This window comes from Oryzias latipes, chromosome 10, assembly GCF_002234675.1.
Source record: "Oryzias latipes chromosome 10, ASM223467v1".
NCBI classification, from domain to species: domain Eukaryota; kingdom Metazoa; phylum Chordata; class Actinopteri; order Beloniformes; family Adrianichthyidae; genus Oryzias; species Oryzias latipes.
In genome coordinates this window covers 16,336,351-16,479,915 of record NC_019868.2, presented here as the reverse complement: position 1 = coordinate 16,479,915, position 143,565 = coordinate 16,336,351, and the positions used below count along the sequence as shown (strand labels likewise).

The 143,565-nt window shown below is 40.4% G+C and overlaps 6 protein-coding genes across 10 annotated transcripts; 3 read left to right on the top strand and 3 right to left on the bottom strand.

Annotated features, from left to right (window-relative positions):
- Positions 1–15,636: 15,636 nt before the first annotated feature.
- slc34a1 (solute carrier family 34 member 1) lies at positions 15,637–27,993 on the bottom strand. Of its 2 annotated transcripts, none has more exons than XM_011480247.1 (12): positions 27,928–27,993; positions 26,594–26,767; positions 26,043–26,189; positions 25,625–25,768; positions 22,657–22,768; positions 21,965–22,160; positions 20,151–20,231; positions 19,961–20,027; positions 19,706–19,873; positions 19,448–19,564; positions 17,054–17,178; positions 15,637–16,807 (listed from the first exon to the last, which is right to left on the bottom strand). In XM_011480247.1, the coding sequence occupies exons 2-12, from the start codon at positions 26,757–26,759 to the stop codon at positions 16,214–16,216; spliced, it is 1,917 nt and encodes a 638-aa protein (XP_011478549.1). In that variant the 5' UTR covers positions 26,760–26,767; positions 27,928–27,993; the 3' UTR covers positions 15,637–16,213. The 2 variants fall into 2 exon arrangements, with proteins under 2 accessions (XP_011478549.1, XP_011478550.1); XM_011480248.3 differs by having other exon boundaries at positions 16,442–16,635.
- A 2,188-nt stretch (positions 27,994–30,181) lies between these two features.
- Positions 30,182–47,825, bottom strand: rgs14 (regulator of G protein signaling 14). 3 transcript variants are annotated; one of them, XM_020706619.2, is made up of 19 exons: positions 47,668–47,825; positions 44,484–44,505; positions 44,170–44,321; positions 43,980–44,072; positions 43,336–43,479; positions 43,085–43,258; positions 42,934–43,000; positions 42,760–42,827; positions 42,163–42,375; positions 41,863–41,936; positions 41,492–41,618; positions 39,923–40,004; positions 39,229–39,278; positions 37,767–37,863; positions 35,831–37,394; positions 30,920–31,019; positions 30,769–30,846; positions 30,645–30,698; positions 30,182–30,494 (listed from the first exon to the last, which is right to left on the bottom strand). In XM_020706619.2, the coding sequence occupies exons 1-15, from the start codon at positions 47,803–47,805 to the stop codon at positions 37,156–37,158; spliced, it is 1,740 nt and encodes a 579-aa protein (XP_020562278.1). In that variant the 5' UTR covers positions 47,806–47,825; the 3' UTR covers positions 30,182–30,494; positions 30,645–30,698; positions 30,769–30,846; positions 30,920–31,019; positions 35,831–37,155. The 3 variants fall into 3 exon arrangements, with proteins under 3 accessions (XP_020562278.1, XP_023814996.1, XP_023814997.1); XM_023959228.1 differs by lacking the exon at positions 47,668–47,825 and adding an exon at positions 47,172–47,341; XM_023959229.1 differs by lacking the exon at positions 47,668–47,825 and adding an exon at positions 44,648–45,958.
- A 7,432-nt stretch (positions 47,826–55,257) lies between these two features.
- Positions 55,258–60,916, top strand: LOC101159275 (ADP-ribosylation factor-like protein 3). Its single transcript, XM_004073312.4, has 6 exons — positions 55,258–55,545; positions 56,444–56,587; positions 58,108–58,224; positions 58,393–58,443; positions 59,595–59,780; positions 60,500–60,916. The coding sequence occupies exons 1-6, from the start codon at positions 55,528–55,530 to the stop codon at positions 60,545–60,547; spliced, it is 564 nt and encodes a 187-aa protein (XP_004073360.2). The 5' UTR covers positions 55,258–55,527; the 3' UTR covers positions 60,548–60,916.
- Positions 60,917–77,596: 16,680 nt separating this feature from the next.
- LOC101156260 (myozenin-2) lies at positions 77,597–83,922 on the top strand. Of its 2 annotated transcripts, none has more exons than XM_004073472.3 (6): positions 77,597–77,731; positions 77,905–77,995; positions 79,241–79,398; positions 81,732–81,813; positions 82,430–82,613; positions 83,326–83,922. In XM_004073472.3, exons 1-6 carry the CDS (start codon positions 77,612–77,614, stop codon positions 83,507–83,509), a joined length of 819 nt encoding a protein of 272 aa, XP_004073520.2. In that variant the 5' UTR covers positions 77,597–77,611; the 3' UTR covers positions 83,510–83,922. The 2 variants fall into 2 exon arrangements, with proteins under 2 accessions (XP_004073520.2, XP_011478545.1); XM_011480243.2 differs by having other exon boundaries at positions 81,732–81,885.
- A 3,156-nt stretch (positions 83,923–87,078) lies between these two features.
- On the bottom strand, positions 87,079–91,767 carry rbm22 (RNA binding motif protein 22). The gene is made up of 11 exons (XM_004073311.4): positions 91,638–91,767; positions 90,448–90,501; positions 90,333–90,362; positions 90,095–90,227; positions 89,892–89,992; positions 89,467–89,639; positions 89,109–89,309; positions 88,844–89,008; positions 88,480–88,562; positions 87,722–87,850; positions 87,079–87,636 (listed from the first exon to the last, which is right to left on the bottom strand). Exons 1-11 carry the CDS (start codon positions 91,689–91,691, stop codon positions 87,479–87,481), a joined length of 1,281 nt encoding a protein of 426 aa, XP_004073359.1. The 5' UTR covers positions 91,692–91,767; the 3' UTR covers positions 87,079–87,478.
- Positions 91,768–93,925: 2,158 nt separating this feature from the next.
- Positions 93,926–142,317, top strand: ndst1 (N-deacetylase and N-sulfotransferase 1). The gene is made up of 15 exons (XM_004073471.4): positions 93,926–94,128; positions 128,395–129,431; positions 132,615–133,097; positions 133,776–133,863; positions 134,080–134,234; positions 135,129–135,314; positions 136,343–136,471; positions 137,020–137,202; positions 137,360–137,456; positions 137,637–137,760; positions 137,994–138,168; positions 138,267–138,437; positions 140,087–140,196; positions 140,397–140,499; positions 140,585–142,317. The coding sequence occupies exons 2-15, from the start codon at positions 128,886–128,888 to the stop codon at positions 140,702–140,704; spliced, it is 2,670 nt and encodes an 889-aa protein (XP_004073519.1). The 5' UTR covers positions 93,926–94,128; positions 128,395–128,885; the 3' UTR covers positions 140,705–142,317.
- Positions 142,318–143,565: the final 1,248 nt, after the last annotated feature.

Below are 143,565 nucleotides of genomic sequence, written 5' to 3'. Positions count from 1 at the left end.
CTGATGGGAGAAGCCGAAAGTGGAAGAAGTATGTCAACTTTCCATTGTTGTGTATGGTTGCAGTGGATAAATTCTAAAGGAGCGTTGATCTTCTTTAAATCTTCATCAGTGAAACTCTGTTCATCCTGAATTCTGTCTTTTGACATTTTCAACTCAACATGTTATTCTGTCTCCTATTTCTAAGATATTTCCTTCAGGCAGATAACAGTCTGGAAATAGTGAGTTCACAGAGTTAAAATTCTGCTAAAAAGCCTTTTATTTATGAACATAATAGCATGTAATCAAATTGACCACAAGCCAGGACTGGGTGCTTTTGGGGGAAACTCTTTGCCCCCATGTGGGTTACGGTAACTTGTTTTGATAAAATTTGAGAAGAGCTTGAACAGACATAAAGAGGCAGAGCACTAATTTTGGGTGGAGGAAATAAACATATTTTTAATCTAATTATCTTGGATTATAAATTAAAATATTACACATTTAAATCACCGTGAACACAATAAAGCAGTTATACAGAAAGCATATAAATACATTAAAAAAAAGGAAGATTTCACTAAATTTTACCAACAAGAAGGAAAAGCATGGATTTTACTGTAGGAAAAATTAGATTGCAGTCTCTGTTGTTCTTTAATAACAATTCTGCCTGTGCAGATATAAGAGTGCTAACTTTGACTTTATGAGGAAATTTCAAAATTAAATGGTTTGCAGAAAAAAGCTTTGTTTGGGGGGATTTTTATTTCAGCGAGTTAATTCTCATTTGTCAAAAATTGGCTCCAACATGACAGCGTTGATTCTCAAGTATTCATAAAGATTGAACCACAGAGCCGAATGCTTGAGGCACAAATGTACCAAAAATTAATTGGAATCTGCTATATAAGATATTTATGTAGAAAGTTAATTTTTATCAACACAAAATAATTTCTCTTTTAGCTTGAATAAAATCATCCGTGGCATCTGGGCTGCTCTGTTTTGGCTAAATATATTTTATTCCACGTCAAGAAATGGCTGCCAAAAAGCTGTCAACAACAGGAAGAGAAGGACCCAAAAACAGCATCATGCTTGGACTGAAAAGCTCACATATCTCCCTCCATCTGTCTTTTTGCATCTATGCAGGAAAATCACAGACACACAGGCAGCTGTGACCTGTCTCCAGCCTGTCTTCATTTACAATAAAGTGGGGGCAGCAACACAACTATATGACATTAACATTATTATCTTGATGGGAAATATTATTTTAAGTCCAACCATGCAAAGTAAATTATCCCCCTGTCTCGGCTCCTCTTCTGCACTCTTTTCTGTGTGGGGCTTGCTCTAACTGTAATGGCATAAAAAGGCTGGCAAATTACCCTCCATCTTTTATTGTTATTTTGTTAATCCATAGTAGAGCAACTGTTGCTTTCACACAGCAATTCCACTTTCTGTCAACAAATCAAGAGCGCTTGAATATCTTTCTGTCCCTGTTATGTGAGGCATTGACGGCAAACATGCAATCACAACGAAAACTGTTGAAGTGACTTGCAGCGTGCTCACGCTGGCCGCACCTTTCCCTTGACTCTGCAAAAGCGGCGTCAATCATCTGGAGCAGTTTGCAGCTTGCCCTCCTGTTGTGATCGGCCACATTTTTCAATTAGAAATACATGTGGACTCATTTAGTTTAGCTTGCTATGGTATGAAGCACGTCACTTATCTGAGGCTAAAAACAACAACCCAGTCATGCAGCGACTCTAGAATGTGAGGATCAGTCAGTCAGTTCAGATTATTTTATTCTTTTTTCTGCAGCATATGCTATCGCATCTGGGAATATACGTGATGGTCAGTTTTAGTATGATTAAATAGAACCACAAGCACCTGAAGAGCTGTAGTGTTAAAAGTAGACTGCTCACATAAAAGTTTGAGCAAAATCCTGAATATCAGGAGAAGATTGATTTAAGAAAAAATACATTTTGTATTGATTTAATGAGACCTGTCACTGCTAAGGCATTTTCTAACTTTGTGAAAAATAATTTGTAGAAACTCCTAAAGCTACGAACACTGGGCATGTAATTATGTTAAATGGGGGTTCTTTGACGTATAGCCAATGGTGTTCACACTGAACAACCATAGAGGGGCTTATTCTTCTTTTTTGACTGTTTACTAGTGCATGGCCGCCACCTACACTTAGAAGAGGCTTGGTGTAAAATGTCAAAGCAGTGCAAATCTTGTAAATTTTGCCCCAGGGTTTTTCTTCCACAGCTCTTTTCCAATATATTAAAGACAAAACTGCTTCCTTACCCCTATGGCTTCTCCTTATCCCTACATTTATCCCTCCAAATGGAGGAATACGGAAAAAATAGTGTCTTCAAATTCGGATGTTACTACCGCTTAATGGCGTCATCAGTAGTCACCGGTCATCCACATTAGTGCAGCTCTTGCACATCACCCTCCAGGGGAGTTATAGTCAGCCCTAAGTCACTACTGCCCCTCCTCAAAAACAACCTTTAGGACACAGCTAAAGCTTTAAATGCCCCTACAACTGGAGCAATAGTGAGGAGCCAAAGGGGTAGGGAAACAACCGCAATTATTAGTTTCTTCTGTCATGATCAATTTTCAGACCATTGGTCCTTCCATTAATTAAAAAGGACGCCATTAATACATCACTACCAAATCGGAGTCTCTGACTGGTCAAAGTTTGACTTGGTTTAACTTACAACAAGCATTCAATGGATGCTTTTGTACGTAGAGTCCGAAAAAGATTGTAAAAACTTGAGTAGCTATACGTGAACAAGAGAGTTTTGAACGCAGATGCCCAAAATGTACATTAACGCGGGTTTATGTAGATTTTTCATTGCAAGTTACCGCTTGAACATGTGAGTGAATGTAGCTTAAGAGCCAGACATTCTCCGTTTTTTTAACCAAGTTGTGGTATCAAACTAAATAATCTTTGATGAAAAATAATAAAATAGCATTTTTGAAACAGCTGAGCAACTTTCCATCCATCTGATTTGAAACATGCTCCAGCCTGTTCAGGGTCACATAGGGGCTGGAGTGGATCCCAGTCACCATTAGATTTAAAAAAAAAAAAGACAGGGTTCACCTTCCTCATCTTAGCAATCCGTCACTGCAACTCACACGAAAGGATTCATAAAACAGCTACATGCCGAGTTGGCTTTAGGAAGCTATTTTGTTCATGAAATGAAAATGAATATAAAATGTTTATTTATTGTGGTAAATTTCCCGGCAAAAATGGACTTTCAGCTGAATCAAACACTTTATCTGCAGACCTGACCAACACCAGAAACCAAAGGAAATCCATAAAAGAGCAGCTTTATTATTATTATTAGTCATGATATATTTGATTTTCCAAATCGCAGAACTGGAACACCTGAGGCCAAAGAGGGCAGCAGAAAGTAAAAAGCAAACCATTCAGCATGTATCCAGGCCATGTCCTGCTCCAGAAAAAAAAAAAGCAAAACATATTTTTGAGCAAGATTTAAGCCATAGAAAGAAATTTCCCACATTATAAAACCTAATGAGGCAATTTCTCTTGCTGAATGATACATGGTTTGCAGGTGTGAGATTTGTTTATATGAGGCAGGAAAGCTAAGTTGTTGATATTCCTATATAAAACTTTGGCTTTGACCTTGTCTGACGTGATTTTATGGCTTGTCTGCTCAACATGGAAGTTTAATGGCTGTAAAATTGCCAAACAGTTATATATTGTATATTTTTATGACCTGCAGTGGAAAGTGATTTTCGTTTTTTATGGAGTCTTCTGCTGAGTTTGCAGCATCAAACCCTGAACAAGTGAACAACTGACAAAGAAAGCAGCGCTGCAGAAGTTTCGGGAGTTTGCTGAGCAAAGATAAATGTTGCATCAGGTTTGGAACATCACTGCACATCCTCTGGGTAATGTAGTGTTGAAACAACTGTGTCTTCAGTTCAAGAGATCATGTTTGTAAGAAGGAAGATCAATGTACAAGGACTGAATTTTAAACGGTAGCGATTCATTTTCTTTTTGTGGAATCAAGAAAGCTTTATGGAATCGAAGTGACTTGAACTGAAATGAATAGTATTAACTGCCTCTAAACCCCATTAAAATGTTTTTGAATTGATTCTTTGAAGATGATTCTATGGATGGCCTCAGCTTTAAACAGAAAGTGGGACAGCAGCTCACAGTGCAGAGTCAGCGTCGGCAGAGAAGCAGTGGGAGGTGTCACGGTTGACTTCATTGTGATGTGGGGCTAAGCTTCCTTCAAATCAACAAGTTTTCCTTCAAAGGTATATTTGTGTGATAATAATGATATTGGTGAATTTGTCCTGAAATCTGTTTTAGTCTAAGCAGGGAAAAAGTGTTTTTTTTTTTCTTTTCTTTTATTAAAGTCCCACTCTGCTCATTTTTTTTAGCTATTTTAAAAGCGTCCCAGAGGACTTTTAATAATGATTATCCTGATGATCAAAAAATCTGTGAAAGTTTCTGCAGAGCAGCAGTAGACGTTGTGGGGGGTTGTGAGGTGCATAGCGTCACCGATAACTGAGAGCTGTCTGTTAACACGCTCTCCCACTAGCTTACACCCCTTCACACCCCCAACCTAATGCTACGTTCTCGTCGACCTTGGCAACATGCGTTCAAGCAACCACTTCTAGAGAAAAGTCTTTGTAAAAGCACATGTATGCGCATTTCAGCTCCCACGTTCAAAACTCTTAGGTTCACGCATCGCTACAAGCTTTTTAGTCAGTTTTCAGGCACTATGTACGAAACGTGCAGCCATTTACAGGTGGATGCATCAGAATGGGGCAGAGCAGGGATCTTGTGGCCCGCCGTACAATTTTTTTCAAACTGCATTTATTCATCACAACTATAAAGAGATACACAGAAATACCATTTCAACCCTTTAACTACCCAATCAAGACAAAATCAATGTAAAAAAAAGTTTTTTCTGTTACCCGTCGCTTTGGGGGAGTAATATACACAATCAATGTTTTTAAAAATACAGTAGGTTCTCAAAATCTGCTCTAGCTTTATATGTGTTCTCCATCCTGAGGAACATGGAACAAGAACATGTTAAGAACACCAAAACACAATTCTTATTGAAGTGACTTTTTAAATTTGAGGTTTTTGCTTCACTGGTAGATCATTTTTGATTTCCACGTAACCCCAAAACTGAAATAAATGTGGTTTGGGGAGCAACAATAAAATATAATTAAGGATTTGATTGCATCTGTGTGAGAGAATTTTTTGTGTTTCTTTGTTGATAGTCAAAACAAATGCACGTTTGTGTGTTTTAGGGTGGAACTTTGGATGTCAAGTGATGATTCAGCTCTGCTTCACATCCCTGGAGGAGAAACAAACTCCTGCTTCCTTCCCAACATCGTGATGGCTCATTTGGTGTTCGTTTTTGTGTGTCTATCCATGTGTGTGTTTGCTTACTTGTGCGCATGTGCATGTGATTACAAAAGACTGTCCACAAAAAAATAAAAAATAAAATCAGTCAAAGAGAATTCAGCCATAACCTCTGGTCACGAAATAAACTAAAGGTTGTGGAAAAAGTCTAGTTCACCGCAGAGGACACACGGAAACAGCTGGGAACAGACCACATCAGGGGTTTCAAAGGGAACTTTTTTTTTTTGAAAGCTTGACTTGGTGCTTCCTGATGCTTTTATGATTACTCACTGACAAGTTCTACTGTCCAAATTATAGCTTTGTCAAAATTTCTATGTACAAATATGGATACTCTAATTACAACTCAAGAATCTCTTGTTTTACTAAACTGAATAAGGGCACTTTGACAAAATAGGATACTCACAGTATAAAGGCTGCCTTTAAAGCAGAACCGACATAGGAATATCGCTACGGAAGTCTAAATTGCTCGTGTTACTCTGACTGTGATGGACTAAAACCCCAGGAAGCAGTTCTATAAATCATATTTTGACATTTCAATGTAGACCTAATTGAAGTTTTTGAACAAGGTGTGTTACAATCATCAACACTTCATTTGTTATGTGCAGAGAAGTTATATTTCTAAAATAAACTATAATCTCAGGAGTTCACTTTTAGACTGCTAATATAAATTGAATGCTGTTAATGGCAATAAAATGTTGCCCCGTTTTGAGGCTGTACATGTTTTTACTAACCAAATATCAGTTTTCTCTGCCAGCCCCAAACTTGTATGCCTGTTGTTTTCCTTTGGTCGACAATGATAAACAGCTAAAAAGATTAAGCAGATGTTGACTCTTTCTGTTTCTGGTAAAGATGCAGCCTCTCTGGTAAATAAAAAAAGTCCTCCAAAGCCAACAGAACTCAGTGAAAGTCGCTGCAGTAGTGTGGTGCTGAGGCTTTGCTGTGTTTGCGTCACATCTGCTCGATACTTTCATCTCAGATCTGTATCACACTGAGTTACTGCTGATGCAGAACATCAAGGAGGAATGGAGGCTCTTTCTTTCTGTGCTTTTGGAGCTAAAATCATTTCAGCTCTGACAAAAACTGGTCCAGACGACTGCAGTTGTTTGAAGTCGAAGCAGGCAGCAAGGCGCTGCTTTTGTCAAAACGGGAAATTGTTTGGTTGCTGCAAAGCCCTTACACATTTCCATTTTAGCGTGACTCTCAGAAATGATTCTGCAAACAATCAGCCGACACTACGAATCTATTAATGCTGAATATACTTATGCTAAAAGCAAACAGCTTCATAAAGGTGTTTTTTTTTTCTACCTTGGGTACTCTCCTGTATTTTTAAAATGTCTTTAACCCTACTGGGATTAAGATGACACAGAAAATCCATCCATGTAATCTGTTAGTCAGCTTTTATGGCTGAATTTACACAGACAATCTGTCTTTACAAGAATAGTAAGGACTTAATATGAGTAAAATATTTGTAATTGATAAAGCTCAATGTAGATGGGTTTTTTTGTGCAGCACTTTTAGGCAACCTTGGTCATGAAATAAAAGATTTGCACTAATTTTAGCCAGTTAGACTTTTCTAATGCATGGCTTCATTAAATGCCATTTTAGCCACACCAGGAAGCACTTTTACAAATGACGGAAGTTTGAATAAAAATGTCGTCCTGCTTCTTAAGACACTTCATTTTCCCTTATAGTTCCCAACTGAATTCAGCCTTCTTTCTGAACCCGCCTAATCCCTTTCGAGGTCATGCGGTTTCTGGGGCCTCTCCCAGCTACTGTCGGACGAAGGCAGGGTTCAACCGGGACAGGGCCACAAAAATCAGACACATTCACTCTTAAGGAAGAATTTAGAATCAGCAATTAACCACGAAGCATATTTTTGGACTATGGGACAAAGGACATAGAGGACCCAGCTGGGACTTCAACCATGGCCTTGTCGCTGTGTGATGGGAGCACTAACCACCACAACAACATGTAGCCCAGGTCCCAACTCAATGTTGCTAAATAAGTATTGGTGTAAATTTGATCTAAATAAAGCCACTATCACTGAAGAAGAAAACAAATCAGTCTGAGATAAAATAACTGAAAAAGTTTTAAAAATTGCTCTTTTGGTAAACTGTCACATTAGATTCTTTGAATAAATCTAAATCCCAGTGATGGCTGCTGTTTGTTTTTAAGCTAAGTTCACGCTGTCAGTCAAACGTCTTCTACACAAAAGTTAAAAGTTGAAGAAGGTAATGGTGCAGGAGGAGCAGATTTCAAAATATCTGCTAAGCTGCTCTTCCTCTTTTGATGTTTTCAGGGTTAACCAGTTGCCGCTGGCAAACCACAGCTGTGTCGTCTGAATACAAGGTGTAGCAGCTCGTTCTTTGAATTTACAATATTATCACAGTCACATTTATATTTGTAAAAGCCTCTTCCGTTTATTAATAATAGAAGATGTCAGTATTGTAGCGAGAAAGCTGGGATGCATCACGTTGAGCTATGATGGAATCGGAAAATATGGAATGTTTTCTTTGTTATTGAAGCTACGATAAAGCAGGGCTGAGAAAAACCTGCTGGGATTTGTTGGAATGTCAGAGCCTAGTTTGTGTTTTTGTGGCTGCAACATGTTCAGTTTTCTACTTAACGTTCAGTGGCGTTTCCATGCTAAATGTCATTATGACAGCACAAGAAATAGCTTTGGGCAGAATTTCCAAAATAGAAGACAGATCGTTGGCAATCTTTGGATTTTGAGTTTATGTTTTTTATTATTATATTTCTGCTATTTCTTGGTTATTTTTTGATTTATTTTCCTTCCTGTTTACAAGCATGCATGGTTTTGCAGGAGATGGGTGCCAGGGTCTTATTGTGGCTTTTTGAAATGCCTCACAAAATTATTCTTTTTTTTCCCATTGCATTGTTATATTTGGCATTTCTTGCAGTCCAGCACACAAACCAAAAAAAATCCTGGAGGGAATGAGAAAAATCACAACAATGTGCTGTATATGTTTTGAGATAGATAAGGTATAATTCAAAAATACAAAATAAACCGAGGAAACACACACCCAATATTTCCCTTCTTCTTTGCATCAACCCGTTTACACCAGAGCTCCAGTGTTTACATTCTTTGGGCTATTGAAACTTCACGCAGTTCACTTAATTCCAGCAGATTCTGAAGTGGAGAAAAGCAGCATTGCAGAACTTTATATTAGTAATGTGATGCATACTGGTACAAAGCCAACAGGAAAAAAAGACGCTTTTTTTCCACGTCAGAATCAGCTGATTCTCACTGGTCACGTGTTATCTGTCGCTGACGACATCTCTGGTGTCAAAGGCTTATTGGAACCATTTTTTTTTGTAATTAAAAGAAAAAATACACGAGAAATGACATTTTGCACAGTTTGAAGTATTGTTTTAACCATCTTCAAATGAGGTCGATTGCATCCTTCTTGGAAAGCATGATCTTTGCATTAACAGTATGCAAACAAATAGCTTCAAAGCCATTCAAAAGCTCGTTTCAGCTCAGCCTAACACCATCTCCTGCAGGTTCTATCTTTTGAACTACTTCCTTGTCTCCTCTTAACTCTCTCCCAGTAGAGGGAAGGGATGTGTGAGGGCCCCACGGGTGTTTTCGGGGGAATCACCAAATGCTAAGTTGGGAGGATGTAGAAGAGGATGCGTTTTAATTTGTCCAACTGCCAAAGAATCAAGAGGCATGCTGAGCAGGAACACACAGACACAGTTTTTTTTTTTTCTTTTTTTTTTTACATCTTATCAGATCTTGGCACCATTAGACTGAGGCAATGGCTCCCGGAAGATGCAGCACATCAGTGCGCCTAGGGATTGTGTGACAGCTACTGCCTTATCTGACTATACGCAGAGGAAATGTGGTTTTAATTTACAATTTTGCACAACTAAAGAAAGGCTGTCAACCTTATAAAACACATGTACGAGCCTCATTCAGACGGAACCTCTGTCGCTTTGCTGTAGAGGTTGAACAGGGGCACTTTTTGGAGCACGAGACATGAAGGAACTGTGATTGACAGCCAGGAAGAAAAAAAGTCTCTGTGGGGGAAATGGATCTCCTGACACAAAGCAAAACAGAATGAAACACCAGAAAAACTCCAACCACCCTATTCATATAGGTTAACTTTTTAACAAATGTCATGAGATCTACTGGAAAGGTTCTGTTTGAAGAGAGCTCTCTCTTTTATAGAGCCTGAAGCAAAAATGTAAAAGAAAAAAAACTGTAGTAGGAAAACTGCTGAAGGAGATGGGAAGCCATTTACATTCAAAACAGCTATGTTGAAGCCATTTTTGTCATGTGGGGAGGAGGGCGGTTTTGTTCTGTGGAACAAAATATCGAGTGAGGCTGTTGAAGGAGAGCTGAGACACGTACATTTTTGTTTTGTTTAACATTCAAATATGGGTCTTTCTTTGTGCTGCCCTTTATTGAAGATCGTGACCATTTGTTTTTGTTTTTGTCTCTTGACCTTTCAGGCACAACCTTCCATTAAAAACACTTAACTCTTTCAGACCCATAGACAAAATTAAAATGACAATATGAAAATGTTTTTTTTTAAAACAATTTCATTGTAGTACTACTATTGACTGTACATAAGATCTGGACAAAGTGGCTCCGCCCCTCTGGTCTTCCAATTAGGAAGTACCTGCTGGCTCCATGAAACCAAAATCCAAATTCATTTTCTACCCCTAAAGTTCTTTCATATTCCTCCAACTGCAGGGGCATTTTGGAGCTTTAGAGGTGTCCAAAATTGTTTTTTAAGGGGGAGCCATAGAGACGTAGGGCTGAGTATTCCTCCCCTAGTAGGGTGAAATGGATTTCCTGTGCTCCGCAGCACAGAAGTTTACATTTACATAGTAATTATTTCAAGGAATTGAATTTACATTTTGAGGGAACGGATTCGAATCTTTTTTACCCATGTCAGATCACAGGCTCCTTAACAAAACGTGTATTTGATGTTGAAAAATAGACGGAGATCTTAGAAAATTTGGGAATATTTGAATGTTTTTTGACAAAACTCTTCTGTTTTAGAAACTTTTTTTCACATCCTTTTGACAGCAATTATTTTTCCTATCGTTGTCTAATAACAGATGTTCCGTTGTTGTTTTGCCTGTCTCGTTCATGCCCTCTGTGGCGCTAACCAAATGGTTATTCTTGACAAATCTGTTCCTGCTGATGGGAGCTGAATACTGAGCTGAGTCTAAACTTCTGTTTTCAAACTCATTTATGTTTTTCTGCTCCCTCAAAGTATGTAAAGGCAGGAGAGACTTGAGCTGTTCAAACTCCTCCTTTCCTCCAACTTGACTTGTCAAAATGACAAATGTTTAACCAGTTTTGTAAGCTGATTTACCTTGTGGGAACTTTGCAGACTTTCATGAAAACTGCCTGAAATTGAAGTTAAAAGGTGTGACCTTTTCTGACCCTCACAATGGACTTTTTCCACTTTTTGGCCTCTGAGTAAATTGTGGCGGTAGAACAAGAAAGCACTTTTAGTAATATTGCAGTTATTAAGACATCAAGGTATGAAAGGTTTCAGTGGTAATTAGGTCCCCATATGGAAAGGTAATTGAAATTCTGGACATCTTTGGACATTTAATATCATTCCCTGTGGCGAGAGTCATGGGAAGTGGCCAGGACTGCACAGCAGCACTTGAGCTTTCACCTTTCTCTGCTGTGTTACCTTCACCACAACCTTAATACATTTTGATTTATTCTTCCACATACTTTGCAGTCTGATTCTGAGTTTGTATGTGCAGGCATGCAGATCTATTAGTGTATAAGGTTAAGCACTGAAAGCAAAGGTTTATATTCAGAATGTAGCCCCACGGTTCCATTACACACAGATGTACCTTATCTAATCGGACACATGTGTAGATGATTCTGGAATGATCTGCTCCAATGATTAGGATAAAAAAAATACATCATAAGTGCTCCTATTGCAGCTCTGAAATTCTGATTTCCAACAATCCATATTAGAAAAAGGACAAAACTATGATTAGACAAGTGGTTAAAAACATAATTTTCTATAATCCCAAATCAATTGAGAATTAGTTTTTACTACATATTTAAGCAAAAAAGGGCCTTAATTTAATAATTAACAACTTTAGCTACTGAGAGAAAAACGTCTTAAAATACAATTAGGAGTACTTTCAAGTGTGAAACAAAGGTGCTAATTAGTGAGCTGCCCTTTTTTTTTTAATTTGCTGATTTTTAGTAAGTCCCCCCATGTAAATGCCTGCATTGTTCACTAATGAATTAATGGATCATTCAATCAATCAATGGATCATTGAGGATGATGGACAGGCTAGAGGTTTTTCCTCTTTGATAAAACTAGTTTCTCTCATTGCACCGGTATAAAATAAAAATCCCTTTTAAACCTCAAACTATTTGATCCTTGCAAAGATTTAAAAACTTTGCTTTTAAACGTCGAAGATATTTTACCAGGTTTTTGTTGTTAACACTTCTCTTTGCTCTACACTTTTCAAGTTAAAAATCAGCACAGTCATGAAATTTTTGTCTCATTAAGTATAGGACCTAGAAATAAGAAAAATTATTAATAAAATGACTCAAAATTATTTTGCTCCAAACACTTAATAGTACAAAAAACCTGATTTAAGACGCAAACAACCTAATTACACTTTCATATTTGGTTGAACAGTAGGGATGTTATTTTAAAGTTCAATATATATAGACTAGTTAGACTGGTGTTTATTGTCACTATTTAGGAACAAAAAGGTTGACCTAAGCTCTGAGAATAAGTGCAAGTTTTAGATTTGATGAGGATTTATTAAGATTGGCAACCTAGATTTAAGATCGATTTCTCATTTTGTTTACATTGTGTTCTAAAATTAGTAATTTCCACTTTTTATTTCTAGCTTTATGTCCCTGTAATCAAAATAAACTACTGTTAAGTACATACAAACTCAAAAAATTCCAACCATTGCTTAGAATTAGCAAAAAAGAAAAACGTATCATTAAATTGTACAAAATTCAAATTTGCGTAATTTAAACTTTTTTTTAGCTTGTTTTTTTCCTTTTGAATGGTTGTGTAGAAGTCTTTTCTTCTAGATTCTAAAATCTTATTACAAGATTTCTTGTTAGAAGTAAATCACTTGCTTTGTGGACTGATCATTTATCATTTTACTTATTTCTTGTAATATTCTTCTTAATGTTAGTGTTCTTTTCCTTTTTTCTATTCTTAAAAAAAACCCTAAAGATGGGGAAATGTCCTTTCATTCTATGTGCATTGAGCTCTCCTGGTTGGGTTAACTTGCTACAAAAATCCATTTGGATTTGAGTTCACACTCAAACGTTCTGATGAATTCTCAGTGGAGTTCTGTGTCATGCAAATGACGATGCAAATTGGAGGCCAGAGATCAAACCGGCAACCTTCCAGTTGACAGATGATTGCTCTGCCTCCAGAGCCGAAGACACCCATAAATCTCTTCAATCTCTGTTGGATACGATGACCTGCCGGGTTTTCACAGTAACAGAAAACAATGCAGAGCGAGGGAACACAAGGGAAGCAACAGTTTATAGGATTTAATACCTCTTGAACAAATAAAAACACCTGCTGCAGCTTAGAGACACTACAAACTGTAGATAAGTGATCAAACATATGGGTTAGAATTCTATGTATGGATGGAATGGGCTGCTTTTGATTTAGAAAGGCAAAGAGGTAGGTGCGGCGTCGAAGGTTGTTGTGGCAGCTCCCTGTCCTGGTTTTGAATATTGATCATCCCGCTTTCATCCTGAGCTCTTGAGCATGTTGTTGCCTGAACCGTCACCTCAAAAGTGGAGGAGTTTTCGACTCCAGTCTCTCGATTTTTTTTTTTTTTTTTTGAGAGAGATCCGAGAGTCAAGATTCCTTAAAGACGCAATAAATTGCTGTACAACAACACGGAGCACAGCAACATATTCACACATTCAGCAGCACCTCCAAGTGTGCACGCTCGCCCACTTAGTGAGCCCACACCAGCAAAACTACAAACATGCAGGCTTCACACAGGTCCCTGTGCGTAACAACAAGAAGCTAATGTGAAGATTTCCATGTCTTCCAGTGTCTGTGTGGATTCAGTCACCCACCAACACTTGCATGAGCAATGAATGCAAAATATTCTGACATAATGAGCAAGCATTTGTCTTCTTGCTCACGCAGTTGTTTTGTTAAACTTTGAGGGGGGGGAGCGCTCTGCTCTCTATCTGTTTTTTAAGAAAATTAGAGGCCAGAATAAACAAATCCATTTCCCGACAGGCCTAAATATACCAGCAAAAAATTAAGATTTAGTAATCATGCTTATGGTTTCGACTCACAATTATATAAGCCCATTCTACGCACAGCTGAGCATTTGTGCAGTGACGGATCATTGCCCAGAGTGATTATCTTAATGGATAAACTCGGTATTTATTCTGAAGAGACAAAAAATTTTTTAAAGTCATCATAATAACTTTGTTTGGCAATCAACTCTCATTTCTGGAGATTAGTCTTGAACAAAAAACATCTGGAACCTTTAATAAAATCATGTTAGATGGGTTTGTGATTACGTGAAAGAGAGTGGTTCAAGGAAACAACACCTTCAGTTTCTAGATTTTTCTATTATTATTATTTAATCTATTCACCATGGCTTTCCAAAGTCAGTTAATGCAAACCTGCTTTCATTCCCTAATATTTGGTTTTGGTTTTATAGCTGGAAACTGGTGTAATTGTTTAATTTTTGCTAAAATCTGCAGTCGGGTGTTGTGAAAGAGGCACCAGTTCTAGGTGAAATGTGGGGGTTTTATAGTTTTACATAAAAAAGCTTTCTTAAACTAACTAAATAACTCAAAACTATTTAATTAAAGTTGAAAATTGACATAAAAGTCATTTGCTGTTTTTTTGGCTTATAACGCCCTCCAACCACTTCCAGGATAATTCTAACCAAAATTGACAACAGAAATACTGACGTCAATGTCATGGTTTGGGTTTCTTTTGTCTTGGTTTGTGCTTTATTTCTTGTTCTGTCATGTTTGGTTCTGTTTCCTGTCCTGTCTTGTCATGTCTTGAGTTTTACTTCCTCTGTCCCAATCTGCCCTGATCATGTTCACCTGTGTCTTGTCATTCCTGTCTGTATTTAAGTCTTGTCTCTGCCTTCCTCTTGTGCTGGTCCAGTAATGTCTTAATATCTCTGAACGTCGTAATGTCTCTCATGTAATGTCCGTAACGTCGTAACGTCTCTTCCATGCAAGTCTTCTGCCATGTTTCATGCCACGCCACAGTAAGTTTAGGTTTGTTTGGTTATCCTGCTCTGCAGCGCCTTTTGTTTGCAATTAAACCCTCTTGCCTTGGAACCGTGTGCCTCCTGCCTCTGCGTCTGGGTCCTACCTGCTCTCCTGCCCCCCATATCCTGACAGTCAAAATGTATACGTTTCCAGTGAAACTAATTAATCTTTCAACGGCAACGATTTATCATTTCAAGCCCCAAACTGGTAAGAAACTGGTCAAGCCCCAAACTGGTAAGAAATTCAAATTAATTAGAATTAACCAATAACTTAAACCTGTTTAAGGGAAACCTGTTCAACCCCTGTTATACCACAGAAGCTACAGTAGGCTACAAATGTTTTATATCTAGGAAGCGGCTGTGGTGCAGAGGAAAAGCGGTTGACCTCTGAGCAGAGGATCAAAGAGTTATTTTCTGCCTTGCCCGCAAATGTGTCTTTGGGCAAAATACTGAACCTCACATTGCTCCAGGTGGTTAAAAGTTGACACAAGTGCGTGAATTGCACTGTGACTGTAAAGCGCTTCAGGCCTTTAAGCAAAGTAGAAACACGCTGTATAAGTACACGATTTTACCATTTGAACTCAATATTTACACGGGCACATTTGAGCTAATTTCACCTCATTGTTCAGTTGGCCGTTGTGAAGGCTCACCTGGATTCAGATGCATACAAAGCAAGTTAACTCAGGTCTGAAAACAAGACCTCGATACAGGTGTCTGTGAACCCCAGTGTGGAATCAGTGGAAACGAGCCAAAAGTGGTTTATGTGACTCTGTGCAATTCATCCATGGTTTGCCATTGAAAATATCAAACCATCAGGGGTCTTAGACTCGAGGTCTCAAGGCCCAGCATCCTACTGGATTGTATTCCTCATCTGATTACCTGGATCTGGTGTATTTAGCAAATAAGGAGCTTCAATGGCAGTTGGAAAACATGTAGAGAACTGCAATAAGCTGTTATATTTTCCTGCATCCTCTTCCAATGGAATGGAGTCCATGGGGTTATCCCAGTGTGAAAGCAACTTTAATGCATCAGCAATTCTGCACATTTTTCACAAGACATTTAGCACAAGAAACAGCTTCTGTCTGTTAGATTTTTCACAATAATGCTCAAAGGTTAGTAGAAATTGGCTGATGAAAAAATGTGTGGCTCAGAAGTTCCAAACCTTGTTATTGGTAAAGTTTCAGATGAAAATGTCACTTACGTCCACACTACTGCATTTTCTGTAAATAAAAGTGATGGCTAAAAGAAGAATGCTTGGCTCACCTAATTTACTCATAGCTCGTATTTACTCAACTGATGTGAATCTCAAAGCTCTCTATGAAGCACAGAACATATCTTGTTTTGTGTTTCTCTTCAAAGTTGAGCATCAATAACAAGGTTTTTAGACAAAAAAAACTTTCATCTCAGGTCTATACTTTCTGCCACTTTCTATACTTTCTGCTGTAGAGATGTTTAATACATCTCAGGGGTAATGGAATGACATCTAGAAATCCTTTTTCCTGACTTTTTTTTCCAAAGCTTTTTGAGTACTCAACAATTTGTGAACCTTTTGTGGACTTTAAAGCATCTTTTTTTTCACAGTGGAGTGCTGTTGCACCTTTCTAACCCTCGTAGTTTAAAAACCAGCACGCCTGGACTCTTCTCATCAAGGCAGTCCAGCACTGGATTACAGTATGCTAGCTGTTCTGTCCTTTGAGAGGGCTTTTCCTCCACACCAACAGGTGCTGGATCTGCTAAGATGGGCTCCTCTTTTTCCTCATCTTGACCCTCCTCACATGCTACTCTGCAGCAGACAGTTGCCTTGGTAATCAAGCGGTCAAGCGGCTTCAGAGAGTGCATCCACTTAGGCAGGAAGTCCCAGTTTTGGAGCTTGGTGGGCAGATGACGAGGACTGCAAGTCTGCATTACATTTATGGTGGTAATGAAGATGGTGATTCCCAGAAAAGGACCTCCAACACCAGCCATAACCCGCCAGCCAGCCAAGGAGAGGCCCAGCACTATTGATGGAAAGACCAAGAAACAGAGAAGCAGGTATAAGACTGCAAACCAGCGGTATTTGGCAGTCCGCTCCCCCAGGACACGAGCCATCTTTATGGGTAAGCGCATGAAGGGGATAGGATACCACAGCAGGATACCAAAAATGTTAAAGAAGAGGTGACAGAGAGCAATCTAAAAAGAAAAACAGAGATGCAGAGTGTCAGCATTGGAGCAGAGCTCTATAGAATTCTGTAGAAATGCTTTTCTTCTCGGAGGTGAAAACAGATATTTATATTTACCAAAGAAGTGGTCCACATTTTACCAGCAATAAAAACCATAGCAACAGGGTCGAAATTTAGCCTTTACAAAAGCGTCACAAGCACCTCCCCCCCCACCCACCCACCCCCAAAAAACAAAAAACACAAAAAAACAGGTTACCTGTATTGCAGCTGCTAGTTTATTCCCAGGACTAGCCAGAGCTGCCAGCAGAGCAGTGGCGGTGGTGCCAATGTTAGAGCCGAGGGTGAGAGGATAGGCCCTCTCCAGACTGATGACACCAATGCCTGGAGGAGAAGACAGCAGAAAATATTATCATAAACTCTGCAAACAAGTTTGACAAAACCCATTCTGCTCAGTTCTACAATTGATGTTTATGCGTCGTTTGCTCTAATCTAAAGCCTTTAAAAACAGAGTTTCTAAGGGAGTCTAAAGTCAATATGCCGTACATATTATCATTTATTAAGTAATATTAATGGCCCTCTTTTCTCAAAACAGTGTGTAGCTTTTTTCAATTTCAAGCTTGGTTAATTACAAAATGATTCTGATCTTACATTTATAACTGTGTAGCAGGCTGGTGAGTCACTCATCACTGATTTTGCATGCTTCTATTATCTGGTATTACAAAACATATGTTATGCAATGTCTTCTCAAAAACTTCACAGAGCCATTTAGAAGACCTACACAAACTTACATCCTTATTTGGTATGGTCCAGAAAGGAGACAAACCATTAGTCAACATTAAATTTAGGCACTTTGCCATTGAAAACATGAACAAAAATTATTAGTTACATAACGAATGTAATACAGTTCTATTTGATTTGAAAGATTTAAAACAATTATAGAAGACGTCTGTTGGGGGGTTGTGGCATCACCCATAGTTTGGTGCAGAACCTTGTGGGTTGCTGGATCAGAGCGACACTGCAACCCCAGTGCTATTAATTTCAGCTATATGCTTTTTCTTTTTTCTTTGGAACCATGGTTCATCACCAATGTCCAACAATGCAATAATTGCATGGATTCCAGGTTGAAATACCTGAAGCAGAATTCAGGCAATAAACTTGTCTGAAGCAACCTTTGCACAGTTTTTTTCTTTACCAAGAACAAATTATCAGCATGGCCAGAGCCTAGTTTAATAAGATATTGTAAGCAATAACCTCCATGAAGGCCTGCACTGAAATGAAACCGTAGGCCTTTAAACTGGCCACATTGAAGAATAACCCCAGAACGTTATATGGCACCTTTGCTTTGACCACTACACCCAGCAGAAACTGGAGATTAAAAAAAAGAACAACTTTAGCTGCAAAATCATGATTGCAATGTGGTGTTAGAAGTTATACCCAAAGAGGCATCACTTTAAATAAAATCTGCTGTCTATAATAAATAACAATAAAGATTGAAAAATAAAACAAAGAATTTGCCAAGAGGATTTGAAAAACCCCAATCCAAGAAATCCTAAAGTGAGAATCAGCAGAGGCCTGAATGCAACAAAAACATGCTCATGAATTAAAGAAGTTTTTGTTTTAAAGGCATTTATACCTAAACGTATGGCTTTTTCAAGCTATGGACACCCATCGGGCAAGTGACAAGCGTTAAAGAACACATTAAACGCGTGTTCTTGAATGTGTAATCCATGGTGTTCACACTGAACAAGCAGGGACGGGCTTCCTCTTTTTCTACAGTTTACTAGCACATGCCTGCCACCTACAGTTGGCAGAGGCTTGGTGCGAAATGTTGAAGCTTTTTTTTCTCCTTTATCAGCTCTAATCCGATAAATGAAAGACTTGGTGTCATAGAATTACAGTCGGGCACGAACCGCAATTATTAATTACTTCTGCATGATCAATGTTCAAACCATTGACACTTTCATGAATTAAAAAGGACGCCATCCATACATCACTAGCAAATCCGAGTCCGTGATTGGTTGAAATTTAACCTGGTCTAACTTGCAACGCACATTCAATGGCCCCGTGTTTGTATGTAGGGCCCAAACACGGCTGTAAAAACTTGCATAGCAGTGTGTGAAAGGGAGAGTTTTGAATGTGGAAGTCTAAATTGAGTATTAACGCATGTGTACATGGACTTTTGATTGGAACGTAGCTTGAGGTTTGAAAAGGCTTATTTACTTGGAATCAAATCGTTCTCATCTCCTAAAGATTATTATCTCAGAACAGAAATAGTAAATTCTTCTATAGATATTGATTATTTCATTACGTTGAGATTTGTACAAAGCTCTCACTTTTTCAGAAAAGTTTGACATTTTTGTTTCAACAAACCTTTTTTTTCAATAAAAAAATGTTTTAAAGCTTTTTTTTGAAAGTATGTATCAAAAATGTTTAGAGAAGCTTATTTCTTACATTTTAAATCAGTTTAGAAGCCTGTTGATTCTTGGATCACACAGAAAAAGACACAAATATTTGTTTTTATTAAATAACCTCAATTTCTGTTCAACCTCAGAACAATTTGAATAAATGTGTAATAGAAGGTAAATTATGTTGGAGGAAAAAAAGCAAAACTGAACTTGTTGTTTACGGTCAAACAAAGCACTTTACTCACCTACAAGTGGAGTCATGGCTGAAGTAAAAACAGAGCTGCTTTGGACCACAAATGTGATGCCTGCACCCACAAACATGGCAACGTATCCTGCCAGCCACCCAAAGGGATAAGGCAGGTCTGTCAGGATATAATTAAAAGATAAGTATTAAAAAACTGTTGCACAGTCTAAACAACGCTTGACTCTTACCAAATGATGTTTTGAGGTTTAGTACTTCTAATGGCACTACTGACTTTCTGCTGCTCACTTCATTAACTCACCTGTGTTAATGACTTTATGGATGACCTTTGCTACTTGGCCTTTAAGAAGAGAGTTAAGCAGCTTGACTAGAAGTAGCAGACATGAGCAGAGGACCACCAGAGAAGCAGCCAGGAGAATAAGACCCACCGTGAGGTCTGACAACTCAGTGGATGCAAACAGATGTTTACCTACAAAGAAAACAAAAACACAGATTTTGAGATTTTTTTTCACTTCATTTTTATCTTCTAAAACGTCAAAACACTGATGTTACTTGCATTTAACACGTGACGACGATGGAAAATCGTTACTTCCACAGTTGTCAAAGCTCCCATTGCCAGCAGACTAGAAAGAAACAAAGAAAGAAAGAAGCCATAGGTAAGGATGAGGAAAAGGTTTGACTTTAATCTTCAAATGCTGCATGTGAGACAAAATGTGCAGGAAAGAATGGCACAATAGAATGATTACCTGGCACCATTCCTTCACCAGGCTCTTGTTCCTCATGCCCTCATTTCCCATGGCAATCCCTGTGATCACACATTTCTCTAGCTAAGAGAAAAACAAGAAATTGTTTTAAATCATAGTAAAATAATGGGATGAGAAAAGATTCCTAATTATTTTACCCATTTGACAAGGCTTTACCACAGAGTTTAAGGTGCATGCAATGTGAATAAATGCACTGATGTTTTACCTGAACGCCTATTCTTACAATTATAAAACTGTTTTTATCTGGTGGTTTAAATTAACCTGTATTTAAAGTTACATTGCAGTCGGATAAATATTTAGAAAAATTGTCGGCAACATTTTTAAACGTCCTATAATTGGGTTGAAATAAAGAAATTTAAAGCTGCAATGTGCTAATTTTAGCAGAGTTAGGGTTAGTTAGGGTTGGGGTCTCCTTGGTCCAAGCAAAGATGTTTTTTTTAAATTTGGAGTTTAATTCCAGAGGAAAAATGTATCACGCCATATCTTTAACTTAACTTAATATACTTGTTTGTTTAATAAAAAAGAAACAATCTCTTGTGTTTTGTAACAGATAGATGATTAGCACCACATCCAAAAGTGTTGAAATTTAAGTCTCTCTCAAGTTGTGTCCAAATTCCTTTTCTCCTCACTACATAGTGTGCCATGTACTGTAGTGCATTTGCCATTTTTTAGCCGTTCGAATCTACAATTCCAAAAGTTGGGAGGGGCTGTAAGCTAGCAGGACGGCATGTGAACAAAGGGATGATAGGAAGGCTTACTCCACGCCAACATACCCGCCCACAACTTAGAAGTGAATTTCTAAGGAACTGCTACCGCTCTGCAGACACTATGTCCTGGAGAAAACATCCCCAAGTATTTGATTTTTGGCTAAAAATTGCTTAATCATAATTAAAAGACTACTGGGAATGCTTTTACAAAAGATCAAAAGATGATCGGAATGGAATTTTAAATTTAGAAGTGACATTGTTGCAATAATGCTAAAGGGCAAACCTTAATTGTTTGTAAAAACAATATTCAGAGATTTTGAGATAGATGGTACGTGTGATTATTTCAAAGTTCTGAATTTGGGATGCCATAGTTATGTCAGAGATTAGCCCTTTCTCTGTTATGGTGCCTGTCAGTCTCCTGCCCCTCCCCCTCCTGCTGTGCTCCTGACTCCACTAGCTGTTACCAATCCACCTCATCAACCGCTGCAGCTCTAAAGGAGATCCAGCTCCAGTATTCATCGCCAGTTCGTTGCCCCTTATGGTGACTAAACCTGGTCTCAGTCTTGCTCATGTTTTCAAAACTTAGTCTTGTCTCGACGCCAATATTATTCCCCTTGTCTCAGGATTCCAGCCTCCAAGTGTCACCTGTTCGGAAGTCAGATCGTGCCCTCCTGCGTACCTGTGGAAACTACACACTCTGCAAAGCCGCGTTATTACCTCCAGCCACGCCTCAAGCCGCAGTCCTCATCAGCCTCATTCCAAGCCACTACCATCTCTCCTGGAAGAAAAATAAAAACTCTTACTTACCTCTTACCTACCTGTGTCCTCATTCTGGGTTTCATTATCTGGGCCTGTCCATCCTACAAGTCATGACATTCTCCTCATTTTAAGGAGATACTGGTAGAATGACTCTATCTCCCACAGGCCACAGAGGGTAAAGCAGGCCTCTGTGACCCTAATTAAGAAAAGGGGGAATGTAGAAAATGGCTAGATTGTTGTCGCAGCAATGTGTCTCTCCATGATTGCATTTTGAAGGACAATTTTACAAAGTAGGATATTGAGAAAATGCTGCCTAGCTGTCATGTTTACCTGTATGATGAGTGTTGTTACTGGCTCAGTGATGACCTTTAGAAGCTCGGGGGCATCTTCTCCTGACTGGATTTGTAAGATGCTAACCAGGAGGTGGGACAGCCGGGTCATCAACCCACTCACCGCCTCCAGAGGCAGCAGGAACAGGACCGACAGCCAGTTGAAGCAGTCATGGATGGTTGCTCCAGCAAAGGCGCTGTGACAGGTCAAGAGAATTATGTTCTTTGAGGTCAGCCACCAATAAACGTGATCATTTACTCAAAGTAATTGATCCTAACTATGATTTTTAGGCCTGGACTACTCTGATTTTGAACTCCAGTGAAGGTTTTCATTGTTGACTGAGTCCAAAACATTAATATATTTAAATATGTTTATTTAAAAAATTGTAAAATAATATGCCATCTGTTGAGCCTAGAGTTATACCAGATATTTACTGCTGTAGTCAATTTGGACTGATGCCATTATTATCACGATTTTGAAATTACACTGAAACAGAGGTTAACAGTGAGAGCCAGCAAACAACTACCAATGCTTTCTCATCATCCCCCCTCGCTTTGTGCCCTGTGACTTTCATTACTTTTATCATTCCGTCTTCCATTTTTTTTTCTACCTACTTACCACTGGACTGATTCATTTCCATCCTCCCTGCTCCTCTGTTGTCTGTTCTCTGCCTTACCACACTCCTCACTCACCGCTGAAACTCATTTCTCTCTGCAGCTTGCATCATGGCCACTATGGTGTTTGTGACAGAAGTGCCAATATTGGACCCCATGATGACTGGAACTGCCGACTTCACTTCTAGCACTAGGAGAAGACGAAACAGAAGGTTTTGTTTTACATAATAAGATCATTGTGTCTATCCTCATGCATAGTAAATAAGCTAACTGCAACAGACAATGTATACATGTCCTCCACGTATAATTGATATGCACGGCGTGGAGTGTTTTGGAGCTGACTTGAGGTTGAATAGACGAGTGGTGATTGCGGTTTTAAAACCAGAGGAAGCACTCTCACAGGAGGGGTTAATGTTGCATGTGCCCTCATTGATATAGCATCCCGAACCCACTTCATGAAGAAATACAGTACAGACCAAAAGTTTGGACACACCCTCTCCTTTAAATGAATGGGAAGGTGTGTCCTAACTTTTGGTCTGTACTATATGTTTATGTTTTTTTATGCTGTGCTTTCCCATTTAAAAAAAAGGCCTCACAAATAGCTTCTTCACACTAATGCTTCCTTTCAGAAGAAAAACGTGGAACATGTAAAAGTCTTAATCCTTTTTTATTACTTATTAATGCCACATATCTTAGGTTTCCCAGGTCAGTTTTGAACAAGGACATCTCTTTTTTTAATGCAGTCTATATAAATATGCCACTAAAAGTAAACACTTTCATTGCAGCATTAATGTATTGTTAGCATTTTTTGTGCTCAGAAGTTTCAGAAACCTATTTATGCATCAGACATTTTTCATTACTCATTTATTTGAGCATGTAGTTTGATCTGTAACAAAAATACCCTGATTATAAGTTAGTGTGCAAACACTTTTGAAATGATTCCTTTCAACAAAAAAATTTAAAAAATTAATAAATTAATAAAAAAAATTATTTACCTTAATTTTTGATGTTTTCTGCAAAGTTTAATCTGAACTGGAAGTATCAAAAATATTTTTAATCTACACTCTTTAACTCATAGACGCCTGAATTTATTTTCAGGATTGAAAAATACATTTCACTCGTGTTTTTTCTTTCAAGTAGATGCAAAATGAAGGTAAGTCTGGAGCCAAAGAGGTGTCAAGGGGTTATCAGACCTTTTTTTCAAAATATATATATAAATATTTATCAAAATGCTCAAATATAACTTGTTATACTTTTAAATGTCTATATGAAATCATTATTTAGCCATCTGGAGACTAAATGTCACAATTGCACAATCAACGCAACATTTGTGCAAACTGCTGTCATAATTATTGCATGATTTTTATTTCAGAGCTAAAGGGAAAATCATTTTCCAAACAAATGTGCGCCAGCGTTTTACATTTTTCAGAAGCTGTTTTGGCTGTACAAAAAATAAATACCAACACTGATGGACCCACAGACATCCATTACCGCTGCAGCTGATACAGAGGCATGAAAGTGCTCAATATTTTGGCTCTCTGTGTTCATGTGACATCAACATGTGCATTTTTATTTAGGAAACCTGTGAAAATGTAATACAACCATAAATAGCTCCAGTGGCGTCAGCGTTACCCTTTAAACTCAGTCATAGCTGCATGTTTACTTTCACAGTTTTAGACATTTAAATATCGGTTTGCTCTGGGAATATTTCCGTAATGTTGGTCTTAAATAGAATGAATAGAAAGTCTTTTAAGGTCTTATTATAAGTATAAGGTAAAATAATGATTCTACCTTTACTTTTATATTAATTACTAATAAAGAGGAAATGAAAGAGTTGACGGTTCAGCTGCTTCTTTAATCTGCACTAATAGACAACTAAGGTTTAAACTCTGCAGGGAGCCAAACGTTTGTTCTGCGAGAACAATGGTCTTTCTGGCCAGGACATTTCACACTTGGCGAGCAGATACAGAGAAAGCTCTGTGATTGTATAGAGAGCTGATCAAAGTGTACAGTCACAGGACTCATCAGTTTGCACTAGAACAACTTTAACGTCTATAGACCTGGCGTCCGCATGTGTGGACATCACATGTTCGGTTATTTTACCACAGTAAACTTCTGAGACGTTGTGTCTACGTGTGTTGAGAGTTCGCTCAAATATTTGTTCAAGTCTTAAGAGGTTAATGCATTATTTTAGCCTTGTGTTGGTTGTCTTCCTGATCTTTCTAAAAATGTCAAAACATGCGAAACAAACAATCCTGACAGTAAAGCTCCTCTAAAGTCAAAGATTCAATAGCGGCTTGCTATTGAAATGGTCAATAATTTAGCTTCTAATTCAAAATTTAAAAATGCTGTGTATAAAAAATCAATCCAAGTGCAGTAGGATTGTCATTTAAAGAGGCAAAAACTGTAATAAAATTCAGAAAGTTAACCTGCCTACTTTTGTGTTGAAGTTAAACCTTTTTACTTTTGCATGAAGAGAATCTGACTTGCTGATGTGATATGTTTGACCTTTTGTCATCACATGGTGGATCACACGAAATTTTGATTAAGCTATTAGAAATTCGCTGCAAATTAAATGAAGAATAACAAGAACAAAGATCTCACTATTACAGAGCAAAAAGCAGCTTTAAATTCTTCAAAATCTTAGTAAACGTTTGTCCATTCAGTGTCATTTCTATTTACTAAATTAATCTTTTACATCATGGGAGAAAAAAGGATAAGAATTTACGGTAGCTTCTCTAGATAATACAGTCAGTGATTACTTAAACAGCCAGGCTGTCAGAATCAAAATATTTATTTGTTGCTGCCATCAAAGATTCAGCATCGACTATTTGCTCCTAATTGATTTATCAAGGTTTTCGTATTTATTGCTGTATCTATTCATGGGTAATGATAGTCTGCTGAGACACACAAGAATGAAAGGATTAAGCGCGCTGAACACAGACTAGATGATGCTGGCTCGGATGCCTTCTTTCAACCTCAAAACCTTATTTAAACTATGAAATATGCTGACATTTTTATATAAAACTCGAACGCGCCTACTCACATCCGGAGGCCACCAGGCTGACAACAATGGAGGTGGAGGTTGATGAGCTCTGAACGAGCACAGTAACCAGAATCCCCACCACCAGGCCAGCCACGGGGTTGGACAGCACCGCATTGTCCTTGAAAATGTCCCCTGCCACTTTACCTGGTTAAATATGCCACCCACATACACAGAAACACACAGGGACAGAAAAAAAGACCGGGGGATGAAAAGGTTGCCATGAGCAATGTTAAACATGACTCCAAATGCTTGTTTCCCCAAATTTATGAAGGTCACAGATGAAGCTTCCCAGTACATCACCCAGAGGGACTAAGGGGAGCAGCAAAGGTTGCTCCTCTGTGGCTATAGCTTATTTGTCAAACATCAACTCACTGAGTGATGATCGACACAGTGGGTGAGCAGTGAGAATTACACTTACCCCCTGCCAACTGGAAGGCAGAGCTCAGAGTGTCCAGGGAGCAAATAAAGAAGAAGAGAAGGATGAAGAGAAGAGGGACCTTGGATAAGTTGATAAGGAGCTGTTTGATCTTGTGTGGACTCACTTCTGAGGTCTGAGGGGGGGCTTCTGTAAAAAAAAAAAAAAAAAATCAAAACAGGTAGAAGGTTGTAGATAAAACAGCACAATGCTCAAGGAGTAATGGCACCGAAATCTGGAATTTTTCACGCAGCTGCATTTTTCTTTTATTCTCTGCATTCTGGGTTCTGGGTGAGAGTGATAACTTGAGCCACATGCAGAGAACAAAGCCATCTTCCATGCACCATTACCCGAGTGCAGCCAGACACCACTGCGGGACAGTATGGCCACATGGTCACACTACGGCTGTGTCTTTTTTTTTTTTAAGCATGTCCTTGTCCGATAAGCCTTTGGCTCGGCTTCTGCAGTTATAATTAGTCTTTTCAAAGGAAATCAAACCAGCTGCCACTCCTTGAGATGAAAGTAAGATACTCCTATTGATGACCATCTTGTACCGTTCTCTCTGGGAAGTCTGTCTGCCGCTCTGAACGAAGGTGAACCAAAGGGCTGATTTGTATGTTTGCCGTCACCCTTGCTGCTGCTTGTGAGGTCAAGGGTGGAGCCGATGCCGGACTCCGTGTCTTCGTCCAGCCTGGGCTTTGGATGCCGGGAAGTGTGCATCCTCAAGCCTGATTTTAAAAAAAGAAAAGCAAAATAGTGAAAAAGTTCTCTTATAGAATGGAAAGAGATGGCATTTCAAGGAGAAAACGATGGCCGTTTTTGTTATCACGGTCTTTGAGCCCTGCACTCTGTCCAGAAGACACTATAGCCAGAGTGTGAGAGGACATATGGGGCTTTGAGGGCTATGAAAGTAATTAAAATCCCAGGATGACATCGCTGTGGAGGGGAAAGATGAGCGAATATTTGTTTATCAGCCACCTGCAGTAGTTAAAAGAAGAGCGGACCAGTGTGCATCTACACAAGAACTTCTCCAAAAAAAAAAACACTGAGAGCAAAAAGAGACTCACGTTGAGCTAAAGTGGCAGATTTAAAGTCAGATTGATCGTGCATAACGAATTATGTCAGAATCAGTAAGAAAACATCAGCACAGATACAGCTGATCCTTCACTTCCTACAGCTGCAAGTCTGCTCTTAAGAATTCCTTTCAATGATTTTTTTACATCCTTCCTTTTAATGCTTTTCCCCCTCTCTCTTACATCAGTCACTTTGCAATAACTTCAAGACTTCAATGGATGAGGGAATATGAAAGTATCCCTTAAAAGCAAAGAGGATGGAAGTAATTACAGCGGGCAAAATTACAGCAATTACAGTCGCTGCATCATTAGCATTGTGCCTGGCATCCTCCTGCAGGTTCTGATCTGCCGAGGGACCCTTTTTACCATACGTACGTCTCTCTGTGTGCGGCAGCATGTGGGAAACACTTTCACGGCTCACTGATGAGCAAACTCTCATTCAGATCCTATTCGGGTTTTGTGCCGGTGCTGACAATACGGAGTGATCCTCACATCAGGCGGCAGCATGCGAATCAGTTTGACAAATTGCAACTCAAATTTTCTGCTTTTTGATTTAAGGGTTTCCTTAAAGCATGTCATTTTGAGCCATTTATGCTTCAGTGAGGGGTTGCTAGACTGACTTCTTTTGATGAAGAGTAAAAATAAAAACGACTGTTGGGGAGGAGAAAAATCTCTGTGCTGTCTCTTTTTTTATGGAATGTATTTTCCTTATTTTAGAAAGCATCAACTGAAATAGGAAAATCATCAGAAAATACATTTTAAAAGCCAAAAATGTATATATTTCTTTAATGACAATAAATAAAACAGATTCTTACCGTTTGGGATAAAACTCTGTGTGAGGGGCAGGGCATCAAACACACCTTTAAATATAAAATCAGGTGCTGTGGTGTCAGGGGGAACACCTAAACCCCTGACTATTAATTTGCTTCATCATCAGAGACAACACTGTAAATCAGTAACACTCAAAAAAGAAAGTTAATGATGCATTACTTTGGATGCTAATGATTGATGCTTGCTTTCTCCTGATCTGGGGCCAAAGCAAGGATTACAAAATGACCTATTTGAGGTGATTCATCACTCCTACTGATGCATCTTTAGGATTTAATAGCAGGAGAAATCTGACATCTAGTGGCAAATGCAAAGGAATGCTGGCTGTCTAGTGCTTTCTTTCTGTTTTATCTCTGAATAGAAGTTTCAGATTGGGCAGGGACTGTTCCACACATGTAGGGTGTGCAGGATGTTCACATTGCGTTGCAACTGCAAATGAGCCATCGTGGAAATCTCCAGAAAGTGCAAACACACATGCATGCACATTTACCAGAACTCTCCACCACCCAAAGGGGAAGTCCTCCGCACCGTGGGACCGATCAGCCCGAGGAGGAGAGCCGCAGTAAAAAATTATCCAAGCTTCAGTTTTGTCACATCAGCAGCGCTCTCAAGCAAATCAGCCAAACCTGCTGACCTCAGACTAGCAGCCATGAACTCAGAAAAGAAGAACTTCATAACCTCCCCCTTAATGAACTTGTTATTTTCAAAGCTGTTATGAGAGCTGGGAGCTGTGCTCCAACTATATTGCTGCGCAGGCTGAACCTCAGGCTGCTGCCTTAATGCCACAGATGAGAAACACATCCAAGCTTTGTGTCATAAAAAATATGGATTTTATACACAGAACACTAGCCACGTTTGGGTACTTTGAGTGGTAAAAAGAGGCCTTAATGTTACAAATAATATCCCTACTGATGAATATTTTACTATTCTTCTTTTATTTATGGGTTCTATAAAGCATTTAGACTCTAGTCTTTAAATATTGGAAGGCTTTGAAGCATAGAGATAAAATATTTCCTTATTTTTACAATATTATTTGTTATTTCACTTATTTTGACTGCATAACATTGTTAACCAGTTTAGAATGTTTGAGTTGTGTACAATAAACGGTTTTATCATATTTTATCACATACCGGTAGTTTCTTATGCTCAAAATAACAAATTGAAGACATGAACGACAAATAGGAGTTAAAAATTGTAAATTTTACAAGAACAACTCCTGAAAACATACTAATTATTAAGATTCATGCCGAGTTATCAGAAAGTGGTAGTTTTACACTTTAAAATGTTTAATATGAAACGGTCATCGGGGTGGGGCCAAAAAAAACTGCATACTGTCTAAATATTGATGGTTTGGTCGTCATTCCAGCTCAAAGGTGGAGCACAGAGACATTTAATGTTTCCTTTTATTCAAACAGGGGGTTAGTTTTTGAAAATAAACTATTTCAGAAACCCCTGAGGCTGTGACTCACATGCACTCAAATCTGTGTATGAAAGGAGGAAAAACAGGAACAAAAAGTAAGCCGGAATGTGTTGATAGAAAGGAGCTGGATTGTAATTAGGCCAAGACATAATCATTTGGAAAGACTCTTGTTTTTTACAGCAGCAGCTGAGTCAACTGGCTGAGCTGCTCTAAAACAACCCAAAATGTATTTTAAATGAGAAATCATTAACTTGCTTGTTAAAGGTGAAGAAGAACGACTGCAATTCAAGTCAGACGGTGCACATAAAACTCACAAAACAATAGAAAACCTTTATTAGATTGTCCCCCTGAAGACAGTTGCACTTCTATAATCTTATTTACCGAAAATGCCCAGAGGGTTCTCTCAATAGTCATGAAAAAAAGAAATTAAAATGTCTCACATGGCTGTCCTTAAAGGATTCGACTCATCTATGCTTCTTCTGTGCTATAAAAAAACAAAAACAAAAATAAACGTTAAAATGCTTTTTTCCAGTTCTGAAACCTGATTTTTAGAATAATTTTAATCTCACGCTTATTATTATGGTTATTATACGGAGCCCGTGTCCTGACATGGAAAAAATAAAGTATATCTTGTTCCCACAAATTAATATCTCGTTATTACTTGTGTTTTTTACTGTTTGCAGTTGACAATGTTCATTAATGTGCACTGTCCCAGTTCAAACAAATATTCAATAAATAAATAAAAAGATGATCTGTGTGGGGCTTTAAACCTGAAATTAGAATTATTTCTTTAGACTGAATGAAAACACAATAAAGATGTGTTCGCTTTAGGTTAACTTTATTGTCACTTCATATTCACATGGCTCATGCACAGCACTTAGTCCACAGTGACACCACTTTTGCAGAGGGGTTGTGTACTTTACATGAAATAGATTCACACTGGTTGTGTTCACTTCACCTCACAAATTGACACATTGATTGTTTTCTTTTCTTGCTGTTGGTGGCCCTGCATTTCTTGTATATACACTTTCAGTTTATGACAACACTGCAGCTTGACGTCAACTGGAACAGCTTTGTTCATCATTTCAGTGCTTCGGTGGAGGACAAGGATGCGTCAGAGCCGTCTGGACACTCCTACAGGACAGGGAGGAAACACGAAGGCTTTGCATTTGCCACTGTTTCATGACTACAGTCACTTCAGAGTGTGATTCAAGAGTGCAGAATCTACTTTAGAAGAAGCAGTTCTCCATTTCGAAGTGCAAAAATGCGGCGAACAAAACTCACCTTCACTTTATCCAGCTCTGGCCTGCCAGGCAGAGAGGTTTGTGAGGAGAAAGCCTATGAAAAAAGACAGCAGTGTCACAGGAGGTCTGATCTTAGAAAGGGAGGGTTAGGGTAAATCGCCCACCTTCTTCGACTGCTGCACTTCCTCCGTGGATTTAGACCTGTTCCTCATGTGCTTCTGAGGGGAGGTGTTGGAGGGAGTCTGGAGGAGGAGAGGATACTGTTAGACAGGGCTTGAATGATTCAGATGTTATAAGCGCCAAGCGTTTACACACCTCATTTGTCTTCTGCTCCATGACTGATGGGAGGACTTGGTCCTTATACTCCTTCTCGATGAATCACTTTTACTCTTTTTTTCAAATTCTGCTCGAGGAACTGTAAAGTTAGGAGAGATAAAATGAATAAATGATGGAGCTGCACTTAAAATGTTTAGGATGCAGTTTTCTAACTTCTTAGGCTGAGCAGAGCTCTGCAGGGTCACACAGGTTTGATTTATCTCTACAAAACCAAAGAATAAACCTTTCACAAAGACCAGTTGTGTAGAAGAACATGCAGTTACAGGCTGTTCTCACTAGGTGGCGAATCTGGTCCATCCAGCTTTGATGCGTACCATGATTTAAATACTTGATAGAGGACGCCTTTCCTTTTCTGGACTTGAACTGGGACTCCAAAATCTATATGACACACAGTTGCGAACTGAACTTTTGACATTTAATAATATTTAGTCTCTGAATGGTCCCTAAAGTGTTTGGCAAACTGTCCAGGGTGTGGCCCACCTTCTCCCAACAGTAGCTGGAATAGCCTCCAGCAACTCTTTAACACCAAAAAGGATTTTAGAAGATGGATGGATAGTAACATCTATGAACAACATCTACGTGAAGAAATTCATGGCTCCTTTTACAAAGCTCTATGGTGACCTAATAGAAGATAATTGTCTAACTTTCAAACGGGCTTTTGTCAGACATCACATAACCTCAATTTAAAGTTTTGTATACCTGTTCAAGGACATTATATCTGTTCTATGTGTCATCTCATGTTTAGAGCGAAAAAGTTTAAATTTTGCATCAGGAAATTGCATGTGGTTGGATTTCACTTAACCTCTGCTGCAGTTTTGAAATAAAACTGCTAAAGAAAATTTTCAACCATCTGCCTTTTTACAGTTTTTATAGCATTAAGAAATAAGCCAAGAATAGGAACACAGAGAAATATGTTGTGCTGAACAGGAGGTGCTGCAGGCAAGATCAAGTTAAATTCAGATGGAAGAGACACAATTTGCCTTTTTTTTTTATGCTGCTGGTTTTTCTACCAAAGAAATTAAATTTTTTTGCTCAAAGGAAAAAAAATAGGTAACAATTTTTGGGAGATTATTGACAAATTGTTGAGTCTAAACATTTAAAAGATGGAGAACAAAAAAAAGGTGCGACTTGACCACTTGTTTATATCAAAAGTACCGGTATGTACATACACATATTCACAACACAAGTGAGAATATTAAATACATGTTTTGTGAATGTGCATGTTTTTTATTTCTAATTAAGAAACTTGCTGAATAAAAGAATTCAAACCAGCTCATTTGATGATTCATATTCTTAATTAAGACTTAATGTGAGATTTAGATTAAACTAATTTCATTAAGTCTTTTCACAAAAAACAAATCTCAGTGCAAATTTAAATGGTTTAAAGAAGCTTATAGGTGATGAAAAACAAAAAAGAAGGATAAAGCGCAGAGGATGCAGTTATGCATGCCTGTCGAATAAAGCAAAGGCTTGAATATCATTCAGCACTCGCAGCCAGAGGCACAGCTGGCGTCAGGAGTCCCGGAGGCTGGGGGCGAAAACACCTCTGGGCTTTGGATGAATGTCCAGGAGACTGATACTGTTCTACAGTCCAACAACCCCACATCTCCCCGTTGATTACTCCAGCTGTCATAGGCACAGGGGAAATGTAAAATAGCCGGCATGGGTAGGGCTTCATGGAGATGGTCCAGTGGTGTTGTCCATTAGAAAGAAATGATAGATGCTATGAGCTTAATTAAGGCAAAATTAAATATAGGCCTGTCATTTTCTTTGCAACATTAATAGAAGAAATGTTTATAGCCCCTTCCTTTTGTGGTTTTTAAAATCATTTCAGAAAAACCCTTAAACGGCAAATCTACTCAACATGGTTATTTTTAGTGACATGACTAATAGCCCATAATGTCAATTATTCTATGTAATTTCATCCTGGCAGGTCACTTAATTATCCATTAGGCTAAAACTTGGTGGTTGGAGTTGATATGTTTCATTAGTGACTGACTCAGAATACGTATATAAGTGACTGATCAACCTGAAAACACAGGAAATGTTCACTTAACATAAAAAATTGATTGATTGAAAAAGCAGCGAGCACTGTGCTCATTTCAAAGGCACGGGATAATACAGGAAGTACTGACGCACTTTACACTAAAACAATTGCTTTATAGCTTTTATAATTCCACTTGCAGTGTGATGTCTAAAGAAAATAACACGTAAAGCCGTTCAGATTGGTGGGAGATGGTGTGCCACCCTGCTGCTCGGCAGGAAGAAGTCAGCCCTGAGCTCATAAAGAATGAATGGCGCCGCCTCACCCACTGTGAAGACTTGACGTCAGCGGTCATGGTAGAACCACATTTGATTACGGAGAGAACTCCTCTGATGGGTACAGGAACTTACTGGCCCAGCAGTGCCTCTCTGGCTTTTTTCTTTGCTTTGTTTTTGCATTCAACGTTTAGTTTAAACACCCAGAGGGGAAGAAATGGACTACTGAACCCTCGCACTCTGTCCAAATTGTGCATTAAAGCCTGCAGAGAGATTATGTCAGAAGATCTAAGGGCTCTGTCTGAACAGCTCACTAAGGGGAATGACTTCTAGGAGAACTTTGGTCTGTATCCCCCCCTAACTTCCATTGTATTTGAAGCATGAAACAAGTGAGGTTGCATTGAGGGCCACAAAGACAATCACCTTTCAGCTAAAAGTTTTGTGGCTATGAAAAAAGTGTCCTTAAGTAAAATAAAAGCATGTAAATTCAGACTGCTGTCTTCTCTGTGGCATTCTTTCTATATCTAAACACCGGATATACACTAACGGGGGCACACCTGTCCAACTGCTCGTTAACACAAAATTTTAATCAGCCAATCACATGGCAGCAATCAATGCATGTAAACATGGTCAAGATGATCTGCTGCAGTTCAAACTGAGTATCAGTATCGGGAAGAAAGGTGATTAAAGTGACTTTGACCTGCTGTCATGGTTGTTGGTGCCAGACGGGCTGGTCTGAGTATTTCAGAAACTGCTGATCTAGTGGGATTTCACCCACAACCATTTCTAGGCTCTACAGAGAATGGTCTGAAAAAGAAAAAATATCCAGTAAGTGACAGTTCTGTGGGCAGAAATGCCTTGTTGATGTCAGAGTTCAGAGGAGAATGGCCAGACTGGTTCCAGCTGATGGAAAGACAACAGTAACTCAAATAACCACTGGTTCCAACCGAGGTCTGCAGAAGAACATCTCTGAATGCACAATACGTCCAACCTTGAGGCAGATGGACTACAGCAGCAGAAGACCACACCGGGTGCAACTCCTGTCAGCTTAGAACTGAGGCTACCGTTCACACAGTCTTACCAAATCTGGACAACAGAAGATGGAAAAACCTTGTCTGATGAGTCTTGATTTCTGCTGCGACATTTTGAGCATCAACAACATGAAAGCATGGATCCATCTTGCCTTGTATCAAAGATTCAGGCTGGTGGTGGTGGTATAATGGTGTGGGGACTTTTTTCTTTACACACTTGGGCCCCTTAATAATAATTGAGAATGGTTCCAACACCACAGCCTTTCCTGAGTATTGTTGCTGACCATGTCCATCCCTTTCTGACCACAGTGTACCATCGTCTAATGGCTACTACTAGTAGGATAAGATGCCATGTCATAAAGCTCGAATCCTGTCAGACTGGTTTCTTGAAAATGACAACGAGTTCACTGGACTCATGTTCTCCACAGTCACCAGATCTCAACCCATTAGAGAACCTTTGGGATGTGGTGGAACGGGAGATTGGCATCATAAATGTGTAGCCAACAAATCTAACTATGTGATGCTGTCATGTCAATATGGACCAAACTCTGAGATTCAACAGTACCTTGTTGAATCTAGGCCAAGGGATAAAGGCAATTCTGAAGGCCAATAAGGGTCCAATAACAAGAAAATCTGCTCCATGACAGCATGACTCTAGAGGAACCGCTGGAGCAGATAAGAAGCTAAATGACAAACACATTGAGTTTTGTGTGCAAAGTTTGGGTTTTTTTCCAGCGGTGTCCTCAGACACTTCATCATGCCGGGTTTCCTTCTCTTCTTAGCAGAAGGCAGCACAGCTTAACAATATTCTGCTTCTTTGCGTGTCCTGATCCACTCTGTGATGACACCAGTGCCCCACCCCACCAATAAAAGGGCTTCTATAAATCTTAAGATGTGTGCAGTATATCTACACAGTATGTGATAGGTGGAGCTCAGAGCTCCAAGGTTGTAATATGTAAAAAAAAAAGGAAGATCTCAAAGATTGGAAGACTTTCTGTGTTTAACTGATGAAGAGGATCCATCTGCTTTGTTGCCTTCAGGTGTGACACTCCAAACCCATCCTTCCTCCTCAGCAGGGTGAAGGTCCCCTCCACCTACACAGCTGCTCCCTGTCTGACTCGCAGCTGAGCCGCTCGCATCGCACCTGGAAACCGAGTCAAGACTTGACAGGGCTGCTCCATCACTGACAGATTTTGTCCTTCCCTGCAGCATCTCTCCCTCATGTGCATGCAATCATTTGATGGGCTGGTTTGCAATTTATCTGCAGGATTTAGGAAAAGGTAAAGCCAGGAAGGAAAACACTTATTTTATTTAAAGCCTGTTATGTATCCCAATATAGGCTCTTAAGTGCAGGAGGCTGAGCTCGGACTGAAAGCTGAAATGGTAACACAAAAGACAAATAAGATTTTTCCAAGGCGTGAATATGAATATGTGGCTCATAACAAGACATGCCATCAAGCAATAAAGCCCTCTATGACAGGTGGGAGGAGGAAAAGGGGGGTAAACGGGGCTGGCGACCACATTTAACCACTGAACAAGCACAACGGCAGCGCCTACGAATAACATACATTAGAAGCCGGGGCTGAATTAAGATGCTCACCTCTTTTTCCTCCGTCTCTTTTCTTCTCCTCAGAACGGCAGACGTGCAGTGGAGTAGATAGCACTCATCTCACTGCCGTGACGGTGCCTTGGAGAGAACACCCCTCTCTGCCCATTCATAGCCCCACCGACGCAACGCGCGCGCATGGATGGAGACACACACGCATGCACACACACCAGGTGTGTTACGACAAATCTCTGGGCTAAAATATCACACCACATTAACATTTATTTCTTTTACTAATAATTAAAAGCAAAAAAAACAAAAAAAAAAACATGTAGAAGCCGATTTGAAAATGTGGGGGAGTTTATAATCCACGCATCATCAAATACTGTGGCTCACATCAACCATGGAAATGAAATCACTTATGACTCATCTAATCTTTGAAACCCACATGATGACCTAAGACGCAGGAATGCAAGTCCCAATTCAGCAACAAGTCTTCAGACAGATGAAGAAAGTCATTGGCTGCAAACCGATCCTCAGAACCCAATCAGAACGCTGCAATGACCAGCATCATGTTACAAAATGATCTGATTACATGGTAGGATCTCAGAGGACATAAATAATGTAAAAAAGAAAAATTTAAAAGCATCTTCGCTAGGGACTGAAGACATCACGTGCAGCAAATATTTCAAGAAACAAGTTCTTCAGATAACACCTTAGGAACAAAGTCCAGACATACATCGACAGATCCCTGTGAGGTTCCATTCAAACCACAATGGTTTCAGATGCTGAAAAAGCAAAACTCGATCTCGGCTTCACACAACACTAAGCTAAACACACAAGGGGCCAGAAATAAACAGTAAAATTGCACACACAATTTAAACCAAAGAAAAACGACGGTAATAAGATTTTCAAAAACAATCATGCAAAACACTTTAAAACCTTCTTGACCCTCTCAGTTTCCCTTTAGCTTAGAGTTCACATTATAAAATATAAATTCAGATTGTGAAAAGCCACTGATAAGAAGATTTGACGAGTCAAATACGAATATTTTAAGCTTTAGCTCATCTTTCTGTCATACATATGAAATCCATTGTGGAATTCAGGGCAAACTTTCTCCTGTCAACGATCTGTAGTGTTTCTAAAAGACACTAACTGCTTGCCGTATTGGTCTCTGTCCAGTGCCTTTAAAAGGCCAGGTCATCAGGCACAAGTATCGAAGCCAACTGCAGTCTCAGAGCTTATTCAGTAACAGGTACAAAAAGTGCATTTGAACAAATCTTTTTCTTTCATTTTGACAAGATCCTAAGCATTAGAGAGAGATAAGTCCAAAATATTTTTGGATCATGCCACTGTCCATGTTCCACATGAAGGCTATGTCAAACTGTTGTTTCCCTCACGTCTTTGGGTTTTGATTCAACTAAGGCAGAAGTTTCTGCGCCTGCCACGGATTCTGTTTTGGAGTCGGTGGCAGTAGAGCCGGTCTCGCCGGAAGCATCTTGTCCCTCATTTGAGGGGACCTGCAGGAACAGAGGAACCTCAAGCTGCTCCTTGGTGAGAAGGCCTCTCTGGTCTTCGACCCTGCAGCACTGAGCCTTAGTCAGCATGTCCAGGAACCCTGAAGAAACCCAGATGCCATGTTGGAAAAAATAGGGTTTCAGTATTCACAGCCAAAAACCTTCAAATTTTGAAAAGTCAGTGTTTTTTATAGGAGATGTGCATGTTTAGTCCATTCAAATAAATAGAAACAAGTGTTAAACACTATTCCAAACAACCAGAAACAAAGTGACAAAAACACATGTCACATAAACTACAGTAGTTTCACAAAGATTTACCTTTATTATTTTTCTGTTTTCCCACAAAATTAGTAGAACATTTCTGCACATTTCAACATCTGTTATACCCTTAGTTTGTCACAAAAAACTCATGTTTCTATTTGCTAAATTGCTAAATTATATCTAGATGCATTGGGCCTGATCAAGTGTCCTACCATCCATTTCTCTGTTCTTTCTGGGTTTGGACGATCCCCTGACTTTGTCTGTGTGAAGCGATGAGCGAGAGTCCAGACCTGCATTCACGGATCCTCCCTGATATATGTTGGCACACATTACACAAACACAACACATGCAGAGCTTTGCTGCTGAAGTATACTGTATAGGTTAAGGATGAGCAACAATCTATATTTTAGTTGGTGCTGAACAATCCCCAAGGCAACATTTATGGCAAATATGTAAACCTATGAAGAAGAAAAAAAACTTTCTATAGAGTATTTTCTTCCTTGAATCCCCCAAAAAACTTCCAATCCCATCAAAAATACTCATGTATTTTTTTAAATAAACACAGTTACATATTTATGTTATGTAGAAGTTTGCTTTCATAAAACATAAACAGTAATTCGGCTTTGGAAATATATTGAACATTAGTAACAAAATTGATTATACAGGGGATATTGCTATTTATGTAGCTGTTTAAAGTCCCACTCCAATGAAAATGGTGTTTTTAACATGTTCTTAGAGCATTTTTCTACTGATGGAGGACATATATAAAGAAAATTAAGCTTAAATTGCATTTCTGAGTATTTTTTATTTAAGTGATAGTGAATCGGGAGCTGACGAAACGATTCCGCTTGGAAAAGCTTGTAGGTGTGATGTAAAAGCTTTTATGGCAGGCTACAATCTCACTGCTCTGCTCCATTCCAATGCAACCGCTTGCAGACAAATAGATCCATGTACGCCTTTGTTTTCTTCATCCGAGGTGGCATCTGGCTCAAAACTGTACATCTGGACATCTCCAACATTTCACCATTTTTGTTGCAGCAGAAATATAAGGATGTGAGGGGCTGTAAGCTAGTGGGAAAACGGGTGAACGGATATCTCTCAGCAACGGGAAGGGGAAGCTTACTCCGTGCCAACGGTCCCACCCACAACTCAGAGGCGAATTTCTGTTTAACTACTGGCACTCTGCAGAAACTATGTCCTAGAAAACAGCACAGTTTTTGTTATTACGGCTAAAATAATGGCATAATCTTAATTTAAAGTCCTCTGGGAACGCTTTCAAATTGGATTAAAGATCATTGGAGTGGGACTTTATTGGGAAAAATAAAAATCTGATTGTTCTAAAATCCAATCAGTTTTTACAAGATAAAAAATTTATTTTTATAACATTATTTTTATTTAAATAAATAACTATATTGGTGTTTGACCGATTTTACCATTTTGCCATGTCAGATGAACGCATTGTATTTTTCACATGTTCTATTGGGAAATCAATTGACGAGCAGGTAAACCAAGACTTTTATTTTTCTATATTTTTTAAAGTTTAGATCACCAACTCTTTTAATGTTCCATTTGTTGAGCAAACTGGAAGAACCATAAAAAAATAAATAGAACATTGAAGCAACTATAGGAGTTATGAACCAAATGGAAACAGAAACAACAGGAGTGCTGCCTTACCTGTAAAGTAGGAGAAAAACTTCCTCTGAAATTGTTGGCCTGGTCTTTACCTATAAACACAGAAAAACTAATTATTTAAAAGACAGATCTGGTAGCTTAAAAAAAAAAAAATCCACATAAGTCAAAATGTCGAAAAGGAAGCTGAAGCGCACCCCTCTGATGTGAATTGAAGTCAGTACTGGACTTGAAGCGACTGGTGAGTGAACTGAAAGTGACACAGCTATAAACAATTCAAATAAACTAAGACATGTCAAAACCAGAGACAGGAAGAAAGAGATGAAGACTAAACACAAATACACACAAAAAGATTCAGTCAGTGGGGCATGCAGACAGTGATGCGCAGAAACCAGGGCACTTAAGTGGAGAGTGTAAAGACTCTCCCCCTGAGCTACAAAGAGAGCCACAAGCTGAGCCTTTTAGGAGACATTAGAATGTGATGACCAGAGGAGCCCACACAGCAGCAGACAGGATAGAGAACGGTCAGTGGATCAACCATTGATTAAAGAGCTGATGCAAAGCAGAGGAGCACCTTTATCTGATTTCATTTCCATTTGAATGGCATTTGTTTTCATGCTGACTGATGGATCCTTTTACTGAGCCACACAGTGCATTGACTGAAATGTAAACACATTTCGGCCCGACCCATGTTAAAGCCAATCAGTGGCTTGTTCTTAAAAAGGTCAAGTGTGTTAACCTTTGATTTTGTCGAGTCGGAGCGTCTTATTGGCCAGTCTGTACACAGAGCTGTTCATGCTTACGGGCTCATCACTTCCAACCTGAAACACACAGCGACAGAGGATGCAGGGTTCAGACGGAGAACCGCAATGTTCTCAATGGAGGAAATGCAGTTCTGTAAAGTCTCATGAAGGCACATTTAAGATGTTATTGACCTCAAATTTTAGGTTTCTACATAAATACCATGCAACATGGCATTCTAACTGTTGTGGTCACATATTTCCTGTTTAAAGATTGCAAACAGTTTTCTTTTTACTTATAAACCATTTTGAAGTTTAGGTCTGTTATGCATAAGACTGCATAATAGAGACATGCAAGAGAGTTGGAAAGAAGCTTTATTTACAATTATGTTTTTCTTTTCTAGAAGAATTTCTACAATTGGGTTTAACATTTGCCAAAGGGGGATAATATAATAGTTAAAACATTTTATATAGAGTTTCGTTTTCATTTAAAGTTTCATTTTGTCATTGCTTTTAAACCCTATATAGCCATTTGTATCATGTATGATACGAGCATTTCTGAGACCCAGAAAAGTTGGGATCACTCATTAGAACGATCCAAACTGTCTTTAAAAACCCAGCGTACATAACTTGATCAATGTTTTCTGCCCTGGAGTTCATGATCATTCCACTAGGGACAGGAGAAAGGCTTTTAGTGCTCGTTTCAAAATCTTTTTGTGAGACAAACTTATCCATTGTTATTCATTTTTTAAATGACTACTTGCTGTTTTGAAGGAATGCTAAATTTGTTGATAAATCTTTAAACCATGTTAAACACGTGTGGATCAAATTTGACACAGCGGATAAATAAGGTGCTTTTTTTCCTGAACACTCGTGTCTATATTTTTGGAACTTAAACTAACATTGTTATGAGCAAAATCTTACCAATTCACCCATTCATCTTCTAAACCCATTTTGTCCCTTTCGGGGGTCACAGGGTTGCCGGAGCCTATCCCGGCCACTCGTGGGCGAAGGCAGGGGACATCCTGGACAGGTCGCCAGTCTGTCGCAGGGTCACACATATCACACACCCATGCACACTCACATTCACATTCACACCCTGGGACAATTTAGAGTAACCAATTTACCTATGAAGCATGTTTTTGGACCCAGCGTATAAATTTATCTATCTATTTAAATTTAAAATTTAAAAATATGACATTGCAAATTTTTTTTGTGTGTTACTTCCAAAAGCATTTGAATTTTGTGTCAAATCTTTGGATTCTACAGGGTTAGGAGTAAGGATCATTCTTTCATTATGATTCAATAAGAAATTAGTTTGCATTTTAATAAAAATGACTCGTCTAAAATAGAAATGTGAATATTTCAATGCATAATTATTATGAGTCTGACATAAAATTTTAGGTTTAACAATCAAGTGAGTTTGCTCCTTTATTTAAAATAAAATTTAAAGTATTCAGGTATTACCTAAATATACAGTTTCTTCATAACTGAATTTTGTAAACTGAGTAACTTGCTGAGCAAAGGTTTTACACTTTGATCCTACTTTGAATGCAGCTGACACGTACAATAGTAACCAGGGCATCCTGCGGCTTCAGTTGGTGCTTCTGCATCACCACAGAGAGGGCGTCCTGCAGCGTCTTTTTGGACTTTGCAATAATAACCACCGTCTTATCAGTGAAAGCAATCTCCAGCCTGTAACACACATGCATTTCCGCTTTAACTGATCAAGATGAATGACATGATGAGGGTCACATAGTTTCCCATCAGAAACAAAGTCGGAATCTATTAAAAAATATACAAATATACAAAAATATACATATATACATAAATGAAAGGAAATTTGGTCCAGTGAGTTGGATGCTTTTGTGCGAATGTGATTGTAAAAAATGCACCAACATGAGAAAAGGAAAAAAATAAAGAAACCTAGTTGACTTACGCAAATTTGATCCTGAGCTCCAGATTGACCTGCTGATCTTTCAGCACCGAACAGTCCTGGTCCAGCAGTAAGGGCTGTTTTGCAGAAAGAACCAGGTTGTCATTCAGATGAATGATGAGAGACATCAAATCTTTAAAAATACTTTTAGGAAATAACAAGACAGAAATGAGTCAAGAAGAGAATGTTAGAGGATGTTAGAACAGGAAGAGGGCAAACCACAACAGAGTGCGGCACAAAAGAAAAATTAGTGTTCAACGAGTTGTTCTGAAAGTTAAAAGTTGGCGCTGCAGACGAGCTCACCTTCTCTTTGCCTTTAAGGTAAATAATGACATCATTCAGCGGGAAGCCTCTTTTCTCGCACAGGCTAGCCAGCATATCTTTGATTAGTTGGCCATTGGGTGTGGGAGCCAGCGAGGCGCTGCCATCTGGTAGGTAGACGCAGCAATAACCCCCATCGGAACCAGCACGAGTCCCACCGCTCTGCTCAGAGAAACGGGGACTCAGACGTCCATTCTAAAACACAGATGCAAAGGGATTAAAGCCTAAAAATATGACAAATTTATCACCTGATGATAGGGCTACAAACCAGATTTTACAGCTTTTCGAGGCTCATTTATTAGTATTTTATACGTTACATAATGTCATGTCCTGACTGTATAAATCATTAAAGTTACTTTATTACAGCTAAAAATAAAAATATATTAAGAGACATCATTGGAACAGATACTAAAAACTGAAAAAAGTGGTGTTTAATAGTGGGGCCACATTTTTATTTTTAAAAGCAAAATGCCCCAACAGCGTTTCCCCTGAATGCTCCAGTAAGTGTTCAGACAACATGTCATAAATATTAGAAAGCTCAATATGTTGTGTCAAATAAATAAATAACTTAACACTGACCTCCATCTGCCTGCAGAGGGAGCCAAGCTCCACACTGCTGGTTGACAAGTATGGCTCTCTCCGTGGATCTGAAGGACATTGGAAGCATCTTTACGGACAGATGTGACAAGTAACTGAAACTTAAAGACACAGGAAACCTAAGAAACCCAAGATCAGCCCTGTGACAGGTCTTACCTCCCACTGATTCCCTTGACTGTTGTAAAGTCCTACTTGGCAAGCTGTTGGAATCAGTTTTCTTGCTCTTTAAAGGACAAATTATACTTATATTAACATTACAAGCATTCAGGAACATGCATTTTCCATTGTTCCCTCCTAATCCCACTACCTTTTTGTCATTTAAGGGGCTACTGTTGATTATTTCCTCCCATGATCCCATGCGGGCGGGCTCTGAAGAGAGTTGAGGCAAAAGTTTCCCTTCGACACTCGCCAAGGTGCAGCGTTGGTACAGAGGAGAGCGCACGAAGCGCCTATAGCTGTCCATCTTCATCAGCTTGAAGATCTGATCAAAGCAGCATAAAAAAGCTCAAAGCTGGAGAAAAACATTGGATCAAAAGTAAAAGTATGAACAATGCTCACCTGTGTCTGAGCTTTGTTAAACATGTCAGGTGTTGGCTGCTCCAGGTCTTTTTCTTCTATCTTGGCAGTGTCATCAATGTTTACCGAGTAGGGCGCACTGTCAGACAGGTACGTTTTGTAGATGGAGCGCGCTTCTACTTTGAGCTGGAATCCAAGACAGATCATACTTCAAATTTTCATGGAAACATTTACTGGAACTTAAAACAAAGAATGACAAAAAATAAATTATTAATACAGGCAATTTTTCTAAATTCTTTCTGGGAATGAACATTTCTATGAACATCAGTAAAAGCTCCTCCCACCTCCCCCAAACCCAGACACACACGTTTTCCCTGTAAACTGGTAAAAACGAAAGTTTTTAATGCTTAATTTATCTTTCAGGAAGCTGATCATTAACACAAAGTGATCATGTTTTTCCCCAACAGCTATTACTTATACTGCAACTAAAATCATGACCAAAATAGAAAAATGACTCCACAGATGAAGTGGAAAGTCATCAAACAAAACTGATTAAAAACCCCTGACAAGAACAAAAATAGAAAAAGTCATTTAATTTATGTAAAGATATAATTAAAGGGCATTAGACATACGGCACCAAGATAAATAGATTTACATCCCAAAAAGACGGATTTGAAGGGTTGAACCTTTTCCAAGGAGGTTGCTGGAATCTTCCTGAACTTCTCACATTCCTGCCAGAATAAAATGTTTTCCGCACTCACTTCTGACTTTAGAAAGCCCTGCAGACAAACACACAGAAAAATATGGACACATTTAGTAGGAAACCTTTGGGAAAAGCACACAAAAAACATTTGCAGTTTCCTAAGCGTAACTCACTGTAAAGTATCTGACCCCACAGGGATCCTCCAACAGCTTCTCAAACGAGACGGCCCAGCTCAGCACGCTGTTGGCAGGGCCCACGTCTCCGCCGGGAGTCCCTGGAAGGCTGGAGCTGCTGCCTCCACAACCGCGCGCGGACATGTTCAGCTCTACAACACAGTCATAAGCTCACTTCTTTATCAGTTTCCAGAGCGAAACAGCAAGAACTAGACTGAATCGGATACTTTCATGCACAAACATGTTGGGATTGTACGAGCCTGGCATGCACAATCCCAACGGGTTTTTTGTGTGTGCCGCCTATTCAGCCTTACCTCCATCTGACACTGCCTGGCTCTGTGAACACAAAGAGGAACAAGTCAGGAGGCTTCAAAAACAAAATGTATGCAAAAACACAATATAGTAGAATGCTCTTTATTGAAAGTGTCCACATTTTATCCATATCTGCCATAGTTAAGTTAAAAAAAAAAACTCATACCGGAAAATGATTAATTCTAAAGCAAATTCAGACGTAGTGTCATAATGAACTGTCATTAAGAACTATTTTGTGCTGCAGATTGTGTTTCGGAGGTGAACAGCTGCAGGGTTTTTTGTTGTTGCTTTTTCTCCTCCCCTCTGTATCCGTAGTGCGCTCAGTCAAGACAGTTTTCACAGGAAGCGGTCACAGCGCTGACGGCAGCAGCTTTCATTCAGCTTTCAGACATCACAAAAGTCACTTCTTGCAAAAGTGCGTTTTTTTTTTTGTTTTTTTTTTTATTTGAGCCCTTTGATGGGAGCCGGCTGCACCACGAAAAAACCTGTGTGGACAGTCGTGTCTGAACACGACCCTGACAGCTTGGCGACATACCAAGACTGCACTTTAAATCTTCATCTTAGAGCTTTTCTTTTTGACTGTTTTTGACTTTCTTCTTATAATTTGAGAGAACTCCAGATTTACTCTTCAAATATAAAAGTTAGAAACAATATTTGTCGATTCTGAAGGGGCAGCAGACTTTTCTTTCTCTGTTTTTTTAGCACATAAAGAGGCCTTCTTAGACAAGCTAAGCATCTCTCTATAGGGTTTTCAGATGGGACAAATCTGATAAGGGGTTGTTGCACTTTTATCACAATTGAGAGACAGATGTGTTGAATAACAAAAGGTGGTTTTTTTGGTCGTTATCTAAAGTTATAACAGAACTGCAGGATTCTGGTAACAACATTTTCTTGTGTGGCTGATAGACTTTTCAACAAAATTATTTTCTTATAGCTCTTTACTTCCTGAAACAACAATTATTAAATTTAATGTTTTTTTGAATTTTGCTTTACTGAGGTCATTAGGAGGATTGATCATCATTTTTAAGGAAAACAAGGCAAACAGCTATTTGAAATACATCAGAAAAGACCATTTTTGAAGTCTCACACTTCAACTCTGTTTTGCGGCATCTTACAAAGCCTGACTTCTGCATCAGATAGTCTTTACCTTTTTTAACCAGTTAGATTTCAACAGTGAATCATGAAACGTGCTCCATGTCGCAACAATGTGTTGCAAAAAGGACGTCTTACTTGAAAAAGTCTCCACCCAGTCGTTCTTTGCTTTAGAAATTTTGAAAAAAAACACCAAGAAATTAAAGTGTGACCTTTTTATAAAAGTGAGTGACACGAGTGCTAAAGGTGTTGTAATGGTACAGTCCGCAAAAACTGTCAGCTTAAGTCAACAACTGCTTTTGTCCAAGTATACGAATGACCGAATGGATTTCCCAAAAATAACAAAGCTGGTTGAATACTTTATATAGTCATATATACAAAAAAATGCTTCCCATCTAGTTTTTTGTTAGTTTCTAATATACTAAATATAAAAAATGTACTGGTCTTGTTTGTTATCAGTATGAACTAATATACCAACAAAAAATAACTTAACGGAAGCCTTAATAAATGTATTTGGGTAAACCAAGCAGAAAGTTTTTAACAGTAAGCCACCAATCCATCCTTTAAATGGTATATACTAATTTAGCGCTTTATTATTTACTTATTTATTTTGTTGTTTTTATACATTTTGTTAAAGTGATTTATGGTGTTTTCTTTTTTAATTTGAACGTGAAAGGTGCTTTTAAATAAAATGCTTTTTTATTTATTATTACTACTATATTCTTAGTAAGCTCAAAGCATATTTACAGTCACGGTCCCATTTACCTTTGAACACCCACATGCACATACTGATGGCACCACCCTATGACCACTGAGGGGTTCAGTGTCTTGCCCAAGGACACTTCAACATTTGGGCAATCAGGGCGGAAAGCGAACCTGCAATCTCCCGATCAGAGTCAACCGTTGTACGACACAATGGCTGCCCTTTAGGACACCCTTTAACAAGCAAACCTGAGGTGATAAATGTCAATGTGTAAACTTCAATTGTGAGGAACATTTCTAGGCTACGTTGGCCATATAAAGTCAAAAGTGGGCGGGATGTCTTCAAATTTTTCGTGGTGCTCTACAGCTCATTTAAGAAGAAAAAAAAAACGACAACTCCGTTAAACTAAAGCAATAGCCAAGGCTTTATACTTCATTCAATATATCTAAAGATGCTTCTCATACCTCTTCCCAAGAATCATGACGGTCTCACAAAGAGCATGTGCAAGCCAGCTCAGCCCACACACAACATATTGGTTGACAGACATGGTTTGTTTTTGGCTCAGGAAGGCTTTGTCTGTTTTTAGCAGCTACCAACTGTAGCCACGCAGGATGACTGGTCCTGGAAATGCCAACAAAGTGGCAACAGGCAACACCAGCCAACACGGACAACTGCTCCATCGCCCCTTTGATACTTTGGAATGAAGTACGCCTCATGTGGGAATCGGCAAAGGCAAAAGCCTGACACAAAGCGTCCAAAAGACGCAAAAACTTAAGGAATTCAGTTATTAAAAACCATAATTAAGATATAGCGATGATCAAAACTGGAATCCACATTCCATTATTCAAGAATACCTACAGGACGATCTCAAGGACAAAGATTGACCCCAACTTACCATTTGGCTGACTGGAATCCCTAAAGTGTTGCAGTTCTTAGCCATGGCCGCAGCTTGAGGACTAAAGCGTCTTACACTATCGAAGGGCCACAGCAGAGTGCTCCACCCAGACTTGATGCAAACCTCTCATACCAACACTTCAAATTCATCACTTTGGTCTTCCTGTCACTTCCTGCCTGAAAGGGAAGTCTTGCCATAGCAACGAGCCACAAAAGAGGAAGTATGGTTACTATGATGAAGCATCTTGAGAAATTCAATTATATAAGTTCTTGGTGCACATTTGCACAACTGCTATTTTTTAAGTCATGATAATGAAGGCAGTGCAGAGACAAATGAGATCATGGCTGTTTCTCTGGCAGTGGAGATCACCTTTCAGTCCCACCAAAGATAAAGATAAAAACAAATTTTAAAAAAAGATAAAGATAAAAACAACAAAAATGGAGGAATGAATTTATTTTATTTTTTTCAATAAGCATTTTTACATAGAAAAACGTACCTGTTCGTGTTTCATGATCATGATGCCTGAATTCGTATGACACCACTTCCTGCACTTCTTTAAAGACTGCCTCTTTGCTGAACCGTTTGCCAAACGGAACAACCGCTGATAAAGTCCGCTAAAAGCCACCATTTTCATGCAAAAGACGCAAAACAACAGTGGGGGGGAGGGGGTTAAATCCGTTGATGGCCACAGGTGTGTTTAGGAATCCAGTCATGCGCACTGGAGCTAATGCAGGTACGTCGGTTATTTATTTTTTATTTATTTTTCAGGTACGTCGGTTAGCTTTCAGGTAACTGCAGTGCAGAGACGGCATTGTATTGATTAATAAATTCATTTTTTTTACTATTTTTTTTTTATTTAATGACATAATTAGTACCTGTTTGCTATTTTAAACCCAAGACAAAGCTGCGTTGTGTTTACGGGACATTTTTATTTTCAAACAGGAATGTGTTAAAGATTAAATTAGAGAATGTTAGTGGTGTTTTCTAGAGCAGTTTCATATGTTTGCATATATGAGAGCAATATATTTTATGGATGTTTGTAAAAATCCTAAAATTTGCAGGAATTTTGGGACATTAATAAAAATACAAATTAACTTGAGAAAAGACAAACTATTCACTATTTTATATTGAATGTGTCAGTGGTGACCTGAATAATGATGGCTGCAAAAAAATAATAACAAGCGAGGAGGCGCCCCAGTGATGATTATAAACTTCCAGTAAGTTGTTGTTTCATAACTCCCCCCCCCCCCCCCTTTCTGTAATCCATCCATCCATTTTCTGACCCCCCCCCCCTTTCTCCCTTTCTTTTGTGCCCCCCCCCCCCCCCCCCAGCAGCCCTCTTTCTTCCTCCCTCTTTTTCTTTTCCATCCGGTCCAACAAAAATTATACAATTTTTTTTATAAAGTTTAACTTGAAAAACAAAAGGTATTTATACAAATATACACATTGTGTGTCAGAAGATTCTTAACCTCCTATTGTGACAGTCAAATATGTCCAACACTAGAGGCCTTCAGCTATCATCTGTTTGCTCAGCTGTCGGACAGAACAAGTTAGAGTTAAAAATAAAAATAAGGAGCAGTTTATGAAGTCCAAACTGTCCTGATCTCTGCTTTTCTTTCTGTACCCCCTGTTTTAAGCTCTTGAAGAGGAAGCAGGAAAGGGGCAGTGGGGTGACATGCCTTTGTGAGTTATTCTGATGGAGAGAAGAGAAGTTCTACCTCTACTTAGTAAGTTCTACCAAGTAAAAAAACATGACACAAATGACTTCACATGCAGCAAATATATGTAAATATCTGAAGAAAAGAGGAATACATAAAAAAACAATTTAACGCAAAAGCACAAAACATTTCTAAAGTGGCCAGACTGACATTTACCTCAGTGTTAAAACATGTCTGAGAATTTATCTTGGTGTTGCTCTCAGTGGAAGTTTGCTTCCTGTATGGGCATTGACCCTTCTAATAATGTGTGAATGAGTGAGGGTTTTAAGATGCTATGACCTTTTTCATTTTGTCTATGAAAGTGATCAATTCTTTAGCAGTATATAGTACTCTCACCAGCAGCATTTTTTTAAAATAATTTTCATGCAATTGTATGTATACTGTATTGTATGTTTTGCACCAATACTGTCCTCTCATAGAAAAGTAACATCCTCACAGAAAGAAATTGCTTATTAATCATTTTTAAACATCCAAAGGTTTTAGGAGTTCTGCCATTGCATGAAAATAAAGCCAACATATTCAAAAACTCAATTTAAAAAACCACAATTAAGTAAATACAATGATGTATCATATAAAAAGGATCCCAGCCTCTGGCAGCACAGAAAAGCATTATAACTCATTGATTAATGAAGTTCCAAAATGTTCCTTAAACACTGAAAATGTGCCCAAATCAATTTTTCTTTTTTTTTGTAAAATCAGCTTATATGGAAACATTTTGAGTGAAAATTATCTCATAAATTGATTTAAAAAAATAGCATAATTAGAGTTAAGTCAGTTCAAAACCTATTATTTAATTGCAAACAGTTTTTAGTAAGAAAGAAATTTAATACACAATACTTTGTTGCATTCTTGCTGCCATAATCTTTTTTAAGTAGGTGGGTTAGATGTTTTGGACCAGATTTTTATAGTTTAGTTTATATAGAAAATAGTACATGGGTTCGGAAAAAAAAGGTGCAAACCCTCACATCTAGAATAGTTGTCACTACACTGACCAAAGTCTGTCTTTGTGGTTATTTTGTGTTAAGGTTTTTAAGCTGGTTCAAGTGCTGAGTGGTTTAACATTAAGAAAATGATAATCAGCAGCACCCTCTAGCGGCCACTGTGTGAATTAATTGTGATAAATGAGCTTCATTCGAAATGCATTTGACAGTTTTTGCATGAATCCTCTAACTTTTGTTGTTTTTCTCTTCTTTGACTTTTTTGTCATACTGTGTTCAGGAGGTAGTTTGCATAGTAAACACGTCTTCCTGAAAGAACCTTAATAGGCCCCGGTCTGTGTCTGACTTTGCATGTTTCCCTCTCACTTTACATGTGCCTGTTTCTGTGGGGAGTTAACAGTTGTGTTGTTTTTTTTAGCATTTTGACCTTAAAACTTAACTCATGCTCATCCTGTGGGAGTCATCAGATTAGTCTCTGGACTCCTTTCAAACCTTAGCTTGACTTTTTGAGCTTAAGCAACATAAATTGCAATGCGATTTAGGGCTGTAAAAAGGTTCACTGATGTAGCAGCGAAACACACCTTTGGCTGTCAAATTTTCTTTCAGCATACACAAACTGTGTTGGTGTTTGTTCTGTGGAGTTCTGTAAAATTATTCATTTGCATTGCTATCAGTGTTTATAATCAGCTCTGCCCACATTTTTTTCTCTCTAATGCAAAGATGGTTAGTCTCAGCAAAGCAGACCAGATCGTCACACGAGTTCACAGGTTGAGCAGCAACTCAGGTAAAATGAAAACATATCAAATGTATTTTAATTCTAATAAAATGTTATTGACATTCCTGAGCTTTTATGTCTGTGTACATTCAGTATTGCTCATCATTTTCCCTTGCAGGGCGTGGTGAGCACAGAGATGCTGTTTTACCTCCTACTTGTTCAGCTTCTTTTTGGTAAAAAAAAAATCCTTATTTTGCAAGTATGCTCAAGTATTTTTCATAGTCTCAGTAAATATTTACTTTTACATTATTTATTAAATATCTCTTATTTAAGGTGCGGTTTTGTCAGCTGGCACATCCAAATGTAAGACATGTAACACAACAAAAGGTGAGAAATACAGAAGATAACAGCAAAGTGCATTGCTTTTGTCTGTCATCGCAGTTCAAGTTTGTAGATAGAAATGTATTCATTTTTAGTTTTTTTTGGAATATTGTGAAAATAACTCTCTGTGTGAAGGTTAGTATATTTCTGTTGTGCCATACAGAAGGGCGAAAAACAAATATTTGTCAGTCACCACGTCTTTTAGTTGTCTCACTTAAAAAGATCAGTTTGGTCTAAAATCCTCATCATAGAAACACACAAACTGTAAGAGACAGGATGTAAAAAACAACTTCCTGGAAATATCATTATTTGATATTGAAATAATTCAATTGTATGATGGACCAAAAATTAATTTGTATTTAGTTCCTACAAACAAGCAAGAATTCTGTTCCTCGCTGACCTTTTAAAGATGCTCACCTTCCTCTGGTTACCTGTATTGTTGACTCCTATTTGAACTGGATAGTTGTTTAAAGGCACCTGTCTACACCCTTAAACAATTACACTGCAACCTATTCACCAAGACCAAAGAGCTGTAAAGGACACCAGGGTCAAGATTATAGACTTGAAGAAGACTGGAATGAACCAATCTGCAATAACCAAGCAGCTTGGAGAGAAGAGTACAGCTGTTGGAGCAATTATTAGAAAATGGAAGAAATACAAGATCACTGACATTCTCCTCTCCCCGGGGCTCAAAGCAAGACCTCTCCTGGTGGGGTACAAATGATCTTGAGAACGGTGAGGAGACGACTCTGAACTACACAGGGGAACTGGTCAATAACCTGAAGAGAGCAGGAACTACAGTAACAAACCAACACTGATTCCAAGCACATCACCATGACAACGAAGGAGTGGCTACATAAAAAAGTATTTCAAGGTTCTGGAGTGGTCTAGCCAGTCTTTGAACAGCAGTAGCCCCAAAACCCCACAGCTCTTGAGAAGATCTTCATGGAAGAGTGGACCAAAACAACAGTTACAATGTGAGGAAACCTGGTGAAGACCTACAGGAAACCTTTGACCTCTATCATTGTCAACTGGAGTTACATTACAAAGTATTGAGATAAACTTTATTTATTAAACAGATATTCTTATAAATTCGTTTGAAATCAAGCAACGTGATTGGATTCATTTTTAAATTCTGTCACTCACATGTGAAATGCATCTATGATGAACAACTCAAGCCAAACTCGTCTTTTCTCAATGCAATTGAATCGCCCTTGCAGTCACAAGGAAGTACTTGAACCATGAATCTTTTTAAGTGTGACGACTTGCAGAATCAAAGGCTGACCAATACTTTTTTGCCTCACTGTAGACTGTTAGAAAACAGTCAGGTGTTGTGGAATAATGCTAAAAATAAACAGGCACATTTTTAAGTAATTACATACAAATGAGAAAATGTAATTATGTCTATGCATTTCTGTCATGTGTATTCTAAATGTTTGCTCTTTTTGTCAGTCTTTGAGTTGTGTATCAACAGCACCGAATTGGATGTGCAGGAGGGAGCAGACATCACAATGATGTGTAACTATAACTTGTCTGAGCCAGATTGGAAAGTCGTATGGTTGTTTAACAACAAAGACTTTGACGACAAAGACCGAAGCAAAGACCAAAGTCAAGACAAGCTTGTTTTGAAGAAGGTTCTTACTGTTAAGAATGGTAATTACAGCTGCAAAGTGGATTCTTGCCAGTCTGAAGCTCTAACTGTCAAAGTAAATGGTATGTAGGTACTTCTTTTACCCTGCCTATTATCAACTTTAAATGAATGTATAAAGTTTGAATAACAAGTACTTAAATGCCACACCAATTTATCTCTCTAATTAGCCACCTTTTTTCTTGTCCTTATAACGGCGTGCATGGCGTTATCCAGACAACTCCGTGATCATCATAGTCATCTGTGGAGTTGCAGCTTTGGCCTTAATCGTCATAATGGGAGTGGTTATGAAGATCAAGCTGAAGAGAGATAACGGTTAGTCTTTATTTTTTAACTTCGATTTTAAAGCGCAGTTATATAAACAAAAAATACAAAGTCAGCATGAGTTCATATTTTAAAAACATTTTAAAAGCTTGCTGCGTATTCAATTTCTATCTTTTTAATTAATGTCTCATAAATTTGTGACCGGGTTAAACCTTTACAAAGATGCATGCTGATGTCTTATTAATGGGTTTGGTACATAATATAGACAACTGCCTGTCTACATGTATAAATCTTATGTTCAGGAGGCAAGTAAAGCTCAAAAGTATTGGGAGTTTAAGTAATCTCGGTACAGAGTTAAACCCAGAATAGGAAAGGTAACAAAGAGCTGCTGGATAGCTCAGTTGGCTGGGTGTGGGACTGTTTCCTCACACATGAAACCATGGTTTGCTTCCCAGGACATGCAATGAGCCAAAATCCAGTTCTTAGGGTCCTTAGGCTCCTGCCTATCCCTGTGCCTTATCCAGGGTTGTGTCAGGAAGAGCATCCGCCATAAAAACTCTCTGCTAAACCACCTGTGGTGATCCCTTAACGGGATAATCTGAAATATCAACAGGGAAGGTAATAAAAAACCAAAGCTAAAGGAGAACAGAGGCAGTTAGACAGAAAACCATTAAAGTTTGATTAAAATATCTGTGAGAGCTGGCTAAAAAAGCATTGAAAAAACAAGGCAATTCAAGTTTGAACTAACTAAAAAAAAATCCAGCTTGAATCAAAAGCATTAAATAAATGATAAATAGTGTAGTAGAAAAAAAAAGCACAAAAAACAATATAGAAGTTGGACATTTTATATTTTTGTAAAACGTATCTATAGAGGTGTAGTTAACCACCAACAAATTGGATTTTTAATGCTTTTAATTTCAATATTTTTGTCGCTATACGTTGTAAAGAGATAAATAAAGGATCTAAATACAGAAGTAGCTTGATAAAACTTAGTGTGCTTACTAAGGCTAAAGAACAGAAACTGAAAGACAACACAGAAAGGAGAAAACCCTAACAAACAAAACAAATGAGAACCAAACACAGACAGGAGGGGTGTTTGTTCAAATTAAAATTAAATGTAGTTAATAAAAAAGTAAAAAATAATAGGACACAAGTGTGATAAGTAAAAGAGACTAGGTAAACATAGAGGAAGTACCAATCTGTAACACAAATGACAAAACGTTAAGCTAAAGCAGTAAATTTACAAAATAAAATGTTATTTTTTATTATATTACATACTGGTTAATTTCAATTTTGTTCACATTTTGAAAATTTTATGAAGGAATTTACTCATTTACTCATTTTTTTTCTTTTCTTTTGTTTAAAGTATGCATTTTCATTTGTTTTCTAATCTTTTTTACTTAGATTATTCAAGGAGAGTCAGTTGTTGAATGAAAACAGTTTTGTAATCTGTCACAAATCCCACTGGTTTTGTTGTCAAATCTAGATTGGTTCAGAAAAAAAATAAGCTTGTTAGATTTTGGTCAATAGATCATGTTAGCATCAGTAGATCTGGGTTGTTTCCTGATGTTTTTTTCCTTACTAAACTGAAGTTAATCTGAGTATGGATGACTTTAAACCACCACGTCATCCTAACAGCATAATGAGTGTGATTGTCATCTGAGACGCTCCTCTTCCTCTCAACAGCTCAACACAAGGAGAGGATGAAGCAGAGGGCCCAGGCTGAGCAGAATGCTCGCCAAGCAGCCTCCCCTCAAAGATGACACTGAAGAAAGAAAAAAATAAAACATTTGGTCTCTATGTTGTTTCTAATTCTCTGCTGTTTTATTTAACCAAAAATAAGAAATCATTTCATCGTGTGTGAGCCTAAATCTTTGCCATGTGTATTCCATAAGCTTTTTTTCATGATGTAATGCTGTATTATTTTAGTTTTTCGTCTGGCTTGGTAAATAAAAAAAGATGCAAGAAATGTTTTAATCTGGAGGCTGGATGGAGATTCTCAAACTAATCCTGCTGAATGCTCTACTCACAGCAGCACACACCACGCAGAGCAGCTTAACACCGGCTGGCCTGAAATGGATATATGGAGCAATAATTCCATCCACTCATCTCCAAGAGTGGGTTATAAATGGGATCTTAGAACTGACTAATGAAAACAGATCTACTTCCCCGGTGTAACACTATGATATAATCCTTTGATGTATGCATGTGCAGGTTTTCCGTGCGCTTTGCATCCACAGGATTCTTTTTCTCTCAGCCATATGGCGCAACTCCCTTTTATCTGTGAGGGAAGAGGAACGACTGTTTATTTTGCTTCCTCCTATAGCAGGTGGCTAAGAGATAATCCAGGTAAAGCCACCAGCAAAGTGGAGATGGAGGGATGGACCAAGGAGAGGGAGGTTGGAGTGGCCCTTGTATGGGTGGCTATGGCTAATTCTGGCCTCTTAATCCCAGTCCCATTCTACCCTTCCCCCCTCTTCCTGCTCGCTAACCCTAAGAAGCAATTGGCGCCCAGGTAGACATAACCACATACATACACAGCACCTCGCCCATACTAGTTCACAGAGAAGGTCGGTGGCCTTTGGTGGTTGACTTTTTTTGGATATCTGACCTTTGCGGACTCATTCATGTGAGAGAATCACTGGAGAATGTAGCTGCAGCACTTGGACCAGGTGATAGGACAGACACCAACATGGGAGAAGCTCAAAAGGTAAGTGACCTGATCTACATCAGGAGGATTTATGAAGCCAAATGTGAAGCTACAAGTGTTTGTGGTCTACAAAGGCAGGACTGAAACCCAATAAGTGGTTTTACAGAATTTTCTGTACACCTCAGATGGCATGGATTATGTCAATTCCCTGAGATTAAATCAACGCAAAGCAACAGCTGGGATTATTCCCATCCATGACTCTCTTGGAGATGTAAAACACTCAGTTAATCAGTGCAGAATCTGTTGTTTTTAGCCAAATGTTTAAAGCTCCACTGCCTTTTTTCAATAGTTTTGCTGTCTGTGGTTGTGCAACCCGTCGGGTTAATCACATTAAGCGGGGAACTATTATATGAATGGATCTCTAATCAATGCCTAAATTGAGCAAATAATTATTCTTAGAGCTTGAGGGTGGTGGCTGTAAAGAACAGTATTGGCTGGAGCAAAATACACAGAGAAATGTCTTCCGGACTGCTTTTTGATCTTGATTTAAACAGAGGTCAATAGGTTTGTCTCTGGTTTATTATGGAGACCATGTTTGTCTCATTTTGATGTTTGAGGTTTCTGAGCAGGAGTGAAAGAAATAAAAAGGATCCACACTAATGAGAGTGGAAGAGATTTTTACAAGCTAAACGGTTTTCTAACAGCATAATGTCATAAGATAATCCCCTTATGCAACTTCATTCTGTTGCTGCTAAACTCAGAAGTATAAGTATGTATATATGTGCATAAAAATGTAAGTATCTCACAAATTAGTTTGATAAAACTGTGCTTGATTTGAATTTCTCTTCCTAGTGTTGCAAAGTTTTTCAAAATCTTACAGTTTCCTCCTTCGTGTGGACGGTTCAATGTTTGAGTTGCCACTTCGCCTGACCTCCCTTCTTTTTGACGCCTCCTGCAGGGCTTACTCTCTGTCATAGAGAAACTGAAAGGATCAACAGAGCAGGAGGTCAGGATAGTGCTTCTGGGTTTGGACAATGCGGGTAAGACCACCCTGCTGAAAAGCCTCGCCTCTGAAGATGTGAACACCATCACACCGACTCAGGTGGGAGGAGGCTCAAGATGTAGAACCATCCAGTAGCCAGTAGAATAAAATAAAAAAATTGAGTCTATCTCTGGCAGAATCCATCCATGAATGAATGTCTTTTGTGTGAGTTTGTCATTATAGTTCTTTGTTCTCTGGTTTAGAATGAAGAGTTATGATACAGTGACCCAGAATCCTTGGCCTTTTCCTACACTCGGTCAGATCATTCAAATGAGGAACAACAATGTGAGGATGTCAGATCACTCCATTAATTAACCTTTGATCTGAACATAAACCGTGGCCTGATTTGCATGCTCGCCACACAGTTTCTCGAAAGAGTCCATTGTTCATGCAGAGGTCTCATTTTTAACATCTTGCTCTGGTGTAGTTGTCGCTAATTCATATTCTGACACCCTTCCAAGAAACGAATTGATCTACTGCCAGGTCCAGGACGAGTGTGACGGCTAATCAGGCAGAGAGGATGTGGCAATAGTCACCATGAAGTTAAATAAGACTTGACACATTAGTCTATACACTTCGGCTGATCCTCAGATTTTCTCCTCGTTTGCCCCTCAGGATAAAGTACTTATACAACTTTGCAGACTGAAACACAGATGCGTTATGAAAACCGGCAACAGATTAACACCATGACTACGTCCTCATAAACACTAAAAGTACGGGTTGTGTTCTGACTTAACTCACTTCCTAGAAAAGGACTTGTTGGGTTTTTAACCTCGACTTGTATGCCTCATATCGTCCTTAACATTTCAGTCAAATGTAGATTAAGGTTGGGTTAAATGTCACACAGCAGCAAGGCCGGATTCAGGCATGGGCAAGGGGGGCAATGCCCCACCCCCCACCCACACACACACCTATACACACCCACACACAAACCTCAACAAAAAATAAAATGAAAGACACAAAAAAAATGTAAGGATAGACGAAAAGAAAGATGGAGACAGACATAAATAGAAAAGATAAACTCAGCTTCAACAGGCCACAAACCATTGTTCTGCATGTGCCTGTCCCCAACCTGGTAAATATAGAGAGTAGTGTCAGGAAGAACATTCAGCATAAAGCTTATAAGACACAGTTATATGGATAGATAAACTAATATGATGACAGAGTGGCTTTCTATGCATTTTAGTGACTCGGAGGGAAATGACACCCCAAACTCTCAGCGTACCTACACTTGCTCCCCTCATAGTCTAAATCTGGGCCTGCACGGCAGAACACCAAAAACAGTTTAAAATGCTTCTGAACCGCAACTGACGTCCATTCATAGACATAAACAAGGTCTTGATTCAGGCCCTAGTTTTCAGAAAGACATGCCAGACCCTCTTTGTGTAACATAGACACCAACCAAAGTTGAAAACTGGCAGATGTATTCCTCGAAACATTCAACAGATCATTTCTGTGTTTTTCTGAAGTTGTTGAACAACAAATGTGCTTTTCATCTGTGGCTGTTTGATGAAACCCTTAAATTCCTCTGGTTTTAGATTTAAATTTTAATATGATTTTGTTTTTTTTGGTGACTCCAGGGTTTTAACATAAAGAGCGTGGCCTCTCATGGCATGAAGCTCAACGTTTGGGACATAGGAGGGCAAAGGAAGATCAGGCCCTTCTGGAAAAAATATCTGGAAAACACAGACCTCTTGGTAAGTCGTTTTTACTCACCTTAGGTCCTTTTCAGCTTTAAAATACCTCCGACAGTAAAGTTAAAATTTCACTGAACACTCAAAAAAGAAATTAGAGATACATAAAGTGGACAAAATGAAAACTTATTTCTGAAAAATATGTTTTAACAGACGTTTCTTCTCTTGTAGATTTATGTCATTGATAGTGCTGACAAAAAGCGGTTTGAGGAGACCGGGCTGGTGAGTGTGAGAAGACTTTCTGACTGGAAATATTTTCTGCACATCATGATGAATATCAAATCAATATTTCAAATACACACTCTACATTAGGGATTTTTGCCAGGGAACAAAAACTAAATTATATAAATAAACATGAAAAAAGCACCCAAAAAAATGCCCACAGTAAGGAGAGCAAATTAAGCCGCTGAACAGATTCTGTCAAACGGGTTAAGACAAGATGATCTGACAGTCAGTAACTGAAAACCATGACCTTAAATAAGGTTGAGGGTTAATGAAGTTGATTAAATTTGGAGTGATGTGACTGTGGTGAAACTAAAAAACCTGAAAATGCAAAACATATCTTAAGGAAAAAAGAACTAAAGAAACACATCTTCTAAACAAAATCCTCTCAATTTACTCCTGTATTTCTAACTTTCCAGCTTATTTTTCAGAAAACTTTTATGACATCATTCAAAAAACACATTTCTTTATATGAAGAAAACCATTGCCTGACGAACATGTGTCCTGTTTTAATGAAAGTGAGAATTCTGTCATTGTGTTGTGTCAACATGTAAAATGAAATAAACAAATAAAAATTTTGATCATTATAAAGCGACGAACTCCAACATAAATTACGTTGACCCTTTGAATTTTCTGGATTTATTCATGTAAATATTTTCTTAAACGTTACACTTTATGCTTAAGTTAAAAACATTTAAATGCTTCTGAAAACTCTTGAGTTTTTATTACATGGTTTCTTTTTTTTATCAGCAGCTGAGCAAAAATAAAAGAGCTTAGAGCCTCTTGTGTTGGACAGATCTTACTGTTACAATAAAGTTGTGTAAACCCCTATGGTATTTGAGTTGAAACTTTATTTTAATAGTTATATTTGCACACATTTCTTTTTTATGATGCAGTTTTTTTAACAGAATGGAACATGAAGATGAGTCCTTGCATTTGCCAGAAATATTTCAGGAAATGAATACAAGCATGTGCAGAAATGTATCATTTAGACGTAAATAGTAGATTTGACATTGTCTGACAATTTGCCACAATAAAAGTTTTATTCTAAAAATTCCAAGAAGAAGCAAATAGACCCCAAAATCCCGTTCTGCTGTATTTTGATCACATGGTGAAGTTTGCATGTTTTGTCATCTTTGCTGTCTGCGCAGGAGCTGTCTGAGCTGATTGATGAGGAGAACCTAAAGGGTGTTCCTGTTCTCATCTTTGCTAACAAGCAAGATCTGGCCACAGCATCACCAGCCAGTGAGATCGCTGAGGGACTCAACCTGCACACATACCGGGACCGGGAGTGGCAGATTCAGGCCTGCTCAGCCATGTCTGGGGAGGGCGTTCAGGTCAGAAACAAGCCTGGCCTTCCCACACTTACACCATTCTACTAGTTGTTGAAGATCCTCTCCATTGAAAATCATGTTTTTGGTGTTTTTAACATGTTCTTGTGGCATTTCTCTGATGATGGAGGACTTATATAAAGAAATTTAAGCTTAAAATTGCATTTGTTGTGAACCAGGAGCAGACAAAAAATGCCATTTGAAAAAGCTTTTAGCAATAATGTAGAAGTTACTATGGCAAGGGACAAGGGTCAAGCTCAGCTCCATTCGAATGCATCCACCTGTAGATGACCAGATCCATGTACGTCTTTGTTTTCCTCGTCCGAGTAGGCATCTGGAATTAAAAAATGTACAGCTGGATAGCTCTGATTGATGAGGTGATGCACAGGTGATGCACAGGTGATGTTAGGTTGGGGTGTGAGGGGCTGTAAACTACCATTAAAGCATGTGAACACATAGATTATAAGAAGGGGGCAGGGTTACTCCGTGTCAAAAGTTCACCCACAACTCAATTTCTAATGAACTACTGCCGCTCTGCATAAACTATGTCCTAGAAATCGACACAGATTTTTTTGATCTGGGATAAAAATCCTAATTAAAAGTCCACTGGGAATACTTTTACACCAAATCAAAAGATGATCGGAGTGGATCTTTAAATGGAATGTTAGCTTTTCTGTTAATTTTTTTAATTAATTGATTTGCTCTTGTGTCCTCTTCATGAACAGGATGGCATGAATTGGATTTGCAACAACATCGTGAACAGGAAGAAGTGAGCCACCACCCCAAACGAGACTGAAAGGAGTCTAAGGCGTCGCATTGAATGGATAAAACCCGGGTTTCTCCTCCAAAAATCAGCAGATGTCACCTGCAACCCCACCCCACCCCACCCACCCCCACCCCCACCCCCATCCACCACCTCATAGAATTTAACAACAATTTTGTTTTTACAATGTGTGACATTTTTATGACTGTTTTGCAAGGGTAGCTGACACAAATGAATATTTCAGGTGTAAAACATGAGTTAGAAATCATGTAAATGTGTGTTTTGTTTATCATTTGTTTTGTTCTCTCCAATCCCAATGCAATACTTTACTTTAAAATATGGTCAAATAAAGCTGGGTGTGTAGCAGTTTGACTTTCCCTAGACAGTGTTACTGTGTGTGCGTTCATTGTGAGTGTTGAAAGTGTCATCAATAAAATAATAATTAGTAATTACTGCTGTTATGTTTCCTCGTTTCAAAGTCGAATGAATTTCTGTGCGATCAGGTTTTCGCTGATATTTGAGTGGCCACTTAACGTACAACCTGTCATGGTCCACACTAGTCAAGGATTGAAGATATAAGATATATCAATTTGAAAACACTTTAACTTGATTGATTTAATGTGATCATAATCTTTATTTTTTTATTTTTTGCTTAAACTGAGAAAAAAATTCAGATTTCTCCACAGTATTCCTATTTTCTGAAATCCTGTTTTCTTGGGTTTTATGAGCTGGAACCCTATTTTACAGTATGTGAAAAAAATTTTTTTGAAATCAATCAGTAATTTTGAGTGGAGTTGTAAAAATGAATACACTTTTCCATGATATTCTAATATTTTGGGAAGGGCCTTTAAGTCATCAGTTATCCAGCTAGAGCTGTAGAGGGCAGAAGACACATACTGCTACCCAGTAAAACAGCAACTCTGAACCAAATCTGCTCCTCAGCAGCAGTCACTGTCCCGTCCATAATAACAAGCACTGAAATTCTCTTGAGAGAGAGAGACCAACTGAACAGCAAGCTACACGTGCTCACATAAAAACAAAATGTCAAATTTTGATGTTCACAGCCGACAGTGCATTCATTAGGAACAGGAATTAGGAACTTGGTATACAGATACTGCTTGTTTCTTTTTAGCAGAAATGCTCATTTAATAATAAATATAAAATCTAATGGTTTGCACAATATTACTTCTAATTTTCTTCATTTTGAGAGATTCTTCTTTGTTGGCTGGTGTCTGCGCGGGAACTGTCAGACACTCTACAGTTTAAGTGATCATTACTCACACGTTTGCTTTCTTTCGCTTGGCTTTTGTCTATACTAAGCCCTTATATTTAATCTCCATTTTGGCTCTGCTTAGCTGCAGTTGGATTTAATGGATCCTTTGTTTCAGTCATGTGAAGCTGTAATTAACCACCTGAAAGCACTCTAAAATCCCATCATCTATCAGGCTTTATTCTGTCCACTTTCCCATTCTGTGCTTTTCCACATTAAATCATACAAATGAACATTCATATCTTTTTTTTCTACCCCGTCTTTACGAGTGCTTCTGTAAAAAAAAAAAAAGGAAAGAAAAAAGAAAAACAAAACCTTTTGCTTTGCTTGCCAGATCTTAGTAAAAAAAAAAGCCAAAAAACTGGGTAAGTGATTGAGTCATCACTATGGCAACTAACATTAGGAGCAAGTCCTGAAACATTTTTTGGAGTTTGGTTTCTTTCATGGGAGACAGCAGGAGGCACTGAACCAATTTGGAGTTGTGAAACAAGGATAATTGTGGTGGTTTAAGGGAAACCAGGCAGCCCTGATGCAGGAGAAGGAGGAGGAGATGAGCCTGCATCATCCTCACGGCACAAGACTCAGTTTTATTTAGTTATTTATGTATTTAGTTATTTATTTATTTTTACCAACAGATAGATATTTAGAAGGATGCAATCCAGACCTTTGGTTCTTCTCGTCACAGCTCATGAAATTAGAAGCTGATTTTTTTCCTTTATTCAAGTCTAACTGCAGCATTACCTGGAGTCTAAACAGTAAAGATGTGCCTAACGTCCAATTATCTCTGTTGGTGCTAAACACACGTTTAGGATGATGTGATGTCACTCTTATGCCAGTGGCCCCTCAGCATGAGTTGCCATAGCAACTCTCCCAGTTAGTCGTGGTCCTTCAATCACCTCTCTTCTTCAGGCGAGCCCTCCCTCTCTTGTCCTCCATTTCTGTCAGTTTCCTAAGCTTCACCACACAAACCCTGGATCCTGCACCCAGGCTGGACAGCAGGACTGCAATCACTCACAGCAGGTAAGAATAAAATGAACCAACAAAAATTCACCATAATTAAAAACGTGAAAAGATGTAACCACAGTTTTATTATGTTGTTACTAAAAAAAAATCAGAATTTTTCTCATATTTACTTTTTTTGTTACTTTTGTAAATCATTTTTAAGTTGCATTCATCTGGTTTCATAATGTATCTCTGAAAATGTTCTTTTTTTAGGGATTGGTCAACTCTCCTTTACCCTCTGAGGAGACTCATCCTCCCATCATGCAGGAAGTCACCCAACTGACCTCCGTGAAGCCAAACTTAGCCACTGATCACAGTGCTACACCAACCGCCTTCTGCCTTCTGACCACAGCCGCTTTTCTCCCACAGGAGAGCCGCCACATGGAAGTGCACACCATCCTGATTGTCATTGTGTTCTGTGTTGTCTGCCTCCTGCTCCTGCTGGCCTTCTTCTACGCCTTCTGCTTTCATTTCAGCATCAGTTCATCGCAGAAAGACTCCAACACGGGAAACGAATGCAGCCTGGATCCCGAGGACGCCACCTATAAGCACAGCTCATCTGACAACCAGTCAGTGGGGAATGTCATTTGATTAGACCAGGAGAAAAAATTACAAATGGATTCAGTTCCATTGCCACATATTGATTTGATATTGATTTTAGCCTGCATTAAGGGAAAGCAGGGTGATCACACAGACCACAACTGCTACCCCTTTAAAAGCCTAAAATAAAAACAAAAACAATTATTGTTGTTTTTTTAAGTTAATGTTTGAGTTGCCATGTTGAGTTGATGTGAAATGCAATCAAATATGAAAGCGCGTGCAATCTAAGTGTTCAATAAAAATGTTTACAACATGCAAAAATATGAACATTGAGCTTTTTAATGGCAAAAATATTGAATGTGCACACATGTTAACAAAAGGTCTATAACCTTTATTTTCCCTTAGATGACGGGTGATCTTTTGGTTTTGGCTATTGTTGATCATTGGAAAACAATAAGCTGGCATATGATTGAGACTTCAGGGATGAAGGAATTAGACTGAGAAAATGTCATTATGATAATAAAACACTCTAGGCAATAAGGCTCTTAGTGAAACTTGCAGTTATTTGTTAAGTACATATCAAAAATGTTTGTATTTTGCAGTTTAGTTTTGGCATTTGTGATTTTATATTTTTTTTTGGGGGGGGGGCATTTTTTGCATTCAAAGGTTTAAATTATTAAGCACCAAGGACTCTGAGTTCACAGCTCACCTGATTCCACATGTCCGGACACAACATTAGTCTGGGAATTTTCATATAATTTGAGATTTTCCAAAGTACAACAGCTTCTCACTTGTTTCCACTCTATCAATCCATCAGTCAAACTCTTCACAGCAACATGACTACAAATAAACCCTTCTTTCTCTTCTAACCACAAAGATTTGCATTGAAACACACTAGGTTATACATGTTACATCCAGTTGAGGTTCCAATGCCCAGTTTTCAACATGTCTGGATAAAAGTTCAACCTTTAATGGAATGAAAGGGCCTTTGGCAGGTGTTAACACGTTTTTTAATGCATTACCTTGATTTCAAATTAAAGCCAGGTAAACATAGATTTAAATTTGTCTTGATGGAGGTTAATAATTGAAGTCTCACATGAGGAAAACTTAAAGTGTTTTGAGGCAAACTTTTGGAACTCTGAAATATGAGAACATTTGCAGGTGTTTTCAAATGTCTGAGCCCATCTGTACATTTTCCAAATCTGCTCGATTCTTTTTGCAGTCACAGGGCTGCTGGAGTCTATCCCAGCTACAGTTGAGTGAAGGCAGGGTTGATGATGATAATATTTCATGTTGAAAATACTTTAAATGGAAAGATAAGACAAAATAAATAAAAAGTACAAGAAATATCTGAAAGGGATTGAGAGGAAGTAAAAGTTTTATAAATTTTCCCCCACATGCACTGGACCAAATGTATAATCACATAGTGCACTCACTATTTATTACAGTCCTGAACCCACCAGTTCACCAAAGCCTCCCATTTGAAGCTGAGAAAAACAATTGACTTTTAAAATTATACATTGAAGCATTGCTGTGACAGAGCTAATCACTGAACAGAAAACCAAGAAATAACCTGGGCAGTTTAGCAAAAAACAACCAAAGGCATGTTCTGAGTGTTAAACTACAACAGTGTGTCATCCCAGTTGGGGTCCCTACCTTCCAAAAACTCTGTAGGCCAAATTATAATAATTAAGGTGAACAGACTTGTGAAGATTAGCAGCCTAAAAATGAAAGAAATCTGCAACAACTAATAAAAAGGGATTTTCTCCACCTATCAGCTCCTCTGGGGTACGGCTTGATTTTGATAGGATGACAGAGAATTAATTAGTTATCATCTTTGTTCTCCCCCTGTTACCAATGGGAACACTTGGAGACAGAGGAAAGAATAAGGAATCTGTGATTAAAAAAGGAAAGAAAAGCTAATCTGATGAGAGACCGTACTTCTCCCTTCATTTCCAATGACGTTTTTCTTTTTTTTTCAGTCTTCACTTTAAAAAAAAACCTGATCAAAGATGAATTCAAGAACAAAGTCTCTAATGACACAAATCCAAGATGAAAAATTAGTCACTCTGGCGTTCTGAAGATTGCCAGCTGTAATCAGCTGCCTGATAAACATCCGGGAGTGACTCTGCAGGCACCATCCTTGATCATACAGTGAGGGAGTTGTGCCTGCTGATAAAACAGAAAATCAGCAAGCATGTTGTGATTGTTAGATAGGCAATGTAAGTGTGCTTAATCCTTGAAGGCAAAACAACATGAGTTGGTATAATCGTATGTGCATTTAGGATTCAGACAGTGTGAATGATGCCAAAAAAGTTCAAAGCATTGATCTCTGCCTCATGCAGTGACAACATAGCGTAGATTTTGAGAAGTCTTTTCTTTCACTCAAATAATTAATAGTCTTTTTATTTGTCTCCATTTATAAGTGGTGTTGCAGAAAGTGTTGACATTTTAGTTTTTATCTTTTTTTTTTTTTTTTTTTTTTTTTTTTTTTTTTTTCTTAACTTGTCCTGTCCAACAGCTAGGCAGACAGATGAGAGCTGAGGGCCTCTTGGGTTGGACATATTTTACTTTAACAAGAGGGGTTATTAATCTTCAGACAAACCAAAGGTATGTCTGAATAAACCCCTTTTGTAATTGAGGCCAAACTTTATTAATTTCAAACATGTCTGAAAATCTTTGGTGTTGGACCGGACGGAAAAGGAAAGAGGGGAAGAAGAAAGAGGGACGTTAGAGAGAGGGGGGGTAGGGGGTGATAATAGGAGGGGAAAGGGGATAAGACCATGAAGCAGCATAAAGCAACAAGTTTACTGGTTGTTAATCATTATGGTAAGGTTCAAATGTAAAAAAAAAAACAAAAAAAAAAAGGGCGGAGCCTGTCCACACACACACTCAAATGTTATAAACACACTTGTTAGTTGCAAAAATGTCCACCTGTCGACATGTACACAAAACAGATAGTGTTCACACGCATACTTATGCCTTAAAACCAACTAGTGTGAAATATTTCAGTCATTCAGTCTGTTGAGCTGACACCTGTGCTCAGGTGAGTGTTTATGTTCTTCTAAAATGGATGGTGGAACGTGAAAAGAAGGAGGGAGAGTGCCCAGCCATCCCCACCCCAAGACCCCCACCGCACCAGCAGCGGCAGCCGGATTCCCCCCAACACCACACGGGAACCGGCAGGGAGCAACCGCCGCCCGGGCGACCAAGCCCGCCACCCAGGCCAGGGCCAGCAGGGCCGCCGCAAGGCCCCCAGAGCCAGAGAGCAGGGAGGCACGGAGGGAAAGAGGGCGCCGCCCCAGCCCAACCAGGAGAGCAGCCCCCCCGCCGCGCCGGGAGAACCCAACGCAGGGCCCCACCGGAGAAGGACGCCCACAGCCCCAGACGAGCACCCCACCACCACCCAGGAGTTCCGGGCATCCCCCCGCCCCAACCCCAGGTACGGGCCAGGACCCCCCAAGGGAGACCCACTCCGCACTCCAGGCAGCCATCCGCCCGGCCAACGGTTGGTCCAGGGAGGAGCGAGGCAGGGGCCCGCCGCCCCCGCCCAGGAGGGGGGAACCCCGGGGAAAAAAGAGGGCCCACAAGGGGTGTTGTAAATATGGCCCGACCAGGCTCGGCCACAGTTGGAAATTTGGCGGGGCCCAGCACTCAGGAGCAAGGACCAGAACCCACCCCCCAGGGACACGAACACCCCCGGCTCAGATGTAATGTGAACCCCCCCACCGCGCGGAGAGAGCACCGCCGGGCCCAGGAAGCCAGCACCCCGGGGACACAGCCGCCGTTGCAAAGGGGGCCCGTACCCCCCACCAGGGAAGAGGCAGGGGACAGATGGTCCTAGGTCCCACCTTCCTTGCAAAATGTGTGTGCGTGTATGTGTGTTTGAGAGAGTGTGTGTGTGCATGTGTGTGTGTTTATGTTGGGATGTATATATTGAGGGGGGAGGGGTGTGTGTACTAAGGGGGGTGCGGTTAAAATTGGCGGGTAGGGCACTAAGGGGACGTCTCCTGATTACTCACAGTGACGTCCCCTCACCCTCCCCACCAAGGGGCCCTAAATGTCTAAGGTGCGGTTAAAATTGGCGGGTAGGGTGCTAGGAGGACATCCGCTGCTTGCTGGCAGTGATGTCCAAGCACCCCCCCTACCAAGGGCCCTACATGTCTAAGGTGCAAATAAAACCGAAAGAGGGGGGGCCCACTCCATACGGCAACCATAGGAGGGGGGTCACTGCCTAGTAAACCCCCCCCCCAAGGCTCATCGCAGGCTAAGCCCCCCACCCCCTCACCCTGTTATGAGGTTATATGAGGAAGGGGGTAAGTTGGGGACAGATGATAGACTGTCCCCCGGTGGTCAAACAGCCGTCCCCCGCCCCCCCCCCAGCAAGGGGGCCAGGCCCACCCAGCCCCGGGGCCCCACCCCCGGAGGCGCAGACACCCCAGGCCCAGCACCACCACCCCCACACAGAGAGAGGGGAGCCAGAAGGCGCCGCCCCCCCCGGAGCAAGCCCAGGCCCCCACCCCCAAACGCCGGCCCTAGAAGAGCTCTGGTCAGGCCTCGACGGGACCGAGGCAGCCAACCGGCCGGGGAAACCGCCGATGGCCTCAGCGGAGACCCCGACCCGTCAACCCCCCCTGCCCCGTACCAATAGTGCCCCCCCCCCCTCCCCCAGAATGCCCCCCCACAGGACAGGGCCGACAAGACCCCCACCCCACCCCACCCCCAGACCCCGCAGCCGAAGCGGATGACACCCAGAGCGACCGGGGGCCCCAAGAGGGTTGTCCCGTCCCGCCCCAGAGCCAGGGAAGGGCCGATCCCAGCCCCAGGTGTAGACGGGAAGCCCATCCAGCGCCGCTGGGCCCCCCCCCCCGAGCAGCGCCCCCGCCAACCCCCCCCAGCACAGGCAAAGGGACCACCCCCCCAAGCCAAGCCAGACCACCACCCCACCCCCCCCACCACGCACCCCCACACCCAAGCCCAGAGGACCACGCAGCGCCCCAGGCCGCCCCACCCAGGCGCCGGACCCGACCCCCCGACCAACGGAGCCCCCACCACCCCCGGCCAGGCACCGGAGGCCCCGACCCCCACCCCGGCCCACGGCAGAAGGGCAAGGAGCAGCGACGACCATGCCCCCCCCACCCCCTAAGTCACGGAGTTAGCTATGGGAGACCAGAGAGACCGAATTCTTTCAAAGTTACTTGAACTTTGGGCTGACATTTTTTCCAAGCTGATATGATCAAGCAGCAGATTTCTGTGTTGACTTATATTTATATTTTTTTTGCTTTTCCAATTTATTAAAATAGTTTTTTTAGCAATGCAAAGAGTTATGAAAATGATAGATAGTTTTTATCTTTTAATTGAGAGTGAATTGAAGTGTTGCCTGTTCAACATAAATTGTTTGTACACGGGTGTAGCTGCTGATTACATGCAATAAATACAGTGTTGCTATGGGGACAGTTTGAGCCTCTTCCTTTAAGATGCTGTTTAGGTTCCAAAAAAGACACTTCCCTCCAGATGCCTTTAGATGGAGCTGCTGAGCTGTTCACGCTAGTCCTCAAATGAAAATCACAGAAAACTCAAACATAACTTTTAATTATTATAACCGCATATTCTGACATGCACTCTGTTAAGTTACCTTCTCCTTGCTCTCATTTCTTTGGGCTTTTCAAGCTCTGTGGTGTTTCCATTGCTCTGTCATTAATTCCAGTCCCGCAGTGCACTCCTGCAAACCAAAGCAGCAGGAACCTTGCAAGTAAGACCGCAAATGCATGAACATTCATAGTGAATTTACATCCAAGCCAGTGATTTTATGACTGTGACATTTTTTCTCTGGAGCTCCTCCAAACACTGTTTATGCATCTTAAATGGTCTCAAACGATAAAAAAAACTTTAAAGGCCAGTTTCACCCCTACATGACCAATAAAAATATGTAATAAATATATGTGCATATATAACCTCAAGATGTAGGACAATGAAAGCATGTCAGAGGGTGCGTGCAAGTTGTTGAGCAAGAACAAAATCTGCACACAGAAGATTTGGCTGCAAGAAAATCCTCCTGAAGGAAAATAAAGTACAATTGACAAGCAGGACTCATCCATGAAGGTGAGGATATCTGTCAAAAATAAACCATGGCTTTCATTACTTGTTTTACATCACCTGTTTTTTAAACCCCCATCCCTACTTCATTTTTTAAATCATTTTACGGATCTTTTGAGAGTGAGATTTTAAATATCATGAACTCCTCTCTACAGACGGGTTTTCCTGCTGCCTTTAAAAAGGCAGTGGTGAAACCGTTACTCAAGAAAACTAATTTAGACCCTTCAGTTTTTAATAACTACAGACCTGTGTCCAACTTGCCATTTTTAAGCAAGGTTTTAGAAAAACTTATTTTAATTCAGCTGAACGAGTTTCTCTTACAAAACAACGTTTTTGAGATAAACCAGTCTGGCTTTAGAACGAACCACAGCACAGAGACAGCCTTGTTAAAAATCGTTAATGATGTCAGGTGTACCTTGGATTCAGGTCAGATCTCAGAACTAGTTCTGTTAGATCTAAGCGCAGCTTTGGATACTGTTGATCATCTGATTCTTGTAAACAGACTTAAAAGTCTTGGCCTTTCAGGGACTGTTCTCAAGTGGTTCGAATCGTACCTCATGGAGAGAAACTTTATGGTAAGCATGGACACACACTTTTCTGGGGTCCACGAAATTAATTGTGGTGTGCCTCAAGGTTCCATCCTTGGCCCCTTGCTTTTTAACATTTACATACTTCCTCTGGGGAATGTCATCAGGAGCCACAAATCAGTTTTCATAGCTATGCTGATGATACCCAGCTGTACATAGCTATGTCTCCTGATGACACAAGACCAATAGATGCACTTTTTAACTGTATTTTAGATGTGAAATTATGGATGGAAAATAATTTTCTGCAGCTCAACCAGGAGAAAACTGAAATTTTAGTTATCGGTCCTGAAGCCAAGAGGGAGAAACAGTTTCTGAAGCTACAGGAACTTTCATTAAGTCATTCAGAAACAGTCAGAAACCTGGGTGTTATCTTCGACTCTAAGCTAACTTTTATCCCCCACATAAAACAGGTGGTTAAAACTGGTTTTTATCTTCTTAGAAATCTGGCTAGACTCCGCCCACTACTCTCTCTTGCTAATATGGAGATGCTAATGGATACTTTTATTATGAGTAATATTGATTATTACAACCCCCCTCCTGCTGGTCTTCCAAAATCCAACATTAGGAACCTTCAGCTTCTCCAAAATCCTGCTGCACGAGTTCTCACAAAGACCAGGAGGCGGGCTCACATCACTCCAATTTTAAAATCCCTGCACTGGCTCCCCATATGCTTTGGGATTGATTTTAAGATACTTTTAACAGTTTTTAAATGTCTTAAGGGTCTGGTGGCTTCTTATTTATCAGATCTTTTAGTAAAGTATGAACCCTCGCGGACCCTGAGATCCTCTGGCACTGGTCTTTTAACCATTCCGACTATAAAACCAAAACCTATGGAGAGGCTGCAATTCAGCACTATGGCCTCCGTTTATGGAACAGTCTGCCAGAAGAACTGAGAGCCGCAGAGAGCATTAATGATTTTAAGAAAAGGTTAAAGCCCCATCTTTTTAACCTGGCTTTCAGCTAATTTTTTACTACTTTTATTTATATGTTTATGTGTATTTATTTATCCATTTTATCTTGTTTAATGAACTTGAACTAGATTTTTAACGCGTTATTTTAATTTACCTTATTTCAAGGTTTTACTGTTTTTATCAATATTTTTACTTTTTCATTCTCATTTTTATTTTCATTTTATTTCCGGTGCTTCCTCAGCTGGAACCTCTCCTTCTGGGTCGGCTGCTGTTCAGCCACTGCGGCTCTGGATGGGAAACTGCATCACCACTTAGCTGTGGTGGAGCGGTCCCCGCCTGTGATGCTGCATTTGGCTGTCTATGCGGCTATTCACAGAGGGGGAAGTTCCAATTATACTCTTTATACACTTTAAAAAAAATGAGAAAATTTGTTCTGGTACAGTCTATGGGTATATAGCGTATTGTATCGTGAGACGTATATCACGATACGCATCGTATCCCCAGACGCTCACCAATTCACACCCTTAGTTTGTGTGTAACAACTGCAAATTTTGTCCAACGTCTTCTCCTGATTCACAACAATTTTAATAGAGAAATACTCTCAAATGCAGTTTTAATCTTAATTTCTTTAAATATGTCCTTCATCGTGAGAAAAATATGCTACAAGAACATGTTTAAAACACAAAAACACAATTTTACTTGAAGTGGGTCTTTAAAAAAAATAAGTTTATACACCAAATATGTATTTGTATCCTCAGGATAAAGGACAGAATTGAAGTGATAACTTGTGAAATCTTTGATGGCAAGGAGTTAAGTAAAGAAATAAAAAATTAGGCTTAAAAGGAATATATTTCACCTGTTCTGATGTCTTCTGATGCCCCTTGATCTCCAAAGATAAATGTTTAGGGGTCATGAATTACATTTTCCATTTGTGGTGAAATTTCACCAACAACCACATGTCCTGTGTTATTAATGTAAAGCTTTTAATGTAGCAGATCCCAGACCTTCCAAACTTCAAAGAAATGTAAAGACCCAATCCAATCATCATGTGATCTATTTTAAAAGGGTTCCCAGCAATCTTTTAGTTATAACGATGCCGTTTCAGGCAAAATCTAAAAACGTGTCATTTCTAGGACATGGTTTCTGCAGAGTGGCAGTAAGTCTGTGCGCATATGGTATCATCCCTTTGTTTACATGCTCTCCTGCTAGCTTACAGCCCCTCACAATGCCAACCTATTTACCTGAGCAACATGAATGGTGAAATGTCAGAGCTATCCAGCTGTACTGTTTTGAGACAGATTCCAGATTCCAAGGAAAATGAAGACATACATGGATCTAGTCTCGTGGCGACAGGTTGGCCGTGGTGTATGGTAGAGCGGTCGACCTCTGGTTGGAGGGTTTTAGGTTCGATTCCCACCTTGGGCAAGACACTAAACCTCACCCTGCCCCTGGTGGAAGGCTTGCGCCAGTGCTTGGTGCAGTGTGTGAATGTGTTTGTGGGAATGGGTGAATAGGACTGGAACTGAGACTGTGACTGTAAAACACCTTGGGCTTTCGAGGAAGGTAGAAAAGGACTATATAAGTGTATGCCGTTTACAATTTTACAAGTCGATGCATTGGAATGGGAGCAGGGAGCTTGTGGCTCACCAACCATAGCATCTAGGTCATTGCCACAAGCTTCTTCCAACTGGATTTTTTGTCCGATCCAGATTGAAAAATAAAGATTTGAATTAAAAAGTTCTCAAAAAATTTAATATTAAGCTTGATTTTCTTTCTGTGTGTCCTCCATCATGAGAAAAATGTTACAAGAACATGTTAAAAACATCTTGAAAGAGAAAAAAGCAAATCATAAAACGAGAAGATTTAACCAGTGAATGAGCCAATTTCCAATAAGCATTGAATGAATGTCAAGACTGAGGAAACCGTCAGAAATAAAATAAAAACGGCTCTGATTAGCAAGTTTGCAGCAACATCAATAATCTAAATTATGCAATGTGGCATTTAAACTTTTTCCTAGCTTGATCAATACCAACATAAGTACATTTTGCTTGCAAAACAAAATGTTTTCTAATGGAGGGAGATGTTTTGGTTGTGCAGACTGTGAAAAACACTCTCAGTTGCTAATAGGTTCCCATTAGGCCCACAAGAGCTGCACTGTCTGATTACAAGCTAATTAGCAGCTCATTTCATGCATGGTGAGTGCTGTGAGAATGGGCCCATGATTTGATTCACTGCCCGGGCTTTTATTTCAAGCCTTGTAATTCACTTTAGCTCTTGCTGCTTTTTTGAATGTTTCACTTTCCAGCTGCAGTCTTTTAATAAAGATCTGAATCTGTATAAGTGTGTGTTAGTGTACTTCTTTGTGAGTTTCTGCGTGGGCCCTTTTGGGTTCTCAGAGGAAAATGATGGCCTCTGGCACATCATTTGTCCTTTTAGCATCAAGGAGTTTCTTCTCAATCACTTTTTGGTCCAGCTAATGTCTAAAGGAGGCCAGAATAAATGTCAATGGGGCAAACATTAACTGAATTTCTATTAAATTTTAGGAGAACATCACAACTCCAGCACTTAAAAAAAATAGGTTAATGGATTTAGCATTTCCAAAAGAATAGCTTGGCATTTGAAAAAACAGGAAAGTGGACTTTTTCATTTTTCAGAAGCAGACAAATAAAAAAACTATTTTTTTTTCAACTATTTAATAACTAATAAGCACATTTTACCTAAAGAAAGTAAAAAAATACATCTTACTACATAGTGGTGTCATGCTGATGCTCATGCTGAAATATCTTAAATTATACTTAATGCTTTGAAAATTTGATTTATCTGAATACACTGGTACAAATAAATTGAAATGTGCCAACCATATCTCTGTAACATCAATATATTGGTATTCAGATTAAGTATATTATTGCAGTCAAGCTAAAAGCCTAGTACAAGCATCAGGCAAGCTTTAATAGGGGGTCAAGCCTAAATTCCTTGTGTGAATTTAAAATACCAACAAGGTAGAATGTTAAGGATTATAAGTCAAAGATTTGGCTTTTTGTTTAAAGACAAAGTGTGAAAATAAAAGATCTTCTCCTTTGTCAAAAGTTCTCCTCATGCCGTTACGCAGGTCTAGTAAAGTTAGTTAGAAGCAAAAACAGGGGAGGCAGGTCAACACTGTAGGGGACTTGGGGCAGTAAGCGGGTCTGAAGGCTGACCGACTGTGCATCACCATTAACCTCTTCCTGTTGTAGGTTTCTTACTTGCAACATACCAATAAATCCAGGACTCCACTAAATTCAGCATTATCTTAAATGGAAAAAACACTGAAAAAATACATTTTATATATTTGGAAATGGTGTCAAGAATGAAGTGGTTATTACTCCCGGGATTTTTAAAGTTATGTATATTTTTTTTAAATTCCGGTACTTTTTTAATTGGCATGTATTTGTTTGAACCCATGTTTGAACACTGTGTGCTGTTTATAGTGAAACTCTTTCACGTTAGGTTATATATTTTTTAAAGTCCCATTACGATCATCTTCTCATTTATTTTAAAGCATTCCCAGTGTTTTTGTGTGTGTGTTGATTATACCGTTTTTACCCAAAATAAAAAAAACCTGTGTTGACCGCAGTAGTTCATTAAAAATTCAGAGTTACCCTGCACTCATTTCCCATCATCCCTTTGGTGACACTCTCTCCCGCTAGCTGACAGCCCCTCACAACCTCAACCAAGCATTAGCAGTGCAAAAAAAAAAAAAAAAGGCGAGCAACATTGGAGCTATCCAGCCGTACAGCTTTGAGCCAGACACCAGCCGGAATGAAGAAAACGAAGACATACACGGATCTATCTGTCTGTAAGTGGATGCATCAGAATGGAGCGGAGCAGAGAGCTTGTGGCTCGCAGCTGTAAATCATACGTCACACTTACAAGCTTTTTAAAAGCTGCATTTTTTTTGTCTGCTCCTTATTAACAATGATTTGAATTTTAAAAAATACTCAGAAATGCAGTTTTAAGACTAATTTTCTTTATCTATGTCCTCCGATAAAAATGACACAACAAAATGTTAAAATCACCAAAAACACTATTTTCATCACATTGGGGCTTCAACCAAAAAGTGATCACTCTGTAATAATGAAAGTGAAAATTCATCTATTGTAACTAAAGATGTTCCTTTCTTATAATAAAAAAAAGAAACATGGCAGGCTCCCACAAAAGCTTTGAAGAAGTTTAATTATGGTTAAAAACTGTTGAGTTGAAAAAATAAGTTGCAGATAACACTACCAACAGATCGCTCACAAATTTTACCATGCAGGCAGAGAGTTATGAGATTTTTTTTATGGTGGGCACTACCTGATGAGCGATAGAACATTTCCATGGGAAATCGGCTCTTTCTCTGACCAGCTTCCATACATTATCTCCATATGGCTCTTTGATCGAGTCTCATTGACTCGCACAGCAGCTCATCTATTATTCCTCTCTGGATTCAAGCTTTAAATGAGCACTGTCAAGACAGCTCCCCATTTGATTGACTCACAGCAGTCCTCCCAAAGGCAAAGAGAAAAGTACAGAATGATGATTTCTTCAGTGCTGTGCCATGAATTTTAATGCATTTAGCTCACAGCAGGAAAAGATAAAAGCTCTAGTTAATTTAGCTATTTTTGCTTTCTGCGACTCGCTATGCCGCCAATGAGGTGTTATCTGAGGGCCAACGAGGCAAACAATTTAAAGGTGCTCTTATTAGAAAAGCCCTTCAGTATGAATGGCACTCAATTGTTCTTGTGTCAGCTGCCAGTGCTCATCTCCGGCAGGGTTTGGGACAACCCATCTGCCCAAGAAAGAAAGATGCCTGTCCTGCAATAAGTGCAAATGACAGCGCGTCAGTTAGAAGAATGGAACTATCATTTCCAAGAGGTACAGAAACTTTAAATGACATTTGTGTGTGGGTGAATGTGTTAGTGGAGGAGTGGGGAACATAGATATGATCAAAATTCAAAAAACATCTTTAATATTTAATACACTTTTTCCCTTTCAAACCATCTTAATGTAGAATTCTGTTCATATGTTCAATCAATTTAAGAATTTATTTTATGGAAAAATGCTACAAGAACATGTTAAAAACACAATTTTCAAAGGCGTGTGTCTTTAAAAAAAACATATTCTAACACAGAAAAACTCATTAAGTTAATGTAGAAATAACAAAGGCTTAAATATTTAAATATTGGTCATTACATTTTTGGAAATAGGGCAACATTTCTTCACAAAACACAAGAACATCTAAAAAAATCTCAAATCGCACTTTTCTAATTTTCCCTACATATCAGAGAAGGCCTTGTTGTTGACATTTTTAAGTACTTTTAATTTCTGCAGAGGCACAATTATTTTAGTGGACTAGAAGTTCAGTGTAATATTGTCATTCTGTCAGCTAATTGGAACTGATGTTGCATTAGTGTTAACATTAATACTACAGTGCAACAGTAAATTTCACAGCAAATCAGATTTTTTTTTAGTTTTACCTGTCAAAGTCTTTTCAAAATCTAAAACTTGTTTCCTTTACATATAACCACTGAGTAGCTGTCTTTAGTCATGGCTTGGGAATTTTCAATTTTGTGGCCATGACTTTTTTGTTGTTAGAAAAAGTAATTTTGTATTGAAACATTGTATTTTAAACTGAATAATCCTTTTCATTATTATTTCAAGTCAAAGAAATATTAAAGATAGAAAGACATGTATCTGTAGCATCTCATTTGCTGCTTAAGTAAAAAAAAAAGAGGAGCTGGATCTCCAATTGAAGTCATTGGAGAACATTTGTAGACGACTGCAACATTTGATGAATAAATTGAAACTCCCCTTAAATCAAAAACAAAACTATAATTTATCAATAATTTTCTGTGACTCCTATTGGCTTCACAGAATCTCCCCTGCAGACAGGTAGGCTCCCCATTGAGCTGGATAATTAATATTTAATCCAACTAAAAACTATGGTGTTTATTATTATGATTATTGCAATTAACAATTTTTTTGGGCCACCAAGCTCCCATTGAGCTCAGATGAGCAATTTGCAGGGAGATAATTCAATAAAAAAATCTGCATGATGAAATCTCCAAATCTAAAGGTCATTGCTAAAAGGGTGAAACAAAATAAAACAAATCAACAGCCATCAAGGATGTTGTTGACACACAACAGGAGCTTTTCTGTGGTTTGTTGGGTACTAAGCACAAGCACAAGTGCAAAACAGTCTTAAAGGGTGTTAAAGGTCTGAAACTGTTAGAAACTGAAACAGCATCCTGGAGCGGAGTTCAACATTTAGCTCTAAACCAGCAAAGAGTCACAACCTCTAGCCACAGCTACCTCATAAATTTTTAAACTGTTCCTATAAAAGTGCTCATGCGTTTGCATGTGTGTGTTTGCACAGGATTGGTTGGAGTGGACAGCTGCTTCTGGTACACACACACACAAACGCTAACACACATGTACCCCCTCAAGCCATCCAGTCCAAAAAAACTCAAGGTCAGGATGTAAATCCTTGTACTCGCTCCTTTTCCTTAATCACCTTTTTATAGTCACCCCCACACACACACACACACATACACGGCCATCTACAGAACCCCCCTTTAAAATGCATCCTAACTCTCTTGCCCCTCTGCTAAAAAAAAACTTGGTGAGGTAAGCTCTGAAGGCATCCTGGGATGTGTTTTATACAGACTGTTCCCTCTGAGTGTGGAAGCATCCCAGCTCCAGAGTCCAGCAGACTCAAAACCAAGCCCGACCAGCTGCAAGAGCCGGCAACATTCGGCCTCAAAACACAGGTACGGACTCAGGGAAGGGGGCCCGTGAAACAGGGCGTGGTCCGTTTTACAGCATGGAATGTAAACTAGCAAAAGTTTATGTCAAAACCAACAATTTGAAGTGAATTTTGGTTCTACTTTTTACAGCTTAATGTAAATCCTAAGTAACTGTTTTATCATGTGTTCATCAAAAGACAACAATAATGATGATGCAGTCGGGCCTGGGTGACGTGACAAAACAGAGGATGTTACAGGCACAAGCCCTTGCTAATGAAGCCAGAGGAGGTAAGAGTCTGCACTGATTTTATCCATGCATGCATGGACACAACCAACATGTGGTCTATGTGAATAAAGGAAACGTTTGCTTCAGGTTTAGTGAGACCAGGGGTGAAGCTACAGGGTGGCAAAGGGTGTAGATGCTCCACCAGCAAAAAGCTTTGCCACCCACCCCTATTTTTGGGTCTATAGTTTCATTATTGACAAAGATTTTTTTTTTAAATCAATAACACCAGTTTCTTTAAGCATTGGTAATAGCATCTCGGCCATTTTGTTTTAAAAATAATAATGATAATAACAAAACTGTTTAAATATATATTTTTTATCCTTTCCTTTGTAATGGCTGTCCACTCTGTTCTTCTCATTTACCACCCTTCCAAAGTCTTCTGCCCCCCTCCCGCCCCTCATAAAAAATGTTCTGCCTCCACCACTGAGTAAGACTCAATCCCACGGTGGAATATCCCACCTGGGAGTGTCAGATGAAACTGAAGCAAACTTCGGGGTGAATGACTCCCTTGCTCGAAAACAGCTGTACTACATTCTGAAATCCCAAAGGCAGATTGATAATCTCCAAAGTAGGGGGACCGTCCCAGCAGCACTGCTTGTTTCCACAGTGATGTTTGCCAAAGAGCCTTTGAAACCAAGTCTCGTAAGCTCAGCAAAATGTGACTCCCACCACTGAATTTTACACAGGCTGATCAAAGACGTCTCCTGGAGGGTGGCATCCGCGCTGCCTTCTCGCAGCACTTATCGTGTGCGAGTGAAAGGACCATCCGTTTTCTGACACAAGCCTTTCATCCAAAGATCCTATTTATATGCCCAGTTACCCGTGCGACTCTGAAGCACAACAAACATTACACACAACTTGACATCATCTTGAGGCTATGTGAGACCCACAGCTGTGTCGTGTTACAACACAACGTGAGACTGTGGGCAAAAGCTGAGAGGATACTTAGGGATGCTGCACACACTTCTGATTTTGCATATCAGTCCTCCACAGCTGCTTAATGTTGACAGAAACAAGGAGACCAGCAGAGACGTAATGATTTGCCAATGATTCTCATTAGTGCCCCCCCCCCCCACCACCACCATCACTTTGCTCTGAAAGCAACTGCTTTGAAGTAACATCTAAATTTCATGAAGCACAGACCCAGAATGAGATTCTATGCCACAATGCACAAAAATTGTCGTCCACAGAACATGTATCATAACATCCGTTTATTAACACTTACCAAAGCATTTGTTCCATCAAAGGCCTGAACCTGGGGAAAAAGATCAGCGTTCCAAAAGACGTGATGATGGAGGAGCTCAACCTTCCCTCCAATCGCGGCTCTCGCATGTTTCAGGAGAGACAGAGGAGAGTAGATAAGTTCACTCTGGAGAACGTCACCTCTGGACCTCATTACACCAATGTAAGACCTGAGAGTTCACAAAAACACTGATTGTTGGGTGATGACTGCTGTTAAAATAACTTTTTAATATGGTTCTCAAGGCTTGTAAAGTTCATGAATAATCATATATTCTAGGTGAAAGTTCACATCTCTGTCCAGAGCAGTTTTGGATGATGTGCCGTCCACTTTGAAGCTAAATCCTTTCTGATACTTCAGATAATTGGGCCTAGAGCCAAACGTCTCCCCTGCATGCTGGCTGTCTTTTAATCAGCGAACTCTTTGGAGGTGGGAGCGATCATCTTTTTGAATCTTTGCAGTTTAAAAATAGAGGGTATGTGACGTCAGCCGTGCTTCTCTTTTGAGCTGGTTTGAAAGCCAGTTTTTCTGCTCCCCAGCTGTCACTATCTTGGTTGGTCATGGCTGCACAGAACCCAGACAATTTTACAAAAATAGATGAAAATGAAGGACAAAAAAAACTGTTAGTTGTTCGAACAGGCATGGTCAGGATTGTTTTCGAAAGTACAATTCTATGTCTTAAGGCAATCTCGACTCTCAAAGATTAAATAAAGTGTTGAGTTTTGTTAAATAATTTTAGTTATTGATAATAAATCCATTAAAAATGTAAAAATTGTGTCTGACTCAAGTGTGTTGTTTTCAGATGTAAATTTCAGGCTTTACATTGGAATCAATGAGGACAGACCATTGACTGTATGTCAGAACTGGACTAGGTGACTCCTCCCCCATTGTGTTTGAAATAAGAAGTATCTGCTGGTTCCAAAAAGCTGAAATACCAAAAACTTTTACTGAGAAAATTAATTCTCAGTCGATATAATTGTCAAAATAACCATTCTTGCTCTGCTACCTGTTTTTAACATGTTCTTGAAAATCCTGATTGTTTTTTCATTGTTTTTTTCCGTAGCACAAGTTTTTCAAGTAATTCAATTCAATTCAATTCAATTCAATTCAATTCAATTTCATTTGTATAGCCCAAAATCACAACAACAGTCGTCTCGATGGGCTTCGAAGTAAAACATGAACTCAAAAGGATCATGAATACAAAGAGTTCAAGAGGAAAATACTAAAATGAAATAACAAACTGACTAAGCTATACTGGCATCCCTGCCCTTAGACCCCCCTTCGCGGTAAGGAAAAACTCCTAAAAAAAACGGATTCCGGAAAAAACGAAGAAACCTCAGGGGTGCCCACATGAAGGAGGGATCCTCCCCCAGGACGGACAGGTGATTTACCAGAACTCTTAGAGAAGAATTACCTTATCTAACTCTACAACTCCATATTTAAAGTTCAGCAGACAAGCTTCATCCAGCCGTGGTTGGGGGGACAGTCAGGGGCGCAAGTCGAGCTGGAGACAGGAACCACAGCCAGGTGTAGTAATGAACTACGAAAACAGACGCTTCCATAAAAGTATTTTGTCTCACATCAAATGTTCGAAAGTCTAGTCGAATGTTCGAAATGTCTCCAGAACCTGCTTTCAGTGGCAGGGGAGTGGCCTTCCAACAAGCTTACTCCTGATTGGCAAGAGTGGTTGCCATAGACATGCTGACTCTACTCACTGACGTCTGGTTCCAACATGTCGACATCTGTAAAGCAAAAAAAGTTTTTTTCATTTTGTTATAACTATAACAAGTTATTTTCTATAGGTGACGTCACGTTCACTCAGTCCAGTTCTCATGTACAGTCAATGGGACAGACCTGCTTGTGTTACTCTCAACAGTAACTTTTTTCACTGATTTGGCTTCAGTTACTTTTGCTTTCAAACCAGCCTCAGACTCACTGTTGCCCCCTAGTGGATGGTTTGGTATGACATTGACAGACCAGAGCAGTACTTCCTGAGGGGATCCCTGTCATCAAGGTGGGATTCTTTTCTCGGCAACAGACGGAAAATGAAAACAGTGACTTTTTGTGCATTTTCAAAATAAAAACTTTTTTTGAAATCCCACTTTTTATTAATTTTGACTAGTAAGGGTGCAAAACATTGGTTATATTAACAAAATATTTGTAGTTCCGCCCACTGCACTAGTTTAGGAGGATGAGAATTGTGGCTTAAACCATCAGATGAGTGGTTGCTGTATCTGACCATGGCTTGATACATTACCCTCTATTTGATAACCAGAACCTGAAGACAAAGTAAATACAGTTAGAGATGCAGAAATGGTCATCAGTCACAAAGCACAGATGATCTAAACCTCCAGAGGTGTGAAAAGGGGAGCTGAATCTGATTTTGAAGTCATGCATTGGCATCCTTGCTGTTGTAAAGTCAGCAGATTTCTAAAGAAGGAGAGGCAACATTTTGACTTTCACGGCCAAGAATAAGCTTTCCTCTGCACGTTTGTAAGGTTCACCTCGAGGCCAGTCCTCCCCAGCAGACAGTGGTGCAGCCGCAGGGAGGAAAAGAAAACCAAGCTGTCTCCATCCCCGGTAAGCACAGTCTGGTCATGAACCTTCAGAAGACTGTAGCAAAGAAGGGCAGTCCCGGTGTCCTGGCTCCAGGTAATACAACGGTCAGAGCTTGGGCAATGCCTGAACAACATGAATGCTTGAGCAACAAACAGCTGCTATCATGCTCTGTGATGTTAAGACTCACCTTTAAAATGAAAAAAAGCTCTGAGCACACAAATTAGTTTTATCATAATCGGAGCCAGGGGAGTTGGCAGTTGGTGGAAAGCAATTATCTGAGAGGGTTTTTGCTGGGCGCTGTTTTAAATCTGGTCTGGCAAAAAGGCACTGCTTACAGTTTCTGACTGCTGGTGAATTAAGCTCTGTTTATTCTTAGGGATTCACACTGAGATCTAATTACTGTCATTCTGATTCTACACAGCAGCAACTTCAAAGAGATGTATATGTATGTCTTATCTGTGTGTGCTTAAATGCAGCCTGCTAACTTGTGTCTTTATCCAGGATGGTTTTCATTGAAATGCAAGTTTTTGGTTTTACAGAAAATACAAGATTATTTTATAGAAAAAATTCCAAATTTAAAGTAATTTTAGCTTTTTGTCACAAAAGAGTTTCTCAAATGTTGCTTTTCTTTCACTAGGATATTCTGGACCTTTGAAGGAAATTCCCCATGAGAAGTTTAACACAACCATAATCCCCAAATCTTACTGCTCCCCATGGAGGGAAGCTTTGGGAGGCAATGAGGAGCTTTTGGGTCTCCTAAACACACAGCTGCCACAGCCCCCACAAAAACTACAGCCTGCCAACTACAGGTGTTTTAACAGGTAAATATGTCCAAACTGGCTGAAAAACAATCAAATCTCATAAATCTAGTTGAGTTTGAGTTTAGGTTTGAGGCCGGCCCGTCTAAAGAAAGACCTGTGAATGACCTAAACAAGTTATCCATCATCTCATCCCTCGGCTCCACTCCATGTTTCCACAGTTTGAAATTTAAGCCAGTCTCTCTGCCTTTTGCCTCCTTGGAGTTTGTCAGCACTGTGGCTATTTCGAACCCTGGCCTTGATAGACGATCCACTGGGGGAGTGGGGAGGGGGGGTACAACCTTCTTGACATGCATTCGGGACAAAAGAAGAATGGTCTTTTATGTGGCACAAAGGAACTCATCAGATGTGGCAAAGGTGAAGGTTGGACTGATGGGTAACTGACGAACAAGCAACTCAAAACATTGCTCTGTTGGAACTTTTGGTTAAACAAATTCTGTGGGTCAGTCTGTAACTGTACCCTCATGGTGGTGGTGGTGGTGGGGGGGGTAGACTTACATCCTTGGGGTTATTAAGAAATAACTAGACTCGACTGAAATTTGCTCAACTAGTCGTCAAACTGCTGATATAAGTACATGCATAGATGCATGATCCATGCTGAATCCACCTGCCGTTGTTTTTGCTTTTTCTTGCATGAATCTGAGTCGCATGTTGTGGAAATTATCCACAAAACGAGAAAGGAGCAGGATTTCAGATCATGCTTTTGCTCTTTAAGGTCTCCGATGCCATTTGGGGGCTCTACGGCAAGCAGGAGAGTGATCCCAGTCATTTCCTTTGAGGCAGTGGCGTCCCAGAACCTTCCCAACGTCTCTATGGACCACATGTGTCGACGGCCCAACTTCAACAGAGCTCCCAGGGGATGGGGAGGGAACTACAGCCCGGAATCAAATGAACTATGAAGACGACGAGTCGATAAGCCAAAGACTCAAGCCCCGCCCTCTCCTCCTACAAAGTTGATACCTGTTTTTTCCTCTTGGGAGAACAAATAGGAATAACGGCAATACCAATCTTCCACACATTAAGAGAACTGGACTGAGTAAGCCCTTCCCCCTCGTGTTCCAAATAGGAAGTATCCGCTAGTTTCAAAAAAACAAAATCCCATATTTTTTGAGAAATAAACAGCTATTACTCAGTAATTCAATTTGTCAGAGTAACCATTCTGGTTCTTTCTACCTTTTTTTTTACATGTTCTTACTAGTCCTTAATTTTTCACGATATAATTTTCTTCATTGCAAGTTTTTTTAAATAATAAACTGACCAATCAGATGCTTCAATGCAAGTATGTGCTTCCTATTGGCCTCCACCTTCAATGTTCGAAAGATTTGATTAACAGATTCTCCTGAGGCAAAGCAGCCTCTGGACAGTGGAAGGAGTGTGGACTTCCAACAAATTAATTCCTGATTGGTGGGAATGGTTCCCATAGAAATGCCGTCTTAAGGCCCGTTCACACCGGGACGAATTTCGCCGGCGATTTTCGCCGACGTTTAACGCCTCGTGACTAAACAAAGGGCACCAATGAGAGTGTGCACACCGACGCGAAAAAACGCCACGCGTCAAAGCGTAAAAAAAAAAAGCGCCTCGGGTTTCGTTTTTTTTTTTGACCCATCGCGTCGAAATCTATTTGACCAATGAGAACGGCGCTTCTGCACACGTGTCTGGAGCCTCTGAAGTTACAGTAAAACACAACTTGGGGGCGCTCAAACACAAAACTGCCTTTCTGAGCACACATTCCAGTGAAGAAGATAGACGCGTAAATACTTGCTCTCTTCTTCTGAGTGAAAAGCGAATTTAAGAAGCGTAAAGTTGCGCAGCGCCACCTTGTGTACAGGAGTTTTTCTGTTTTACATTAAGCGCCATCTAATGTCAGGGATGGCGAATAACGCCTGGCGAATATTCGTCCCGGTGTGTACGGGCCTTTAAGGGCCTTTAAGGCCTTTAAGGCCCGTACACACCTTGACGAATTTCGCCCGCAATATTCGCCGACGTTTAACGCCTCGTGACTAAACAAAGGGCACCAACGTGAGTGTGCACACCGACGCGAAAAAACGCCACGCGTCAAAGCGTCACTTTTTAAAAAACGCCTCGGGTTCGTTTTTTTGGTTCGACGCGCCGCGTCGAAAACTGTACGACCAATGAGAACGGCGCTTTTGCACACATGTCTGGAGCTTCTGGAGCTACAGTAAAACACAACTTGGGGGCGCTCAAACACAAAACTGCCTTTCTGAGCACATATACCAGCGAAGAAGATAGACGCCAAGTAGCGTCTACACTGCCGCGAAGAAATAATGACGGAAATTCTAAAATATCCCCGAACCAAGCACCAGTTGGAGCTACTGGTGCTTGAAATGTTCATGTTTTCTTTGTATGATTCTGACAAGCGCGTAAATACTCGCTCTCTTCTTCTGAGTGAAAAGCGACTTTAAGAAGCATAAAGTTGCGCAGCGCCACCTTGTGTACAGGAGTATTTCTGTTTTACATTAAGCGCCATCTAATGTCAGGGAATGAAATTGCATGTTCGCTCGGCTCATCGTCAGCGAAAATCGCCTGGGTGTGAACACAAAAAACGTGGCGAAAAACGCTGGCGAATAATGCCTGGCGAATAACGCCTGGCGAATATTCGTCCCGGCCCTTTAGACCGACTTGGACCAATCACTGCTAAATGATATTGTTTGGCTCTAACGTGTCCATGTTCGTATCACCAAAAATTGGCTTGACTTCATTTGGTTGGACGGGAAGTAAGTCATTTTCTATGGATGACATCACACTCACTCAGTCCAGTTCTCATGTACAGTCAATGCTTCCAGAATATTTTTGTTAATGGCCTCTGTTCTGTGTTTTTGTCAACACCACACAGACTTCCATTTATATCATGCAAAAATATTCAGGGGCCTGGTGCAAAGTTTTCTGTGCATAAAAGTATGAACAAAGCAGCAATTTTAAATATGTGTATTTTTTCTCAGATTTAAAAAGTTTCATATATATGTGGTTTCTTTTAAAATTGGGTTGCAGTTATAATATAAAACAGTCCCACAAAAACAGTCGACAGCTAAGGAAAACTGCTAATTAGTGCAATTATTACCCGTTTGTAAATTCAAGACAATTGATGCAAAATATTCATCTTATTTTAAGACAAATAAGATAAACCTACCTTATCTTAAAATAAAGACTTATTCAGTTTATTTTAAAGAGTTGCACCCAAAATGTATGTAAACAGGGAAATAACAGACATAAATTCGCCAATCCCACACTTCCTGTTTCTAAATTTGATGCAAACTCAAAGGTTGCAGTTCCTAAATTGACCACTGGTGGCTGGTTTTAAAAGAGAGTTTTTTTTTGTTTTTTTTTATTCTTATTTCCAAAACTTTAATGTTTTATTTTCTTTTCTTGACAACAGAAGGAGAGGCTTCTATATTCAATACCAATAACAGATCAACAATGCTCTGAAAGTGGGCAATTGTCCAGGACAAAGCATTTTTTTGTTATGTCCACTTGTGGATCCACCAAGCTGTCGATCAAAAAACTGCCCTTAAATTTCGCTCTTTAAATTAAAAATGTGTATTGGAATATAATCAGCTCTCTCACATGTTATCCTAAAACAGAAATGTGTTTTTGGTATAGCCCTAAACATTTTAATGTAAAGGTCAACTGGAAATGGTGCTGCCCCTAGTGGTTATTTGGGAAACTACAAAATGCCGATTTTCTGGGTTTTTCGTTGAATTTAGGAACATAAAGCGGGGGTTGGAGGAAAACAGAAGCCCCATATTAGATCTGTTGGATGTGGACCAGCATCCATATGTTTATATGAAAAACCATAAGGATTGCTAGTTTAATGAGTCAGCTCTTATTTAAGATTGAATATTATAAACACTTTTTTCTTAAAGTCACATAACCAATGGCTTTCCAAACACGACTACTGCACACAGCATTACTTCTGGAATTTGCAATAAAACTGCCTTTGTAAACTTATTTACCTTATAAACCTACATGGTTTATCCAAATGAAATCATGAGCCGGTCTATAAGTACTTGAAAACTCTCAAAATCTTATGAAAGATAACACCCACAACAAAGATATCCAGACTATGGCTGAATTTCTAGATTAAGAAAAATATCCACATTGAAACTACCATACAAAGATTGAAGTTGTTTTCTTTTAATCCACTTGTGCTTGAACTGCTGAAGTTGAAGAGCAAACGTTTTCCTGGGGTAATCTTCCTTAAGGAGTACCAGTTGTAAGCAGGGGAAGATGGAGTTTCTTTTTGTGGATAAATACTTCCAATAGAATATTCCTAGTATTTCCTAAAGTACATTTTACATGCAATACTAATATGCAGTCTCTTTGTCTATTAATTTACACTCTAGTTTAATATATTTTCATTTACCAGACTTCCAAATCCACCAAATGGTGCAAACAGATGAAAGCTGAGTCAATTTGATGATGAGCTCAGGAAAAAAAACCCAAGTCATTATGCAGTGGAATATTGCATCAAATTTATTTTAAAAAAAAGAAATCAGAAAAGAGACAGATTTAGAATTAATCCTCCATATCGAGCTCTATGTGACACTATGCAAAATAAGACAAGAACAGGTCCACCCCTAAGAACTTTACAACAGTAATCATGGCCAGCACTCATGTTGGAAGTCTTTTGTGTTCATTTAGAACTGCAAGAAGCTACACAGTGATGGAGTACTATTCCACTTTTTTCCTCTTGAGACATACTGAGGTAATGAATTCATTGGATGTCATGTGGGGCTGTGTACAGAAGGAAGGACTGATCCATGTGAAGTCTTCAGGTTTGGGGCTGTCACATGAAAACACTTGACCAGGTTCATGGTGAGGAAACCGAGACAAACGTTTACTGCAGGACTTCACTCGGTGATGTGACGGGAGCCGTGAGCGCCGTGAGCACCCATGCGCTGAGGATCCTGGGAGGGGTAGTGGATTGCACCCGGAGGTCTCATCGTTATAGCAGGGGGCACAGGTGGAGCCATGGGACCCATAGGGTGGTACATTGGAGGACCAAAAGCTGCGTGGGCAAAAGAAGGTTTTTAGTATCCATTTCCATTTTTCTTTCTGCATCACTTAGAAGTAAGTCTAAGCCATGTTTTTACCTGGAGGAGGTGGGTTGATACCTGGAGGTGGAGGCAAACCTATGTTCATGACAGCAGGAGCGGAGCTGGGATCCAGGTTAAAATAGTTGGCATGACCCTCTTCATCTAAAGCTGGAGGTGGAGGCAGCGCTGGCAAAGAGAAGAATTAAAGGCGGTAAAAAGATGTTCTTGCTGCATCTTAATCCAGATTCTGAATTCTTGTGGCTGAGACTCGGAGCAGGAAGCCTTTTGCCCGCCCAGCGGATTTTCTACCCCGCAGATACATATTTTTACCCCAACAGCATTTTTTCATCTGCTACTGATCATCAACGAATTTGAATACAAACAATACTCAGAAATGCAGTTTTGAGTTTAATTTTCTTCAAATATGTCCTCCATCATCCAAATAATGAACATGATAAATGTTAAAAACACCATTTTCATCAAAGTGTGTCGAAGAAGGAACACGCTTAGAAAACTGCTGTTTGATGAAAACAAAAAATAACCAAATGTGCTTTATTTTAAAAAACAGTGTAGTAAAATGTAAGATGACCGTTTAGTTTCTCATAAAAACCCTCAGATCCCAAACTAAAATGTAACGTGTGGATCTCAGCATCTTACAAATCCAAATAAGTGGCTCTTAGAGACATCGTTTTTTTAGCAAGTGGTTATGTTTATGGGAAAATGATTTGACCTCCTAAAGGGGCGCCAACACCCCTGACTTGAACTGCATGTGCGCACACATAAAATACTGACCCCCCCTGTGAGAGAAGACTTACCTCCAGGAAGTCCAGGTACAGGATCCAGTCTGATGCCAAGCTCATCATCTTTGACACCATCTTTTCCTCTCGCTGCTTGAGACCTAAAAGACAAACAGGTTTGAATTTTGATTGACTTGAAAGACAAAAAAAAAGGTGACAGAATATCTCCCAGATGGGAAGAACCTGTGTGCTACAATTAAGCTCCTGCTGTGTTTCTAATAACCACTTTTTAAACGCCACACTCAGCCGTTTCCCAACACTTGTAACATCGATGGTGGCTTCACCTCAAGGCAGTTTGAAAGGCTCTTGCTCTTTTAAGAACATCTGGCGTTTAACAAGCAAATGACAGCACGGCCTCCTCAGTAACCAAGAGTCATCGTACCTCCCCCACTTGACAGTGAGCCTCCGTCCGTTAAGGATGAGTTTGTTGAAGGACTTTTCTGCGGCCATTTCAGCTGCCTGGCGCGTGGCAAACTGGATGAAGGCGCACTGCTGCCTTTGGACTACAGTGATGGTTCGGATTTCACCAAACTGGTAGAAGTGACCCCTGCAAGAGTACACATAGAAATTCAAGCACAGTATAAAGGCATCAAAATTGTCACTTCTTGTTGTGACAAAGACAGAAAAAAAAAAAAAAAAAACCTTACTTGAGATCTCCATCCGTGACATTGTCTCCCAAACCGCCTATGTAGAGAGTGGTGATGGACTTATCCTCTGGTGGGTCTAGTCGGGGCATGGTTGAGGCTCGCTTTAGCAGCTTGTCAGCGACCGGGTCATTGATGCCATAGTAACGGTCCTTGATGTTTTGGTCAGCCAGAGGATCATCGGGATCGGTGGGCTTTTCGTGCCTGAAATGCAGCAAACACAGGAATAAAACCCAAAGACACACAACATGCTGGTATATATTTTTTATCTTTTAAACCAAATAAAACTATGGATTACAGTTTCAGATCTACCAAACAGCAGCACCTTTGTCTTTTGGTTACAGATGCTATTAGTCCTCACCTGTAGGGACATTCTTCGCCTCTCTTACACTCTCCCTTCACCCAAAAGGAGCAGATGTGCGGCCGGTTCCTCTTGTAATATGGCGTGGTCCTGGCCAGCTTGAGCAACATATCACTTGAGCTCGTAGCCTTGCCGAGTTGGCCTACAGGCCGTGTGCCGTCGGAATTAGCCATCTGTGAATGCGACGAGTCGTTAATGACAATAAATGTGCAGTTCTGATCAAAATGCTCCAAGCTGTTCTCGGTGCAGTGATATTTACAGACTCCTGAGAGCTGCAAAGGAACTGGGAAACCTTTGGAAGTTGTGTTGCATTTTTCAATATGAAAACAATTTGGAAGTAAAGGAAATGACTGCAACCTAAAATAATATACGTCATAACAAGCAATGCTACTGAAGAGAAAAGTCATTACATAAAGGAAATCTACCTCTCTTTCCATATTCTGTGTGTAATACTCTTTATTCACGTCCGAGCGAGGAATCTCATCTTTAACTGTGAGGCCTGTGTCACGGACCTGGATAGGCAGACCTGTCAATCAAAACACATCAAGAGAAAGTGTTACACTGACAAATAAGACCTGCACAAGGGGTACACAAATCCAAATTTAAGTAGAAAGATCCCGAGACTCACCATACTCTAGATCAAGCAGACATGTCTGACAAACATTTTTCATTTTACTGCAAGTCTGGCAGACTTCTGTCTTCTTGAAACGCATTCGAGTCCCCGGGCACCATCTGAATACAGTGAAGGGTCGAGAACAGATCTAATGGAAAGAAGAAAAACTTTAAATCCAGTTTAAAGATAAAATATTTCAAGTTTAAGCTGTGTATTCTTCTGAAGGCTAAGGAAAATTAACAGAAAGCCATACCTTGCATTCTTTTCCATATTTTTCTTTGGTCTGTATATAAAAAAAAAACAACTAATATGATTAATGTGAATTCATAAACAAGACCTACAAATAATTCAGCTGGAAACTTACTCACCATACGGATGTAAGGATTCTCCCCCAAGCATGTCTGACACAAAATCGGAAAATCCTGAAACAGACAAGAAAACGTGGATTCAACAATTCTCAGCTAATCATTTACTAGTATTCAAGCTGAAGGGATACCGTTACATTTCAGCCTCTGCTTGACAAATGTACATGTGAGGGTAGTAAAGCTTTCAGCATCACCCACTTTTCCATCTGGTTAAGGATGCTGTTTCCATCCTTCTGACCGCATCAGCCAAAAACCCCAAACATGGGCAGATCATTGGGCTCAAACATCACTTACATATTCGGGTTACAAAGTTTTTAGACTGTAGCTTCAACTAAAACTAATCAAATGTCTGGTTGTGTTATGCTTTAAGGGAAGACACAAACACTTTTTATCTTTTATAGTCGTGTTAAGATTTAAAGGTACAATTGTACATTTGCTTGATTTACATTAGGACCACAGTGGGAACTTAAATTAAGTTGCCCAGTTTACATCGGATTGGTTAAGTGTCGCATTAACTGCGTTAAAAATGCCAGTCAGGTATGAATCAATTACTTAGACATCTTTTAGCTCATATTTTATTCTCAAACAAGAGAAGAAGTACTGTTACGGAATCAAACAGGAAACCTGTAACAGCAATTGCGAAAAAAAATACATGAATTCTTAATATTCGTGATGACGAGGTTGCAACATCATGGTTTGAGATCAACAAACAGGTCTATTGTTTAAAACTCTGATTATTCTACATACTTTATTCTTTAAACTTTTCTAAAATAATTGTTTTTGACTGACATTATGCTGAGTCGGTCTTACAAATATGACATTTCAACCAACATGACTTCAGCATCGTAAGGCAGCTAAAGCTAACGTAAATTAGCATACATGCCGAGCCTCGTTTAGGTTGATAAATCTGTTTGGACTTTTGGAAATGGATGATACTAGCTGCCAACGATCCACAATCTGTGTTTGCCTGACCCATTAAGGGATTTAAAGACTTACAATTACTGTAACGATACGAAGAACAGTAGCTAGCTACCATGCTTCCCGCATTAGCATTAGCCTATGCTACTTAGCGGGAAGCTACCTTGTTACACATCAAAGAGGCTTTTGGGTAATAGTATTCTTGAAATGTGATAAAATTGATGTGTGGTCTCTTTACACATTTAGACTTAAACTATAAAAGCAATTCAACATACCGCGTCTTCCCAGTTTTGTCGGTTGTAGGTGTTGGATCCAAGAGAAGTCGCCATTTTGCTGAATGAGAGGAGAACCGGGCCGACAACGACAACTCACAATGCACCGCGCTGCAGGTCCTAGACTTGCCTGTGGGTGTCGCTCTTTCACCAGAAACTGTTAGTGATCAAACCCTCAATGGAATGGATCGAGTTGGACTGGTTTGACGTGTTGACAGTAATATGGTGTGCCAGTGTTGACAATTTAAGATCTTTACTTTCAACTATCTGATGTCACCCGAAAAAACAACAGTTTTGTTTAAATAGGATAACAAGTTTTTACAAGCGTCACAAAATTTTGTTCATTCTGTTTCGAAAATATTCTTGCGCTCTTAACATTTGTGTGAGTAAAGTTTAGTAATCAGTTGTAAGTACTAATTAACTTAACCTTAACTTATCTATCTATCTATCTATCTATCTATCTATCTATCTATCTATCTATCTATCTATCTATCTATCTATCTATCTATCTATCTATCTATCTATCTATCTATCTATCTATCTATCTATCTATCTATCTATCTATCTATCTATCTATCTATCTATCTATCTATCTATCTATCTATCTATCTATCTATCTATCTATCTAAAAGTAGAAAATGTTTCAGCAAAGCATAATGAATGCTTTGTTAAAACAGTTGTTGTTATCCTAAAAAAGCTTTTATTATTTCAGGAACAATATTTAATGCTATTGCTTTTAAAGACCATGAACTTATTTCTATTCTGGAACTAAAGGTTAATAGTTTTTTTTTTTTTAGTTACTTGTTAACCTGATTACGGACTCCGGATTAGACCTAATCCATGTCCATGACCTGCTCCGTCTGAAGGAAAAAAATCTAACTTCTGTAGAGGAGCTATGCAACAAAAATGGTATGTTTTATCAGAAGTTTAAACACATGTAGTTTTCCTCATAAACACATGATTAATTTAATGTATTGCTAAATAATCTAATATATTTTTTAATTTATTTATTTTTCATTTGATCATAAATCTATGATAAATGCAAAAAGGTGATGTAAAGTGTTTTAGGTTTATGAAAAACTGTGAGTCCCAACAGTTTGCGCCGCCTGAGTTTGTGTCATTTCCAGAGACGGAAGAAGTGACAGGCTGGCTGATTGGCAGGTGTATGGGAGCTTGTGAAAGCCAATTGTCCAGTTAGAGTTTACCCGTTTACCTGGTCCAATTCAGGCCATGGTGTCTTTGTTGTGTGAAATTCCAATTAGTGAGGCGAAGGATGCTGAAGATTACGAGTGGGTTTTAAATCCTGAATGTTTATTTAACTTCACAGGTCAGATTGTGGATTCACAGAGCAGAGATTAGATGCAGGCCCACTTAACTGGTCTGCAGAGCTCTTTCAGGCCACATGTAAGTTAAAAACAACTATATTGACCCTCCGTTTTGGGATGTGCTTTTAGAGGTTCATGGACTTTTGGTTGTAAATCAGGGGCATACCATGTGCTTGTGCTTCCACAGTAAGGCGCTGAATGGAAATTTCCATCCGCTTTAACCTTTTGTTTTCTTTCTCTGCTTGGCCAGCAGAGTCCGTCAAGAACATCCCTGAAAAGATCACCACAGGAAACTCCCCCTCAGGGCATCACCTTCCATATCTTAATGAGTCATGTGACCCCGTCCTTTCTATCATGTGAAAAGACTGAGATGGCCAAACTGCTTTGAAGGAAAGCTTTGTCTCAAATTTAGCTAATTAGAGATCAAAATGACCAACCTCATGAGTCACAAGGCCAGTGGATTTGTAGGTGTCTTTGCTGTTCTTTGTTGCTAATGCCTCAACTCTACAGTGGGGCTGTTTCTGAATTTGTCTGTATTAGTTTTATACTCCAAGCTTTCTTTATATTTTTGATTAAAACCCCCCGAAAAGAACTGTATATTCTGTTATAAGATCATCTGTAACCAGAGGCATATTTTGTGACGCTTCATTTGCCATAATGTATGCCTGTAAAGTAATTTCTTATCTATAAATAAATCACGATACCCCCCCCCCCCCAAAAAAAATTGTTAAAAGCAAATCAAACAGCTACTTTTCAATGACATTTTTGAAAGAAATCTGTTAAGATAATTTGAGCATCACTTCACAAGAAAATTGGTTCAAGAGTATTAGCGAACAGAAGATCAAGGTCCCTTTAATCCCAGCACCGTGGAGCAGGGATGCAGATAAGCCCAAGAAATATTGAGGACTTCAACATGCATGCATGCGCATAAGAAAAAAAAGTGTCGCTTTGGCGCCACCTGTTGACAGTTATGGGCCACTGCTGGGTGCACAACGCTGCAGAAGGAGAGGGGCTTCCTCACATTTCCAGCTTTCTCCCAGCCGAGTCGGCCGTGCCGCTTCCACATTAAGGACAACAGCGAGCCGAGACCCTTTTCTGTTCACTCTTCGAAATCCAGCGCCGCTTTCCTTCCAGCCGGCTCGAGAGCGTCCGAAATCTGCTAAAACGAGGTGAGTACGTCGACACAAAAACAAGTGTGCTGGCGCTGCTTTTCGCCTGTGTTTGGTACCGCGGAGCCCCGCCGCGCGCTCTCCCAGGCCGGGCTCGTGTTCGCTGTCTGGCTCGCGCGAGGCTGAGGCCAATGCCTGACTCCCCTCGACTGAAGATAAAACAAAAAGCCCCAGAGGCAGCGTTCATATTTAGCCTGGCTCTGACGCGAAAAATGAAAGGATGCGTTCACTGCTCGAAGTTTAGTGCCCGGCAGAAGCTAGAGCTGCAGCCGGTTTGCACCGAGATTTTCACGGCGGAGTACCGCGATCGAATCCCGTGAATGCACCAGCGGCCACCGAGCAACTTGTTTTGATAACTTTGTAGCCGCTGCGGTGCGTTTAACGCCGTGGATATGCTCGTTTCAAGTAAGTGACTCAAAACAACTCAGGGGTAACAATAAAATAATCCTTGCTTTCCCCCCCGGCGCGTCTAATTTAAAAAAAAAAAAGAAGCCAACGAGTGTGTGCAAATCCAAATGAAAGGATGATTCGTCTTTCACTTCATTCTGCAAGTCCACACATGACAAGAGGCGGACAAAAGACTAGAAGTGGAATGCAATGGCTCCCAACACAATCTTTTATAAACGATTGAGTGGGATTTGGCTCTCAGCTGTGGTAACAGGCTCCGTGTTGTGATACGACGCGTCGGATTATTATGACCTGCAGTAATCCCTTACTGGCTTATTATTTACGAAGGTTTTAACAGTCAGGCGTATTTTTTTTCTGAACCGCCTCAAACACGGGCAGCCCTCCTGGGTGGGAGAGCATCCCACGACGCGGGATTCTCCAAACTTCTTTTGAGGGAAAAGTAGGACGATGGGATTCGGCGGTTTTAATTGGCTGTTTGTTGCGAGATTGGAGCAGTGTCTTCCTGTACGCGCGAGGCCAGTTTTGCTGCTCCTTTGTTGGTAGAGCAAAGGTCTGTCTCTACTAAGAGCTGCAGATGTTCAGTAATATAAACAGTGGAAGGTTTGTGTAGGGGGGACAGTCCAGACCTGCCTGATATGGTTTACCTTGGGGTGCTCCTAGCTGAATAAGAGATTACAGAGAACATTGACTCATGCTGGAAATGGATTTGGCAAAGTCACAAGGACTTTTGCAGAGCACATTCCTTCAGCTGCATGCCGGCTTCATGAGGTTTATCTGACCGGTGCTTCATAGTATTGTTACCCATAAGCCTCTAGTTGCCACATGTTCCAGCTTGCATTTTGCTGATTGAAAAATATAGGGCTTATTCCATTTGAAGATTACATATTAAGAGGAGGAGGGGAAGAGCAAAAAAAAAAAAAAGCATGATGGTTGCTGTTGCATGCTTATTAAATTTGCTGAATCTTAAGTTGTGTTCTGTTTATCCACGCCAACTGTTTGTCTGGTTGTTCTAAACCTCCATCTGGCCAAACGCGCTGTGATCGGGCGGCTTTCAGCTGCCAGCGTGTCGCTGCGTCCATTTGATCATGCACTAGCATCTCCTCGCTTCAGACACATCTGGGGATGCAATACCTGCGCGCCAAGGCCGATAAAAGCACAGGAACTCTGACAAATCGTGTCACCAAGCAGCCCTTTTTTCAGGATGAGGGACGATCGGACTGGTTGCCGGAACTCATTGTTTGCCTAGTGGAGCCCTGAGTGCCTTATTGTTATCTCCACCTAGAGGAGGATGTCAACATAATGGTGTGGAGTAACTCTACCATCACGTTTAAAGCCACACAGAGTAATTGTTGGGAGCTACAGGGCTCACAACATGCCAGCTCTTGTAGTTTTCCATGTCACTGCCCCTTGTAGGCACTCTCAGTGTGTGGGGAGCAGACCTCTCTTTAGAGTGGAGCTAAAGCCAGGCATCTTTCCAAAACTTGAGCACCCCCAACTTTTTTCTGTCCTTTTTTTTTTTTTAGTGGATATAAGCCTTGCTTTGTGCCCCAGTGCTGCTTCATTTTCATAAAGTAATGACTTACTTCACTAAATACTACAATCTCCCATTGGAATTGGACTTCCTGTAGATGCGCACAATCGGATGTTTCCTCACTGCCTTGGGATTTTGAGTTTATTACGCCAACTCTACGTAGAATTATGTTGCATTTTTACGCGGCGAAGGTTATGAAGGGTCAAAGGAAAAATGCATAGTAGGCAGCTCAGCAAAACCTAGTTTTAGCAAACCATATGATGCGGGCTGTAATCCTCAGGAAAAACCCAGAGAGTCGCTTCTCGAATGGTGCTGGGCTCCATTAGACAGTTGGCAGGCACCGGGGGTGTCCACATGTGTGACTGCCTGGCTAGGCTAGCTGCGCAGCTGAAGGCTACAGTATGCAGGCAGATCAGATTACTGAACGATTAGCCATGGCCTCCTATCCGCGGCTGAAGGAAATGATTTTCCACTGTCATAATTCCCTTGACTGAATTACGCAGACCAGTGACTCATAGATACTCTATACAGGTTGGAGGACTGCACGGCATAATCGTTGCTTTGTTTTGGGGAGGGGTTGCACCTTTGTTGCACAGAAGTTAATGGTATTCTTGTTAAGATTTATGTAGTGTACCTTTTTTTTTTTTTTACTAAAGCTGATTTTTTTTTTTAGTGTCCTGCCATCACCAATGGAGAATGGAAGTTTTATTTCATGGGCGGGCAAAGACGGCAGCTGTGAAACAGTGCTGAGAACTTCTCTCTGTCCTATGAAGAGATATGTGTCAGAATTTAAAGTGCCTTAAAAAAAAAGGAGGGGGGGTGGGGTGGTTAAATCCTGCTGGCCTCTGGTGGAATTTTGCTGAATGGAAACAGAGATGAGAACAGGAGAGGCTATCTGTGGCCGGACCATGTTCCTAAGGTGCACACCCACCCCCCCTGAGGCAGGAATCTGATACATTCCACAGGCTCCAGTATCCAGACAAATAATGGTAACTGGGGTGTAGCGTTTCATCAGGTGACTGGGTCATAAGTGTTGGGAAAGGAAGAGCTATGTCATAGGCCCAGAGCTGGCCGGCTCTGGTTTCTCGTAGGGTCAGTAAGTGGGCCAGGAGAGCGGGAAGTTATACGAGATATGGATTTACAGCAAGACAAGACATCTTGTTTTTTTTCTTTATTGCTTCTCCTTTTAACACAGCCATTTCCTCCTTCCACTATTTTGGTTCACGGTTTCAGTCATGAATAGTAACTGAAAGAAGTATTTGATCATTTGCTGACTTTTAAGGTATGCCTACCTAGAAACAAATGGACAGTTTCATCCTAATGGTAGGTTTGGTTAAACAGTGAGAGATGGAAAATCACTGAACAATCAAGAAATGGACTTTATGTAATGAATTTATGTACCATATTTTCCACATTATAGGGTGCACCGGATTATAAGGCGCACCAGCAGACATGTATAAGATGCACCTAACTAAAAGGTGCATTTAGTGAGACAGACTTTATTAACTGCGTTCATTATAATTCTAGAACTTGTTTGGTACACGCTACATGATAGCCACGTTAACGTATTTACAATACCTGTAAACCCAACCTCTGATACCACTAGAACAAACATTAGTGTGACTACCGGTACACAAACTCCCAACCTTGTTAGTAGTATCATGGAAAAAACACCGCTGCATGTTAGCCACGTTACCGTTTTTACAATAAAACGCCACCTTGTTTGCAAATTAAAAAAAAACAAAAAAAAACGGACATTTTGATAGACCGCCGTGTACCTCTCAAAACAGCTTAGACATCAGTAAACACAACCAGAATGAATCCATATGTAAAGTTGCTCTTAGAAAAAAAATAGTCTTTTAAGTGCCCTGCATAGTGCAGAAAATATGGTAAATGTATTTGCCTTTTTATTGAGGGAAATGTTGTGTTTGAGTTTGATGCCCAGTCCTACCCATTCACTTGGGTTGGGTAAATGTACAGAATCAGCATAGATCAAGGACTATTTCCTCCACTGGTGACATTCTTAACCCTTGTGCTATCTTAGATGACCCCACCCTTACATTGACGTGTTCTCCCTACCATGACAAAGGTGGATAAAGGTGGAAAGATTTCATGTAATCCATGGACACCAGTGAAGATCATAAATCATTGAAGAAAAAAGGTTCAGTGCACTTTTTAGTGGGTCTAGATGACCCAACTCCCAGCGTTAAAGTGCCTAGGATAGCACAAGGGTTAAAGTTTTTTTTTTCTCCCACTTCCACACCAGTTCTGATTGAAGCTTGTCAGTAAAAAATAAAAATCACAGTCACATGATGATAAGACCTTGACCCCTGTGTAATTTTTCAACTTCCACCTCCCTTCGGATCGGTTCTTGTACGATTTTCTACTCTCGGTTCAGTTTTCAGAACTGCGTGCACTTTAGCCCTTCAGCTAAAGGCTATTTTTACTGCAAGACACAGAAAAATGCCCTGTTTTATTTAGTGGTCAAAAAACAAGCTGTCGGGTGTTAATGGACTTCACCTCAGCCATTTCGATGGACCCTCAGGGTACGGCGCGCTCATGCACTCGGCGAGCCAGCTCTCTGCACTGGCCTGTTAATGAAGCCATTTTCAGAGATGGAGAGATGCAGTAATGGGAACGCACCACTTCACTGCAGGATATTCTAACCCCGTCTTCATCATAAGTGCTATCAGTCATCGGATACGATTACACCCCCCCACACTTTTCCTATTTAGGGGTTTCATTTATTTTTTTGTTTTTAAGGCTGAGAAGAATCTTTGTTTTTTGGTTAACAAAGCACAAGTTGATCTATTTTATCATTTAGTTTGCTTCTCTCAGTTCCTACACGGTGGACTTTAAGCTCATATTGCTGGACTCAGAGTTCAGGGATGTGAACTTCTAAAGAGGAAAACAGGTGGTGGAGGGGCGGGGCGGGGCCATGTTTGTACTGTTGCCTGATGCCTTCTTTTAAATGTTTGAATGCATCGCAGATACCACACACACACACACACACACACACACACCCTCAGCCAGTGTCAAAGCATGCACACCCTTGCCCGTGAATGCCTCGACCTGAATGCAGCGTTGTTGCAAACGGCTTCCAGCTGATGCGAATGGAAAAAGCCGAGCCCTTTGTGAGAAATGCATTATGGGAAGATGACAAAAGTCTTTTTACATGCAGTCAAAGTCAACCCGAGAATCACTGAAGTGTTCCTTTTATTTTTAAAGACATGTTGTTATATCCTCATTTTTGAATAAATGTGGATTTTTATGCATTTTTCAGTTTAGCTTTATTTTGAAGTTGTTAGTGTTCTCGTGTCATTTTAATCCAGATGTGTCTGGTTGCTGGCTTTCAGAGGAGCTCTGTCTTTTTTCTGCTAGATGGTCTTGTTTCCGTTTCATACTTTATGCTTAATATTCCACTAAATAGGAGACGTGGTCCTCCATCGCCTTAACCTTTCAGTAAGCTACTTCCACAAATGCTGACCAGAAGAGAGGTTAAGAGAAAATTCTGTTGTTGCTGACAAGAATTTACTGTGAACAGCAAAGCAGAAGAGTTCAAACTTCTCTTTTTGTTGCAGCAAATGATTTGAAGATGTTAGTATAAATAAAGATGTGGAGGCTGGATAACTGTGAGCTGAATCAGTGACAGCACTGAAGCCGCTGTCACTGCTACACCCAAAGACAGATTCCCAGCTTCAGACGCTCTGAAGAAAGTGACAGGGACTCTGTGTTTTGCTTTCTAATGCCACCGTTTTTGAACTAATAGTAGTCAGCTCTCAAGCTGAAATATACATGTGTGTAGATATAAATATATAAATGGTAATTTAATTGCCTTGATAGTTCTCTTTTTAAATAGATGTCAGTTACTGATTGGCACATGGCTGTATAATGAGCTGGGAAACAAATGCTTCAATTTCAATTTGTTCAAGCTTTTAAATGCAATTGCAGCAATAGATACGGGTCAGAACAGCTGTCCTTCTGTGTGCTGCATGTGATTCATGCTTAATATTAGAAGTGATTGTTGTAACGCGTGCCAAGTTATTTATCAAACTGAAAAACAGAGAAATAACTACAAATCCCTCTGTTACTGCAAATATTGCATTTAGTGCATGTTTGCAAAATTGCAGTTGTCTTTACTAGAATTTGAATGAGTTTTGTGGTGTTTTTCTTCATGCTTTTACATTCTAGAACTAATTTGCTATTTAAATAATGGCTTTAAAAGCAGGTGGAATAACAAAGTGGATTGTGCTCTAAAGCCTTTAATCAAAAAAATAAAGCACATGAAGCTAAATCTGAGCATCGTCACGTCACCAGTTTGAAAGATTCACTGAAACAACAGCATCCTCAGTTCCATGTAAGTTCCTTCAGAAATCACAGACGAAGACTCTTGTTTAAAAACAAAAAAGTAATTGGGGAAATTGGCCTGAGCTTTCTCCAGCTGTGTGTGGACAGATGTTCTGCAGCGCAGAGAAAAGATTGGAGAGATCTGCAGAGTCAGCCACAACAAGGTTTGCAGACCAAAGTGAAGGACTTGTAGCTTTGTTATCTCCGATGGTTGATTGCTATCGTTTTCTTTATCAGCTTTAACTGGAGACTGACTTATCAGGCATTGAGATATTTGTTGTTGGTTTTTGAGGTTAGTAAACATAATTTACCCACAGCACAGATTCAGCTCTTTTCCTGGCATGTCATCAATGCTGGAATTTTTTTACTCTAAGCACATAAATCAATTTTCTGGGGGAGAAAAAATCAATTCCATTTTTACCTTCAAAACTAAAAATCCGACAACTGTATTTAGGTGATGAAACTGACAAATCCTAAAATACTGAAAGCTTGGAGTGAAGCTCACAGCAGCTAACTGAGCCCGATAATCAGCCGTTTACTTTAGTCGATGCTAAATTTACAGTACAGCGCAGTATGCCCAGTACTGCATTTTCTCAACTATGGTTATCTTAATGCACAGACTGCTTATGTCATTGTCCAGTGAAGCAGTTTGTTTTTACAGTAGAGTCTATACTACGGCTGCACGATATGAGGAAAACTTGCAATGCACGATATTAATGATTAATTAATGTGGTATATGAAGAAATGGCAAAACAACCAAAACTATCATTACCAACAGTTTGAAAATCATATTCTAAATGACCCTCGTCAACATAGGAGACGCACATCTTGTATAAAAGGGCTCCATCCGATTGGTCAACAACGTGGAGGGATCTGTTTGATCGGTCAAATGTACAAAGGGCTGTATTTGATTTGTTAAAGACCCGCTCCGATGTTTTTAACATGTTCTTGTGGCATTTTTCATCGATAAAAAGAAAAGAAATTAAACTCAAAACTGCATTTCTAAATGATTGTTTTTTTTGTGAATCAGGGGCAGCTGGAAAAAAAAAAGGCTGTTGGAAAAACATTGCAGTTTTGGCGTAAGAAATACACTGAGCAGGCCACAAGCCTCCCGCTCTGAGCGCTCAGGGGTTGATCCACGCTACGGTCCCGCCCACAACTCAGAGGCGAATTTCTGATGAACTCCTGCAGAAACTACGTCCTAAAAAAACGACACAGGTTTTTTTAATTTGGCTAAAAATGGCACAATCATAATTTCATCATAATTTCATCATAATTTCATCATAAAAAACCCTGGGAACGCTTTAAAAATAGATCAAAAGATGGCCGTAGAAGGAATTTAGTTGTTTTAGCATGTGTGTAAACTTTAAATGTATTTATTGTAGTTTACGCCGTCCTTTTGAAATACATGCATTTCACGGGCTGACATTGTGATGAAAATACATTTTTGAGTTATTTATTGCTGAAGTGGCAGAATCAAAAGGTGTTTGTGTTGACAAAGACATCCCAATCAGCCTTCAGATGGACGTTATCGACAGACCTTCCTGTAATATTTCCATGTAGACCACCTCAGGCCTCCTGCCAAGGCAAGATTTTCTTCCCCATAAGACAGGAAGACGGAGATATCTGTATGACTGCACATGATGGATCAAACAGCAGATATTTACAGCTGGCTGGAAATACACTGTATGCAGACATGAAAGGGGTTACCAGACAGGCAGCAGTATAAACCGTACACTTCCTAGCATTTTACAATTCTATATTCAGGCATGTCGGTTGTTTAAATTACAGGTCGTGCCTTTTGATACATGCGTGGATAAAGGAAGGCCTAGTAATGATGAGTCAAAAAACACAAAGAACAAATGTGCAGCTAATTGAGATCCTTTTGTCCAAAAGATTTCTTTAATGATGGCTCAATCAGCAACAGACAAAAAAAAATAGATGAAGTGTTCTACTGCGCAGGCACAAAAAATATTGGAGCAGAGGGGAATTAAAAAAAAAAAAAAACATGCAAGCAAACTGGGAAGCAGAGCGAGAACAGAGAAAACCTAACAAAAGATAGTCGGAACAGAGTGGTGCCGAGCAAAACACACCAGAACAGGCTGTAATTGTGTTGTGCAGGACTGACCCCAGCGCATCCCAGCAGGCAATGCATGATGAATGGGCCTGGCTATGACTACATCTCACACCCCCTCCTCCTCCTCCTTTTCCTCACATGCTCTTTTCTCTCCCTCTCTTCTCTGTTGCCACTATTAGCCCTCCTTCTGTCCCTCCCTTCTCCCCCCCCCCTCCCCAAAAAAAACCACACTCTATTCAGCTTCTGCCATCCCGCAAGATTAATTTGCATTCAGGGCACTTAGTTCTTGTATTGTGCTCTGACACAATGACATATTACAGTGCACAGCACACCTATTAAACATATAGTCTAGCTTGAAGAACAATGTTTTTTTTTTTTTTTTTTTTTGGTGAGATGTTATGATGGAGTGCAAATGTGAAGGAGGTGAAGCGTGTAGACTCAGCTCCGCCGGTTACAAACACAGAAAAGTCTCTGACACACAAGTCACTGCAGAATCATTACAGGAACAGTTAGATAACCTCGATTAATGATTTACTAGAGCCAAACTAATAAAGTGGGTCAGACTCAGCTGGCAGTAGTAGCTAGAGCAAGAGACCTTCAGGTTAGGCTGTGTGTGAAGAGGAGCAGCAGCGAAAGAGAGCCAGTAAAAGGAAATTAAAGAGGGAGAAAAGCATGAAGGTGTTAGTATTACACCACTCTAGACCCTCAGGAAAGAGACCGTAATACATGGGAAATGGTCTTTTTTTTCTTCCTTTTTTCCTTCAGCTTTGTCACTCCCTTTCTTCTTTCAGTGTTCCATTTTGCCCGAGTCTGCAGGGAAAGGAAAAGAGGTAAAAGAAAAAAAGGAGAGCAAATTTAATTTGCTACACCATCTCTAGCCATCATCCACCATGCCTATAGGTTAAAAAAAAATGGATTCTGGAATTCGAAAAGATGAGAGAAATAAAGAAAGCAAACATGGCTCTCGGGGGGAGGCGTCAGACAATGACACAGAGGGTGGCTGGGCGAAATGGGAGCCGAGTTTGAGGAGGGGCAGTCAGGCGGGGGGTGGTCTGGGTGACAGTTATGTTGGGCAGATATTAACCGGCATGAACCACCTCCGAGGCAGGCCACCTGGGGAGGCCGCTGGGTTACCAAACCATCAAATCAGGCTGTGTGAAAGTAACCAGCGCTGATGGGACGTCATTAAACTTAGAGGTCACTGAGAAGTTAACGAGCCATTACCTCACCCTGTCACACTCGCAGGGGAGACGGGGCATGAAGTTTTTTCCCCAACCTCTCCCCCGAGTGCACCTTTAGGGTGTCGCTCAACAAAGGAGAGCTTCCAGGAGTGACGTCAGCAGAGAAGCTTCAGCTAGAGAGGAAAGCAGCAGGAAAGATTGTGGTAAAGTCACGTCTTGCTCAGTTCCCCTCCAGCTCTTTTATCCCTGTCACAGATGTCTTATGAGGACTCAACAGCAAAGCCAGAGCCTTCCCCAGCTTCAAATGCTGCTTTGCTGTGTTAGATCAGAGGGAGACGATGAAGACGAAAAGGGAATACACAAGGCGTGCTTATTGTATGGCTGCAATATTGTTATGGGGTGTCACTCTACATTTTCCTCACCAGGTTTAAACTCAAGTTCCACAGCTCTAAAAAACCCGATCAGATGAAACTAGGGTTTTTGACATGTTCTTGTGACATTTTTGTCATGATTGAGGACCTATATAAGGACAATTAAGCTAAAAAAAAATGCATTTCTGGTTATTTCTTTTTTCAAATCTTTGTGAATAAGTAGTGGACCCAAAAAATTGGAAAAGGCCTATTAAGTGTGACGTAGAAGCTACTACGACAGGCCACAAGCTCCCAGCTCTGCTCCATTCTGATGCATTCACTTGTAGATGACTAGATCCATGTACATCTTAAGTTTCTTTGTCAGAACCGGTTCAAAACTGTATGGCTGATATTGCTCGGGTGCACCGGTAATGTCATAAATAGGGTTGTAAGGGGCATTAATGTAAACGGATGAACAGTCACACCAACAGCCCCGCCCACAACTCGCAGCTGAGTATCTAATGAACCACTGCTGCTCTGCGGAAACTATGGCCAAATCCGAATTGCTTCCCCATGCCATGTGACTTCTCCCCATCCCCGCATATATCCCTCCAAGCAGAGAGATATCGAAAAAATTGTGTCTAAATTTGGCTGTTTCTACGACTCGATGACGTCATCAAAATTTGCCGGTCATCTACGTTAAAAAACACTTTGGGATACCACTAAAGCTTCGAATACCCCTATAATTAGAGCAATAGAGAGGAGCCGTAGGGGTAGGGAAGCTATTCTGATTCGGCCTATGTCCTAGAAAACGACACAGGTTTTTTGGTTTTGGCTAAAAAATGACATAATCTTAATTAAACTACCACTTGGAATGCTTAGAATGTAGATCAAACGATGATTGGATTGGGACTTTAAAAAAAGGAGAATCTCTATTATGTCATACCCATAGCTGATGAGTTTGGTTCAAGCTGCAGCTGAGAGTTGGGATGGGCCACTAGGAAGAGAAAACAAACACAAATGTCCAGCCGAGTGCACGGAACGGTCTAAACACCTGTGCTGGATTCAACACACATGTCCTACCACTTGACTTTTCACAGAGGGGGTAGGGTTCTGTTTATGTTTACAGGCTTGCACCAAAGTCTCTTTAGTTTAGTTCTTCTTCTCGGAGCCTTTGGCCGCGCTCGTCAGTGAGTAATGCACGCCTGGTGCTGTTGGGGCCCGGTCTGCAGCGGTGACCCCGCCTGACCTTCCCAACAGACCCCACTGGAAGCCGCACTCTCAGACTAAAACTGAACAAACCTGGCTAAGCAAAACTCATTCATATTGCTGTCATTCCATGTCTCCAGCCTGACCCAGCTGTGTCTGTGCTGTGTGGTTTGCAAACATTAGTCCTGCACACACACAAGAACAGGTGTAAAACACACACAGCGACACACACACCATCCTGCTACCACCCAGGATGGACGAGGCAGCAGACTGAGCAGACACAGCTCTGCTGTGGATCACTGGAGTGGTGTGCTTGGAGTTGCCAGAAGCTCAACCTGAGGTCAGCACTATTACAGTTCTTTCCACCTCAGCAGTTCAAAATGGAGAGTAGATACCATCAGCCATGCTCAGTCTGCCTGTACTACACTGATTTGAAATGGAGAAGATCCATATCTGTAGCCATGCACTAATAGTTTCCACTCAACCATTAGGTTAGATGGAAAGTCTGAGCTGTTTGGATGCTGCTCGCATGCCACAAATCTTTGTTTACAGTGAGGTTAAACACGCTGACAGATGGGAGCTGACTGGGCACCAGATGACTTTGTTGTGATGTGGTGGTGTCTGCTTTGGGGCAAGGAGTCCCGGAAAGTGGAACAAAATGGTTCAACGGCAGAACTGGGCACCAGATGCTTGTGAAGTTTTGGTCTGACCTGGTGGGAATACACGGCGCTGTGAGCTCATCTACTCTGACAGTAAAGTGAAGGAGCCTGTCAAAAACCTGCCTGCTTTTCTGCTTGGTGGTTGTCATGCCTAACAGGTCTGTCATCGCGTACTGACAAAGCAAAACTGAAACCATGGCGCGTTTCTTCGTGGGCGTTCATTTCTTGAAACTCACAACTGCACTTTAGAAAGACTGTAAAGGGATGGAATGGTTTCCGCATGACTTCAAACCCTGGACTAAAACCCGGACATTGGGACTAAATTCCAGTAAGAAACTGTTTGCTCTTGAATATAAAGAGTGTGCATTTCAAGATTCTTATTTTCTTTTCATATTTTTCCAACTAATGTGTTCCTTCGTCAGCTGCTTAGTACAAATAGAAGAGCACACTCAATAAACAAAAATACAACCATGTAGCACCAAGATTTTCCGTTAATAAACGCAAGTATGCAGAAATACATGTGTCCCTTTCGTATGCAAACACCAAATACCTATCTGAGCGATTTTGCAATCAAAATGCTTTAGAAAATTGTAATGTATCACTTAAAATGAACAGAATTTGTACATATTAAGGCATTCAGGAAATAGAAATACTAAATACAAATATTGAAAGTACTTTTGGTCAGTTTTTTCTTAATTTAAGTAATGGCATGGTATCAGATAGTCTTTGTCAGGTATTAACACTTGAACTCGCTCTGCAGGAGACGCAGGGCGATAGTACCTACCGTAGTCAAAAAATGTAATGCTTTAGTGTTACACTGTTTTAGGGCTGACATGACAATGTTGTAACCAAAATGTTGTCAAATTAAGTCTGACATAATAATCCAGCCAGAGTTTGAACTGTCAGCTTTTGTTTTGCTTTGCTTGTTAATGTTGTAATCAGCTTCTACTGGTAAGGCCTTTGAAAATGGCCCTAAATGAGTAAAATCATCAGTAAATATGTTTGATAATATGTAGAGTGAAAAAGATAGAACATCCAATCTTGGTTTTTATGTTTCCTCTGGAAATAACCCACCACCATTGTTTATAACATGACAACTGCTCCGTTCAATTTTATCTTCGTTGAAATAGTCATTCTTTGTCGACACGTTTTTGTTGTCTTTTAGTTTTGCTTCGTTTTTTTTGGCTTTGTTGCCTTCGTTCCATGAATTTGTTAGTGACAGACTTTTAATTTATTGTTCTAAATGTGTGCAACAGGAGAAAAAGAAACACACCCTTAAGGTCCCAGAAGTTCAGCTTCTCCCAGAGAATGCACTTGAGGGTGGCTTGGCGGTTGAGAGCTGATATGAAGGCCAAAAAGTGAATTACAATTTATAGCTAAAGTATGCAACAGTGCTAAGCATCTGGGATCTATTTCAAACAATAGATTATCTTCTCCAGACTTCATGTCAGACTGCAGTCCTAGTTTTTTTTTCTGGACAATATTTGGACTTTTTTTAACAACCCAGGAAGATCAGAGCAGAATAGAAAACAGACCCAGCAATAGCTCATTTGATAAACATCTGAAAGTCTATCACTTATCTTTCTTTCAGGTGAACAATGTCTTTGAGATAACATTACCATACTTTTGTGCTTAAAGACAATACTCTATATTTCTGTGGACGGCATTAATGTCACGCATTTGTTCTTAGTTTTTAAGAGTATATTTTATCAAGGTATAGTGTACAGGGGACCTATACAGGTGCTCCAGGTTATTGGGTTGTCTGGGTCCATGGAGGGTCATAGAAAAGAGCGGCTGCATCTTAAGGTGCACAGGTGGGTCTTACATTTCCCTTGAGGCTCGTTGTAAATGAAAGGTACAGTTATTGAGCTTGTGGTAAGTGTACGTGAAGTTTTTGTGAGCTAATGTAAGTTGCACGCACTGATGTATGGGTGACATTGTCGTATCGTGGCGGCCATGGTGCAGAAGTAGGGCAGCCAACTTCTAATTGGCAGATCGCATGTTCAGTTCCTGCCTTGTGTCAAAGTAAGGCACTGAACCCTGCATTGCTCCTGGTGGTTATAGGTCGCTCTAGCAGTGTATAAATGTATGTTTGTGTGGGGGAATGGGGCTGTGACTGTAAAAGCGGTTTGGGGTTTCTAACAAGGTAGAAAAGCGCTATATAAGTATACCCCATGGTGCCCTTGTGTTACACTGTTGTCATAGTAAAGCATTAGTCACAACTGCCCTTACAGCTGCAAATATGGGGAAATCTATATGGTGCACGCAAAGTAAATGTACTAATCACGTGAACTTCGGGCCCCTTGTGCTCTCCGCAGGATTGGGAGGGGGGGGGGGGGTCGAAAAAAATAAAAATCCTAAACAATACGCCTGCGTCTTACCTACTTCACTCCTACTTTATCCTAGCCTGTTGTATAGTTGTTTACTACGACCTGTCATGTACAGCATGCCTGTAGACAAAAAGTCAATGGATTTTTGCCCTACAGGCTCACCAAACAATCTATTTTTGTGGACCACCTGCGTGCCCTGTACAGGCCCATTTTTGTCCCACAGACAGACACCCTGTATCTACCCATAGGGACATTTGTGACTAAGCCGTTAATGGTTACACATCCTAATTAACCCCCAACTCAAGTACATTTGTTTGTAGTTGAGTTTAATTGAAGACACCTTTCATACTTGTTTTTATAACCTCTCCTGCCAATAAAAATATGGCCGATTTGTTTGAACTAGAACAAACCCCCACAATCAACAGGGTTGCTAAATACACCTGCTCAAGTGCGTCTCAAACCTGCAGACACAGCAGTGTGTCTGTCATCAAGTGATCTTTCTGCGTGCTCTAATGAAGCTCTGGAGATGTGAGGACATGCCTCGCATTTCACTCGTCACCTAATTGTGTTGATGTAGAGGCCGATATTAGTGTGGTGGTGGATAATCTGCTCAGTGAGGGGAAATGGTGAAACCATCAAGGGACAAAACACGGCTAATTACATTTGCTTATGGTGAGGCAACCGAAGGGACATCTATCAAAAAGTACTGCAAAAAAGCCAGAACTCTGCTTTTCTTTGTTTTTCATTTTTTGCCCAACTGCATGTCGTGTCTGATATGGAACACAGTGGGAAAGTTTCAACATTCATTACCGATCCACATGTTATCTTTTCAGAGAATTCCTATTCTGATGAGGCCGAAATTGAATTGAAGCCGCACACATAGCTGCTGCTTGCTGCCCAAGGAAAATATGTGGGGAGCTCTTGACTGATTGGGGTTCTTTGACTCTGATTGAAGGCAAACTTTCAGCTTTTGCTACTAGAAAGTCAAAGGTAATGAATTAATAATGAAGACAAGACCACTGGAGGAGCTGTCAGGAGGGGGTCAGCAGCTTCTTTGCAGTTTTCAAAGCAAGTAGCTTGGAGTCCAAATGAATTTAAGTAATATGTTTCGGATTTATTTATTTTTCATCTGTCTTTTTTTTTCCCATTTTTCCATTTTTCCATTTTCCCGACAAAGCAATATTAACCTCAACTCCACTGCTGCGGCCTTTTGTGACCTCCAGTCATCTCTCATGAGAAGTAGTCAAACGTTCTGCCGCTCAGGGTCTTCTGCCTCCCTGGAGTTCTTAATGCATTATGACTCCATCGCTCGAGGGGGAGGATGGATCCAATAATATATTAATATGGTGTTGTGAGCTGTCACACAGCACTTGGGTAGAGAATTACTACGCCAGCGAAATTTTCTGCAAAGTCATACTCTTGATTGGGTTCTTTCAAAGGCTGCCTTTAGCCCCCTTTGATTTTCTTTCTAATGCCGGCACATTGGCAGTGACATCCACATCATTCATCCCCAACACTGACCACCATCAGACCTCGCACCGCCTGCTTTTGTGGTGGTGCTCATCTGTCTGGAAGTGGAGGGTAGTTCTGTCACCTGAATCCTGTTTGGCCTCAGGATGGAACCACAAGTTCTCAACATCTTTTTACGTTCTCCGCATAGGAGGAAGGTGTTTGTTGTGATATGCAGAGTAAACGCAGAAGCTGAGTTCTCCAGCTGTTAGCGTCTACGCAGACAGGAAGGGCGAGTGAATCTTTTACTGAAAGATTTACAGAGCTGGGTGTTTACTGTTTGCAGAGGTTTTCAAGAGCCTACAGTCTAAATGTGGCTCGTTCCATGTCACTGCATTCATTTGTTTGCACAAACAATTTTTGAATGACTGCCAGTAGACATTAATCTACCTATTAATTCACTGAAAGGAAAAATATCCAGACCTTCCCTGAAAGTCCTTTCAAGTAGTTTTTTTATTTATTAATTTTTTTTTTAAAGACTGTAAAATGTGATTTGAGTTTTTATAGACACGGCAGTTTGTCTGAGGTCTGTACTGTTTACAGCTGGGTGTGATCCTTTTATTTTTATATATTTTCCAGCTGCTTTAAGCTCTGAGCTTGAATATTTGAAAATAAAGTGAGCCGAATTTCTTCAAATATTTGACTACATTATGTGAATGCATCAGTCTGCAAAAAATATTTTTGCATCACTAAAAGTCGTCTTTTGCTCCAACCGAATTAAATTATAGGACGGTTATCCCTTTGTGATCTCCTTTTGAAGTCGATCCTTTTTGTTGAAAAGCTCTTTAAAGGTGAAAAGATTGAATTACCAGTGATTGACGTAGACAGGGTCTGAGCTTTCAAAAACCCGTCCAGATATGTCTAATGCAATGCTGCTGGAATCAAACAAGCAAAAGTGGGTCTTTTTTATGTACAGACCTTATACACATTCTCACACTATTTTACCTCTTTTCACTCCCTTTTGGGTATTTGTTCTTTGTTTTTTTTTCTTTATTTTTCCCCATCTTTCCTTTTTAATCAAAATGCTATCATCATTATTATTAAAAAAAAATTATTATAGGTCCTCACAAAAAGTTGTAAGGTGTAAAGTTATCTTTTTTCATCTAAAATAGCTTATTCTAATTTTCTGTCTGCCATATACATAATGGAATGTTTAAGAATTGGTGTCAACTGAGTTTGTGTGTAGAAAAAAGCTATTTCCATTTTATTTACATGGTCAAATACTATAATCAGACTTTAAAATACACATTTCTTTAAATAAATGTACAGGAGAGTTGATAGGGGCTTAGCTACCTGAACTTCATGGATCTATAGTTTTTTTATTATAACTTTTCTTAAAATGACTAAATATCCTTTCGTTGAAGCCTTTAAGACCCACTCTGATGAAACCTGTGTTTTTTTTATGGTGCATTTTTCTGATGATAGAGAAAATATCTAAAACAGACAAAGCTTAAAATTGCATTTCTGACTATTTCTTTATTCAAATGGTTTGGAATCAGGAGCAGACGAAAAAATGATCCAGTTGGGACATAAAAGCTACAATTTGCCGCCCCACAAGCTCCGTGCTCTGATATATTCTGATGCATCCACTTGTAGACGACGTGTACGTCTTTGTTTTTCTCGTCTGACCTGGTATCTGGCTCAAAACTGTACGATTGTACAGCTCCAGCAATGCTCGCCATTTATGTTGCACCACTAATGTGAGCTTGGAATTGTGAGGTGGCTGTAAACCGACAGGTGATTGGAAGTGGGGGTGGGCTTAAACCCCTCCAGCACTCCTGCCCACAACTCTGAGGCAAATTTCGAGTGAACTACTGCCGTTCGGCGGAAACCATGTCCTAAAAAACGACACCGGTTTTAAATTTTAGGTAAAAACGGCATAATCCTAGGAAAAAGACCCCTGCGAATGCTTTGAAACGATCCCAAAGGAGGATCAGAGTGGGACTTTAAATATAAATATAGCATGCAGTTTGTTGCAAAGGGACTTGACTCACAAGTACTCAGTAAACATCATTTCTTCTTCATGTTAAGGTATCAAGATAGTAGATACATTTAGTTTCATTTTATATCAAATAAACTCGCATCCTAAATGAGTCGCAGTCCGGATTACACGGGAATTCATTCAGAAGTTATTTAAAATCCCAAGTGTCAAAGAAGGCACAGAAGCACTCCTCTTATTTAAAAAGTTTTAGCAAAAATGCCTCCCTGGTCTGTCTTCATGAACTCTGAACTTCTGTCTGCGCTCTCCTGGGTGATCTAGACCTTAATCGAGATCTTATTAGCATCATGGCTCCACCTGCAAAAAGAATTAAACGTGTCTGTTTGTTTAAACTTCCAATATTGAGGTCAGAATGGGATGTAAAACCGCATCTGATAAGTGTTCTCAATGTGCCTCACACTGACGCCATTGAGCCTTGACAGTGTGATATTAACAGAATGCTTGGAAGCAGTTTAGTCAGAATAAACCTGTTTCTGTTAATGAACAAATTAGTCTGAATAATATTTGGATATTGTAAACATAATCATTGCTTAGTAGCTTGCAGGAGCTTATTGATTCAGACGAAAAGGGAGGGGGGCTGTTATCTGGGACAGTTTATGACTAATAAAGACCTTTAAATTTCACACTAAGGTAACATTTCTAATGTTGGTCAATCCAAAAATACTGAGAATTGCAGTCAAGCCATATTCTAGGTTCAATCAGACTCCAAAAAATCTCAAATCGCAAATGGAGGATGGGGAGACAGAAAGCAAAAATGTAACTTGACATAAAAAAGCATTGGACTTTTCTTCCCCTCACATTACAGCAAAACCAGTGCATCAAATTTCTGACGGCTGAAGGTTCCCCAAAGGTCAGCAGATTCCAAATGTGTGACCTATGGTTTTATTGAATGACACGGCACAGAAGGCCCAGTGCTTCATTTAGAACAAACGTCTTGTGACCACCTCTGCACTCTCCTTGAACCGCCTCTATTGTTTTAAGGGAAGCCCCCCCCCCCCCCCCCCCCCCCTCCTCTGACAGTGAGCGAATAGATATGAGGTTAGAGGTCAGCACTGTAGTTACTGTTCCAGCCTGGTGTCACTTCACTTTTTAGTGGGATGCGATGGTGCTGCTAATGTAAAAGAAATCCCAGCATCCCTCTGAAGCCTCCCTCCCTCTCAGCTGCTTTACTCTAATTAAATGGGGGCAGTTTCAGTCACTGCCGTCCTCACTCCATTAGTAATATTAACGCTTGGATTTTCGCCTTCCGTCTATCCTCAGAAATCCAACGGGGTGGGGACGGGAAGGGGGGGATCTTGCTGTTTTTTTTTTTTTTTTTCCCCCCCCTCATAGATCTGTGTAACCTAGTTACTGAGGCCCAGCCGGGGAGACCAATCAATTAATGAACAAAGGAGCCCACTCACTGAGCAGCGACGTGAGTCTGGGACTGTAAACAGGGCGCTCCCAAAATGTGATCTCTGTCAGTTCACTGCTTTACTGATGGATGTTGTTTTTCTTTGCTGTGTATCTCTGAGAGAGGAAGGGCCACTGTTCCCGAGGAGTCTAATAAATCCAGCGGAGAGTGTTATCTGATTTCAAACTGGAAGGTTCAATTCTGAATACAAATGTTGTTAAAGAAGGCAGATGGGAACATTTTAAGATTGGAACTATTTTACAGATTACTAGTGTTGCTGCTTAGCCTCTGACAAAATGAACAGCTAAGCTGGGAAATTTGATGTATAGCTTAAGATTGCTTAGATCAGGGGGTTTCAAAGTTTTTGCAGAGGGGGCCGGATTTGGGGAGGTGAAGATGTTTGAGGGCTTAGTATTCAGCCTGACTGACATCCTTTGAATTATTTTAATAACTTTACATGCAAATGAACTATTGAACAAACTTTTGATTGCAATGGCATACTTTTTATTTGTTCACATAGAAAACAAACTCATCTAAATGTGTTTTTTTTTACCCAAATGACTGTCAATTTGTTTTTTCACACTGTTCATTCCCAGTTAGTTTGTCATAGTTAGCATGTCTTGTCTGCTAGTCTCTCTTGATATTGAACTCCATGAAAACAGCCAATGCCAGTCTTTTGACATGGAAACTTCTCCTTTCTCTGGAAGCGGTGGCCCTCCCTGTCGACCTTTACCGAATTTTTTATTTATTTTTTTGCTGTTGAGCTAAAATGTGTTGCCAAAGGTTTACAATGGCTGAAACATATTTTTTTGCATATAGTTTTTAGAAAGTGCTGAGGGCCGAATATCATTGATTTTATGAATAGGAGGCGGGAAATTTGGACACAGGCTGCATTTGGCCCATTGGCCGGACTTTGGACATGCCAGACTTTTATGCAGCTAAAGGAGAAGTTCGGCAGTGTGCAGATTTGCACCCATAGCCTCCCTCTGTTGACCCGTTTATCCACCTGTGTGTGCTCTCTGTCTTTCAACACCTTCTCATCCTTTCTTTTCTGAATAACTCTTTTCATCTTGCTAAGCACCCTCCACCCACTCTTTTTTGTTTTGTCCCCCCCCCCCCCCCCCTCCACTATCCCTCAGGGTCCATCCTCTTATTCCCTTCCATCTTTCGTCTCTTCCCCTCCCTCCTAGCTTCTCTTCCTTAATCCGAATATTGGTCCCCAGCATTCCCCTCCCTGGAGTTTCCAGCTCTGTCTCCCTGTGTGGGAGATCAGGGAACAGGCTGTTGCAACAAGCTGTTGAATAATGTAAGCTCCGAGCCATAGGCTAGAGTTTCAGTTAACCGTTTGATCTCTGATCACACAGCGGGTTAGGTGGACACATAATAGATGACAGTTTGACACTTGGGCGAAGCAGCATGAAGGCCGGCTTCGCTCCATCCAGCCCTCACCTAAAGGGTAAAGTTCCCCCCATCCGGATTCATTGCCTGTGCCTTTGTAAGCAGGAACACACTTAGCACCCCCAGCCTTTGTTATTCTAACTCTGATTTATAATTAAAGTGTTGGAAAAGGCCATGCTAAATAATTGATACCGGAGCAAAGTTGTCCTGATATTCTGAACCCACATGCACTCCATATTTTTACTGACACTGAAGATAAAAGATGTACCCTTTTGCTTCTTTTATGGTCAGTTTGCCCTGATTTAACATGGCACCTATGTTACAAGCCGACAGATGTGCTACTGCAGCCTTTTCATTCAGCATTATTTTATCTTTTTTGTGTGGCGTTAGGTAAAAAAAAAAAAAAAACACAATGTTGAGAATGTGAGCTAGAACTTTGTATTTTAATTGAAATAATGCATTTTTATGATTACATGTGCAGCCACATATGTCTAAATTTAATTCAGCTGCATTTTCTTACCTTTAAATCAGTACAAGTGGAGGAATCAAAAATTGTCAGAATTACAGTCCTGCACTTGCACACATCTGGTACAGCTGTGTTTGTGCACGTTGTGATGACAATTTATTCTGTGTGTAAACGGCTTCTGCTGCGTCACGCCACCTGCTTTAATGCGACTTCCAACTGCACACTTGTAAATCCAATTTGGGCCATTTTTATGATGAATTTTGGTTGAAAAATGTATCCTACTAATGCAGAGGAAAGCTTGAAGCGAAAGGAAACTCCTTTTAGTTGTATGGTCAAAGTACATGCTTTTGCAAGTGATGGTGCAAGCATGTTAAAAAGGTTTGAGCACCGTGGCAAGATCATAAAATTTAAGGCATGTTCACCCGTTTGCTGCCAAAATGTGGTTTCACATTTATGCTATGAGGTTTCATTTAATAAAGCTTTATTACACCAAAAGTAGCGCCGAAATCCAAGTATTGTTAGCATCTTCTTTTTTTTCTTTTGGAGACTGTGACTTTTTGCAGCTGCTGTCAGGAAAACCACCAATTCAGAATTGCAAATGAAAATCAAATCAAATTTGGTGAAAACCCTGTTACCTTTACACACACACTCACCCTAATGCATCTCAGAATCGACCGTTCGCCATGCCGCTACAGTTTGTATCGGGGACATGAGCGGGGTGTGCATTTTCTGTCTCAGAAAAAGAAAATTCTTGCCCACACACAAGGTCTTATTAACTCTTTTGTAATCAATACAGATCCCCCCCTTTCCTGAAGTGCTTCTAGTTAGCTTTCAAGCCTCATATCCTGAGGCCGGGGTTTATCGATCTGCCGACCTGATTGGAAGTTTCCCCTCAGGAGGTGAAGGATGGCAGTGGGACAACGGATGTCTTAAGTGGAGTCTTCACGACTGGATCATCTTCCTCCTCCCCCACCATGAAGGCACACCTGCTATAGCTAGCGGGGGGGGGGGGGGGGGGTGTTGCCAGTCTGTGTGGCTGTTCAGATGGATTGTGTGTGTGTGAGACAGACTGGAAATGGCCGTTAGTGTGCTCAGAAGAGCAAATGGCTGAGAGGCGTAACAAATGAGAAATGTGTTACATAGGGTTTATGGTGACGGCGTGTGCCTGACTGCTTTGACTCTGGTAGCTGCCGGCCTGTTCTGGACGACTGGCAAAAGGCAGAATTGAGATTTTAGGGACTAAGATTTGAAGTTGTCATATTTTAATTTAATTTCCTTAAATTTATAGAGCCTTTAATCCAGTTGTTGGTACTTCTAACATGTTCTCGTGGTATTGTTCTCATGATGGAGGACATCTATAAAGAAAATTAAGAATAAACTTGCATTTCTAAATCTTTTTTTAGTCAAACCTTTGGGAATCAGGAGGAGGTGGAAAAAGGCAGGTAGAAAAAGCTTGTAGCGGTGCTGCAGAAGCTTCGATGGCAGAACACAAGCTAGTGGGAGAGCGTGTAAACAAAGGGATGACGGGAAGGGGGGCATGCTTACTCTGCACTATCAGTCAACAAGTCAGAGGTGAGTTTCTAATGAACTCCTGCCGCTCTGCAGAAATTATGTCCTAAAAAGCCAATTTTAGCTAAAAACCGAATAATTATAGTTAAAAAACCACTGGAGACTCTTTTAAAATGGATTTAAAGATGATGGGGGTGGGACTTTAATCCCTGCTGATTTGCATAGACACATTCGGACTTAAGTGTCCACACTGGAGCAAGCATTTACGTGGACGCCAATAAACTGTCAGGAGGAATGTGTGTCTGGGTGAGATGCTCCACAGTGGCATTTAATCCATAACTCAGAGCAGCAGCTTTTCAGTGTTAAAAAGACATGTTGCCTTCCCCTCTGACGCGAATACAAACCCTCCCCTCTTTTTTCTAAGCTGCCCTAAGTCTCCTCTCAATGTCTTGAAAAGAATAATGAAACATAGCTTGGTTAGAAAGTGTCTACACAATTCATTTAGCGTCTGAAAGCTTGACCATGTGCACTTCCCTGACTGCCCCCTTCTGTAAACTGATATATATATATATGTATATATATATATGTGTATATGTGTGTGTGTGTGTGTGTGTGTGTATGGGGGTGTGTGTGTGTGCATTTGTGTGTGTGGTGTCACAGTTGGATACACAGCAGCTGTAAAGGCGGTAGTGAAGAGGGGAAATGGGAATAGCCAGCACAGTAGACAGAGCCCAGATAGACCTGTCAGTTCTGTGACACCCACGCATGCCTCACACTCTGCTCCGGGAGGAGCAGAGGAGAGAAAAGCAGCTCTGCCGGCCACAGGTAGAGTACTTTAGTGAAGATCTGAAGCCGGAAAGTTAACACCGAAGAGATGATGGCGGCCAACGGCATCGCCGAGGGAATACTAGAAAACCATTTGGGGAAAGCAGACCTGCCAGAAAGCAATCTCTGCTTTCTCAACTTCTATAACTTCTCTTTCCCAAAAAGGAAAATTCACATGTTAGTGATGATTGAGAGTATCAATATTGATTGTTAAAACAAACTTGCTGACAAATCTTATAAATATAAATGTTTTTTCTTGATTTGGGATCAGACATATTTGGGTCCCTCCTACACTGCACCCTAGCTAACATGTTCTCAATATTAAGTGTACATTAAACATTTGTATGATTAAAAATAAGCTTGCAATGTATTATTTCAATCACACGTTTCTCTAAGCGTAGTATGAAGTCATTCAGCTATTAAAATATTGAAGAGGAATTACCATATCTCATTGGAGGATGTGTGAGGTGACACTTGCCTGTGACTTCTGTGCAATATTGTGTGTCGCTTAGTGAAGAACATTGATTTGATACATGAACTTTTGCTTATCTTGGGGCTCTGTTTGCTTTGCACCGGCTTAGTTTACCGGCTGGCTTTAAATGAGCGAGTAGTCGGCTGCGTGGAAAGCCCTGCTTTTAGGCCCTTTGCAAAATTGCACAGATGCTCTTAGTGTAATGAAATGCAAGTTTAATGTTATCTGCTGACTCCCGGTGCGACAGATGTGTGGACTCCAACATGGTGACTGGAGGACATGTGGTAAAACGACTTCCATCTTCTCTCTCTGTAAATTTGCTGAAATCTAAAGCTTTAATAGAGGCACAGGAACTTTATTTTGAAAGTGGCGTCTGGTCTACATCATCCACCCTGCTCTCTGGCATTTGCTGCATGTAAGAGTCTTTAACATGACATGAAGCTGTCACGTCTTTCAACACACCATTAGGTGTATAACCTAAAACCTACGAATAATTTGGAGATTTTCTTGGTGATTTCTTTTATCCCATTTGTTCATTTTTCTTTTGGTTTTGCTATTATTCATTTGAAGAAAAACCTGAGATTGTTCTTCTCTGTTTCTCTGCGTTGTAGAAAATTAGGACTCATTAGATTTACGTTTGTGTGTTTTCAAATTGTGTCTTAAAGCTCAGAGATTGTAGGAGAAACACATGGGGTTGTGTTACTGTCAAAAAAGTGGGCCATGAACCCAGCCCTACTTACTTCGCTATAATAGCAGTCGTAAGGGAAAAAAGAAAGAGATAAAGCTTCAGTTGAACAAAAAAACTCAAAACCTCGCCAGTAGTATAATGGGATTTCATGATTGGGCCAACAACCGAGGCTGTAATTGGGTTTATTACCATTAGTCAGACATAAGACTGTCTTATTTTTTTTCTTTTTGCATTAAGTTTTTACACTCTTGATCCCCTGCCGTTACCTGTAGGGGGGCATCGTCGAGCGCGCTCTCTTTGTTTATGTAAGGCGCGCTGTACACAGATTTCCTCCTCCATCCATTTATCTGCTGTTCTTGATTGTACTTTGAAAGCAAGTAGATGATTATAAGTGTGCTTTTCATGCAGGGGGGGGAAGAGAATCTTATCGGTTTGATCTTGCAGGCAAAAATATGGGCAGCACAACAGAATCTCATTTCTTGTGTCAGCTTTTCCTCCGCGCTGTGATATTCTCCTGGGAACTCACTTCTGCTGTGCGAATCACATACAGATCAGTGCGGGCCGTTTCTTATCAGAACGTGGAAGCAGGAAGATGGAAGGAGGAGGTGTGAACGTGGAAAAGGAGAAGAAAGGCTCCCTTGAGTTTGAGGTTTGGTTAATTTCACCGGGCGGCTTCTTGAATGCTCCTCAGCGACGTTTCATGACCACGAGTTGTACTTATCCATTTCCCAGCGCGGGACGCGTCCTTGACTTGGTTGTTTTTCCTTAATCGATGGAGCAGATGAGACGTACAGATTACGCCGCAGCCCGTCAGAGCCACGCCAGGGATTTTAGTATTGGTTTGATCATTTCCTTCTCTGTTTAGAGATCAGCGTAAGAGTTTTTATTGATCAGCAGCGTTTTCTTTTTAACCCAAAGCCAACTGGTTTGTTTTCTTTGCAGCTGCGCTTCATCCTGATGCTCTTCAGATCTCTTTATTAGTGATTTCAACCGAATTAACAGAAACTATTTTGAAGGGCAACAACGTATTAGTCGCCCCTTCTTCTCGAAACTCCCTCAGCTCCCATGACACACAGGAGCAGTTTGACTTTCACCTTTGACTGATGTGTATTATGTTCATAAGGAGGGGGGGGCATCACCAATTTTCTGTCCCAGCGGAGAGATTGTGCTGCCCGCCGTGCTCCCCCCCTGTCCTTCAGCTGTGTGCAGAGATGACAGTGGATAAACAATGGGAGCAAGCGGTCACTCCCACCAGCATTGATCTAGCTCCCTCATCCCTCCCCGCTTTCACCTCCAACGCCACATTGATTCCACCTACACTCAATTTATATCAAAGAACCCCCCCCCCCCCCTCCACACACACATTTTTCGAGCAGAACTGACAAAAATGATAAATGACCAACCCCTTCCTCCCGCTGCCACCACCTCCCTCCGCCTCACGCCGCCTGTCCGAGGAGCCACCAGCCTTTCTCCACCCTCACAAATCCAATAGAGTGCGCTCCTCTTTTTCCACTCTGAAGTGGCTTTTCTTTTCTTTCTTTGCTGAAAGAGTGTGGGCGTCCACCCTGTAATTTCCACACATAAACATGTCACCTCCATAATTTCCTCCCTGCAGAGGACATCCATATGCATGATGTCTTACGTTTATATATTTTTTTAAGGGAACGAGGTGAAAGAAATTCTAATTTATTCCAGTGACTTACTCGGTTGGATCAGTCATCTCGCGCCTGCTGCCTAATAGTCTGCAGTGTCAGTCAAAAATTAAGTCCCGTCTCCGAAGGGAGGTCAATTATTTCTGTCCATTTGAATTAATCAGCCCCTCCTCTTATGTGATCATTGTCTGAATTAGTCTACAGTGTAATTAAATCATTAGACTTTGGTTCATTCAGACGCCGCCCTTCATACAATAACTGTAAGCCTGTCCATCTTGGTGGTTCTGATAAATGGGCCACAGAGTGTCTACTTTAAAAAAAGTTCTGCAGGATCACGGTGTATGTGTGTTCGAGTATGGAACTAGCAAAATTCTTTGGTTTGCTCTTTATTCCATCTTCTTCTGGCTCCATCTCCACACCGCCAGTTTTTCTCCGGGTTGCCATCTTCAAATATGATCAGCCGGTTTTCACATTTACCTTCTTTATACAGATTCATGTTTGAGATCAGAAGTCAAGAAGGACTTGGAATGTGTAACCCTTGTGCTATCCTAGGCACTTTAACATTGGGAGTTGGGTCATCTAGACCCACTAGACAGTGCTCTGAACCTTTTTTCTTCAATGATTTGTAAACCTCACTGGTGTCCATGGACTACATGAAATCTTTCCACCTTTGTCATGGTAGGGAGAACACGTCAATGTAAGGGTGGGGTCATAAGATAGCACAAAGGTTATGATTTGACTATAGGTGTGTAACGGTTTATCAAAGTAGTCGATGAATTGATTTATGTTCCTATGATCCAACCAGATCGATCTGTCTGAGGCAAGTTGTGAATCAAATCGACCTATGCAGTTATAAAATTGATTTGAAATGAAAGAAGTTGATTATATTGATATATTGGAAAATACCATTTGGATTGAGGTATTGTAGATTTATTTTACTATAATGTAAAAATGATAAGTGCATCACAGCGGACAACACACGTGCGAAAGCAACATAAAATGATCAGTCCATCATTCCAGTCCAATTTGTCGAAACACTTTGAATTTAGCAAAGACATGTGACCTTACAGTGTTGTAGAATGTTCTAAAAATGGTCCCTCAATGGTTATTATGATTGTTTGTTTGTACACACATTTAATTTACACTTGATTATCTTGCAAGGAATACAAGGAATCTGGAAAACTTCACCTGCACTGTCAGTACCAGGTATTTCTCTCTGAGTCACACTGGTTGAATTTTTGGCTAAAGATTAATTTTAGGTCGTTCAAAGTGAACCGTTATCGACTATAAATCGTGTCGACAACCACAAATCATTACCTGAATCGAATCGTTCAAACGAAACGTTCTACCCCTATTGGACTACCTCTACAGTGTCATGTGTGTTTAATTCCCAGCACCCTGTGTAATCACACACTCCCACATAATTCAAATGTGTAGCCACAGCGTGATGACTGTGCCTAGAGGTGTTATCTGAAGGGCCATCTATTTCATGAAAGTCTAAGGGCAGAGTCTGTACCATGTCCCTTTGCTGAAATTTGAATGCAGTTTTGGTGTACAGAGTTTTGTTTAATTGTCCTTGAACAGACTTTTCCTGTCCTCCCATTCTGTCCATGATTGCTCCTACAAGAAGAATGCGCCCGCTTGTCTATATTTGAAGATGATTCTTGCGCTCTTTGTCCCATTAGTGTGTCAAAGAATAACATTGCAATCATTTCAATTACAACAGTGCTGGAACTGCGGTCGTCAAGTGGGCCTTGAGATGTAATTGGAGGAGCATAGCTGAAGTGAGGAAAAGGCTATTTTTTTTTTTTCCTCTCTCTCATGTGAAATTGCCTCAGTCTTGGGGACAGAAAATTGAGTTGCTGAGAAATGATGTGATAATTCAGGCACATGGTTTGGGTTGGGGAAATTGTGTGAAAGTCACTTTCTGGAGCATTAGATAGCAGAACTACATTTCCCCCTCGCGAGTCTCCTGTCCTTCATGCGGTGGCATGGAAATGAATTGATGAGATGGAGAGGGGAGGGCGGTGCCGCTGCAAATGTTTGCAGCTCAAATCAAACCGGCTGCTCGTGCATTCGGATCGTCTGGAGGATGGAAGATGGGAGCTTGAGTGATGATATGGCACCTCTTTCATGGCCTCTAATCATCTCAAATATATGTGCAAAATGGACGTTAAATTTCACTTTGATTCTGAAAAAATGGTGACTTATTTCAGGTCTCGTCTTTTCTCTTCTGATTTAGTTGTTTGTACACTTTGACGTGCTTTAAAAATGTGTGCGCTGTGTGTGTTTTTTTTAAGGGGTTGAGAGCCGGTATGCAAATCCAGAGCCCATGCTTTTATTTTGATTCCTGCAGCTTGTCGGAGAGCCTGTTATTGTGGAGAGTCGGTGCATCTGAAATGGAAATGAGGTTGTTGCTTGTCATCCTCTAAACGACTCCAATGAATTTAGCACAAAAACACAACAGAGAGTAAAGAGTAATCTCAGTTTTTACCTCTTTTCCAAGTTTTTTAAATTGCAGTCACTCTATTGTGCCTCATTTGTTAATCTCTTCAAGGCAACACAATAGCAGAGCTGCCATATGCACATTTGCAGTGTCAAGATGAACAGGATTACAGATTAGGGATTACATTTGTCTTTCTTCTCCATCTAACCTTGACCCATGCCCCTATAGAAACATCTTCTCAGATTGTATGAAACAGATTTTATGTTCTGTGAGTCTTGGTTGTTGGAGCAAAATGTTTTATTTTTAAGTCATTCATGCTAATACAGCTTGAATTGTAATTCCCCATCATTGCACAGACCAAGAGAGAAAACTGACAACAGCAGGCTTTTGATAACGTGTTTTATGGATTACTGGCCTTCTTTCTCTTCAGTTTCCATGCCCGTGAACATCTACAGCGTTTCCATGGAGAACGTGTGGTTGCCAAAGCCCGTGGCGGGCGAACACCAAGGGTCATCTTTTATTTTTATGTCAGTCAGCAGCAATGAGGCAGATTGGAGAGAGAAACAACAGCAGGAGTAGAGAAGGTGGAAGGGAAGTTCTGTTAAATCCTGGGGGTCTGGGGGGGGTCGGCTATCCTTTAAAAAGTTTTCTTCCAGTTGATCAGCTAAGTGTAGTCCGACTCCAGCTGATGGTGTTAATGTAGCGACTCCACGCACAAATCCCAGGGCCACTTAGTCTTATTCACACTTTAAACAAAGTCCAACAGCAGTGCATGGGGGGGGCAAGAACATGTTTGGGAGGCTACATATGGAAACTGCAGTGTTGTTTATCCTGAGAGTTGTTACAGCTGAGGACCAGCCTCTGTCCCCCTGCTCCTCTTCACCACTCATTAATCTAGCAGTATGGTTCTGGCCCGCTTCCCGTGATGTGGAGCGAGCAGGTTTAAGTGGCCACCCACCCTGACAAAAAGCATTCGTCTGTCCTCCAGGCAGTCACATGCTATTGTTTATGCTCTCAATTCAGTCCCCCCCCCCCCCTCCTCAGCTGCTGTAAAATAATGAGGGGGGCTATTTTAATTGAAATTTTCCAATGCTGGGAGATTGATGGTCACCCTTGAGGGTTTATTTCTTTCCCCTCCAGGTATGTCATTGTTGGACCGGTCCCTTCCCACTAAGTCCTCTTAAAGACACCGATCATCTTTGGATTTATTTTAAAGCGTTTCCAGTGGTCTTTTAAATATGATTATGCTGTTTTTAGCCTAATTTAAAAAAAAAACTGTTTCGTTTTCTAGAACATAGTTTACCCAGCAGCAGTAGTCCACTCATCTTTGAGTTGAGGGCGGGTCTGTTGGCGCAGTGTAAACCCACCCCCACTTCCCATCACCCATTCTGTTTACATTTTCTCCTGCTAGCTTACAGCCCCTCACAACTCCAATCCAACATCACCATAAAATAGGGAGCTGAATTGGAGCTATCCAGCTGCACCAGATGCAGGAAAACAAAGACTCATGGATCTAGTCCTCTACAAGTGGATGCATCAGAAGGGAGCAGAGCAGGGAGCTTGTGGTTTGCCGAACAGCCTTTTTTTTTTACTCTGCGCCTGATACCCAATAATTTGAATGAAGAAATACTCAGAAATGCAATTTTTAGATTAATTTTCTTAATATATGTCCCCCATTTTCAGAAAAAATGCCACAAGAACATATTGAACATGAAAAACATGATATTTATCGGGGTGGGGCTTCAAGTGAGAACTGTAGTATACAATCATAATGCTTCTTAGATCTTTGTTAATAGTACCGCCTTTCTGTATCTTTAAATTACTGGATAGTCCTTACCTTTTTAAAAATGTCTGCTGGTCATACCTCTCATTTCAAAGTATGAAATATTCATGTTTCCTTTTTGCCCTCTCTGCATTTTTGCATGGATTATTTTGGAGAAAGGAGACCACAGAGATACAGAGGGAATGTTTTTTTCTTTTCTTTTTTCAATCCAAGGGCAGCAGAGGAAGGGTACCTTGAATGATGTAGACATTTGAGATCCATTAGTCTCTATTCAGTTCAGTTGCTGCACAGTCTTCCTGATCGTCAGAAGCAAATGTTTTTCCAACCTTAGCTCTAGGACAGACTTACTCTCAGACTAACATGTATAGATTTTTGTGTGTGTGTGTGTGTGATCTAACAAATTTGCTCACTTAGTCAACTTGATATCGCTGCTTCACACTCAAAGCCTTAAGGTTTCCCCCTCATTTACCCCTCCACCCGTCGGGCCTCCTTCCTCACACCCCCCCCTCCTTTGCGGAGTCTGAAGGTCAACATCGGGAGGCAGTCGACTCCACTGTGAATTGGGCAAGAAGCGCGGCTTTCTGAGGCTTTACTCGCCGTGTGTGTCTTGTTGCTGTTAATGCTGCACCCAAGTCATGTCAGCGGGGTCATTAGAGTCGCAGCAGAGCTCATTGTGTCCCCCGCCGCCGTCGGCCAGAGATAGCATGTCTGGAGGATGATTACTCATTAACTGGAGATAAATAAAACAAAGACCGTTTTCAGGGCAGGGTACAAGCAAGACCCTTGTTTTTTTTTTGATCCTTCATAGTTAAACTTAAACATCTCGCCATGTTGCTGCCACTCTAACACAGCTTTTGTTGTTGTGTATTTGGTTGTACACATAATCTCCAGGATGTTCCAAAAAGTGCTACTTTTGCTTAACGGTGGGTTTTGGACTGAACTATTCGGCAAAATTGATTTTCATTTTGTAGATTTGAGTTTCTCTATTGGGAGATTTGTGGCAATTTTATCTAATTTACAAGATAATGCAAATACTAATGAAGCATTGTCACTATATATATATTCTTTTTCCTTTCCTCGTTTTTTTCCAAACAGTGGATCATTACTGCATCCTTTCAAAGAAAAGCGAATAAATTATGTGCATTTTTCACATTTTCTTGAAAAAGTCCGTCAAGAAAAACCAGCTGCTTGTCCTCGGTCATCTTAAAAGTTGTTGCTCTTGTCTCGCCTTCTGCCTTTGCGTTTCCAGCAGGAGCTGCTTCCTGTGGCTAATCACGCTCAGATATGCCGTGGCACGAAGCTCAGCTCCCTCAGAAATGAACAAATAAGGTACACTGGGTATCTCAGTGCGACCAGCACCGTCGGTTTCTGTGATGCATTCTCCGAAAAACACCCACTGTTTTTTTTTCTTTTTTTTCTTTTTTCACGGCCTCTCTTTACATTAGACTCTGCATCCCTGTGAAGACAAAGTTGGACGCAACTCAGAGGAGAGGAAGTGTGATTTCTGCCGCTGCGTTTGCAGGGAGATTTAAGGCATCCTGTTAAGCTTGGCTGGGAAGAATGGAGGGAGCAGAGTTATGTACCAGCTCTAAGGCTTCTTTTGAATGAAAGGGGGAAACCGAGAGCTTTGTTTTCTGCGTCACACTTTTAGAGTAATGAACGTTTAACCGATGGAAGGATGATCTTAATGAGCACCAGCAGCATCTTTAAGTTCTTTTTCTTTTTTCAATTTTCCTCCTCTTTAATTGAACGTTTATTTATGGCATTAATAGTAAAATCCTGGTCAGTAATGCAACTATTTTGTCCCTTTGTGTTCCACTGATTAGCAATGGGAGCATCGATACTAAGTTATCAAAATACACTGTAGAGACCTGCACATTAAAAATGTTGATATCGACTTTGTTAAAAACCCACTCCAATAATAATTGTGTTTGAAACATGTTCTTGTAGCCTTTTTTTCTTATTATTAAGGACAGATACAAAGAACATTAAAAGGAAAATTACTTCTTTATTCAATTAGTGGTGAATCAGGAGCTGTTTAAAAAAGCTTGCAATTGTTAAGAACAAAAAAATCATGGGACGCTGCTCAGCTTCATTCTGACGCGTCCACCTGTAGACAACTACATAGGTTGTGAGGAGCTGTAAGCTAGCAGGAGAGAGTGTAAAAAAAGGGATGATGGGAAATGAGCGCAGGGTAGTTGAAGTTGAAGTTTGTGTCTTTTGTAGATATTTTTGGTTATCAGCATATTGAGCTGTTCCGTTAATTAAGCAACAGCACTGCAAGAGTAGGTGATTTCAGAAAGTGTGTATTATTAACCTTGTAAATTAAAGCTATTAGCCAGTTTTATTTTTCTTTTTTCTTTTTATTTGGGTAGTGAAAACAGTCAAACATGAAAAAAAGAACATCAAGATGTTTACAAACCCATATTTTCTTTTTAATATCACAACCTAACATAAACAGGCAGCAGTTTAAAAAATAAAATAATAAAAATAAATAAATAAATAAAAAGAACGAATCACCAATCAACCTTCATCACCAGTGGCAAAAGACAGGGTTTTTTTTTGTATTTTTTTCACATTTCACCAGAACAGAGTTCAATCCAAAGAAAGATTAGTCTTATCCAGAACTGGTTGCCAGACTTTGTTGAACTCCTCAATGTTGTCATGAAGGGTATGCGTTAATCTTTCCAGAGGAAGAATCCTCAGTACCTCTGTGTACCGGTCCTCCATGGTCGGAACGTCCTTGGAAATCCAGAATTTCAGAATAGTTTTTCTTGCTACAAACAGAAGAATTTCAACCAGTTTGGCGTTGTGTTTGTACGTAGTGCCATTCACTTTAGTGCCAAGAACACACTGAAAGATTGAGAGTTCCACACCATATCCCAACAGTATTTTCACCTCCTTCTTAATTTCAATCCAGTATTTTTGTATCCCACTACATTTCCACAGCATGTGTGCATAAGTACCTATTTCACTGTTACACTTGCAGCAGTAGGGAGAGTCTAAGCCCAGCTTGCTCCTCAACAATGGTGTAAATTACCCAGTTTTTAATTGTATTTAGGATAACAAATAATTTGCTTGGGAATGAAAATTAACCGATATGAAATTACCAGTAATCAGTATCCGTATTTGGAATCAGATATTTTCCACGATAAGTAATTAGTAGTGTATCAAATCTTAAAAAGTGTGGAATCGGCCGTCACTGGTTCCGATCTTGACGTGGTCAGACAACCTTTTGGTTGAAGGAGGATGTCTCTAATGTTTCTGTTCCATTCTCTGCTGGAATGGCTTTCCATCCTCAGGATTTCCATGCAAAAGTAATGACACTGTCTCATTTCCCTCACCAGTGCACTAAATGGAGAAATTATGTTTTTGTGAAGGGACTAGCTCCCCCCTCATGCTGCTTCCTGGTCCTCTCACACTTTGTTTGATGGAGATAGACTGAAGGGCTTGGATTTTGTGTCAGGCCTCCAGAGGGTATGGAAATCTATATTGGGTTTACTGAAGGATTTCCTCTGAGGGGAAAGGGTGCTATTGTTGCCAGCTCTGTCTGCCGCTGTTATCTACGCCTCTGCTCTTGGACTGTTTCCCTTCCATCAGCCTGCATTTGGTCTTGGCGCTATGAGGGGGTTTAGAGAAATGGAGGCAAAGAGTACCCATGGGTGATGGCTTCACTTGTGTGGAGTCGCACAGCGCCAGCAGAGTGAATCGTGTATTAGCTAGCTCTAGAGCTTTGTTGTCACTCACATTCTGCATATTGATTATGTGGAAGCTGCATGACCGAGGACATTTTCTTCCTCTATAAATGTTTTTTTTTTAGGTTAGCACAATGCGATGTTAGGTCTGTATGGGGAGAATTGGCAGCTCACTTTTGAGGAGGTGAAAAAAAGGGGAACTTTTAACGCGTTAGCATTGGCAATAGACACGCCACTCCTACACACCATTGAACCCACACAAAAAAAGCTCTATATGCTGTCTGCTGTGTGGGGAACTCATGCGGTGCTGCTGGATAATTCTTACTTTCTTTTTCTTAGGGTCCGGAGATCCAATCCCGATGGAACGATGCCGCTGAGATGACCTGGACGGCCTTAATTTCCTCCCGAGATTATTCTCCCATCAGCAGAGGGAAGCTATATCGAGCGTGGATACGGCCGACAGCTCCATGTGATGGACGCGTGAGGCAGCCTTCCATCATCTCTTCCCATCAGTGACTGGGCCCAGCTGCGATCCCTCTGAGGAACAAGCGTGGACCAGCAGTCCAAGGCCTCCCCATTGCTTTGCCATGGTGACATAAGCAGCGATGCAACATGAAAGAGAGCCGACATGACCGCCGCGTTTCTTCCTTCTGCAGCGGCTGCAGCTGCTACCTCGATGCTGTTTATATTTAGCATCTTAGGAGTAGCATCGTTGCTGTGAACCGTTCCTTCTTAGCTGCATCAGACTTTTTTTTCCCTGCCCACTCCGAGAGATTGACCCCCACGGCGTGTTGCTGGACCGGAGGGGCGGAGCAGTGCGGCCCGAGACGATGCTGGGATGCGTGACACGCATACGTAGGCTGGTCCGCCTCCTCTCTTTGCAGACCTCCCTGCTTTTACTCTTCATCTTTTGCGCGATCAGCGTCTTCATCTTCTCCTACTTCCTGTATGGCGTCAAGCGAGAGCCAGAGCCATTGGGAGGGGGCATGTCTCTGGCCGAGGGGGCTTCGGCCAGCTCAGACAACCCCAGGATCAGTCCATCTCGGCTGCTGCCTCTGCGAAGCATGCCCGGGGGGCCGGGCATGGACCCTGGGGGGACCAGGACAGACCCGGTGGTTTTGGTGTTTGTGGAAAGCCAATACTCTCAACTGGGGCAGGAAATCGTGGCCATATTGGAGTCTGGCCGGTTCAAGTATCGGACGGAGATCTCTCCCGGTAAAGGGGACATGCCCACGCTGACGGACAAAGAGAGGGGCCGTTTTACACTCGTGATCTATGAGAACATTCTGAAGTACGTCAACCTGGACGCCTGGAACCGGGAGCTCCTGGACAAATACTGTGTGGAGTACGGCGTGGGCATCATCGGCTTCTTCAAGGTTAGGACATCACCATGCTCCCATGCCTCCCTCCCCCCTCCTGCCTCCCTCTCCCTTCTCACTCACACCTTCTGCCCTGTCCATCTGGCTCCACTGTCTCAAAAGAGATGGGATTAACTGAGCTTGAAAGACCTGTCTGGTTTCATATCAGTCTCTTCTAGATTTCTTTGTTTTGTTTTGTATTCAAATGTGGTTGGTCTAATCTGGCATCCTCAGGTCCTCTTTAAACAGGCTGTTAATTCAGCGTTCCATGTTTTCTTTGATTTTTGTCAGCTTGTCTCCAGCTCTTCAGTTCTTCGCCTCGTCTTTTTTTCCCGCTCTATATTTCTTATTCTCCCTCTCCTCTCTGTCAGTAATCCCTGAGGTCCCTGTTTGCCTGAGGCGAGTTTTGAGGTCTTATGGTTTTAATCACCCTATCTGAGCCAGGGAAGGAATATAGAGAGAAGCGAGGATGCACTGATGGTGGTGCAGAGATGTCCGGCGGTGGAGATGAAAGTTAGTCCGCTGGGATTTCTCACTTATTGAGAGTAAAAGAAGGAGAAGACCATGCATCCTAAAGACTCTATGTAACAACAATGTGGCCATGCTCTCTGAATCGTGCCCACAACTATATCTGCAGGATTATCAAGTAATCCGTATCTGTGTCAGCATGGATTTAATGTTGGCTAATAAGGAGCAACGATTTCAGATTATTTAAAAACTCAAATGCAGTGTCAAGTTTATTTGAAGGCACCTTTTGGATTTAGGATTCAATTCAAACCTGATTACACATATTCTGACATTAGTTGCTAAGGATTCAGATGTTGCTAATGAAATTTTGACTTTTTTTTTTTTTGGTTAAAATCCGTATCAGACATCAGCTGCAGCGACAGATGCATTGTTTCTATTTAGAGTCTTGAGACTCCAGCTGTAAAACAAAGAGCGGCTTCACATCTGATTTGCTTTCGCTGTGCTCGTCTTTACATAAGACTTGAACAAGAAACCACTTCTTCAGATTCCCCCGTAGAATTGTCTCGCTATTGCTGTCACAAAAGGTTGGCTGGGATTTATTTGAGAGACACAAGGGGCATCAACTGTATAGAGTATTCCTGTTGAACACACAAAAAAGGCTGTAAAAAAACAACAAGGCTGTGCTTTTGTCAACTGTAGAGGGGTTGTATTTATTGCAAACAAGCTCCCCAGAATTTTACAGCAATCAAAGAACAAATAATGTTTTTATTTAAATTATTTGTAGTAGGCAAAGTCTTGAGGCTATATTCATTAGTTTTTTTTACTTGTCCTGTCCAACAGCTGAGTAAGCAGATTAGAGCTGAAGATCTCTTTTTTTTGGAGAGATTTTACTGTAACAACAGGAGTTTATGGTTCTTCAGACAAAGAGTGTATATTTGTATAAATCCCTTTTGTACTTGAAGCTAAACTTTCTTTATAATAATTATATTTATATGCATTCCTTGTTGGACTGGACGGACGAGGAAAAGAGAGGGAGAGAGTGGGGAGATGTCTCTGGCCGAGGTAGTCGATAATACCACAACATAAGAGTGTCATAAGTAAATTGCATGACTTGTTTTTCACATATATACACTAACAAATAGTCTGCACACAGATATGTACAAGTTTAAAGTATATTCATACATTATTGATGGAAGATTTATCTCACATTGCCTTATAAACGCAGACAGATACAGACAAGCTTTGCATGACCAATATTCTTAGAGAGGGGAGTAAAAACAGTACCCTTAGTATTACCGTTTTTATTTTTCTCTAACGGAGCCACGCCAATGAGAATCATGGTTAGTACTTTTCTGATGATTAACGACATATATAAAGAAAATTAAGATTGAAAATGTATTTCTTAGTCTTTCTTCATTTAAATTGTTGTGAATCAGAAGCAGACAAAAATATGCTGGTTTAAAAAAGCTTGTAGCTGCGACGTAGACAGGCCACAAGCTCCCTGCTCCGCTGAATATTGATATAGTATCTGTAGACAAATAGATCCATGTACGTCTTTGTTGTTCTCATCCCAGTTGGCATCTGGGTCCAAACTGAGCTGGATAACTCTGATATTGCTCAACATTTCTGTTGCTAGAAGGAGAGAGTGTAAACAGAGAGCTCTCATTAACAGGAAGGGGAAGGGGGGGCGGGCTTGCTCCATGCCAACAGTTCTGCTCACAACATAAACGACACAGCTTTTTTTTGAAACACTTTGAAAATAAATAGATGGGTAGATATGGTTGATAGATAGATAGATAGATAGATAGATAGATAGATAGATAGATAGATAGATAGCAAAACACACAACCACATACAATAAACAACAGTAAAAAGACAGTTCACATGACAGTACTTGATTATTATTTTTTAAGTGTTTTGTTGTCTTTGTTTTGTAATTCACAAATCATATATCGAACCGAAACAAAACCATGACCCAAAAATTGAAGCTTGAACCAAATCGTTGGGAAAGCAAATCCTCGGGTCCTTAGTTTTTATTCTTTTCAGTTTCTTTCTAGGGATATTTAGTCACATTGATACGCGCAGTACAAAAGAGTTTAAGGCCACTTGAATCTAATAGCTTCTCATTTGAACCACCACTTACTTAATGAACTGATGATTGGTGAGAAAAACAAAGGCCCCGCCACAATCTCTGGGTTGCAATGAGTTTGCTTTGAAAGTTTACAGTTGTTCCAACATCAGCAGCTGATGGAGGCGAAATCAGACAACATTAATGATCAATTGATGTCAAAAGCAAACTATGTTCCAAGGCTGGAGTTTGCACATCAGTAACTCCTAGCTGCCACACAATGCGTGTCAGGGCTGTCTTTATGATACCATAATCAACACCCCTTCAAAGTGGTGAGGTCTTGTCAAAAAAAAAAACTCAGCCAAAGTGGAAAGAAAAGGTGAGAATGGGAGAATAACAGCTTTGGTGAAGGAAATTGCTGTATGACCTCCTCAGTCTAAGAACTGCAGGAGGTTTTTCATTTGACTGCCAGCCACAAGTGTAGCAGATTGAGAATAGCAGGTAGGAGCTGCCTCTTGCCTTCACATCTGAGTAGGCCTGACATTCCTTATTTCACCCATGACTGGAGGAATCGAGGAATTATATCCAATACTTCTCTGTCTTCATCAATGCGGTGCGTGTGATTAATCTGTGTCATTTCTCTGCTGTCTGTCCCTGTTCATCAGGCCAATGAAAACAGTCTGCTCAGCGCACAGCTGAAAGGTTTCCCGCTCTTTCTTCACTCCAACTTGGGTCTGAAGGACTGCACAGTCAATCCCAAGTCCCCACTTCTGTTCATCACACGAGCCGGGCAGGCCCTGCCAGGGCCTCTTCCCGGCGACGACTGGACCGTGTTTCAGTCCAACCACTCTACATATGAGCCCGTGCTGCTGGCGAAAACCCAGTCGGCTGAAAGCGTTGCATCCATGGGGCAAAATGCTGCTATGCTCCCGTCCGTGGTGCAGGACCTGGGGCTCCACGACGGGATCCAGAGGGTTCTGTTTGGCAACAACTTGAACTTTTGGCTGCACAAGCTGGTGTTTGTGGATGCTGTGGCCTTTCTGACTGGGAAGAGGCTCTCGTTGTCCCTCGAGCGTTACATCCTCGTGGATATAGATGACATCTTTGTGGGAAAGGAGGGCACCCGCATGAAAGTGCCGGATGTGAAGGTGAGTTTCCTAGGGAGACGCCTTATCTACTTATCGACGAAGTTGCCATTACAATAATAAGCGCCTGATGTCTCACAGTAGGCATGTCATATACAGCCATCTGTCAGTCATACAGACAAGCCCTTCTTCTTGCTCCTCTTCTCCTCCTGAATGTCCCTGTAGACTTTTCAAGGGTGACAGGCCCCACAGCTGTAAGAGAAATTCCACAGCAATGAATATTTCAGGGACTCAGAGAAATACAAAGAATGTTGAAGAGCTCCTCGCTTGCATCCCTTCAGGCCCCACATGTGCAGGCATGGAGTATTAGAAAAGTTATGGAATAGACATCAAGACTCACCAGCAGAGCAACAGCAAGCTTTTAGTGACAAATAACACACCGACAAGATGGAGAAACGTGTGTGTCTGTGTGTGTGTGTGCACGAGGAGCCTCATCCAGCAGCAAGATCAAATGAAACAAACACCCGAATCTGAGGAGGGCGAAATATCAAACAGAATGAGGGAGAGATGTGAGACATCTGGGAGTGGATGTTGGATGTTTACAGAGAGAAACTTGCCAAATGAGGAGACGTATGCGGGCACGCGCCCGCCTGCATCTTCACTTCTCCTCATTAACCAAGTCCAACATCAGTTTGAGCCCATCATCTGTTGACTCATTCTCCTTTCCTCCCGCTGCTTCAGGCCCTGCTGGAGGCACAGAGGGAGCTGCGCACCCATGTGCCCAACTTCACCTTCAATCTTGGCTTCTCAGGAAAATTCTTTCACGCTGGTAAGCGGCAGCCGTTAGTAAGACCTCAACAGAGGTGAAAATGTAAAGTTTGCAAGGATACTTTCTTCTCTTTCCTTCTTCTCCCTGTCACACCCCAACTGTTATCTCCTTTGAATGCGTTGTTGCCAACATTTGTTTTTCCCTCGTTTTTTCGTTTTTCTATTGCTTGACTTCATTTTTTTGACTGACTTGCCCCATCATCCCTGCTGCGCTCAGGATCTGATGAGGAGGATCTTGGGGACGACCTTCTGCTTTCCCACGTGAAAGATTTCTGGTGGTTTCCTCACATGTGGAGCCACATGCAGCCTCATCTTTTCCACAACCAGTCCGTGTTGGCCGAACAAATGTTGCTCAACAAGAAATTTGCCACGGTGAGTCTCCGGGCCCAAAGGTCACTTCCAAGCGTTTGAGTGAACTGTGATCAGAGCCATCTCCACCTGAACAATAATTGAAGACAGTATTATTCCAATGGATGAGGCTTTTCAAAACATATTTTTTGAACTCTAATAGATGTAGTCACTTATTATAACAAGTGTTACATTTCCAGGTGATTTGTCTTTAAAACTGAAGGCAAAAGCTCTGTTAGACGTGCAGCTAAAACACTTCATAATGTCTTACTGGAGAAATAAAATGTCAGTTTTATTCCTTCATAAACATGTTACTGAAGAATTCAAATGTAATTTTTTATTAACTTTTATTAATTAGTTTTGATTAAGAAATCTTTTTTGGCAAAACAAAGTAAGCAAGTTTGGTTAAAGTTTTATGGCTTTAATTTTTTTAAAAACCTTATAGTGCTTTAAAAATCTTTCAATCTTTAAGAAATTCCTTATAAATACATTTCCTGTTTTGCCATACGCATCACTTCCTGTAGATTTTCAGAAACCAGAACTTTGGAAGCCATTGTTAAAAATATAATTATCAATAAATACCCAATTTTTTTCTTGGTTTCTTTCCCAAATTATTTCCTTTTATTTAAAGCAACACACACACCCAGTGGTTTCTATTAATGCAAATATGCATCATACTACGGTAATGGGCCCCTAAATTACCTTAATTTAGCTTTTACTTGAAAGGAAAAACATAAATGAAATTATTTTTTCATAGCTGGAAATAAATTGAGGCGTCAAGAGTAAAACTACGTTTTTACTATTTTAGATTATGGAAATACTGCCCGTAATAAAAAAAATACATTTTTAAAAAAGGCCTTTCAGTAAAATATAGACATTTTTTGCTTCACTGTCTTCTTTGCTTGATTTCTCCTCCAGGAGCACGGGATCCCCACTAACATGGGTTACGCCGTTGCTCCCCACCACTCGGGCGTCTACCCCGTACACATGCAGCTGTACGACGCCTGGAAGAAAGTGTGGGGAATCAAGGTGACCAGCACAGAGGAGTACCCACATCTGAAGCCGGCGCGCTTCCGGCGAGGTTTTATTCACAGCGGCATTAGCGTAAGAACATGTTTCGATTTATTCCCAGATATCAATTCAAGGTCTTCTTCTCCCACCTCTGGCATGTTTCTCTGTCTGCTGTCTTCTCCTCCATCTTTCTCCTCCCACGTCTTTGTGCTTTTCCCTCCTTCACCCAGAGTATTCTTCTTTGTTGGTTTTCCCAGCAGTCCTTGCCACATCTGTTATTCTTTAGTCTTTCCCCTAAAGAGGACGAGCAGAATATTATTTCCATTTACCATACATCAGTGAGGCGGCTGACGTCCTTCAGAAGGCATTTGTGGTGTCCGTCCAGCTGGGCTGTAATGTTCATCTATGGAGTAAGAGATGATAATGTAGTCATGAGAGGCAGTCTTGCATGAGACACCTGTCTGAGCCGCGCCGTCTCGCAGGCCTCGGCTGCAAAACGAAGACTGACATCTGGCAGCGGTGAAGAAATTGTCTGCACATAAGCAATCTCTGAAATGTCAACACTCCAAAAATCTTTATTCAGCTTAATAGCTTTCGTAGGTGCTGAATAGCACAGTTAAGAGGGCAAAATTAAATTAGAATAAACTGAATTTGAGAGGCTCAAAAGGGAAGAAAAGAAAAACCTGTCTCCATTCCTTTCCCAGGATGACCTTCAGCACCGATAAAGAAACAAAGCTGCTTCAGTCGGTCCTTCCTCTTTTTAGTCTGCCGTTTTGTTGGCCTGTGGAGTCCCACCGCTCTGTTACCATCCTTGAGATAGCGCTTTCTGAATGGACAGTCTCCAGTGCTTACCGGCGGCTGATATTCAGATCCCCAGACACTCAAGCCTGTTTCCATGAATTTCCATATAGACTCAGCGTGAATAAGAGGTTTACTTTGGCTAGATGAGCTGCATAATATGAATGTTATTGTGAGTGAACAGCGTGGGGAGCTGACAGCTCTGCTCTGCTCTCAGTGGAGTGCCGATGATAGCTTTTTTTTGTTTTGTTTCTTTTTTCTGTCTTTTTCCTCTCCTGTGATACCTGTGTTTGTATTTACCTAACGTGTTGCTGGTGTTGCAGGTGCTGCCCAGGCAGACGTGCGGCCTCTTCACCCACACCATCTTCTACAAAGACTACCCGGGCAGCCCAAATGAGCTGGACAAGCTCATCAACGGGGGGGAACTTTTCCTCACCGTCCTCCTGAACCCCGTGAGTCAGACGCTCGCCCACGCACCGCCGCTTTGCTCCGAGTTTCATCTAGATGATCAAAATTTAAACGTGGGGCAGGACAATGACTTATCGGTGACTCACTCAGTGATGTGAGCATCGTGCTTCCTTTTTCCTCAGAAAAATGTTTTTAAAAGAGACATAGAAATGAAACAAAAACAAACTTTCTTCTTTTTCACTTAATTATATTAGAAAAAACCTTTAGAATTATTAGGGGTTGTGTTTTTTCTATAGAAGGTACTTCAAAATGTGGATCTCCTGCAGTGTCATCCTACATTTTTGCCTCTAAAAGCACTTTGAGAGTACATGAAGAACCCAGCGTGTGGTTGGACCCAGAAACAAGACCTTAATGTTCAGTTCGCTATAAGAAACAATGGAGATTTGTCTCATCGTTCTCTGAAATCAAAGCAGGAAAATATTGAGTTATCAAAACATCTTTGGTCATTTTCTAGGCTAAAGATTTTCAAAAACTTAGATCTTTGTTTCTTTTATTGGATCTTCATTGTAGTGGTTTCTTTTTGGCTCCACAGATCAGTATCTTCATGACCCATCTGTCGAACTACGGGAACGACCGGCTCGGTCTGTACACTTTCAAGAGCCTGGTGATGTTCATCAAAACGTGGACCAACCTGAAGATGCAGACCCTCCCTCCCATCCAGCTGGCTCAAAAGTATTTCAGCCTGTTCCCCTCTGAGAGAGACCCCCTCTGGCAGGTGAGACACTGAAGCTGAGATCCGTCCCCACAGACTCTCTCCCGTCTCAGTTCCAGACTGGATGCCGAAATCCTCAAACGCGCCATTAAAGATGGGTCTCGTTTTGTTTTCACTGCTTCTTGGTAAAGCCTATATCGTTTTTTTTGGGGTGCTTTAGGATCCTTGTGAAGACAAAAGGCACAAGGACATTTGGTCCAAAGAGAAAACATGTGACAGATTCCCCAAGCTGCTGGTCATCGGGCCACAGAAGACGGGTAAGATGCAGAGCTTCAACACCCTCTGCAGGACAGATGTAAAAATGGTTAAGTGAGAAGTTTCCAGTGGTCTCTTACTCTGTGTTTGCAATAATTCAGACTTTTATGCCTAAATATTACATAACCTGTAAATGTCTTGATTTTGGACTCAAACCCCTTTGGTTCTGGCTCCTCTCACAGGAACAACGGCACTCTACCTGTTTCTTGGCATGCACCCAGATCTGACCAGCAACTATCCCAGTAAAGAGACGTTTGAAGAGATCCAGTTTTTTAATGGACACAACTATCACAGAGGCATTGACTGGTGAGATGACTGAGACTCTCCTCATGCTGTGGTTGTTCAGAAAAATCTGATATCTGAGAAAGTTTTCTTCTGTGACTCTTTATTTTCGGACTGATTCTTTTAATTTGAATATTAGGTGTAACTTATCTGTTGTAAAAGGATGCACATTTTCCTAAAAGGGTTAATTTGATGTTTAGACATGAAAATAATATTTATTCATACTTGTTTATACATTTTGTGTTTGTTGTGTGTAGGTATATGGAGTACTTCCCTCTGCCATCCAACACCAGTTCCGACTATTACTTTGAGAAGAGTGCCAACTACTTTGACTCTGAGGTGACCGCTCAGAGGGCTGCAGCTCTCCTCCCCAAAGCCAAGATCATCACCATTCTCATCAACCCAGCGGACCGAGCATACTCTTGGTACCAGGTCCGTCGCAGGAAGCCCCATTTCTTTCACATTGTCAGATAAGCTCCTGCAGCCTCCCCACGGGTTTGACTTTTTTCTGCTTGTCCATCTGCTCTCAGCACCAAAGAGCCCATGATGACCCAGTGGCTTTAAAGTACTCGTTCCATGAGGTCATCACGGCGGCCCGCAACGCTCCGGTTAAACTCCGAGTTCTCCAAAATCGATGTCTGGTTCCCGGCTGGTACTCCATCCACCTGGAGCGCTGGCTCAATTTCTACCATTCTAGCCAGGTATTATCAGTTTCAGTTTGACGTTCCATCTTCAAAGATCTGTCTCAAGACAATGTTCTGGTGCAGAGGTGAAGCGGTCGACCTCTAATCAGAGCATCACAGGCTCAGTTCCCACCCTGCCCACGCATGTGTCACAAGTGTCTGTGACTGTAAATCGCTTTGGGGCTTCAAGGAAGGTAGAAAAGCGCTACATAAATATACATTCACCAGTGTTCTGCAGCAGTGCAACAACAAAAAACGGTTTAAGACAATTTAGCTTTTTTTGAACCAAAAAAAAGTATGACTGAATGAAGTGACCCAGAATATCTAAGGGGGCAACAGTTCAAACGATTCCCCAATTATGTGCTACAGTACTGGATCTGGACATTAATTAGTCCCACAATTCTTTGCAGTCACATAATTTAAATTAAAGTGATAATTGTGTTTTATAACGTTACATTTCAGAATCATTTCTGCTTTAAATTCCTGGAACAGACTGAAAGTTTCGTCATAAAGAATCTGTCAAATTAAAGCAAATATTTGTGGTTTCACTCAGTAAAACTAAAGGTTTAATTTATATCAACTTTGAAGGCCATTCCATCGAAATGAGAATAAAAATATGACATTTTAAGCCCTGACAGAATAACATTTTAATCAGGATTTAATGTCACGGCAAAAGCGATGAAGCCTTTATGACAAACAGTTAAATGTGCATTTTTACCTTTGTGAACATTAATAAAATCACAATTAAAAAAAAAAGATGTCCATGAATCTGTCAGTGTCCTAAATGTCCTCATATTGAAGTAGGAAGAGAAATCTTTAGATGGTATTTTATGATTCATGGCAAGAAGTTTGTGATGTGGGAGGCTTATTCTCTCTTTTATACTACTTTCATAGAATATTTGAAAACCCGCTGACCTTGGTGGACGAGCGTTGCCCTTTAGGAACGCTCTGGTAGGGAAAAGGTAGCCCTTAATGCTGCAGTCTGCACACATTTGTAAGCTGCATGAGTACGCAGGGAGGAATTGTGGGTGCAGATTCTGGAGATGCTTAGTTTTTGTACGCTCTCATTAAATCAGAGTTCTCTTGGGCTAAATAGATAAGTAGCCACTTTTATTCGTTTAAGCGTATAATTATCCCCTGCAATGAAATACTTGTGCTTTTATATAAAGACACTGACCACAACAATTGTTTAAGTGAATGGAATGATTTATTTATTTTTTTACTTTTTAACATAAAAATCAGTTTTTTAATAAAGTAAAAAAGTATTAAAACATTTGCAAGATACTAAAATTATACTTTTATTTTTTGGAATAGTACCTTACAAATCCATTCTATATTTCTAGCTCATTGTTTTGCATCTATAGACATTTTCATATTTATTTTCCTAATGTACACACATTTCTATGGTAATTTTTGTCCATAAGTAAAGTAAAGTAAACAAAATGTAGTTGATTCAAAAAGATCAAACAAAATTAAAAGAATTGCGGGTCGTTTCTCTACTCCAGGCAAAATAAAAGTTGATCATTTTTATATTATCTTTTTGTGTCTGTATACATTGGTGTCCTGTTGTTTCATTATAATAATCTGAAATTTTTCTTTCGCCTTTTTTAATTATGAAATTCTTTATCTACCGGAATTTATATTGTTTTTGTCTTTTGTGTTTGTAGTTGTTAGTTTTGGACGGACAGATGCTGAAGACTGAACCTGCTTCAGTCATGGACAAGATCCAGAAGTTTCTTGGTCTCACCAACGTCATTAACTACCACAAGATTTTAGCGTAAGTTTTGCAATGTTTCATTCAAAAATGTGATGTATTGCTTTTTTACAGGTTCAAAAAATTTTGTAAATGTACATTTGAACCCTAAAACCCAACATTTTTGCTTTTGCTGTGATACCAAGAGCAGAATTCATTTTGCCACACGGGGCTTTTTACCATGGCATTTTTAGGTCACGGTATATTTTTGTATTTATTTGCAGTTTTGACCCCAAGAAAGGATTCTGGTGTCAGCTGCTGGAAGGAGGGAAGACCAAGTGTTTAGGAAAAAGTAAAGGACGCAGGTACCCCGACATGGATCCTGAGGTATGACCAGTTTTCATATGTTTTCCAAACTGTCATATTTGAGTTTCCTGCATCTTTTTTCATTTTACTTGTTGATCTCCTTCAGTCCCAGGTGTTCCTCAGGGAGTACTACAGGGATCACAACATTGAGCTGTCGAAGCTGCTCTACAGGATGGGTCAGCCTCTGCCCAGCTGGCTCCGGGAAGAGCTGGTGCACAGCAGGTAGCAGCCCCGGCAGAGGGACGGCCCACTGCTCCCCTCGATGCGTCGCTGCTTTGCTCTGCAGGCGTTCAGATCCCAAGTTGTTCTGACAGAGACTGCAATCTACGGAGGCTTCAAGATGCAATGCCAAACTAGAGCTCAGAGCGCAAAGGTGGTGTTCAAGAAACATGAATATTCATCACTGGGAGGACTTGGAGACGGACACGAAGAAACCTCTAGTGTTTGATAATCCCTGTCATGTTCTCGTTAATCTAACTTTATCTCATCCCAAGAACCTGCTGCTGGAAACTCCAGAAAGGAACTTTGAAGACTCAGTTCTTGAAAACGAGTGACAGACGAGTGAACATGTTACCATGGTCAACACAATGTCCTTTTGTCGGGTGACGACCTGAAGGACAGACAAAAACTTCTTTTAATGCAATCGTTTGTATGGGAATTGGGTGAAAGACGTGACATCTGGACTCAGGCTGCGTCCTGTAGCCTCACATGATAGGCCTTGGTAGAACCTAGTTATTGTATAACAAGTGCCAGGACAGAATCTTCATCAAGGTATCACCACCATGGACATTTGAGGGTTCTTCTTTTATCTTTCCTCTGATTTAACATTTCTATAATCCTGATGGGAATGCATACTTATAGAATGCACCAAACCTAACCATCTTTAACTGCATTGTTTTCACTTATAAGGAATCAACAGTGCATTTATTTATACCGTTATGGCTCAACCCGCTCTTCAGTCAGTTTTATGACCACTGTGCGGGCATGAGCTCAAACTTGGGGATGGACGTGGGAAGCACATGAGCACTCGACTGAGCGTACAGGTACCTGGAAAGCACACTAACTTAACAGCTTCCGCTACAATCTGTGAAGATGATCATAAGCTAGCTACTGTATGTTAAATGAGCTCTCTGAACCTTCAGATTCAGATAGTGTACAGGCGAGGATTGTGCATTTCTAGGTCTGTTTTCAGTTTTTGTCCAAACTGTATATTTCATTTTAGTTTTTTATTTCATTCCTTACAGGACTTTTAATCTCAAAGAGGGGAGAAGTTTGGGGGGTATTTTATTAAAAAAAAAATTGCTACCAGGCCAACCAATAGTATGCCCAGTGACACACCTATGGATGTTGGATAACATGTCACCACTTCAACTAGATGTCAAGCGTATATAACAAGAAGCTGCTCTTACTGCAATAGTTTTATACGTTGTTCCGATATAATAATGATGCACATGTTGATGTTCATCTCCTGACTTTGTAATGTACATAAAGCAAAAACCCTCAGTAGACCTAAATTATTGAATGTGTCCGGGTTTCCGCGCCATCGGTTCTCGTCGTGTGAAAACATCAGTGCTGCACTGAGGGGAGTTTGGATTCTTTCGTCATGCAGAGGTGTCGCTCGGAGTAGTTCCTCATGTCCTCTCACTGCCAACCGCTGTACAAAGGGTACTGAGTCTGTCCATATGAAGTATTACGCGATAACACATAGCGGCGATGATGGTACTAATCTCCTGGACTTTATGATAAAGATTTGTAATTGTTGTCTATAATTTTTACAGTGTAACTAATATTGTTGGTGCTTTTTAATTTGCAAATTAAACACCACTGTATTTTTCAGTAGTTGGGCTCTTTTTCAGCTCTTTTTTTTCCCCAAACTGATTTAAAAGGTTGTCAATTGAAAAAGAAAAGCCACTTTTTAAATGTTTTTGGTTAAAAAAAAAGTTGTTTTTTTTTTTAAGGAAAATTTGGAATTTTGTGATTACATAGGTGACCAAACAACATAACGGAGCACACTATGATTAATATAAATTGTGCCAAATGACGGAAGGAAGTGTTAAAATCCAGCTTTGCCTTGTTTGGTACCTGGATTCAAATCCATTTATTTCACTGAAGGGTCTGTCTGCTTTTGTTAACAGTCCAAACTGCTGAGTGAGCAAATCCCCACAAACCGCAGAGGCTGAAATACTTCATTTAGAAAAGATTTACATTGTCGTATATTATGACTGCTGGGTACTTAGTTTATTTAGCCTTTTAGGTAACTACAGCTTTTAGCCATGAGCGGATGTCATCAAGTGCTGTTGACAGATAAATTCAATTTTATTTAAATACATCTGAACCAAATGTAGTCCTTAAAAAGTACATTTTAAATCAGATTCCCAGATAGAAGGGAGTGATTACAAACATTTGGATAGTCACATTGAGAACTGCCGTGCAGGAAGTACCTATGGAATTTCTTGAGTTTTCAACTGAGAGAAAACACTTAATGAGGATCAGTGATATCAAAAATGTCTGTTTACAGGTGTATAATAGTCAGAAATTACGCTACTCACAATAAATTCGAGATATTGTTACTTAAATAAGCACTTTTCCCATTTGGTCTCCATTTTAATGAAAGATCTAAAAGCTCCCTTTGATTCTAATGAGGAATAAGAAGAAACGCCATTTTCATTAAGTTAATATTTACCGAATTGCTACAAAAATTAGGAAAATAATGAAGATTGCCCTAAACAACCAAAAATTAACCATGTCAATAGCAGGTATTTCCACCATGTGGTGCAATGACGGCTTGACAGCAACATCATGATGATGTTCTTTGGTTCCACTCTTCCACAAGTGCTACATGGAGTTCTGTCAGGTCACTTGGGGTTGGGTACAATCATCCAGTCTCTGCTGCAGCTGGTCGCAGACATTGCCCATGGGGTTCAGGTCAGAGGTCATTTCTGGCCATACCATAAGTGGCACTTCCACTTCCTGAGGACGAGCTGTGACAATTCTGGCACCATTTGGTGGAGCATTATCATCCACAAACAGAAAGTTGGAGTTGTGCTGGTGGAATTAAGGGGTGGTGATGGTTCTATGACGTCTCTT

Coding starts and splice junctions, on each gene's coding strand:
- slc34a1 (XM_011480247.1), bottom strand. CDS start 26,759: ATGCACACTTCCCGGCATCCAAAGCCCAGGCTGGACGAAGACACGGAG. Junction 20,232..21,964: donor TAACAACACTCATCATACAG/GTAAACATGACA, acceptor TTTTTCTCTTAG/CTAGAGAAATGTGTGATCAC. Junction 19,565..19,705: donor CCATAAAGTCATTAACACAG/GTGAGTTAATGA, acceptor ATATCCTGACAG/ACCTGCCTTATCCCTTTGGG.
- rgs14 (XM_020706619.2), bottom strand. CDS start 47,805: ATGAAAATGGTGGCTTTTAGCGGACTTTATCAGCGGTTGTTCCGTTTG. Junction 43,480..43,979: donor CAGCAACCTCCTTGGAAAAG/GTTCAACCCTTC, acceptor CTTGGATTCCAG/CTCAAAGTAGAAGCGCGCTC. Junction 40,005..41,491: donor AGGATGCCCTGGTTACTATT/GTACGTGTCAGC, acceptor TGTGTGTTTCAG/GTTGGAAGTGATGAGCCCGT.
- LOC101159275 (XM_004073312.4), top strand. Junction 56,588..58,107: donor ACACCATCACACCGACTCAG/GTGGGAGGAGGC, acceptor TGGTGACTCCAG/GGTTTTAACATAAAGAGCGT. Junction 59,781..60,499: donor TGTCTGGGGAGGGCGTTCAG/GTCAGAAACAAG, acceptor CTTCATGAACAG/GATGGCATGAATTGGATTTG.
- LOC101156260 (XM_011480243.2), top strand. CDS start 77,612: ATGTGTTTTATACAGACTGTTCCCTCTGAGTGTGGAAGCATCCCAGCT. Junction 77,732..77,904: donor CATTCGGCCTCAAAACACAG/GTACGGACTCAG, acceptor GTTCATCAAAAG/ACAACAATAATGATGATGCA. Junction 79,399..81,731: donor CTGGACCTCATTACACCAAT/GTAAGACCTGAG, acceptor CACGTTTGTAAG/GTTCACCTCGAGGCCAGTCC.
- rbm22 (XM_004073311.4), bottom strand. CDS start 91,691: ATGGCGACTTCTCTTGGATCCAACACCTACAACCGACAAAACTGGGAA. Junction 89,310..89,466: donor GGCGAAGAATGTCCCTACAG/GTGAGGACTAAT, acceptor GCTGCATTTCAG/GCACGAAAAGCCCACCGATC. Junction 89,009..89,108: donor GTCACGGATGGAGATCTCAA/GTAAGGTTTTTT, acceptor GTACTCTTGCAG/GGGTCACTTCTACCAGTTTG.
- ndst1 (XM_004073471.4), top strand. CDS start 128,886: ATGCTGGGATGCGTGACACGCATACGTAGGCTGGTCCGCCTCCTCTCT. Junction 134,235..135,128: donor TCAACAAGAAATTTGCCACG/GTGAGTCTCCGG, acceptor TTTCTCCTCCAG/GAGCACGGGATCCCCACTAA. Junction 140,197..140,396: donor AACTACCACAAGATTTTAGC/GTAAGTTTTGCA, acceptor ATTTATTTGCAG/TTTTGACCCCAAGAAAGGAT.